This window comes from Trachemys scripta, chromosome 6, assembly GCF_013100865.1.
Source record: "Trachemys scripta elegans isolate TJP31775 chromosome 6, CAS_Tse_1.0, whole genome shotgun sequence".
Lineage (NCBI taxonomy): Eukaryota > Metazoa > Chordata > Testudines > Emydidae > Trachemys > Trachemys scripta.
In genome coordinates, this window is record NC_048303.1 from 85775693 (window position 1) to 85892742 (window position 117050).

A 117050-nucleotide genomic window follows, 5' to 3' on the forward strand; every position below is an offset into this window, starting at 1 on the left:
GATGTGGTAACAGTGTGCAGCAAATTCTCATGGAACATGAACCCAAACAAGTTAATGAATTTCCCTTCCCTAAGGAAGGAAATAAAAAAAAAATTCTCTGCTCAGCATTACAAGAAGAAACTCATTAATGGGGAAGAAATTCATTGAAACTGGTTACAATATTCAGTGTCGAAGGACTCTGTGTTTTGCTTTTGCTGCAAGTTGTTTAGAAATCAAGCAATGGGTACATCACTTACTGAAAATGGTTCAAAGGACTGGAAAAACATCTTCAATTCTCTCTTCACATGAAAAGTACAGAACATTTGGAATGTTTTTAAAATTGGAAAGAACTTGAATTATGATTGAAAAAAGGAAAAACTATCAGAAAATTTATGTGTGATTAAGGAAAAAGAAGAATATTGGCAACAAATATTAGAGCATCTGATAGCTTTAGTGAGAGTTCTCAGTGGGCAAAATTTAGCATTCCGTGGTCACAGTAGAAATGAAAAATTATACACTCCAGGTAATGTTGAATACCTAATTTTGTTTGATCCAGTCATGAAGAAGCATCTACGTAAAATAACTGATCATGAAACACAGGTTCATTACTTAGGAAAAAATATGCAAAATGAACTGATTCAAATCTTAGCAAATGCTATTAAAAAGAAAATTGTAGAAGCTGCCCATTCTGAAAAATACTTTTCAATAATACTGGACTGTACACCAGATGTGAGTCATGCTGAACAAATGACGATGATCATTTGTTTTGTGGATATAGAAAAGTCTGCAGATGAAGATAATGTTGAAGTGCTCATAAAGGAACCTTTTTGGGGTTTCATACCACTGAAGGAGACGACTGGAGCATTTATGACTGAAACTATTCCTCAAGAGCTTGAAACAATGTCATTATCTGTTGAAAACTTACGTGGCCATTGATAATGGGAGTAATATGAAGGGTAAAGACAATGGTGTGCAAAGGAGAATGATGGAAATCAATCCTAGGGCCTTTTTCATTCCTTGCAGTGCGCACACTATGAATTTGGTTGTCAATGATGCTGCTAAATGCTGTTTGGAGGCAAGCAGTTTCTTTGACCTGGTGCAATGTGTTCGTGTTTTTCTCAGGTTCAACATGCCAAGATTCTGACTCACCGTGTGAATTCTCTAACTGTGAAACCACTTAGTCAGACAAGACGGGAGGGTCGCATTGATGCTTTGAAGCCTCTTTGCTATGAATTTGGAAACATTTATGATGCCCTAATTGAAATTTCTGATGATACTAGCTTTACTGGATCATCTGGCAATACAGCACCTTCAGATGCAAAAGCCCTTGCAAATGGCCTTTCCAAGTTCAAATTTGTGACTTCACTCATTTTGTGGTATACTGTAATATCCTTTCCAAGATTAATCTCACTAGTAAGCAGCTTCAGGAAAAGAACTTGAACATACATTCTGCTATTCAAAAACTGCAGCAAACAAAACTATTCCAGAAGAATTCAGAAGTGATGAAGGGTTCGAAAGAACACCGGTAGATTCTCTCAAGCTTGCTGAAGAAATAGACTTTCCGACAGAATTTGAACCAAAGCCAGTTCACATTTGGCAAAAGAAACATTAGTTTTCGTATGAAGGACTAGACACACGCATTCAGAACCCAAAACAAAGGCTCAAAGTGAATTTCTACTTCGCAGTCCTTGATCCTGCTATTCACTAGGTTGATGAAAGATTTCAACAGATGCAGCAGCTAGTCAATATTTGGCTTTCTATATGATATCTACAGCTTGCAAAAGAAAACAGCAAAACAGATAAGAGATTTTTGTATAAAACTGGAGTCAGCATTGACTCATGAAAATTCAAAAGACATTGATGCTACAGATTTGTGTAGTGAGCTTCAGGCTTTTTCAAGACGACTTAAGAAGCATTCGACTCCTAAAGAAGTATTGGAGTTTGTTTGTGAAAATAAACTCATAGTTTTCCAAACATTTTTATAGCTCTACTCATTCTTTTAACTTTGCCAGTTTCTGTAGCTAGTGGGGAATGTAGCTTCTCAAAGTTAAAATTGATAAAAACATATCTGCATTCAACAATGGTGCAAGAGAGACTTGTTGGACTTGCCACAATGTCAATAGAGCATGAAATAGCTGGAAAACTGGATCTAAAAGAACTAGTGACTGAATTTTCAAAACTTAAAGCAAGAAAAGTCATGTTTTAGGAGCACAGAGTGTTTTTTATTTGGAGTGTTTTGTAAATACAGGTTAAAGTTCATTGAAGAGTTTTCTTATTTCTTTCTATATTGGATGTGGTGGTAATGGCAGTTAAAGCAGGATAGTGTCATGGATGATTTTGGATTTGTAATAATAAAAATTATAATTAACATTTTTAATGCATTTTTATTTGAAATTGGACTGAAATATCATCTAGCTGTGTACAAATCTATTCTGAAAATTTCATGTCTCTATTTTATCTTATGTGAGAAACATTGGTTGGACAGACGGACGGACAAACCAAATAATTAAGCCTCTTTTTTTTTTTTTTTTTTTTAAACTTAAACATTAAAAGGAAAAAAGGGGAAAAATGTTTCCCAGTTTACCAAAAACCTCAGCCTAGATCTGCCTGTAGAGGTTGGGGGCACCTATTGCATGGTTCGCCTAGGGTGCCAGTTGCTGGCAGCTACTCTAGGGCCACCCCTGGGTGGAGGGTTTTACCTTGCCCTATGAGCCTCCATCAGAGCTTGCCCACTTACGGTCTTTCACTCTCCGGGAACTCGCGGTACCGGAAGGTCCGAGTGCTGTCGGTACTGACGTAGTCTTGGTGGTTGGGGAACGCTTTTTTCTTAGCCGATTCCTGCTGTGATGAAGTCTGAGCCTACTTTTTTGTAGCCTTCTTGGACAAAGGCTCTTTCGTAGGGGCTGTTGAGGCAAGACCTCTGTCAGAGGCTGCCAATGGCGACCATTGGCCGGGCAGGGTCCGAGGCAGGTTGCAGAGATTTCTCCATCATAAGGATCTTAGATTGAAGACCTCTCACTTTTCTTGTTCTGGCCTTTAGAGTACTGCAATGTGGACGCTTTTGAGGGATATGTATTTCGCCCAGATAGTAAACATACTGTGCATGTCAGTCAGAAATAGGGATTGACAGTTTGCAAGTCAGGCAGCATTTAAAGCCCAGCAATCTGGGCATGCCAGATTGAGAAGGGGAGCAGTAACATTATAGAAGCCTAAACTTATTTTCCTAATAAGGGAGATAAATAAATAAGTATAAAGGGTAAGAGTGATTGACTGTCTTGCTTGACTATTAACTATAAAGCTATGTTATCTAAAAGTAGGTAAGCGGCGCTGCTAATTGCTCCGCCTCAAGCCAAAGGCAGTAGAGAAGGAACTGAGGTATGATTGGTCATGCAGCACTATGTAACTGCCTCAGGCACCACGAGACAGCGACAGCGCATGCGTGATCTCACTGGGCACTGCTACAATCTCCAATTACAAGTGCAGAGTGCATGGATACCTGAAGTGGAGCACCTACAGGGACCCCCCCCTCGAAGGAGAAGCCATCGTTCCCCCTTCCACTCCAGGGGGGTTGTTGGATTTTTTTCTTGTTCCTTTGGAGTGCTAGTTGGAGAGGGAGGGCATTTCTCTAGACAGCTATGCATGCAGGACTCCTCCCGTAGCCTGAAAACCAAAATCCCAAACCTGAGGCTCATGTCACAGCTACTATGCCAATAGGATGGAGTGTATTGAAACTAGTTAATAAGTACACTTATTTGATTGGCTATAGTGAAGCTGTGTGGTGATGACTTACACATGTGTGTGACTGATGTAGCTTCATCTGTGTTAAGAGCTAAAACAAAAAAACTAAGGTGTACATCAGGGGTAGGCAATCTATGGCACGCGTGCCGAAGGCGGCACGCAAGCTGATTTTCAGTGGCACTCACACTGCCTGGGTCCTGGCCACCGGTCTGGGGGACTCTGCTTTTTAATTTAATTTTAAATGAAGCTTCTTAAACTTCTTAAAAACCTCATTTACTTTACATACAACAGTAGTTTAGTTATATAATATAGACTTATAGAAAGAGACCTTCTAAAAACATTAAAATGTATTACTGGCACACAAAACCTTAAATCAGAGTGAATAAATGAAGACTTGCTTGGCACACCACTTCTGAAAGGCTGCCGACCCCTCGTATACATCTTCGAGTTTTACGTAAGTCCCACTACTGAAAGCAGAAGAAATGTGAATTATCACCTCCAGTGTCTTTGATAGTGTTACAGAAAAGATCCCTTTTGTCCCATCCCATATTCAGTCTCATCAGTGTGATACAGAAGGAGCTATGAGTTAGCAGACAGTGTTAATTTGTGTTGGATAGTTTGCTGCACCTGCCTTGGTACACCACAGCTTCTCATGCTCTCTTGATGTCTCTGTTCCCCATTGTCCTACACTCCAGTTTAATATATTCTGTGCAGTGAGGAGCTGCCGGTGTTGAAAAATGGAGGAGCAAAGACAGTATACATATTACACAGGTGGGGGCACTGCTGACATGTATTTTTTCCTCTTTGCTTCTGTTCCCATGGTAGTCTTGCACTGGGATTTGTAGGAGGTGTTGTGTGCATGGCTTTGGAGTTACCTGTCCTGCACCATGTGCAGCTACTGAGTCTCATGCCCTCTCTCCTTGGTTTTGTTCCTACTGTATTTATCTGAGATGTTATGGAGGGATTGTTGAGGATCATCCAGTCCTCTGACTACTACCCCATGCTACTTATCCATGTAGGTACTAATGATACTGTGGGGTATGACCTTCAGCAAATGAAAAGTGACTACAGGGCTCTGGGAGTAAGGGTGAAGGAGTTGGGAGTGCAGATGGCATTCTCTTCGATCCTTCCGGGCAAGGGTAGGGGCCTAGGCAGAGACAGATGTGTCCTGGAGATGAATGCCTGGCTGCGAAGATGGTGTTGCCAGGAGGGCTTCAGCTTCCTTGACCATGGGCTGCTGTTCCAGGAAGAAGGACTGCTAAGCAGAGATGGGGTCTAGCTATCATAAGAACGGCCATACTGGGTCAGACCAAAGGTCCATCTAGCCCAGTATCCTGTCTACCGACAGTGGCCAATGCCAGGTGCCCCAGAGGGAGTGAAACTAACAGGTAATGATCAAGTGATCTCTTTCCTGCCATCCAGGAAGGGGAAGAGTATATGTCAAGGCTGATTCCCCAATCTGGCACGTTGAGTGCAGAAGGTGGGGGCCTGCAAGGATTTTAAAAATTAATACGTGCCACTCCAGGCTTGTATATACACTCCCAAGTTTACAACTTTTCTCTGACCTTGGCTTGGTAAACGCTGCCACCACCCAAATGCAAAAAACCCCCTTGAACCTCTTAAGCCCTTTCACGTACCTCCAGGAAAGAGCTGAGAAAGAAAAAGGAAATTAGCTGTTGCCATCAGCTAATTAAACAACATGCACAAACCTCTTAGGCCACCAAAAATCCAATTCTGTTCTTAAAGGTAGATTTTATTAAAAACAAAGATGAAGAAAATACATCTAGAACTGAGGCTTTTGATAGATTTTAAAGGAGCAATTCCAAAAATTAAGCACCTAAAATAGCTTTTTTGGAGGTTCAGCTTAAAGGTTACAAGCAAACAAAAGCATCTGGGGTTAGCACAAAGGAGAGCCACAAGCCAAAATAAAGAAATAAACCTGATCGTGTCTACCTAAACATTCCCTGTCCCAGTGATTCCTTCTAGGTATGGAAGATAATTTTTCATACCTGGTTCAAACCTTACACAGCATTCCTGCTCCATGTCCCTGCAGCCCAGAGAGAACAGACAACAAAGGGAAGGTTTTTCCCAATTTTAAGAAGTTTTAGCCCTCCCATTGGCTCTTCTGGTCAGGTGCCCATTTTTTTTTTTATTTTTTTTTTTTGGTGGTGTATCTATGCAGGGAGGCTTTTTAACCCTTTGCAGGTAAAGCAAGCAGAGAACAGCTACCAAAAGGGGTTTTACAGCTAACTGGCTGGCTGAGTGTCCCTAAAAGGGAGCTGCCCCGCCACCCCCTTCATTTATCACAATGTATTTGGATACAGACTGGCAAACCTAGTGAGGAGGGCTTTAAACTAGGTTCAAAGGGGGCAGGTGACCGAAGCCCACAGGTAAGTCAAAAACATGGAGACCTCTGAGAAGGGTTGGAATTTGGAGGGAGTGTGGGGTGTTATAGCAGAGATAAATGAGAGTCAAGACAGAACGGGGGGAGGGGAAGAAATCATATCAATATCTTAGATGTCTGTATGCTAGTGTGAGAAGTAAGGGGAATAAGCAGGAAGAACTCGAAATGCTAGTAAATAAACAACTATGACATAGTTGGCATCACAGAGACTTGGGATAATACGCATGACTGGAATATTGGTATAGAAGGGTACAGCTTGCTCTGGAAGGACAGGCATGGAAAAAAGGGAGAAGGTGTTGCCTTATATATTAAAAATATATACACTTGGACTGAGAGTGAGGTGGAAATAGGAGACAGACTTGTGAGTTTCTGGGTAAGGATAAAAGGGGTAAAAACAAGGGTGATATCATAGTAGGGGTCTACTACAGACCACCAAACCAGGAAGAAGAGATAGATGAGGCTTTTTTTAAACTATCAAAATCATCCAAAGCACAGGTGGTGGTGGGGGACTTCAACTACTCAGACATCCATAGGGAAAATAAAACAGCAGGGCACAGATTATCCAACAAGTTCTTGGAATGTATTGGAGACAATTTTTTATTTCGGAAGGTGGAGAAAGCTACTAGAGGAGAGGCTGTTCTCGATTTGATTTTGACAAATAGGGAGGAACTGGTTGAGTATTTGAAAGTGATCATGAAAAGATAGAGTTCCTAATTCTAAGGAATGGTAGGAGGGAGAACAGCAAAATGAAGACAATGGATTTCAAGAAGACAGACTTTAACAAACTCAGAGTTGGTAGGTAAGATCCCATGGGAAGCATATCTAAGGGGAAAAACAATTGTAGACAGTTGGGAGTTTTTCAAAGAGACATTATTAAGGACACAAAAGCAAACTATCCCACTGCGTAGGAAAGATAGGAAGTATGTCAAATATTCAGCAAAGGCATGGGGATGGTGCAGTGAAAGATGATTGAAGACAGACATGAAACATTCCAAGGAGATGTAAGAAGGAAAAGCTGTTTTCTCTATAGCTAAAGAAAACTATATCAGGTGAGTTTAAACAACTGCCATCTTGATTTATATTTAGGAATATTTAGTATCAAAGAGTAATGGCTAACTGTGCATACAAAAGTACATCTGTGTGTGCGTGGACCATAATTGTGTGTACAAATTGGCTAACAGAGCAAGCATACAGCCTCTCTTCAGTGTCAGCAACACATTAGGAATATTACAATTAAAAGTGCAATATGCTCATCTAAATATGTTCAATTGGAGGTCTCCATATAGAAAATCAAGGGTTTTACTAATGGAACAGACATCACATAAATAAGCAAATCCCCATGGACTTCAATGAGAGTTGGCTCAGGCCCTCAGTCTTACAGCAGAGTTTTTATAGATCATTTCAGGGACTTGTAATTCTAATCCTATTTACAAAAAAGTAATCTGCTAAAATCCAACTGGAGAAGTGGATCATCACTGAAGGTATCCTCCACTATAATTTACATATAAGTTTTCCTGTGAACAAAAAAAAAAAAAGACAATAAAAAATTGAAGCATATAAACACTAAGCACTCACCCAAATATTTTGAAACCTTCCAATCATAAATTTACTAACAAAACCCTAAATATTAGAAAGTCTGGGAATGCACAGGCAATACTTCCAGCCAACCCCCACCTGTGGTATTTAATGGTCAGTTCTATTACCCCAAATAATTGTAGGCATCTAAATAGCCATTTTAACCTAAATTCTAAAGCCAAATTTTAAATAAAATTAGACACTTACTCAAGCAGAGTCCATGCCTCAAAAATTTCAGCCTCAGATAATTATTCAGAAAAGTATTAGCATGTGAAAATAGGAAGTTGTAACAAACTATTTTGAAACCTTCATTATAATGGGTGTTATATTAAGTGCCTGTTAAAATTAACTCTAGAGATGCTAGGACAGAGATGCTAATTTTCCCTGTTACTTTCTTTGAATTTTTAGTTTTCCTTTAAACTTGACACATCACTCTACTCATTTGCTTTCTAGATAACACATGCTGACTGCTGTGGATATATAGAGTATATACCACAGTGTAAAGGTGATGTAACCTCAAAATGTAATGCTGTATGTTTTGAGGGAGAAAGTGTAGTGTTTGTTTAATGTTTTGCATGGCAATATTTTCTTTTTACTGTGGTTTCTCCTCCCTGCCCCCAGGAAAATTCAGCTTTTCTGACTCTGCCATCCACTAGAGATTTGGTTATATAATAATCCCAGTTTTGTAAAAGTGAAGCTCTTATCAGAAAAAAGCACTACTAGCATGCAATTCCTCAGTAAAATAACTACTCTGCAGAACAAAAATCTCACCAGCTATGAAGTGCCTTTAGGGTCACATCAGTTCTACTGCAGATTGATTCAAATTCAGTATTTTGCGCCTAAGGCTGTGTTTTAAAATTTTGGGACAAGATTCTAAAAGGAGGAGGAAATCCACACAGTAATTGGGTTTGGCAGCTGACTTGTGCATAACAAATAAAGTACTTGTACATGCAAATAGGCAGATCCCCTATTGTCTCTTCTTTCTAATGTATTCTTCAACACAACATACCTTATTATTTCTCTCTTACCAGGTGCTGCCATTAGTGTGACTCAGATCCTTTGGCTACACACTGGCGGCCAAATTAATAATTTGGAGTTTGATTCTTTGACCCACCTTTAGATAGCTAACAAAGTGTTAAGAAAGTCACCAGTCACTTAAATAAATACTAGGATTTATGTATTGGTCTACATTCTCCAACGTAGCTGACAAGCAAACTATTCTTCACAGCGTAACCCTATGAAATAATTATCCCCTCTGTGATGCTGAGACTAGAACTCATTTTATCAACCTCAGCCTGTCCTCTAATGATTAGACATGCTGCCTTTATATGTATCTGAAAGGAGAATGTGGAATAGATTATTTTTTAAAAAGTCATCCCAAACTTGTTGCAATTGATATGTAGTGTATGTTTTTGTCTGTATTACTCTGAATTTTTCTGCACCTTTCTCCATGAGAAAGCTAATTTAGAGCCTAACCCTGCATTTCCTTTGCACACACAAATTCCTTTGGAGTTTATGGGGACTTTAGGATGAGCAAGGAATGTAAAATCATTCACCTGAATTGGCTATCCTGTCTGATATTATATTAGGATGGAGTAGTTTAATCACTTTGTTTTATATTGACTGAATATTCTGATTGCAGTTGATTTGTGTATTTTTATTTAATATATCTTCTCTTGAGTTAAATTGTTGCCTGTATCTTAACTACAGTCTCTTGATTACTTCAGTGGGAACTTGACTGAGCCCTGTGAGGAACTCCCAAGTTCAGCATATGGAAGGCTTGCAGGATCAGCAAAAAAAAAAAATCCTGTCATATCCCATACACGAGTTGTAAAGTGAACTTTATCTCCAAAGTACTGGTGGCTTTAGTAGCTTTGACATGAGCTTCAGGTTTGGGATTGTGGTTCCCAGGCTCCGGGAGGAGTCCTGCATTCACAGCTGCCTAGAGAAACACCTCCCTCTCCAGCTAGCTCCCCAAAGGAGCAAGAGAAAAACCCAACAATAACCTGGGCTAGAGTAGAAGGGGGAAAGATGAGGGCATCCACAGAACCAGCCTTCAGCTGAAGTCAAGTTGAGCAAGGAAAATTGTATACTTGAATGTTTCATGGCAAAAGGTACCAAGGGGGAAGGGAGCGGCTATGGGATAGGGAGCAAATAATGATTTTTATGAATATCATCTATGGAAGGGGTATGGGGTCTCTGAATGCACTTAGCTCCATAAAAGCTTTTATCTTTCACTCTCATCCACAATCAAAGAAAACTTTGAATAGAGGGTTAATTGAGCCATTGTATACACAGAACACAGCAACTTTTATATTTTGCTGCCAGGCAAATAAACAGTACAACAAAAACCGTAAGTAGCCCACAGAGGAAAGACTGAATTTTAGTTTTATGATAAAGTAGCATTAGCTATGAAGTTGGAATGTTTGTCTAGCACTTCATCACCTGAACGTGGTCATTTTCTGTTAGTCTTTGGCTAAAATTTCTCTTAATGTGTAAGAGAACAGATTTATGAAGTGATGAATTTTAGGCTATATGTACACACACACTCAATGAAAGTTGGGGACCTAACTCCCTTGGCCCCTTTGAAAATCCCAGCTTACAACTTCAATAAAGATGTAGACATTTGGTGAAAGGAACTATTAGTCTTAAAACATAACACCTTTAAATAAGTAGTTAGAGTAAAAATATATTATCCTATGTTCCTATTGAATTTTACACTTGGAACTGTAAGTACAAGATAAAGAGAAATGTAGAAATTTCAAGTTTAACTTTTGTTTTTTTATTTCAAAGTCATAAATAACAGTGGTTTCATTTTTTACCCTGTATTGATTCCCCCCTCCCAAACAGGGTATGAAGGTACAGTACCAGTTCCAAAAGGACTTCAAGTAAATCGTAAGATGACAAAACTAATTAAATCCTTGGCTGGCAGTTGGATCCTCTTCATGTTTTAGGAAAAGCATTTAAACACCCCTCCCCAATTGCTGATTATCACTTTTTTCTGCCTTTTAGCAATTTTGTCTGTTGTATTTTATAGGCTATGGGAAAGATTCTTAGCAGCATCAAACAGGACTAACCTGCTTCTCAGTCTTTTACTGTACACAAGCACAGCAGCATATTAACTCAAAATCACAAATGGAAAAAAAACAACTCAGTGGCAGTGTGTCCACAGGTGTTTCACAAAAAAGTTTACTAATGTTTGTGTGTTCAATTCTCTGCAGATAAAATGTTTGCAAATACATCAGTAGTAGTCCACAAACATTTTAAACACTTTACACAAGGATTCAGTAAACAATCAACATTAATAAATAGCATTTCCTCCTTCAAAAAGTCAATTTTTGAAGAAAAATAAAACATTATATTTGGCTTGCACACAATTTTGGTGCACTTTGAAAGGGTCAGGTTGAACATTAAAATCTTGAAAATGAGCACCTGCTCTTATCTACATGTTTTACCTAGTAAACAAATACAGACATCATGGCTTTCTATTAAAATGTTCAAATAATCTATTAAGAGCAGGAGTCCAAGGTAGGAGCACTGCATTAAAATCCATTGCCTCTGACTTTTAGCAATCTAATTAAAATAAAATACCATGTTTTCTTTAAACTTAAATTGAAGATTGTTTTGTGCTGCTGTCTTGTGAGCCCAGAAGCTTTAGCCAAAATGAACCTAATTTTTGAAGTGAATGGATGGCCTGTATTGCAATTTCAGAGTTCTTCAATCCCCTCATGATTCCTGTTGGGTGTTCTTCTGTGAGGCTTTTCCCTGAGCCATGTATTTACTGGAAAGGCTGCCTAAACAGAAACCAAAAAAGAAAATGTCACTTTATTGAATTTGTAACCAAGTAGAAAAGCAATGATCTGAACACAAAAACAAGCCATGCTTCCAAAATCTTAAGTGTGCTCCACATTTTATGTTCCACTGTAGGGTGAAAGAACAAACTGGACACACTTGGTCTGAGCCAGATTAGATTCAACCATGGTAAACTAAAGATTGACACCTCAACCTCTGACTTTCAGAGGGTCAGGGAACACCTAATTTCCCTGTTGAAAGAGCATCAAGCACCCATCTGACAAAAATCAGACTGCTATGAGGTGTCAAGCTTTGGGCAGGCAAAAAACAAATAACCACTAGTCATTTTTTAAAAGTTGGCCATAATACCTGATTAAAATTTATTTTTTTAAGCAAGTGAAACAGATGTGTAAGGGGGTTACTGTCCTATTCTGCTTTTAACACAGAATTCACAGCATGGGGATCTGGTGCAAGTATAGCTCCCTTACTAGGGGATCTTTTTACCTTTCAGTCAGGCAGTGGTTTGCGTTGTTTTTAAAGCTCTCTCTTGAGCTTAACTATCCTTTGTCATGATTGGCTGCTGTCTCCTACTCTGATTGGTAGTTGGTTTGTACAAAAACTGCTTTAATGCCCTGGCCCCTAAGAAATTTAGAAATCCAGAGGATCAATTGAGGGTTATTTAGGCTTTCTTTGAGGGAGGTCTCATATATGATCCTTGAAAGGAACACTCCAAGATATATAAAAAGACCCAAGTAGGCAGAAACAGGAGGACAGAAGGGAAAGGAACTGATACAAACAAAAATAGTGTACTCTGCTGTCACCCCCACACCCCAGTTCCCCCATAAAAAGCAAACCAAATAACTATTGATTGTAAATAAAGAAATAAAACTAACCAAAGTAGGGGAGAGCTGAACTGCCTCCTGGTTCTGCTGCCAGAGGGAAAAGCTTCTGGTGGACAAAGAGGCTGGGCTTAGCCCAAAGGGTGCTAGCAACAAGTCTAAACTGCCTTCAGTATCAACACAGAAGACAGAGCTCTGTAGGTACTGTAATGTACATTAAGAAATTCAAGTTACAGTAGATTCTGCTTATTAGCAACCCCTTGGTCAACAGCAAAATGTTGCCATTATCCAGCAGCTGCCAATAAGTGGAAGGTGGGTTTGCAAGGCTACAGCTAAGGAAGGAAGTGCTTTAAAGTACATTCCCTGGCTGCAGTCCTGCACCTTGCCTGCAGGTAGGTCAGCAGCAGGGAGAGGGGGCTGCACTGTACTTCTCGCTGTGCTCTCTGGGGATCACGACTCAGCACATCCCACTGCTTCCTTCCCTGGCTGCACCCCCTAGCAAGCTGCAGCCTGAAGAGCACAGGGAGAGCTACCATGCAGCTCTGGCATCCAGCTGCCCTCCAGCTACTGCCCTCAGGGCCGGCCGCTCTGGCCGCCGGTGAGAGCGGAGCCGCGGCGGGCTCTCCGCCCTCCACCCGGCGCTCTGGCCACGGGGGAGAGCGGAGCCGCGGCGGGCTCTCCGCCCTCCACTCCGCCCTCCACCCGGCGCTCTGGCCACAGGGGAGATCGGAGCCGCAGCGGGCTCTCCGCCCTCCACTCCGCCCTCCCCCCGGTGCTCTGGCCGCCGGGGAGAGCGGAGCCCCGGCCAGCTCGCTGCCCTCCCCCCGGCGCTCTGGCCGCCGGGGAGAGCTCTCCCCCCAGCGCTCTGGCTGCCACTCCGCCCTCCTCCCGGCGCTCTGGCCGCCAGGGAGAGAGGAGCCGCGGCGGGCTCTCCGCCCTCCTCCCGGCGCTCCGGCCACCAGCGGAGCCGCGGCAGGCTCGCCGCCCTCCCCCCAGCACTCTGGCCAGTTGGGGAGAGCGGCCTGCGGCCGGGCTCAGTACCCTCCCCTGCCGCGCTGGGGGGGCGGGGCGGGGCGGCGGGAGGCTTTTTTGCCTGGGGCGGCAAAAAAGCGAGAGCTGGCCCTGACTGCCCTGCCCCCCCTCAGCTCGCAGCCCCTAACCTGCCTGCACACAAGGACTGCACAGGAGATTTGCAGGCAGAGAATGCATATCTTCCCACTTTTTCCTCTGTGGCTGCGGTCTTGCAAACCTGCATGTGTTGGGTGCGCTCAGCATGTCCCAGTGCCGCCTCCTCTGGCTGCAACAGTGAAAACCTGCCTGCAGCTTTCTTCTTAAAAAAATGTTCTTGATAAGCAGCATGCTGCTGCCAATATCTGAATCCCACTAACATTAAAAAGTTAATGGGACAGGATTGGTCCCCAGCAAAATGTTATTAATCAGAAGTTAATATCTGCATTGCTGTTCAGTGGAATCTAATATACAAACCTGTTTGGGGACTCAAGAACACTTTTCCTTTTTGTTTCTTTTTTTCCTCATGTAAAAGTATTCCCTAAAAGAGAGGCATACAGAGATAAGCGAACATATAAAATTCAACTATTAGGCAGGGAACAGTTGATTGGATTACAGATAAACAGCGTTGTACCTACAAAAAAAAAAATGTGTACCGTAGTTGAAAACTTGAGCCAAATTGTAGCTTGCTACTGTAAATGGTAGTAAGTATATTTAAGAAGAACGTGATTCAGAAAATTATGCAGTGTTTACCTGATTTAGTCTGCCAGCATGTTTAACAGCACTGGGTGAAGAAGGGGATCCACACAGACTTTCTGACTTTGATCCGCCTGAGAAATTAAAATAAAGTGAAAATTTACTGAAAAGGTAAAAATAGAATCTCCAACAACTGATCATTATCTCTAAAAAGACACTTGTATGCATGCCTCCCTCTCCCCCATCACCATAGTATCCCAGCATCTCTCAATCTTTAGTGTATTTAACCTCAACACCCTTAAGAAGTAGGGAAGAACTATCCCATTTGACAGAACTTAGGCACAGATAGAGAAGTGACTTGCCCAAGGTCATACAGGAAATCCAAGGGAGGCCAGGGAATTGAATCCTAGATCATAGAGAACACTTCTGGGGCCACACAGAAAATTTCCAGAGTACAAAAGATTTTTCAGCACGACCACCCTCCCCGCCACACACGTAATGATAGGCAACAGCCACCTCTCTGTGATTAATGTAGTTTACATATACATTCGACAACCTCATCACCACACTTATATGCTAGAAGTGACAAAGGTCAATATACAGCAGGTCACCTGGACTGAAAAACAGCTGAAGCTGCTCCCACAGCAATGAATACTTGAATGCAGTAAAATATATTTTAGTGTCTTCACTCTCCCTACATCACACTTCAGAGATGGGACAGTAGAAGTGAATTTTTAAGAGGAATGTGAATGAGGTACGAGGAAATCAGACCAATTAGGTTTTGGAAGTGAATTCCAAGGATAGGGCACAGGATTTAAGAGAGACCTGGAGAAACGTGAGAGATAAGGTGGCACTGGCAGAATGTAACTAGCATTGGCAGAATGAGTGGGCAAGGGGAAATGTGAAAAAAGACACTGTCAAGGCTTTGCATCTCTGAACTAAGTAGAAGACGTTTACATCTGATGCACAGTGATGTGGAAAACTAGACAAGTGACTCAGAGTCAGAAACTGGGTGCAGCATGGATATGAAACTTCATTTCAGATCTACTTGGCTAGAATCCTTGAACACCTTTTTTTCTTCTTCACCCAAGCTTGATTAAGAAAAATACATAGAAAAAATTAGCTTTAAGCTGTTAACATGTATATTTGTGCCATTTGTCTTCTGCCAAAAGGATTACATTGTTGGTAGCATACTCTCTTGAGGTAGAAAGAGTGATGTCATCCAACCTTATTCTTGTAAAAAAACGCAAGACAGCTTTCTTACTAGGGGCAAGTGTACACAAGAAAATTAACTCAACCGAAGTTAGGTCGACATACAGCCACCGCAGTAATTACTGCTGTGGTTCATGTCCACACTATGCCCTCTGACAATGGTGTGCATCCCCGCCAGGAGTGTTACCACCAACTTAACTGTGAGACATTGTGGGGCACTGACAGCTGGAGCCACTCCGGGGTATCAGAGCAACTCCAGTTCTGAGTCACTTGCAGGGCTGGCAGCTTTAGTTGACAGCCAACAGGTGATGTAAGTAATGCAGTATCTACACAGACACTACACTGCCCTAATTACATGGACCTAAGAACTATGCCTCTCTCACAGGTGGAGTTGTTAGGTCGGTGTAGTGGGCGACTTACATCAGCGGGAGAAATACTGTAGTGTAGAACAGGCCTGATTTGAGAGACTCCTCATGGAGACGATTGGTATGACAAATGCCACTTTAAATGGCCAGGAAGAAGAGGAACTTTTTTCAGTGGCTTTAAATACCCTGGGAGCTTATGTAAAGGTTCCAAGGAGGGCATCTTACCACTCGGGAGATACTGCAATTCTGTATTCCTTCAGAGGCTAGTGATTAATGAGGGGGCACCCCCTCACCTTTTCTACTTTATACAAGTCCTACAAAAAGTGGAAACTAGGTCAAATTACAAAGGATGAATATAAACAAATAACACAAGTGTATACAAACAAAATTAGAAAGGCCAAGCCACAAATTGAGATTACCTAGAGACGTAAACAGTAGACGAAAATGTTCTACAAATACATTAGAAGCAAGAGGAAGACCAAGGACGGGGTAGCCCTGTTACTCAATGAGGGGGGAATAACAGAAAATGTGGAAATGGCATAAGTGCTATATGACTTCGTTTCAGGTTTTCACAAAGAAGGTTGGTGGTGATTAGATGTCTAACATAATGAATGCCAGTGAAAATTAGGTAGGATCAGAGGCTAAAATAGGGAAAGAACAAGTTAAAAATTACTTAGACAAGTTACAACGAAAACTCCGGTGGCACCTTAAAGACTAAAAAATTTTTTTGGGCATTAGCTTTTGTGGGTAAAAACCCAACACTTCAGATACATCGAAAGCTTATTCCCAAATAAATCTGTTAGTCTTTAAGGTGCCACCAGAGTCCTCGTTGTTTTTTGTAGATACAGACCAACACAGCTACCCCTCTGATATTAGACAAGTTAGAGGTCTTCAAGTCACCAGGGCCTGAGGAAATACATCTTAAAATACTCAAGAAGCTGACTGAGGAGATATGCGAGCCATTAACAATTATCTTTGAAAAGTCATGGAAGACGGGAGAGAGTCCAGAGGACTGAAAAAGGGCAAATATAGTGCCCATCTATAAAAAGGGAAATATGAACCAACCAGAGAATTACAGACCAGTCAGCTTAACTTTGGTACCTGGAAAGATAATGGAGCAAATAATTAAGAAATCAATTTACAAATACCTAGAAGATAATAAGATGATAAGTAACAGGCAACATGGATTTTTCAAGAACAAATCGTGTCAAACCAACCTAATAACTTTCTTTGAGAGAGTAACAAGCCTTGTGGATTGGGGGGAAGCGACAGATGTGGTATATCTTGACTTTAGTAAAGCTTTTGATACTGCTTTGCATGACCGTCTCATAAAACTACAGAAACACACCCTAGATGGAGCTACTATAAAGTAGGGGCCTAACTGGCTGGAAAAACGCTCCCAGAGAGCAGTTATCAGTGGTTCACAGTAAGCTGGAAGGGCATATCGAGTGCAGTCCCTCAGGGATGAGTTCTGTTCAATATCTTCATCAACGATTTAGATAATGGCATAGAGTGTACACTTATAATGTTTATGGACAATACCAAGCTGGAAGGGGTTGCAAGTTCTTTGGAGGATGGGATTGAAATTCAAAATGATCTGGACAAACAGGAGAAATAGTTTGAAGTAAACAGGATGAAATTCAAAAAGGACAAATGCAAAATACTCCACTTTGAAAGGAACAATGAGTTGCACACATACAAAATGGAAAATGACTGCCTAGGAAGGAGTACTGCAGAAAGGGACCTGGGGGGTCATAGTGGATTACAAACTAAATATGAATCAACAGTGTAACACTGTTGCAAAATAATAATAATAATAATAATCTGGGATGTACTAGCAGGAGTGTTCTAAGCAAGACACAAAAAGTAATTCTTCTACTCTACTCTGCACTGACTAGGCCTCAACTGGAATAGTGTGTCCAGCTCTGGGCACCACATTTCAGGAAAGATGTGGACAAACTAGAGAAAGTCCAGAGAAGAGCAACAAAAATGATCAAAGGTCTAGAAAACATGCCCAAGAGGGAAGATTAAAACAATTGGGTTTGTTTAGTCTATAGAAGAGAAGACTAAGAGGGGGGGACATAACAGTTTTCAAATACATAAAAGGCTGTTACAAGGAGGAGGGAGAAAAAGTATTCTCCTTAACCTTTGAGGATAGGGCAAGAAGCAATGGGCTTCAATTACAACAAGGGCAGTTTAGGTTGGACATTAGGGAAAAACTTCCTAAAATTCAGGGTAGTTAAGCACTGGAATAAATTGCCTAGGGAGGTTGTAGAATCTCTATCATTGGAGATTTTTAAGAGCAGGTTAGACATACACCTGTCAAGGATGGTCTAGCTAATACTTAGTCCCGCCATGAGTGCAGGGGACTGGACTAGATGACCTCTAGAGATCCCTTATGATTCTATGATACTACATCTCAGCAGGATGAGGAGGAAAGATCTGTCTGTTCAGGAAATTGGAGAAGGGATCAATCCAGCATACTAAGACTCTTTGGCAATTGTCTTCTCTTTCAAGGAGGAACTGGCCTCATCCTAGGTGTTCCATGTCAGTCTGAAAGTCCTCCCTGAATCAGTGGTCTTTGAGAAAAAGTAGCATTGCCTCCACAAGATAATGACAATGGCTGCTGCAGGAAATGGATCCCCTCTGCCTGGCTGCTGATTTGAAAAGCTTCATTTCCATATCCTGTTGAGTAGTAACCACTTTGTGCTTACTGGGAATTGTTTAAAACAATTTATGGGGGAAGCATTTATGTCAAATGCTTAAACTTATTCAGAATGCAGTAGTTTAAGATGATGAGCATAGCTCTGTGGCCAGCCTTCATGGACGTACGATGCACTGAAATGGAATCTAAAGTTTGAAAATGGAGCTAACAGGAATTCTGAGGGAAGTGGAAACAGCCTCTGGAAATAGGAAAACTAATTCTTCCCCACACACAGGCCCAGATCCTCAAAGGTATTTAGGCACCTATGTTCCATTGATTTCAATCTAATTTAGGAGCCTAAATACTTTTGAGGACTGGGCTATGCAGCCTGTTTTCTGGCTCTAGTGGAAATCATGTCTAGCCTTTCTAGGCAACAGGGAGTGTCCTTAAGGCAGGCAGACGACTAAGAAGGGAAATTGGACAATTGCATCCTGTCCCCTTAAAAAAAGTAGCATTCAGTACTATGTACGCTCAGTACATTTGATGAGACATTAATCCAGACCCATTTAGTCAATCTCGTTAAATACTCCAAAATTATAGGGTCTGTCTAAGATGTCTTAGAGTGTATTTGGGTTTCATACCTGCAGCTCCTTTATACTGTGGGCACTCCTTTTTAATGTGGCCTTCTCTCCCACAGATAAAACAACGTTTTTCTCTTAAGTCCCTGTCCTCCTGCCGCTTCCACTTCTCTGCTGACTGCCTGGAAGCCTTGTCTCTTCCTGTGTCCATTGTTGCCATCCCTAGTTTGTTTTTCTGAGGTGTACATAGGATCGTTCCTTCCTTCATTGAGGTATCTTTTTCTGTGGTTTTATTTTGGGTTTCTTTGTCCTCTTTGCTTCTTTTCTCGTTGTTCTCTATATACCTTTGGTTTTTAATATCTTCATGATCATGTCGTCGTCTCAACCTGCAGAAGCAAAACAGTGACAGAAAAGCAAATAGGCTCTGTCAGTAGATGGAGACAAGAAATCTTTAAGAAGATTTCTGCAACATGCAACAAAAATGAATAAAAGTATCTCTCTTTTTCCTAGAAGTCTACATGGTGGGAAAACCAACATAAAATATTAAGTAAATTTAGTAATCTTAATTTATGTACTTAAGGAAAACTTTCTGCTGAACTCTAATGGAAAATATGAGCAATATGTAGTAAAGCACCACCATACAATCAACCATGGTTAAAAAGCAAGACATCTTTACAACCAAAGTGTCTAACTCTAGGAGTAATTTTCATGGATTTTTCTAATCTAGCTGTACAAACTTCTTCCTTTTTACAAAACCCTGAATATAAAGTGCTCAGTCCACAATTTAATTGGATTAAATTTGTTCAAATTTGGACTGACAGCATTATTATACAAATAAGAAAAATTATATTAAAAATTAAGGAAGAATGACATTTAGTTTAGAGCTCAGTTGAGTGCTCACACACTATATTCAAAGTTTACTTTAACGCTAACTTGGAATCTAACAAAGACAATTAACTATGCACAAACAAGTTTAATCACAATATAATAAACATCTAAAATATTACTTAAGGTGGCAATGGCTGCTGCAGTCCATCCACTTAAGAGAAAGGCTCTAAGCAAAATGCTAAAAAGAAATTTAATGGCATTAAAATTCGAACAAATTGTGGTAGTTTAAAAAATTATTGTGTTCCAGAACCACTTAGAGGCTTTTGAAAATATACCCAATATTCTTTATTTGCGACTTCTGCTATGTTACATTTGCTTAGGCACAGGATGCTTGGTTCTTAACCTAGATGTCTCAGCAATATCCATTTCACAATTCACTAATCAAATATAAAACAATATACAGAAAAGGATACTTCAGACAGTCTCTGCTTGTGTTCCTGATTTGCTAGCTGCCAAGGAAGTGTTTTGTTGCTGCTTTTTTAAAGCTTGTTGAAGATCTTCAGGCCAATTGGTTCCACAGAAAACAGGTTTGTTTCATGTCTTTAACATGGATAGGAATACCACTGAGTCACATTTTCCCTTCAAGGAAAGCATTCTGAAGGAGGCAATCCCTTACTGCAATAGCCCATGTCCTTGGAGTCAGATGGTGAAGAACATTATCTGATCAACACTGGACTATTTTAGCGGTTCTGCTCAAATTTTCTAACTAGAGGGATGAATCTGATTTCTGTTACTTTTACATTTCTATCAGTAATCCAAGCCCCTTAAACACTGGGCCCTCCACTGTGTCAATTTTCACTCTCTCTCGAATTCAACATCTCAAAAATTTATACGAACCCCTTTGTATTCCTCCACCGGACTCATAATACACATGCCTGGGTTTGACTTTTTTGGGCTAACATATTTTCCATTCACCTTCAACTAAAGCTTTTATGATTTCCTCCTCTTAAATTTATTTGATGCTTTTCACCATTTTATGATTTTCCATCTTTACCTGCTTCAGTGGTGATTTCTACATTACCCATTTTAACTGCAAGCTCAGGGAGTTTACCATCTAAAGCCCAGGGTTCCTTAAAATATCAGTTTAGCATTTGTCTCCTGTAGTAATGACTGAATCTTGAACATGTTTACCAAGTCCAGGAAGCCTTGCTCTTGTGTGTAAACTAGGCTCTGTTTTAGGGAGCAGATATCTAAACTCATGTTGTGGTGCCTTTTGCTTGCTTTTAGGCATCAGTAATCACCACAACACGTACTTTGCTGGGAAGCTCTTGGATTCCATAAATAGAAGCTATTAAACAAAACATATAGGAAGTTTTCATGAGCTCTCTCTCCAGCACAAAGCTAGTCAGCTTCGCATTCAGATTCTCTCCAACTAATGCTATTGCTTTTTAAACCAGCGTGAATATTATCCCTAAGATAGCAGAACAGCCCATTGGGTGAAACATGTATTTCAGAATTTATGAAATAATATTGCTATACAAAAACACTAAAAGACATTGAGACAAGTAATAGGAGTGACAACCCAACAGAAGTTAAAACAATTCAAAGTTAAGTGAAACACTTATTCTCTGTTTAATAAGGGAAAATGCTCTGCAATGTCAAATTACTATTTCTACTCTAGAATTACTTAAGGAATCCACCTTCCAAATAAAGGTAAAGAGCCCTGAACTACCAAAAACACAGAACCCTTAAAAATATACATACTTTCTCCGCATGGGACAGTCTTTCATGAAGTGCCCAATTTTACCACAAATTCTGCAGCATCTATCATTTGGGGCCAGTTCTCCTTCTGTCAGGACTTCTGGGTCAAAGAAGTATTCCTAAAAGGAAAGAATGTAGTGTTGTGCACCTACTTTTTTTTTTTTTTCCTTCTTCAAGACTTGGAAACCTAAGCCAGCTATGATTACACATAGCCTTTTTGTTGATCAAGGGGGTTGGGGGGGAAAAAAAAAAAACAACCGACAAAGCTATTGCTGCTCATTCGGGGTGGATTTATTTTGCTGGCAGAAGAGCTGTCTCCTGCCGGCAAAGAGTGCCTACATGGGAGACCTTTCAGTAGGTGTGCTTTGTATCACTCTGTTATGGTGCCTACTGTAGAATCAGGAAGGCCATTACCTGACCGCAGCTCTACAAAGAACTCAGTTTAGCCTTCTTGACCTCGTTTTGGCTATGAACGTTCTAGTCTGAATGAGAACAAAGTTACAACCATGTCCCACGCTCTGAAATAGGACTGCAAGTCAGAGCTGTATAACATGGTTACAGGTGAGGGCTTGTCCTAACTGGCTCTCTGACGCACTGGCTGCTGCTTTGCTCTAGGACAGCCTGTTTAACACAACACATTTTAGACTAAGCTGTTTGGGACAGACTACGATTTACTCTATGCTTGTACAATGGAGCCCCAACCTGGTTGATGTTACCAGGTGCTGCCACAATGGAAGTGTTAAAAAAATAAAACAATCCATCAATAACTTATAGCAAAAGCCAAAAGAACCACCACTATGGAAGTTACCACTGAAATTTGAAAGGAAACTCTCTGCTTGCCATGCATAAATTACAATAAGTTCTTAACAGAGTGCAATTGTTTTCATCTGAGCCATGTGTGAAGCTTCACAGTAGCTAAGGGACTTCGATACCAATGTAGAGGGTGAATGAGTTTGTATCGCTATATTCTAAAGACACTTACCATTTTTGAGGGATATTCCTTAGGAAATCCTTTTATTGGGGTACCAAATACCCTTCTGCCATTGATAAAAGCCTTCATTATAAAATTTGTCACTAAGAAATAAAAGAAAAAACTTAATTGTCTAAATGAACAAGACCCTCAGCAGATTTGTGCAATGCTTGTAGACCGGGTAACTTACTTTTTCTTGATAAGCCAGCTCCAAGATTGTGGTTCAAATCAAAGGGATCTGTGTGAAGAAATTTGTAGGTATTACTAAAGTTCATATGAAAGTGAAAGATTAATTTAATTTATGGAGATACCCTATCTCCTAGAACTAGAAGGGACCTTGAAAGGTCATCAAGTCCAGACCCCTGCCTTCACTAGCCGGACCGTGAAGCAAGTACTGATTTTGCCCCAGATCCCTAAGTGGCCCCCTCAAGGATTGAACTCACAACCCTGGGTTTAGCAGGCCAATGCTCAAACCACTGAGCTATCCCTCCTCCAAACTGATTAATATGAACACAAAAACAATCTAATGTTGCTATTTCTGATGCGGAATCATTACCCTGGAATTGATTTCTCCATATACTGAAAGAGAATATATTCAAAAGACAGAATCTCAGCAGTCCAGCTATGAACCAAATTGACCAAAATGTTGAAAAAGAGCAGTTTTTGAAGGTGAGAGGAACCCCCCCACCACCACCTTTCTATCAAAGTTAGATCAGCTAGAAAAATAATGTCTGCACTGACAAGATTTCCCACATATTGACCCTGACACAACAAAATTTCCTGCATATGGACCCTGTTGAAATACAGCACTTAAATATTTGGTGAACTTAAACTAAATTTTACCTCAGAGTGATTATTCATATGCATAAAAGCTAAGCAGGTATTTACATATTTTGCTGGATTAGGGTTTCGGTCTTCTAACAAAAAGGAACTGATTTAAAACATAATTCATTGCATCATTACAACATTCTGCATAATGCTATACAAAAGCTAACTGAAGAAATGTTTCAGCCAGGCAAACTGATTTTAATTGACAGTTAATATTTTCCAAACAAGGGATACGATTATAAGAACTAAGTGGAGTTGGAGTAGAAGCAAGCTAAAAATCAAACAGATTCTGAAGAACCAGGAAAAAGATTACAGAGTGAGACAGACAGACTATGGACTGAATTCCAGTTTTCTTAACCATTCTGATAGTCAGCCCCCAAACAAAAATGATCCTCTCTAAACAATGATCTCCAAACAAAATAAAATGTAAAATTCGCTTTTCAACTTTATTTCAGTTGAAAAATAAGGGCTAAATTCCAACCCTACTGAAGTCAATGGGGGTTTTTGTGCCTAATTTCTGAAAAGTCAGGATTTCACTCAAATCTATTTAGGAGGAGGAGATCCTAATCCAGCAGGATGAAAGTGAAAAACAATATGCAAGAAGAGCAGGTTCATTCAAATGGATTTTTAAGCAATTCCATACATCAATGAGCTATGTATTAACTCCTACAATACCTTCAATAACAATATATTTGGAGGTCCACTGCTTCTTGAAAGTTGTAAGCAGATTTTTTCTTCTGATGCAGATAACATGTTCTTTGAAATCAAATTCTTCTGTGTAGAAGCGGAGAAGTCCCAGCCATAGCTCCCCAACAGATTCAGTGTTTGAACCATAGTCTGGCCAACAGGCTGGCTGGAAGTTAGAACAAGAAATATTTTCCTCTGAGATTCAGTGATTCAGACAGATTAAGCAAATGCACATTCATAATTTGGGAGTGTTAAATTACACACAATTGTGGTTATACACAAGTTTGGTTTAGAGAGTTATTCTAAATCACTTTCCATCCTTTTATAGCTTGAAGGTTAATATTCATAACCAAATTTTGCTGTTTAAATGGTTGGTAGGTATTCTTAGTGTGAAGATTAGCAATGTGTTTTTTAAAAAATTTACTGTTTATTTTTGATAGCATGCAACATTGATATATATATTGTTAATTTACATTTAGGCTGGGTGCCCCTTCAACATGAAGTTATTCCATTGAAGAGTTGTGTCGCCTATCATCAGGTGGGGAAGAAGGCAGCAGTCTGGCACATCAGCAATTATTCTTTAACAAACCTGATATGATTACTGTTGAATGCAAAGCATTCAGGTTTCGCAAAAATATTTATTCACAGGTGTACTGGTCTCTTGTACTGTAAACGACTAACTATGTTATGGTAGCTTGACAGCACAAAACTGAGATTTTCACACATTTCCATTATATGTCAAATAATTTTAAGTGAATGGCTTTATCCCCTATACTACCTTGGAAATCTCAGCTTCAAGTGTTTTAATAAAATCAGAGATTTTGTATTTTATTAGGCTAAGCCAATAAATACGAATATGTACAGTTCTACACAAAAGTTTTCTGGCATGCCCTTTTACAAAGAAGATACTCTGCTTTCAAGTTTCATGCTTGGCTCTCTGTCTTGAATAATGTTATCCTTTTCTCCTCTAAACAAAATATCATGTCCTAAGGCACCTGGTTTTAGAACAATATCTGGCTTCATTTAACAGCTGAAAAATATTTAGCAGATTCTTTTAAGAATATTATCAATATAGTTCTAAACATGTTTGGATTACTAAAGCGAGATGCTGAAGTATCGCTTCACATTTCCAAGTGTAAAGGCTGACACAGCTATGTCCAATAATAGCTGACATTTTATATAACTAAATGATAAGTTCTCTTTTTCAGCCCATATGCAAAATATATTAGCAAATGTCATTGTTAGTAACTAGCTTTTACATTCATCTACTGCATTTTTTGAATACATGCCTTACCAGGAGTTAGTTCACTTTACAGAGTTATTACACAATAATGCTATGTCAGAAAAGTGAATATAAAAGACTCACCAACTCATCTATTTTGTCAAAGAAATAAACATTCCAACCATCAACTAAAATTTCAGGCTTCTTTGGCTCCTTGTAGATCTAAGAACGGAAAGTTAACTAGTCAGCGAATGGCTGTTCAGACTTGATGTTTTTGATCCCTATTTTGGGTCAATAATGCACACAAAAAATTTATCTGGAACCAATTTATTTCTTGACATACGGTACCTCTTGGAGAACAGGAATGACTGGTGGATTTCGCTGCTGAAGAAAATAAAGCACCATAAGAGTATATGCATAGGAGGAAAGGCTACCTCTAGATGCATCTCCAATGTCACACATCTGGAAAGAGAAAAGCTAATTATAAAACTTTTTACTGTGGGTGTTATCACTTCCAGAATGCCTGAAGTAAGTGTTACTCACCTTTGTAAAGACCTTCATTGTGTAACACAGATATTTTACTCTGGAATCAATCGCTGCATAAGAGGACAAGAGTCTTGTGTTATGCAGGGCCTGTAAATAAATATGGAAGTCAAGTGTGGGAAACAGGGAGTGAGGCCGAAAAAGTGGTAGTTAGCTAAAGCCTCTGATCAGGGAGGCTTTGAAAACGACTTATTTACTTGAGAGGAGCACAGACCTACAATGATTCACAACCACTTGGCTCGAAAATCTTGCATATGTATGAGGGCAACTCACGCGGTTAACTAAAAAAATTTTTATTGCACTGTTAAACAATAGAATACCAATTGAAATATATTAAATATTTTCCAATATTTTGTTTTCTATTACAACACAGAATACAAAGTGTACCGTGCTCATTTTAGATAATTTTAAATTGAATTTGCACTGTAAATATGAGAAACAAAACAGTATTTTTCAATTCACCTCCTACAAATATCATCGTGAAATCTCTATCATGAAAGAAAATATAAATGTACTTTTTTTGTTACATAACTGCACTCAAAAACAAAATAATGTAAAACTTTAGAGCCTATAAGTCCACTCAGTCCTACTTCTTGTGCAGCCAATCGCTAAGACAAACAAGTTTGTTTACATTTACGGGAGATACTCTCCTTCTTATTTACAATGTCACTTGAAAGTGAGAACAGGTGTTCACATGGCACTTTTATAGCTGGCGTTGCAAAGTATTTATGTGCCAGATATGTTAAACATTCATATGCCCCTTCATGCTTCGGCCAACATTGCAGAGGGCATGCTTCCATGCTGATGACGCTTGTTAAAAAAATGTGTTAATTAAATTTGTGAGTGAACAACTTGGGGGGAGAATTGTACGTCTCCTGTTCTGTTTTACCTGCATTCTGCCATATAGTTCATGTTATAGCAGTCTCGGATGATGACCAAGCACATGTTCGTTTTAAGAACACTTTTACAGCAGATTTGACAAAACTCAAAGAAGGTACCGATGTGAGATTTCTAAAAATAGCTACAGCACTCAACCCAAGGTTTAAGAATCTGAAGCGCTGTCCAAAATCTTGAGAGAGACAAGGTGTGGAGCATGCTTTCAGAAGTCTTAAAAGAGCAACACTCCAATTCGGAAACTACAGAACGCGAACCACCAAAAAAGAAAATCAACCTTCTGCTGGTGGCATCTGACTCAGATGATAAAAATGAACATGCGTCGGTCCGCTCTGCTTTGGATCATTATCGAGCAGAACCCATCATCAGCATGGACGCATGTCCTCTGGAATGGTGGTTGAAGCACAAGCATGAATCTTTAGCACATTTGGCATGTAAATATCTTGTGACGCCGGCTACAACAGTACCATATGAACATCTGTTCTCACTTTCAGGTGACATTGTAAACAAGAAGCGGGCAGCATTATCTCCTGCAAATTGTAACCAAACTTGTTTGTCTGAGCGATTGGCTGAAACAGGACTGAGTGGACTTATAGGCTCTAAAAGTTTTACATTGTTTTATTTTTGAATGCAGTTATTTTCTTGTACATAATTCTACATTTGTACGTTCAACTTTCATGATAAAGAGATGGCACTACAGTACTTGTATTAGGTGAATTGAAAAATACTATTTTTGTTTTCTACAGTGCAAATACTTGTAATCAAAAATATACAGTGAGCACTGTACACTTTGTATTCTGTGTTGTAATTGAAATAAATTTGAAAATGTAGAAAACATCCAAAAATATTTAAATAAATGTTATTCTATTATTAACAGCACAATTAATCGAGTGTGTGTGTGTGTGTGTTTGTGTTTGTGTTAAGTGCGCTGAATTAAAAGGGAAATGCTGCAGTTATTAGGAGTGCAGCAAAACCACTTATCTAGTTCTGCACATTAAAACCGATTTTATTCAGAAAGGAAGTGTTCATTAGGAGAGTGGGGTTACCACCTGCTCTGGTGGGAGGAGCTTATCAAGATTTTTAACTTTCATCTGTTCACAAACAATATGCAGAAGCATCCAAAAGGATAATACCTCAGAATAGTGAAGCATGAAGCTACTACTGTAGGCATGCTGTAGAGCATAAATTCTGGGGCAGTTCCTAAACCCACAATCCAGATAATCTAGAATTAAACCCCTCAGAGTTAAAAAGCCTTGTGTGGCTAGATTTGAATCAGGTAAAAGGAAGATTTTTTCCAGCTAATATTTTCTACCTTTCACCAGCCTAATTCTCCAGAGCATAGCGTGCAATGGAAAACTACTTATTTTATAAGAGATGAGACAGCCCTGATACCTTGACAATCCCCACACTTAACACATGCAGCTATGGTCTTCTCTCTGCTCAGGATGTTACTTCTTTCCCTGCAAGTCCGACAAAAGGATCAATATACTCCAAAACACTGGTGTTTGCTATTTTTAAGCTAACTAAATTTACTATCATCTTAGCAGAAAACGGCTGCTCTGCCTCCTTTGACTTCACCTAGAAAGAGTCAAATGGAGGATTAGAACCTAAAAATCCAACTGGAATAGGTGATTTATAATCGTTATCTTACCAGTGTATTATATAAACTGATGTCTACTTCAAGACCGCTTCTCACATGGAAGAACTTGACAATTGGCACTTTAGCAGTTGTTATTGGCAAGACATTTCTTAGACCTAGGAAGGAATTTGGGCTTTCACTTTAATACAACAATAACGGTATCAAAACTACCACCAAGAGCTTACAAAAATTTCAGCAGATTTCTTTAAAAGCCTGTGGGCAGATATCAAAGCTATCTTTTAACTCTGCATATTATATATATATATATATTAAAATAAAATAATTTATTTTATATATATCGTAAATTAATTTATATTTTAATATTGATTTTAAACACTTTTCATTATTCATAGCATTTCTGGCATTAGTTTTCACTTAACGTTAGCTGAAAACTAAACTGTTTAAATAGCAAAATAGCAAATACTTATCTGGTATAGAGTGAGTTAATTTTAAAATGTATGAAATCCTCATGAAACGGCATTTAAATGTGATTTACAGGAATATATTGTTACATTAAACTAATGTATAGTGTGTGCCATCTTCAGCATTATTAATATTATTATTATTACTTGTCAACAAACAAATAATGGATATGTAAATACAAACCTATAACCACTGTCTGAAGGTCAAACTTGTAACTTACAACTTGTTTTCATGTATGTTAACACAGTATCAGAGTTTAATTTAGGCCTGTTCCTACAAACCTTAGAACACTTCAATGGCCTAGTCATGCAATGAAGAGCTACAAATGTTCACAATCTAAGTTCCCAATCCTGCTAACTAATGCACTAAAGAGTTCAGTGTTATCTTAATATCTGTGTACTTATACCCTGAACCTTCTGACTCCATAAATAGTTTACAAATTCATGTACACAAAACTACCCACTCTTATTCTCTAGAAAGTTACCTGAATGTTTCTTAAGTACTCTTGCTAATTCTTCAATTATTCTTATGCAATCAAGTCCCTGAAAAGGAGAGAAAAAAAAACATTTCAGTGCACTGATAATATCTTGTGCCAACCTCAAAATTCTAGAAAAGCTACATGTAATCATTACTATTAGAACGTGTCCTAGCCAAGCCATTTCAGTTGATGTGCCATTCATTGCCTGTCATTAGGCTTAAAGCCATATCATTAAAAAGACACCTAAATTGTACACTGAGCGGCATTCATACCAGACAGTTTCAAAATGCAAAGTATGTTCAAGTCAACACTAAAGGATACCCTAATGTTCTTAAAAGAGTTTATAAACATGCATTTAAAGCATTTGCTAATTTATATCAACGGAAAAGAAAGACTTGCTTCTTTCTCACCCCATCTTCTTTTTCTAGCTTACCATGCATCAACACTGTGATGCTGAACCAGATGTGCCTCATTCATTTCCATGTCAAACAATATTATCACTTCACTGAAGAATCCATGAATAAGCTCAGTGGTAAAGGAAGAAAATCTTAAATCAGATTAGCTGACTTAGCAGCAAGACACTAGCCAATTTACTTTTTTTGGTAGAAGTTCTATTTACATTTTCAGCTATTGTGCAAGTCCTTTTTGCAAAAGGATGTCAAGAGACAGTGTTCACAGCAACAATAACTGTGTCTATAGAATACCAGTACAAGTTATACAAAAGAGCTCTAAGTCTACCTCAGAAGTTTCCAGTCCATCAACTGTCATACAGATATCAAGGTCACTTTGTTTGAAGCCAAAGCCATTTTTTGATGAGCCAAACAAGTTCAACCTGGTTCCTGTAAAGGACATGATACTATAACTACATCTGACATACCATCAGTCCAGTTTTAATAGCTAGGGTCTGATTTGGCCAATGTTGAACACCACTTTCCTGTAATAATGGACTTTACAAGGAATATTTATTAAATATAGGGCATATTTCTTGATTTTCTATAGATAACATTATACAGTTACTGGTCTAATTCACTAAATTTTAAGAGTAATAAATAAAAGGCATTTTTGTCAAAACAATGACTAAACAATACAGCAAAATTTTCAACATTTTTGGCATTAAGAAAAAAAGGTTTGTGAACAGTAAAAAAGCAATCTTGTTTTAAAAGGGTCACTGTCAATTTGTATTTTTGGAAGTTGACTAAGCTGAGCATAAGGTAAACCACTATTTAAACAGTATATCCTGAAAATTTCCTTTTGTCAGTTTTCTATAGAATGAGGGCTTCTCTGCTTTCTTACTGATGTTTAAAGGGCTCTTTTCAGGAACGAAGATACTGGAGGGGGAGGAGAGAGAGAGAAAGCGCTATAGCGATACATTAGGTGCTGAAAAATGAACAAGTGTAAATTGAAAAAATCCCTCCCCCAATATATTCTTTCAGTTAATCTTAGGTGTTCTTTATAGTCAGAGTATGCACAAAATGTTCATATTTCAATTTGATTTACAAGATGACAGTATCCCTGCAACGTCTCTTTTCTGGCTTTTGTTAATTTTTGAACAACTTTAGTATCCTGCAGAGGCCTAGGGAGCAGGTGCAGTAGTGATAGATGATTTTCAGGCCCCTGTAGCGGTCTGAATAGTAATGGGGATTTGGATTGGAAAAGAGCCTGGAAGTAACTAAATCAGTGATTAGCATAGCCCCCACATCCCTACCCTCCTCTGGTGACAAGCCACCAGTCTTAGCTATAACATGAAAATTAAGATTAAATATAAAATTTAGGATGAATATCAAAGTTAATATATTTAACTGACTTTTCACAGATTTCAAGGACAGAAGAAAACACTGTGATAATTTAATGTGACCTCCTGTATAACCATGATACTTACAGTGTTTGAGTAGTTCAGAAATAATGAATTTAACTTCATGTCACCCCTCTGAGGTAGGGAAGAATCCCCATTTTACAATTCGGAATGAAGATACAGAGATTAAGAAATTTACCCAGGATCAAATGGGAGTCTGAAACACCCAGGAAAAAATTAAATGGCATACTAACTAGATTATTAGCACGAGAATTTGAGCTAAATCCTTGAGGATCTGGATAAGTGATACAAGAACTCTCTTCGGGTTAAGACAAGTCTTTACAGGTGCAACAATCTTCAGCCAAAGATTCCACATCTAGCCTGCATACAAATTTGGCAAGACTATGAACTGAAGCCCAGGTGGTTACCCTATATATTTCCAGAAATGGAAACCATAGCTCCAGTCTACTGAGCTTTGCTGATAGCCAAATGTTATGCCTCTGCTTTAGAATAATCCGAGAGCAAATTGCTCTCCTGAGCCCACACAAGATAATATGACTGCCTGTAATATATAGACAGTACATTTTTCTTTCTATACTGAGAATAAGGGCAGAAAAATAAAGCTATTTCTTAGATTAACTGAAAAGAAAGGGGATACTTTTGGCCTGATCAAAATTCCAAGATGGTGTGACAGGCGTTTCAGAAAGTCTGTAGCGGTCTTACAAGAATGAATACAATGACTGAAACAGCGAAGCTTGACTGACAAATTTGCAACGAAAATGCTAGTTATGAAAGTTTTTTTTATAAAATTGTGATTACTGGTTTCTTAAATGGCTGTTGTTCATTCCTGTTGATGTCATGATCTTTTCACTATTTCTCACCAACAGGATGTAAAAAAAATAAACTGACATATTTTTGGAGCTTTTTGTTTGTTTTAAGAAAGAGCACAAGCTCCAGGAGGGAGGGCATAACGTATGAGGTGGAGAAATCAAGCTGTAACAGTGAGCTGAGATTATTGCAACAGAAAATATTCCAATTTAATTTAAAGTCATATAGTATAATCTTAAGCAACAGAACAGAATATTTTAAGAAGTTTAAATTAGCTAACTTTGTTATTTATACTGGTACAATGAAATTGTTGAAAATATTAAAAAAGTGGAACTTGGGGAAAAAAAAACAACTAAATACGAGTATGAAAGAATCTACACAATTACCTGGAAACTCCTGTCTGATGAAGCTTTCCAGATTTTGCCGTATATGTTCACGAGCCTGATCCTCTATAATATTTGGAGCAAAATCTTCTTTAAAAAAAAAGCCAGAAACACACCAATTCAGGCAAAGTATGTAAAAACATTGCCACAGTTAAGTGACAGGAAGGGGAAAAAAAAGGAAATTGATGTGGGAGGGGAAGAGAGGGAGGAGTAGGTGGAAGAAGAAAAATACTAAGTCAAAGAAAAAAAACACATTAGGAAAACAGTACATTTTGTCCGGTCAGAAGTGAAGGGTGCCATATTGAAAGACCAAATAAATGGGGGGGAAATGGTTCCAAAAATCTGAAATCAGCATATTGTTCTTTGTAGAAATATGTTGCCTTGTGCTTTCAAACAGCAGTTTCTGGTAATGAGATACAAAATACCACACAAACAACCGCACTAAAGAGTGTCGGACAACATTTTTTGAAAAAGGCTGACTCATATAGGCTCTGAAGTCTATGTGTAGATGCCTAAATTTCAAGAATATCAAATATCCAGCAGCTTTCATTGACTCCATGTTTAATTCAAGGAGTCATGAGATCAGCCTACACACTTTGGATTTTTACTCTTTGGAGGTACAATTTAGACTTATGAATGTAACAATATCAGGTGCAATTTAGCAATTAAACTAATGTCATTACCCTATAGAATCTTACCTTTTGTACTAGTTTTGCTACTTTCAAAACCCAGCTCCACTGATACTATTGACCTAAGAGAATTCCCTACAGTACTATTAAAATCTAGCTAACTAATTCATATTTTCCACAAACATACTGAAAGAGTGCTGTATTGATGACTTACTGTAACACTGGATGCAAACTTGATCTAAAATATTTGAAAACTTGGGTGTCAACGCTGGCAAAGGGTCTAGCTCAATTTTTTTGAAGTCTTCTGGACAATCCCTCTTTAGGTGACCTTCTCGTTTGCACAAGCTACATACCACCATAGGAGACTGCGTGAATAGAAAGCAAGACATTTTTTTAAATCTATGGCCCTTTAATGTATCAGAACTATACTTAGATATAATATGTCCTAAACTGTTAGTAATATTTCCTGGTGGTTAGATGTTAAGAGCTTACCTTGCCCTTTGTGAAAGCAGGTTTATTAAATTCATAAAAGAGCTCAGATTCCAGAAATTGTCCTATTAGTATGCCCTCTTCACAAAGGCTTCCTTTCTTTACAAAATCCCCTTCATTCAAATCTACCCTTAGAGATTTATCTACATTTTTTCCCAGCTCTGTCTCTTCATATTTAACAGAGACGGACAATTCTTCTTCTTCTTCTTCAGACAGTGCATCTTCATCCCCAGATGCAGTGTAAGTATTTTCCAGCTCATCTTCAGCAGTCACAATACCACCACATTCTGTTTGGTTTAGGATAAGAGACTGTTCTCCCTCCTCTTCCTCCCCATCCTCATCTGAGTTATTGATTTCAGATATCTGGTCTTGTAATGAAGGTGCAAATTTGTTCAGGGAATCATCCAGTTCATCAGTCTCCTCTGTGCTCTCCTCATCCATCTCAGCCTTATCACTGAGTATTATTACATTGCACTCTAAACCAAACTCATCCCTCTCTGTGACTACAGTGCTCTGAACATCTTCAGTCTCTGAAATACTGTATGTTTCAATATCATGCTCATTTGCTGGAATAGGGAGATCTCCATTTTCACTGTATTCATCCAAGCCTTGATCAATAACTATCACATTTTTCTGCCATTTCTTATCTTGGTCATGTTCTTCCTCCTCCTCATCATTTCCACTCTCTGTCTCTACACAGGTTGGTTTAGAGTCCTCATTATCACCAGAAATCATCTCTTCAGTTACAAAGTCTGAATCTTCCTGGGCAATTCCCAAATGTCCTATATCATCTGCCAATTCTTCTTTAATCAGGCCTTCAGAGACAAATACCTTTGAAGGATCAATTGTACATGCCTCAGGCATGTCTATACTTCCATCAGTAATATTAATACAATCCGCTGCTATCACTTCCCCCATTTTGTCAGCTACATTTTGCGTATCAGTGGCATCATGCTTTATGGCATCCTTTTCAGGTTCTAATCTTTGTGATGTCTTCTCATTGACATTCAAAGGCTTTTTTGGGCTGGATTTTGTAGGTTTTTTGTGGGGCAAAGCAAAATATTTGTAAGTTGCCCTTAAGCAGTGAAGAATATATTCATATACTAGCTGACTGTTCAGAGTTCTTGCCACATTCCTCTTTACTGAGTAAGGGTCTGAAAGAAAAAGAAAGCCAGGAGCTAACTGAATACAGAAATCTATAACTTCATTGATGGATATACAGAAGAAGCAAAGACAGGTTAGATTAGACCGGTTTTCTCTTACAACATTTAGATATATTGTCAATTAAGTTAATACACTGTTTTAGGAACACATTAGCAATAAATACAGAGCTCTAGACTAAGTGGCGTAAACTGTATATGAATCATATGCCACTTAATACATTTAATAGTATCATACTGAAACATATGGCTGAAATTGTTTTTCTAACATATCTGACAGTGTACTTGCTAAGTCAGAGGGCCGATAACTCTTAATTGACAGACTTCAGGTACCTTCCACAGCAATGCGCTTTTTAGGCCAGTCCTTTGATTCACGAGACACTGCTTCTTTGAGTCGTATACTGATGACCAGATCAGCCAAATTAAACTCCAACGCATAGAAGCGAAGCAGTTCTACCCAAAGCTGCCCAACTGGTGCTGAACACTGGTGTCCTGAATCAAACACTAAGGGAACCTGTTAATTAGAAAGCAAAAGCTTAAACCCTCTTCAGTTTTAAGGTATATGAAAAACCCTCTTTTGGGGGGCAGAAAAATCATTCTGCCAGTCTAAAACTTGCTTTTCACTCACACACAGTCACTGATACCTATATGCACGCACACGGAGTCAAGTAAAAATGCAGAGTAACAGTATAAGTTTTTAAATAAACTTGTAACTTAAGTGTTGAAGTGGTGTGGAGGAAAAGTCACAATGATAATATTGTAATGAAGCCATAACAGATAATACAATGGCTAGAAATTACCTCTGCAATGAGTGTTCAGGTCTCAACAATAAAAATTAATGCTCTACTCAAACAAGGGAAACTACAACATTATGAGAGTTAAATACACATTTTACAGCTACAGAAAAGGACAATTTAAAGAGGTAGTGTAAATTAAGATAACTAATACCTCAAACACTTATAAACCAAATTTAATAATGGTTGGACAGTGACATTTATGATTATGGCTAATATTAATCATGATTGTGTATTTAAATAAAAATGTTCTTGTGCTATAATTAATACATTTCAAAGTAAGCATTTCAGATCATAAAAACATCAGTTAGGATGAACTATATAACCTCATCAGATACAAATCATTTTTCAGAAAGAATCACCTTCTATGGTCATTTAAATGTACAGGCACAAAATGTGCACCTCAAGCAAGAAGGGTAAGCGACAGAGCAAATTACATAGTTTAGAATGTTTTTGGATATTTATTCTGCCAACTCTGAAAGTTTGTCCTCTTTGGTTAGAGTTGTTTTTTAGGGCTAACAATCAATAATTTGGCATGAAGCAAAAGACACTGCGGATACTGGGATTCAGTACTAGTCCATTTTGGTATTATGACAAATTATTGACAGTCTTTTAGTGTACATTATGCTTTTCCTTAGATTAGTCCTGTTCAGGTGGTCCTAGCTTTCATGGCTATACATTATCTTAATATACTTGGTAAGAATTTAGTTTATGTGATTTTATAATGGCTCTGATTAATAAACACAGCACAAATTATTTTTAAAGATTTCATATTTTATCTATATAAAGATTGCTTAGTATTTTACCAAATAAGATCTCTTTAGAAAAGATCATGGAGTATTTTACACTTAAAATTATAAATGTTAGCCATTATTGGATTAAATTTATGTAACTTCTTTATTATAAAACACTCCCATGTGCGATTAGAACTGAATTTATACAGGTATGCTATTTCTAAAAAGAGCAATGTTATTAGATAAGAAAAATAAAGAGGAGCAATTATCGTGCAACAGTAATTCGAAATTAAGTTACTCATTAGACATAGTCAAGTTTGAAATAGGATTTTTTGAATTCTGTCAACTACGGTTGTCCCCTAGTTTAACAGATATTATTAACCCAATACTATGACTCTGGGACCTCTTGGTACCAACTGGCTGAGGTTTACAGGGATCTCCTAGATCTGTTATCTGCATACTGGTTCACCAAAGAGTGTCATGTAAGGTCTCTAATGAAAACCTGTGTCACACTGATCGTCATAATCATCGTGAGATGTGTACACCGACAATATGTAAGGAGTTAGGTACACATAGACCTTAAGCACATAATTTTCAGTGAGAGTTAAGGCAGCTCAACAGAAGGGGATAAACATTCTCTTGTCAGGCAAGAGAGAAGAGATGCTTATCTCTGGGTGGCTAGTCAAGTGTATTATGTATTGTCTACTTCACAAATGGAAGCCTATCTACAATCTGAGCACAAGGCTAATCAAGAGATTGTAAAAACCAACCAGAAAGGAGCACAGAGGAAAAAACTACTAATGGGAGGAGAGGAGGGGAATCCTGTTCACGAGTTAAGACAATGGATTTGTGTACTGTAACTGTAAAGACACAAACTACATCCTTCACCTAGGAGACAAGCTGACAGCATGCATCTCTTATGAACAGAGGGTCACAGCCAACCTTGCTGCTAAAAGCTGGGACAAGATTTTTTGGGTGAGGCAACCTTTATGAGACAGGAAAAATATGTTGTTAGTTAAGTGTAGGCCCTGGCTCTTTTTTTGTGAGGTAAAATTATACTTGTTTTCACAATAAACAAATCTAAGTGCTGTGTGTTAAGCTGAGCTGTGGTCTAAGGAGTAACTGGGAAGCTGCTACTTTGGGAACAGCGGGTCTGGTAACTGTGTGAGTGTCCAGTGGTTTAGGGACTGGACACTGCAGGCATGCTTGGAGGACTCGGGTGTTGGAGTGTGCCTATCACTAACCTGGAAAGAATGAGTGGGGTCTGTGGAGGCCTGAAGGGGAAAGTTTGTGTTGCCAGTAGCTGATGGAGTCAGAGAGTGATCCACAGTGGGCAAGTGGTAGTGAGGTGCCTTACAACCCTGGGTATCTCTGGCAAGCATCACAAATACCTTAAGACTGAGAATTACGTCCTGATCCCCTAGTAGTTGTCACATTTGTCTTTAAATGCTAGGATGTCGCATACACACAGAAAACCAGTCACTGAATTAGAGACAAGGTGGGTGAGGTAATAAATTTTTATTACCACCCACTTTGTGTCTCTAATATCCTGGGACTGACAAGGCCACAACACTGCATAGAGCCACTAAATTATGAAGTTTAGCTTCGCAATACATAAACAATTTTACTTCACTTAAAATAAAAATTGGTGGTCATTGTTGAGAGTGATTTCTAGATTAATACTGAAGTAACTGAAATGGTTCAGACCTTGCCCCTTTTAGGAGAAGCTTCTTTTGGGGAATCAGCATCATTAACAGCAGGATTATACTCCCAGATCACGATATCATTCTCAACATCTTTAAGGTTGAAGTTCACCAATTTGTTTAATGAGAATCCTCCAATCTGGAGAGAGGAGAGGAAAAGAGGAAAAAACACTGGACATCTTTTTTATCTGAAGGATTTCAAACCAGCCTCTTCCATAGTATTAATCATCCAGAAAAAAAAGTCAGTATTTTAAAGACGTACAAAAATCATCATATACTATACCCATAATAAAAACAGGCTTACTGAATTGTCATTCAATAGAGTACTTCCTCCCCAGTAATCTGTTTTCTGATTAAATGTTACCAATTCACACAACTCATTAGTAGATTTTCAAAATGAGAAATTACCCCAATATCCATATAGTTATGATTTATAGTTGTATCTTTACTTTGTTAGAGGTTCCATCACATGGCTTTAAATACACTTTTATACATAGATTGATTTTGATTCTTTTACCAAGATCAAGAGCTGTATGTAAATGACAAGTGTGTAAAGAACTCTGAAATATGCTAATAGTAAAATAGATAATTGTTTGAAGAAGTCTGTTCTAGGCCTAGGATAAACTTTAAGTGCCTAAGTCCCACTCAAAGTTACTGAGTAGTTTTTGAAAATTTTGCACATAGGATACCACCTTAATGAATCCCTTTGTGCACAGGTATTATGATAGTCTTTAACTGCATAACTGCACATTATTTTTTTTCCATAGGACCCCCGCCCCATCAGTGCACAGTATGGACCTGCATTAGAAGTGAATCAGGACTGTGCAGCGAAGGAGATGAGGCCACACACTGAACAAAGAGAAAACAAAAGAGCGAACAACTGTTCATTAAGTGAGCACTATCCATTCCGTGCACTGAATGAGGCTAGTATCCTGTGGAAAATAGCATATGATCACATAATTAAAGATGGCATCATAATGCCTGCGCACAAGGGGGAGGAATTAAAATTGCTCAACCAAAAGAACATGCCACAATAAAGGTTAACATATATTATGCACACAAAAACTATATTGATATTTTGCTGTTGGTGACTAAGTGTCACTCTCTTGCACAAGGGACAGGCAAGAAACAAGCAGGGAATAAGTAAGTTAAAATTATAACAGATTTAGAAAATATCACCCTCAGATTGGTAATACTTAAGTAGCACATACCCACAATCCCAAATAAACAGGCAGAAATGGTTCCTTCCTCTGTTGTAGAAAGAAAATGACCATTAAAGCAAACACGTAAGCTGGCAAACCTCCTTCTTCAGGACGATCAGCACAACACAGCTATAAAAAAATTGAAAAACACATTAACATTTTTTCGCACCAGGCTTTTTATTACAAATAGTTTTTTTGGTATCTATCATCATTCTCCTATTTGCAAAACCGGCAGTCAACTTAAATACTGTTAAGAGAGCGAAGATTTATATAACTCGTTTGTCCCCATGTTGTGGGATGTGTTTGGTTCCAAAGGACTTCATGTAGTCATTAAAATCACAGCCAGTGTTCTAGTATAAGAATATTGAAATCATTTTTCTTGTATGCATTCCATTCTGATAAACTTCCAGCCATACAAGCTATTGGTTGTATGCAATGGTTGGGATTTTCAATGGGGGTGAAGGGACATTGAGTCAATGAGATCTCGACATAATTCCCTTCAGCTTCTTTAATAAACTGCTTATTTTCAGTTGAAAGAGTTATTGTATAATAAATTCAGAATTGTGACTCTTATCTTTGTACTGTAATCTTCTCAAGCTATTCCAGAAATCAAGACTTAAGGTGGCATATCTGGTATGTATACCCAGAGTACTGTCTAACATTCACAAAGATGATTGGGTTATTTATGACTTCAAACTTCACCATTTAAGATTTCACTCATTTTTTCCCCACACCAACTCTTCCTAATTTGTTTCCATTAACTTCAAATGTGAAAATTACATCATTTGACAAACTTTTAAGAATTCTTGATAAATAATCTTCCCCTTCTATGCACTTGAAGCACTTTTGCAGCTGGTCCTCAGGGGCAGAGAAGTTGGGATTTCATAGGCAATTTTTTAAAAACTAACAGATGAAGATATGCATACCAACATCTTTATAAATTGAAAGTGTTGCTATTAATGTAGTTAGACTCTCAGCAAGCATGTAACGAAAGAGCTTGTTAAGCAACATTATGGTTGATTTTTTTGTACAAAGTCAAGAAATTCCAGCTAGAGTTTCACATCAACCTCTATTATCATATACAAAATGCTGCCTATGTAAAGAGATCTTTAACTAGAAAGGCGATGTGGCACATTGTGGTTGCTGTGTACACTATAATTTAGTGCAATTATCTACTCATATGTGCATCAATTAAATAATCTCAGTCAGTGCATGCACATAATTGGCAAGGAAAATAATATACTGCACATAATATTGTATTCCTCATAGGAGGATAACCTGTGTGTCATGTTTAAAGTTCATGAATTATAAGAACCTAATAAAACAACTGAAAGTGTCTTAAAAGCATGAAATACTATTATATTTAGATCATTCAAGCAACTGATTAAATTCTTCTTGTAAAGTTAGAAAAAAAAAAAGTCACTCAATCTAAACAGCAATTTTCAGTTTTCAATACTGGAAGCACCTTTCCCATAGCAAGGTGCACCACCTAGCTAACCTAATATAGCAATAGAAAGACAGGGCAACTGCAATCTGTTTGTGACTGCCCGCATCCCTCAAGGTGGAGAACCCTGCTCTAGATCATGCAAAATTTCAGACCAAAGAGTAACTTTTTCCCCAAGAAGAGACTTAGAGCAATCACATTCCTAAACTACAACTGCAGATTTACTAGCATGACATTAGACTAAAAATATGAACGCCATGAAAACCACGATGTATCTTGGTTAAACTTTTATACACTGCCTACTTTCTTTTATCCAGGTGCCTGTTTTGAGAAACTCATCACACAAGAGTTGGACAAAAAGAACTGTTTGAGACAAACACCCATTTGTGTTTTTTTATTTAAAAAAAAGACTCACCTTTGCCCAGTACCTGAAGGCAATCACTAGAGGTACAAGAGTTGGTTCTAGTTTTCCAAGAGTAGCCAAATGGTTTGTCGTCAGACAAGCATTTTCATTCCCTGCACTTACTTTACAAACAAGGCCACTACAATGACAAAGAAACAACCTGAAAATCCTGCAGGTGTTTTAAGGAAAGCCATATGTCAGATGAAATCTTACAACCTATCACAAAATAGAGGCTATCATGAGAGATTCAACAGCCTCAGAGATTCCTTTATAATTAAAGGAAGCAAACAAAACCTGTGTATTTAGTTTTACAATTTAAACATTTTAAGCTTTTACAAGAGCAAAATCATTTTAAAATTCACAACAATTCATCACTCACTTTCTGGAGATTTTTTTTAAGCAACTAAATCATTTAGTCAATGAACTAAAACATCATACACTGTCATTTACTTCCGTGAATCAAAATAATTTCATTGTACCAAACCCCATTACTAAAGAAGTTCATAAACTATTTTCAAGTGCAGGGAAAAAAAAAATCACTAATGAAAGACCAAGTAGCTGCAAACAACTGGTGATAGATTCTACATCAGTAGCTAGTTACACAATATTTCATGAATCTTAAGTGGTATGTGGTAAGTGGGCAAAATAAAATGCCTCACTCCTTTTCTCATAGCACTAAAGCTATTTAAACTCCCCTTGCATTGTTTTTTAGGGTTTTTCATTTGATATTAAATCTGCATTGTCTAGAAGGGAAGAAAGGAAATGTTCTACTTTAGCAATCATCCCCAGTGCAGTGAAAAAATAAAAAGGTTTTGTTTTGTTTGTTTTTTAAAAGAGGACTGGGGAAGACGGGGTTGAGGAAGAAATAACCCTTACCCTCTTATTCTAGGCTAGGAATGACTTGCCCATAAGTGTTTGTGTCAAGATCCATGGAACTGTAATAATTTAGTACAGAAATGTTATTTTTTCAGGTGTGGGTATGTGTAATTTACATTGCTATATGCTATTAGAACACACAAATTGACAACGGAGACCTTTGCTTTTCTCTGCACACCACCACTGGTACTCTAGCATGGAAATCTGCATCAACATCAATAAAAGATTCTGGGGGGGGAAAAAAAAAAGAAAAAGCCACATTAAGCACATTATTAATAAAAAGCTTTGTGTTTAAGGAGAAACTCATGTAGTGCAAGGAGTAGAAATAAATTCAGGGTCTATCAGTCTGGCTCATAAAAGTATCACCTCTAATTAGAGATCTGACCAACTCAAGCATGAAAGGTTAAGTCTGGTGGGTCAGTATTGACAGACATGTTAATTTAGATTTTGAAAATATGAAAGGAAAAATGTGGTCCAAATATATAAACTTGCAATGTTTCTAAACAAGATCACATTGTTGGTAGAAGAGGCAGCGGCTTAGCAGTTTTGTTTAATTTTTCCTTGTAGCATTTTTTTTTAACACCTTTCAATAGTGTATACTTTAGCTATCAATAAGCATACCTGCTTAATATTGTTTTCAATGTATTCATCTAGGTTGTTGGTTTTACTGTAGTCAGGTTAAGGATCCAGAATAATTTCAGTGCTTTTTCAGGCAACAGATAACATTACAAAAGTGATAGATGAAAGGGTGCAGGGTAATCTCAGGGCTTGTCTATACTTACCGCGCTGGTTCGGCGGCAGGCAATCGAACTTCTGGGTTCGATTTATCGCGTCTAGTCTGGACGCGATAAATCGAACTCAGAAGTGCTCCCCGTCGACTCCGGTAATCCTGCTCGCCGCGAGGAGTACGCGGAGTCGACGGGGGAGCCTGCCTGCCGGGTCTGGACGGGGGTAAGTTCGAACTAAGGTATGTCGACTTCAGCTACGTTATTCACGTAGCTGAAGTTGCGTACCTTAGTTCGATTTGGGGGTTTAGTGTAGACCAAGCCTTAGTTAAACAGAATGAAACCATTTAAGCTAATTTTCCTCAATATCCTATTCAGACCTCTTATCTAGATATTACACCAGCCCTATTGACATTATATAAATCTGCCTTTAATAGGTCTATTTTATTGGGATCATTCCACCTTTCTGTTTTTTTCTGTCCTTTCCTCTATCAACTTTATACAATCCAATTCTCACACCCAGTTCTTCTTATTGTTGGTCTCTTCACATTCTCGTTTTTCCTTTCAAATAGGCTTCAGTCTGATATCACCTCAGTTTACTTAGTTTTTTTGTTTTATATTTATGGGGTCAGCCACTGCTCAAATAGCCAACAAACTACAGCACATCATGCCATTCAGGGTTTTAAAATTGCTGACCAGTTCAAAACAGCTTTGAAATCAGCCAGTCAAAATGATCTAGATCTATTGCTTTATATGCTGCCTTGTTCAGCATGTTTTCCACAGCTATAGGAAAGACAGATTAGGAGAGCTACAGTAAATGAAAACACCTACTTTCCCAGGATGAACCCCTACAGACTTTCTTTAAAGTGGCAACCAAATACCACACACACACACACACACACACGACCTATTAGTGTAGAAGCATTCTTTGATGACACTACAGAACAGCAAGAAATTAACTGGGAAGTGCTCCTGAGGCCTTGCACGATGAAGGAAATGCTTTATTCTTTATCAATTTTAGTACAAGCAACTTGTCACATAAATGCTTTCTTCCATGTTCTAATTTCCAATTAGAGTTCACTGTTCCAAAGCACAGGTTACTATTTTATACCCAAATGTTTGTTTATTGTTGAACCACAGTGGAAGGACAAAGTTAATCTCATTCTCCCCCAGGTTATGCAAATAACTAGCGAGGAAGGTATAAATACATTAAGATATGCAAAAAAAGGCATAAAGTCTAATTACTATTTAAATGTTAAACATACTTTCCTGTATAGCAATACATTTGTCCCTCTCTAAATTACAGTTATTTTATATCAGGAAATAGCTTACAACTTTTTGTTTTTTAAAGAACAATTCAGCTACTGTAGATAAGCTGGCCAGAGTAAACAGAGCACTATACTATTAACAAAACTGTATTTAAAGACAGTTTTAGAGTAACATGCTTTACACAAACATGTTTGCCAAATCTGTTTTTAAACTTCTTAGCATGTGGGAGGGCCTATCGGTATAATCTTTAAAAAAAAAAAAAAAAATCCTTGACCTCCCAACTTGGGGGGTGGGGGGAAAGGTGAGGGTGGTTGGAAAGAGTGGAAAGAAGGGTAAAACCTCACACACAAGATAAAATAGAAAAAGAGCCACCCTCCCTATCTTTTTCCTTTGTGTATGTTCTATTTAGATTGTAAAGACCTCGTTTTCAGCTGGGTTCAACCCAGTCTTCACTGATGTGCATAAATTAGGACTGAGTGGAATTTTTTTAGTACCTCAACATGCAGGTGATGAGTTTGCATATAAACATTCTATCTTGTGTACGAAACATCAGCACCCCAAAACTATATGTGCAGATGTGTGCACAAAGTTGTATACACATGAAAGGAGGCTAGGATCTGAAAATAAGGCCTTAAGTACTTTGGGATGAAGACTAGTCAGTCTTATTTCAAGTAAGCAGCACCATGCACACCTATGCTGCTAGGTAAACCATCCTCACAAGCTAGCCTATGGAAAGGGGGGGCAGCACAATTAACTTTGAGTTTGATGACATCCCCATTCCTGATGTGAATGAGAGCACACAGTTAGAATTTTTACTATCAAAGGACATACTGGAGCTAGTATTTGAATGAAATACTAAAGCAGCTAAATTCTTTAGACATTATACAAGTGATGCATTTAGTATCTACCATTATCGATTAAGGGTAAGTCATTCGTCAGAATACACATGACAAGCTAAACAGCTTGTCTGACAGCATTAGTTATGTAGTGTTGTAGCCGCGTCAGTCCTAGGATATTAAAGAGACAAGGTAGGTGAAGTAATATCTTTTATTGGACCATCTTCTGTTGATGAGAGACTATAAAGGTATGTAAAGGAGCACACCTTACCCTAGGGAGATTTGCACTACATTATGAACTAGCAGAGGAATATTACAATCAACCTTTGTTTCTGTGTTACCATCAGCAGTGCTCACAGAAAGAGCTTGTGGATCATTACAGAATGTTATACCGTAGAGTGTTGTGGTACACCGAATTTTAGGCTACCACCATATAATTCTATCCAAGGCACCACTCCTGCAAAGACTTAGGCACCTGCTTAACTTCATGCACTGTGTAGTCTCATTTACTTCACATGCTTAAGACTCTGCAAGATCACTGACCAAGTAAATATAGCAACATAAAAACGCCAACTGTTTTCTTTAGCTGTGAAGACATTTTGAAATTCAATGTAGAAAATGCTCCCTCCTCCAATTATGTAAGCTTAATACCTTTACTCTTGTACCTGTTAATTTACTAGTATATAAGAAGAATGAAACTATATACGGAGACAGACTTTCATTATTCTGTAAAAATGAAGCAAGCATTTGATTTGATGCATCTACTTAAATGTTTTGCATTCAGAGAAAGAGTATTGTGATGATCGCAAGGGGTGATTTTGAAATGAAACTGAAAGCAGTGAACAAGTATTTCTTACCACTATTCTTTAGACTTTCTTGTACAAGTAAGAGAACATCTGGTTGAGCCATCTGTGAAATGGAGTCATATAATAGAATAGAAGTTTATTAAAAATCCATCATAAAAAAATATTTTTCAAATATTTCAGTAGTTTAAACTAATACTTTCATATTGAAAAGACAGAGAAGGATCTTGTGTCTGGTGCAGGCTCACTGTGTGACCTAAGGCAAGTCACAACATCTATAGCCCAGTTTCCCCATCTGTAAAATGGGTATAAATATCCTGATCTGCTTCACAGTTGCTGGGAGGTGAGTTTTAACTCAGTGTTTGTAAAGTGCTTTGAGTTCATTGGATTGAAGATGCTATTAGCACAGAGTAATACCACTACTACTACTACTTTCACAACAGATTAAGATGATTTTAGTTAAGATTTTAGTTAACGATAGCTCCCCTTGGATCAATACATTTTGGTAAATACCACTTGGCATCTTTGTTATTACTTGCTTAAACGTCACTATAAAAGTCAATTAAAGCCAATTTTACATCTATAATAAAAACGTGCTTACGTACATTGGCTGGAAACTGGACATCAATGTTTACATCAGAAGTTTTGAAACCAAATCTGCTACAGGAGGAGCCGTACAGCCTTAGCGAGCAATCTGCAAAGAAAGGAATTTTTTGAATTTACTCAACATCTTAATCCAAATCTTGGGTTCGAGTGCAGCCATTTTGCAATGTCTTGCCAGCAGATTCTAGTCCTAGAACTGATGTAGACAGCCATCAGAGGATCACCCCAATTCTGAAGTATCTTTCAGTAGCACAACAGTTCCTACACCTTATCCCTACAGCTGATGAAGGGACTGAGGCCTCACCCAACAGGGCATGGCTTGGGCCTCCTCTAAGCCCTGCTGATTCCCAGCCACTAAGTCAGTGACAGTTGATGTAATTTAGAGCAACCTTCAGGCCAAAATGTTGGCACTACATCACCAAGCAGAACATACTGACAAAATCAAATTATATTAGTGGTACAACTTGTCAAAATTTTAGAGATTAAGATTACTCTTCTGGAGAAAGATGCTTTTTCTTTTTAGTATATTTGACAATCAAACCAAATGGCAGAGTTATACCTGGCAATTTTTGGTGCAATAAATCTCCCATCGCTGTTTTAATTTTGAGTCTTTGTTCCAAATCCTCATTATTTAAGCCAAACTCTTGCACTACGTTTTCAATGGCAACGCCAATAGCTTGTATCTGGGAAGGTGTTGGTGGAGGCAGGGTAGTCAGCAGTTCTTCTTCTTGCTTTTCCTTCAAGGACAACCATATTTTAACATATTTAAATGACTCTCTTCAATTGCTTTAATGAGGTAGGGGTGGGTACAAACAACCTACCGTCATAAACATTTCTGTCTGCCCATCTATACTATGGAGCTAGTAACCAGTTTCAAACAGTTGATGTGTTAGGACACAATTAAGGTCTAGAGAAACCAGGGTAGGTAGAAAGAATTATTGGATATCTTCTATCTAGATAAAGAGTTAGAGACTTCACGAGGCTTCAATAATTTACAAAAATCCATACACCTATATAAAAGGATAGAAAAATATCGCTTTCTCCTTACAAGAAATGGTATGGGATAATGAAGTTGAAGACAAAAGGGAAACCCAGTACATGCCTTTCAATTCCTTTTGTCTTCTGGGGCAAAGGCGGGGAAGAAGGGCAGGCGCAGCAGGAGTTTCTTTCAGTAATAATAAAATGCCAAGTGCAGTTATGCTAGCAATAGTTTTAAATAAATATAAAGCTAAAGCTGTTATTTTAATTATTGATATATATTCTCTCATACTGGAGTATTCAAGAACCTTTTCATTTTATCTAGGCTATTTAGAAAATGGCAATTAAAATTTTTAAATTCATTCTTACCAACTCATTTTAAAATCAAATATATTATAGCTGTCAGAACGCCAGTAAATGACATATTAAGAAGAGAGCAGATACATTATACTATAACACAACTGATGAACACAAATATGGTTAAGTTGTTACAGCTTTTTATTACAAAACTTTAAAAGTTATGACCTACACAATAATACTGAATCATCATTAAAGGGAGCTTTCATTTAATGTATAGTTATTAGGAGATATCCGTAATATCCTAGAGGCAGTCTTGAGTTCACTCTATGCTGGAAAAAAGTCTCAAATTACTTTTGGTAAAAGCAAATAATTCGTTTTTCTTAATGTCAATGGACATTGGTAGACATTATATAGAGAAGCACTCTCTATAACACTAGCAGAATATTAAGCATGGTAAGAACAAGGCAAGACTTCAGGGCTAATATAATTGCATCATCATTAGCAGGATAACAATACTTAAACGAATATAAAGCATGGATTCGTAAAAGTGTCATTAACTCACCTTTATGTTTTTCTTGTGCTTCTTCTCTTTAATGTGCTTATGAGCAAATGTCACTGACTCAATCAAAGCATCACATAATTTGCAGATATATTTGGCTGTTGGGTAGTTTCGAGGACGCTAAAATTGAGATAATTTATTCACTAAGATACAGAAAGATGTTACCTTCATTTCACACATCTGTCAAGGTTAGTTAAATTGTCCTAGGAAGTCCAAAAGTACACCCTCCCACTTTCCTAGCCCTAGGATTGCCACCTTTCTAATTGCTCGTAACTGGACCCCCCGAGGCCAAGCACCTGCTCCGCCTCTTCCCCCAGGCCCACCCCCTTCTCTGCCTCTGCTCCCCCAGGCCTTATCAGCATTGCTCGCTCCTCTCCTCCTCCTCCCAGTCAGTTGCTGGATCCTCTCAAGGAGCCCGCCTGCAGGTAGGAAGTGGCCCCAGCTGAGCAGAGGCTAGCATGACCTGGTGTCTCCCCCCACCCTGTGGTAACCAAACTTTTGGTTTAGATGCCATTTAGGATAGCCAGGTCCCCTTTTCGACCAGACTTCCTGGTCGAAAATTGGGCACCTGGCAACCCTAAATTGCACCCGGACACAGACGCCAAAAACCAGACTGTCTGGGTAAAACTGGACGAGTGGCAACCCTACCAAACCCCATTCTTAGGGCCAAGCTATTTGAATATTACATAGAGAGATACTTGGAAATTCTAATAATACTAAATATAGTCAAAAGCAAGGGTACACTAATCCTCTTTTTATTCATTTCCAGCCACTGAACACCCATTTTGTTAAAATGTTATGGATTGGATCGCTAACAGACCCGTTAGCTTTAATAAAGTGCAATTCTTCAGTAAAAGTGCAAGCCTTTGATCTTCAATTCACAGATTAAAACCTATGTGATAAAATATGGAAATACTCTATATACAAAGAGTGTGTTGTCACCTTCTTTAGTCTGTAAATGCAGTCTCTCTTTAATCGCTCTTCAGCCTGCTGCAACCCTAGTAGTTCCTTCACTGATAGCATCGACTCATCTATAACCGGGCCTTCCATATAGTCATCTTGATCATACTCCTCTTTTCCGGTCCTTCTTGATCTCCTTGGTTTCCTATGTTTCTTCATTTCTTAAAGAGTCATCAGAACAAATATACTGTAACATCATTTCAGAGCACACAACAGAATGAGTGTGAAACTAATGCCCTAAATAAGGCAGACAAGATTTTTCTGTCCTGTGCAAGGCATCTTCTCTGACAACTGCAATACCTCCCACTTCCCGGTGGTGCATATTCATACTATATCCTAAGGTATGTTTGTTTTGACTTTTACCGACTACTGGAGAATGACCTCTGAAGTATCAACCAACAGTCTGACCCACAAAAAATCAGTAACGCTATTTAGAAATTCTTGTTTGATCAACACTGGTTAATGCCAATGGCAACAGGTTCTATGGTCAGTTTAAGACTCACAAGTTCTAAGGGATTAAGATGAGATGACATACTATCCCTACAGAATTACTGACACTGGATGAGTCCCCACTTCTGAACCTGAATATTTTAATATAGGAATTTTGATACTTCAGAATACTGAACTACCTAAGAAAATGACATGAAGGTTAGCACCCCTATACCTAAATTATACCCAGGTAGTAAAAAGTGCATGTGTCATGTATATAAGACACAGTGCAGATTTCCCCCCAGAAGTCCCTTTCCTTACTCCCACGTAAAGTATAGCCCTCATGTAAAGATACTATGGCAACATTATTTGTTTTATACCCAAAAATGCAAGTTTATTCCTCTTGTGGTATCACCCACTGTTCAACTGTACCAGTATATTGGCTATGATTGTCTAGAGACAAATAAAATAGCAAATTAAAAACAAGATAGTGATCCCTTTTAGCAACTCAGAAAAGGGAAGCAAAGCCCCTTTTTCACCTCAATAAAGTAATCCACTTGTGTAAAAATGGATGTACAACTTAATACAGCTAAGTCTTGCAAAATAGACAGTATGATAAATTTGTTGTGTTTACAGTTAAGCTTGTGGCAGAAGTCTAGGTGTAAATATACTATCTATGCTTTGTGAGCAGCTTTACTGTTGCAAAAATGCTGATAGTCACTGGTCCAAAGTGTACAAATAAAAAAAACAAGTGATCTTTGGCTCCAGCAGGAATGAGTAACTACAGGCCAGATTTTCAAATGAGAACCAGGATTGCAGCTCACCTCTAGTTTAGGCACCTAAATAAAGTTGCCGGAACAATGGGCTCTTCCAAATGCTTTTGAAAATCTTTCTTACTCTGAAATACTTCCACACGCCTAAGATTTTTCCTGTATTGATTTTTAGAAGCCAACTCCAACAAGCAGAAAGAGAATTCATGCTCTGATATTTAGGAAGGTTGCCCTTGAACCCATATCTTTCAATCTGTTGCAATAGCTGGGAAAGACAAGTCTCTGGTATTTTACTCATCTCACTTTTTTTTTTTTTTTTTTTTTTTTTTAAAGATAATCCTCCTAAGTGAATAAATCCAGTGCCCGCATCTGCTGTTCATAGCTTTCCTCCAAAAGCAGTATAAAAAACACTTATTTCACTGCTGCTCATTGACAAATTAACCCAATGGCTAAGGATATGTCTACACGGCATTTTGGATCAAGCAAAAGCAAACCTCCCAGCCCACATTGACAATCTTGGCCTAGCAGAAAGAACAGGAGTACTTGTGGCACCTTAGAGACTAACAAATTTATTAGAAGTGGGCTGTAGTCCACGAAAGCTTATGCTCTAATAAATTTGTTAGTCTCCAAGGTGCCACAAGTACTCCTGTTCTTTTTGCGGATACAGACTAACACGGCTGCTACTCTGAAACTTGGGCTAGCAGGACTCACACTAGTGTTCTAAAATCTACCTGTGTAGACAGCACTTTGAAGTTGTGGCTCAGGCTGGAGCTTGGGCTCTGAAACCCACTCCACTCCTTAGGCTTCAGAGCCTGTGAAGTCAACAGCAGCTTAGTGGCCACCTTTCTTCTCTTCCCTCTCAAGAAAACAAGCCAGTAGCTCTCTAGCTTGACTCAGTCCACTCACCTGGTCAAAATATCTATTTATTCGGTTCAAGGGAGTTTTCAAACTCTGGATCTCAAGGTTCTGACAGGCAGCCATGAAACTGATCACAGCCTTGTTAGTGTCACTCTTCTATAGCTTGGCAAAGCTACCAGCAACAGAGCCCTCTCCCTGCAAACTGAGGAAGATAATACTGCATCTGTTTACATCATGGGCTAAAAACTTTTTTTTTTTTTTTAACTTAAAATCCTGCAGAAAGTGATGGGAGAGGGGCCAGAAGACTTTTACACACTGCTAAAGAGCATGTGAATCACAGTTTCAAAATTAACAATAGTTCCAGCTACTCTAAGAATTCACCAATGCGAGATTTGTTTAGAAGCCTCTCAATAGCCAATAAATAAGTAAAAACTTGGAAAAATCTAACCACCCTCGTGCCAATAGCAAGTAGGAAATATTCCTAGGAAGCAAGCGGTCTAAACAATCAGTTTCTGCTCAACTTTAAAACAATAAAATCTTAAGTTTCTAATCCTTTTGGGAGTCCTACTTTACCACCATGTATGTAGCTTTAATGCTACTGTTCAGAACCCTGTGGGCAGCAGCGTAACTGACAAGAATAATGTAAATTTCACTCAGCTGCCATTTAGAGAAAGCTATGACCAGAGGCTGCAAGTATAACTCAACACCCAAAAGCAGACCCACACAACCCACCATTCTTGCAGCAGACAAGAGGTTGGAGTAAGGCTAGAGGAGCAGAGACCCCCATCTCCACATAGCTGCAACAAGGCTGGGTAGAGTGTGCGTTTTCTCCCTACCAGCAGCAGGCTAGTGAGGTGTCCTTCAAATTTATCTGGTACCTACCAGCCAGAAGCAGATAGTAAAAGGGAATGAGCAAGCAGGGTCTAGGCCCAGATAGTACTCTGCTAGAAAGCAAAAAGGTAGAGAAGGAACTCTAACTGACTTTTCCCCACTTTGACTTACTCGGTGTCACCCCCTCCCTGCCATTCTTTCATACTGACTCTTTAGCTAATGTCAGTAAAACATTTGAGCTCTGCAATAGTCCTGTTGTTATGCTCTTACAGAACTCTCCCTCTCCATGATCAATATAAATGCTCTGATTAATAAAATTTGGATATCAAACAAGTGACAATGCATGGAATTCTGCTGCTCATCATAAGTTAATACTAATTTTTATGAGCACTGAAATAGCTATTTATAAAACAATATGCAAAGTGAGTAAAAACTCCTATCATTAGTTGATAGCTATAATATTGGTTGAGACCAACTAAATGGTAAACTAAGTATTTAAACAGAGTATAAGAAGCAACTCATCCCATGTCCTCACTGTATCAGCTTTCCTTTAGTTCTTAAAAATGAAACAAAAAAGCTTACACCACCAAATCTCTCACAATCTGAATATTCTATCCTCTTAACACTTGGTCTGAAATTACTGCTTAATGAATAGAAAATCTAATACAGTGACTTGATCTGCATAGTCCCACTTAACTGGTATATTTAAATTTGTATGCTCATTCAGTATCGGTCAAGTACAGGAGGATATAAGCTTACAAATATTAGCTATGAATTTCCATAAGAAGCCACCAAAAGGCTCAGGGTACACCTACACTGCAAAAAAACAGCCAGTCTCAAAGCCCAGGGCAACTGACACAAGCTCACACTATGGGGCTAAAAAGAGCAATGTAGATGTTCTTGCTTGGCCTGGAACCCAGGTTCTGTAATCCACCGCCTTGCTGGGTTTCAGAGCCCAGGCTCCAGCCTCAGTGGGAACATCTACACTGCTATTTTTAGCCCCGTAGCAACAGATCAATTGACCTGGGCTCTGAGACTTGCTGCTGCAGGATTTCTTTGGCAGTACAGACATACCCTTAGTGCCCTAGATTAAGCTTCAATCTTGAAACCTGGTTCACTTATTCATTACGGGTTGCCCTCAGTTCAGTTCTGCTTAACCAGCCGCAATGAGGCAAACAACAGCGCCTCTAGTAAAAGACAGAGACGGTGCTTAAGCAGCTACCAGACGGAACATGGGAGCCAGAGGTTCTATGGCAGTTGACTGAGTGAAGGAGTTGAAGGGATGGGGAGATGTAATAAAAACTTAAGGACAACTAAGGGCTGATCTACGCTGGAAACTTAGATCGGCATAGCTACGTCTCTCAGGAGTGTGAAAAATCCACACCCCTGGGAGATGTGGCTATGCTGACCTAACCCCTGGAGTAGACAGCGGTAGGTCAATGGAAGAATTCTTCTCTTGACCTAGCTACTGCCTCTCAGAGAGGTGGATTAACAACAGAGATGTGAGAACCCCTCCCATCGCTGCAGCAAGTGTCTACACTGAAGTGCTGTAGCTGTGCCACTGCCACATTTTAAGTGTAGACACAGCTAAAGTGTGCCACAGGGACTGAGAGTCAAAGCCAAGTCTACCTCAGGGTGGACAGTTGTCAACTAGTGTTTAAAGTTATCTAACCGTAGAGTACCATATTTAAAGCTTTCATACAGGAAACAATTTATTACAGATTATTTATGCCAGTGGTTTTCAAACTTTTTGTACTGGTTACCCCTTTTACACAGCAAGCCTCTAACTGTGACCCCTCCCTATAAATTAAAAATGGGGGGAGGTAATTTAATGGGGGTTTGGGGATGTCAGCCCCACTGAGCTGACAGCTCGTGACCCCCTTGTAACCACCTTGTGACCCCCAGTGGGGTCACAACCCCCAGTTTGAGAACCCCTGATTTATGCATTTGTTTTATGGTATAAGTATGATTTTTCTTGAAATATTTGGAAGACAGTTTCAGTTGAAGGACAGAAGACAAATATCCAATTTAAATGAAGAAACAAAAATGACACCCCTTCTCCCTCCCACACACAACCTCAACAACTCAAAGAATTCTCTTTTGACCTTTTCTGTATTAATGTTCCTAATCATCCTGCTAAATGTCAAATGGCCTTTATTTCTTCCTCACTTCTCATTTTCCTCCATATTTTCTCTCTTTAGTTCTTCCATTACTGTTCCATTTCTCTCTTACCAATACCTCATTAAACCCTCTCAATACCTGTATTCATCATCTTTAATCTTGCCTATACTGAAGTACTAAGTGAGGATATAAATATATAAAGCCATGAATGGCGTGAAGAAAGTGAATTAGGAAGTCTTATTTACCCCTTCACATACCACAAGAACTAGAGGTCACACGATGAAAATAAGGCAGCAGGTTTAAAACAACATAAGGAAGTATTTCTTCTCACAACGCACAGTCAGCCTGTGGAATTTGTCAGAGGATGTTGCAAAGGCCAAGAGTATAACTGGGTTCCAAAAAGAATTAGGAGAATAGGTCCATCAATGGCCATTAGCAAAAATGGTCAGGGACAACTCCAGGGGTCCATAAACTTCTCACTGCCAGAAGCTGGGACTGAAGGACAGAGGATGGATCACTCAATAATAGCCCTGTTCTGTTCATTCCCTCTGTAGCACCTGGTTACCGGCCACTTATTGGAAGACAGGATCCTGGGCTAGATAAACCATTGGTTTGACCCAGTATGGCCATTCTCATGTTCTAATATTGCCAGTCACCTCATTTATATCTCCAGACACAAAATGCTATCATATATCAATTTAACAAAATTCCCCTTTTATCAAGCTATTCTAGTTCTCACTCGCTAGCACTGTGCAATGGCACTGCAAATCTTTACATAGACTCATAGACTTTAAGGTCAGAAAGGACCATTATGATCATCTAGTCTGACCTCCCTCATGATGCAGGCCACAAAAGCTGACCCACCCACTCCTGGAATAATTCTCTCCCTTGACTCAGCTGTTGAAGTCCCCAAATCATGATTTAAAGACTTCAAGTCGCAGAGAATCCTCCAGCAAGCGACCCCTGCCCAGCAAGCGACCCCTGCCCCATGCTGCGGAGGAAGGTGAAAAACCTCCAGGTCCTCTGCCAATCTACCCTGGAGGAAAATTCCTTCCCAACCCCAAATATGGCGATCAGCTGAACCCCGAGCATGCGGGCAAGATTCTCCAGCCAGACCCTCTGGAAAAAGTTCTCTGTAGTAACTTTTAATATCCCATCATTGACCATTGTTACTAATTACCAGCGATGGCATGTTATTGACCTATTGACTAAAATCACGTTATCCCATCAAACCATCCCCTCCATAAACTTATCAAGCTTAATCTTAAAGCCAGAGAGGTCTTTTGCCCCCACTGTTTCCCTCGGAAAGCTGTTCCAGAACTTCACCCCTCTGATGGTTAGAAACCTTCGTCTAATTTCAAGCCTAAACTTCCCGTTGGCCAGTTTATATCCATTTGTTCTCAAGGAAGTTTAACAAAAGACAACATCTAGATAGCAGCCGTCAGCATAGTTAAACTTTACAAGGTTTAGCAAAAGGAAAAAAAAATACACTCCTCGCCCTTTTTGGGGTGAGGAGGGGCAGCAGGGGAAGAATAGAGACAAGTCAATCACTCATTGTTCTTTTTAAAAAACTAAAACATTTCTAAGCATGTGGTTTACAGTGTCTCACCATCAATTTAGTACTTCTCTACTTGAAAGTCAGTTTGCTATCAGGACGCTTTATGACAAGATTGGTGAATGTGTCTCTATAGTGTGGATCTTATTCTTCTCTCCTCACAGAGGAAAAGTTCCTATTCAAATCAGAATAAGCCCCCTCCCCCCCCATGACAACTTCCTATTTTACACAATAGTGTAAGACTTTTATAGTTTTATTTTAAAGTTACAGACTGAAACATGTATAGAAGTTACCTGCATGAGAAGATAACATTAAGTTAGCTATTTTCCATGTTGCCTTATTCCCATTTCCTTTTCACTTTTTTTAGCTAATTTATAGAACAAGTTGTGTGTAAGTTTACCATATGGTCTTGCAGCAAGTAATGTCAATCACTTGTGCAACTTCTTCAACACTGCCTAAAGATTGGAGAGATTTATATCGAGCTGTAGCTTGGAAAAATGCAGAATATTAAAGTTGCAGACTGGGACATCACACTTGCTGTTATTATATACTTGTCTAAAGTTTATAAAGTGATTAACTTATCAAACCAACAAGATGGTTTCACAGTACTACCAGTTTATAAAAACAATCTTTGTATCAAATATTGTAACAATATTGCTTAAAAAGCTGCCATTGAGTACAGTCGGTACTTTGCAAGATAGAAGTGTTAAGGAACAGAAATGGTTTTATTTAGTTTTTTGCATTAACAGTGAACCTTAAAGTTGTACTTTCCGGACACGCACACAGTAATCGATTTTACTTTAAAAACTATGTAAAAAAATGTGTTCATTACCAGAGTTTCCTTTCTGTGTGTCTGACATTTCTTCATTTAAGTCTTTCTGAAGCTGTCTTCTGACATTTCTGCTTCCTGCACCTTCTACCTCATGAAAAGAGTCTTTTCTTGTCCTGTTAAGCACAGGAATCCCAACTGTAGATTTGTACTCTCTCCAGCTGTCTGAATTGCCACGATGGTCATCGGATATCCATTTCTTAATTTGGTCTTTTTGGGTATCATTTATCCTTACCCCTTGGTTGTGACCCATGTTTTTAAAAGAATTTGAGCTACTCAGAATACTATGTGGTCCTTTTCTGGGACTGTTTCCACAGTGACCTTGTGATCCCTTTTTCTTCGGAAAGCCCATATCTATTTTTTTGCCATGTCCATAATCCTCCATGGGGTGATAGTCCTGTTGTAAAGGGTTCCTCTTCAATTCCTCTTCATCTAGAACTCCCCTCTCCTTTTTTCTTTTGGCAAAGCAAGTTTTTGCAGCATCTCCCATTATAATTGACTTTCAATATAATAATTTGCACCTGGAAAAAAAGAAGGTGGTAGTTTTAAATAATCAACTGTTTAACAACAGATTAAAGAGGAATAAAAATGTAACAGGTTTAGCAAATGAGTAACTCATGGTTTTCCTCAGTACACCTTGCACATCGTATAAAGACTAGAGCTGGGCAATTTCTTTCCCCCAACAAGTGGTAAATTTACCAAAATATGAATATATCAGGGCACCAAAACTATTTGCAAATATGGTAAATAGTTTTAATCAAAAAATAAATTTGATGAAACATTTTATTTCAACATTCGTTTTGAAACAAAATGTTTTTTTCAAATTAGCAATCAACTTTGTTGTTTTGACCTATCCACCCTTCTCCAACCCCCCCCCCCTTTTGCTTTTGGTGATAAATCCACAAACAAGATCTATATCACTAAATGTCAAGTATTTGCATTTTCTTTTTACTGTATTTCTTTATTCTGTATCAAACCAATACTACTAATTTAATTTGAAACTGAGCTGTGCCTGTCATCAATCTCCCCCCACCCCCAGGCTTTAACTCAAATTTAAGACAACATTTTGAAGGGCTAAACCCAGGGATGAGTAAACAAAACATGTCACCCAACTGAAAATTATTAGATTTAGATACAGCAGCACACACATAGAGGAAGAAAAGGCTAAATGTACAAAGATATATATATAGACACCTAAAGATGAAGACAGGCACTTTTGAAAAATCCAATGAGGCACCCAACCTTATGTCTACACTGCAATAAAAAAAACCTGAGGCACTAACTCTCAGACCCTAGGTCAGCTAACTCAGGCTTGCAGAGTTTAGATCGCAGGGCTAAAAATTTCAGTATAGATGTCCAGGCTGGAACCTGAGCTCTGAGGCCCCCCTCCCGCTTGTGAACACTGCAATTTCATACCCTTGCAGGCTGAGCTGCAAAAGCAGCTGTGGCCATGCTATGGGTCTTTTATCACAGTGCAGATGTACCCTGAGTGAGTTAGCTTCCTAATTGGGACTTCAGTGACTAACCTGCTGAAATGCTTTCATAAATCCTACTAGGCCCTACACCTGCATCTTTAGGTACCTAAATACCTGTGTACATCTGACACAAAGTCTTGAATTCTCTCTCTCTCTCATATATTTTATGAACTTTTCTATAAATAAAATAGGTTATTTTCAAATGAAGTGGTCTAAACCACACAGATGTTGCACTTAAAATTAAAACATAATAAATTAGGTGAATACCTAGATGGATGTACTGATACTAAATCCATGATTACACAGTGTTGTGGCGCTCCACAATTGCTCCAGGCTACTGGCTAAAAAGAGAGTTTTACACCCTTCAAAATAACTTTCCACACACTCCTTAGATTAACAAAGAATCAGCCATACAACTATATATTAGTGATCTAGCAACATGTTTTATAGTTGTCCCAGAAAAACCCAAATACACATCCAACCAGGGGAGATTATGAAATGCACCACACACAGGAGGAAGCTGAGAGTCAAAGTACAGGAGGGGTTTGCCCTACACTTAGGCAGGAATCACGAGGCTGAGCTGTCAAGCCGCTGCTGCCTTCCTGGCAGGGCACGCCCGCGTTCTCCATCCTCCCCGCCCCCGCAGAACCTGACGGGCTCCAGCAAGGCCAGCGGATACGCCAGCCCCGCTCGCAGCGGGCGGCCCTGGCCCAGACACTCGCGCTGCGAACTGCCGACCCGTGAGGCCACCTCACCGGGCCGGCAGCGAGGGGAGCCCGCCGCCCCCGGGGAGCCGGTCCCCGCAGCGCACAACTACCGCCCGCTAGGGTCGAGAGGCCGGGCCAGCAACGGGGGACGAGGGGTTAGCAGGAACTCAGGGGCCCAGCCCCTGCTCCCGTGCCTGCCCCGGCACGGGGTTCCCCGGGGAGTGCCAGGAGCCGCGGGGCAGCGAGACAGGCCGGGCCGCAGGGGGGAGGGGGAGTAGGGACATAAGGCCAGGGGGCGGGGAAGCTGCTCCGCGGTCACCGCCGGGGGGGGGGGGGGGGGTCAGGCTCGCGCGCTCGGGAGCCCAACAGCCGCGGAGGGGTCGTGGGAAGGGCTCGAGCAGAGCTGCAGCCCCGGGAACGACGCTCACCCTCGGCTCTTCCGGTTATTGCTCCCTCTTCATTGTGCCGACTCGAGGCGGAAGCGCCTGAAGTCCTGCACAAACCCGTCCGGGCAGCCCTTCCGGAAACGCTCCCCCTCCGTCATCACGCACCTCAACCTGCCCGGCGCGCAGCGATGACATCACACTCCGGCCGCCATGACACTAGAGGCAAAGTAGAACGCACTGCCCTGCGCCCATGGACAGCAGGAGAGGACGGGGTTGAGGGGCGGAATGGCCTCCTCGGTGGTCAGAGCCACGGTCCGGGCCGTGAGCAAGAGGAAGATACAGGCCACCCGGGCCGCCCTTACTCTGGTGAGTATCGCGGGGGGTGCGCCGCGCTCGCGGCGGCTGTTAGCCCCAGGGCCAGGGCCAGGGCCAGGTCTGCGGGGCCGCGGGGTGGCGGTGAGCGGAGCCGGTGCCCGGCGGGGTGTGGGGCGCGTCTCCGGGCGAGGCTGTCCAGACCCTGCCGCGGCGAAGGGCGGTTCCAGGGCCTGTATTGAGCAGCAGTCCGGGGGGGCTCCTGACACGAGGGAGCGAATGACCGGACCCCGCTCCGGGCGGGCGGTTCGCCTGCGGGCCTGGCCAGCGCTCTCGGTTGGGTCGCAGGCGAGAGCTGTGGCGGGGGCGCTGGGATGAATCCTGGGTCGCCGACTGTCAAGGTTTCATTGCGACGTTGGCGATATTTGATGTTTTCCCGTAAAGCCCCTGCTCCTGGAATCACGAGATTAGACGAGACTCTTGGCTTTCACTTACCTTTAAAGGAGCTGTCACCTCTCGTGGTTATGCAGGAAAGCTTGAAAGGGGCAAGTAAACGCACGGTAAGGGCTCGGGAACCAGAAGATGCCCAAAAAGATCCCTGTAACGAAATACACACACATGTACAAGTGTATATTTTAAACCTCAAATTTCAAACCAGTCTTCTGATTTTTACGAGACTGACTCACTATTTTGAATGTTTGGAGTTGGCAAAATTGTTGCCTCCAGTAACAATTCAAGAATCTCTAGCAAATGATGCCACCTACTCAGCCATACAGGGATGTCACCGAAGCTGTGGTGGTGGTGGTAAGTCAATTGTACCAATGTTAGCACAGGTCAGCCCTGCATTTCTCTCTACCCATCTGCAGAAAGTACAGTCAAGACTTTTTTAATCCATGATTGCCCTATAGAAATGTACCTCTCAAGTGGCCCCTGGTTTACATGGGGCACTTTACGTTAAGGGTACTTTCCTTGTGCTGTATGCGACTAAGGCCCCTATTGAACTGCTTGTAATGTGTTTGCATGTGTACATATAAGTGTATAAATAGGTAAGATTTATGCTTATGACCGCCAGTTGCTTTTTTTCTTTTGATGTCCTGTCAGAATAGATCTCTATGGCATGTCCTCATCTAAAAATGCAGAAATAAGGCTCGGAGAAGGGCACTGAAATGAGCAGGCACACTTGTGAATGAGGGGGCTTCTGATACAAAGACTACTTTCTTTAGAAAAGACAATAGTAAGAAGACCAATGATAGAAATGAAAGAGAGGCCTACTTAGATGTTCTTATGTATCCTTCTCCCCCACCCTATAAAGGGTGGCACTTGATGGATTTAAAAAAAAAAAAAAAAAGCAAAGTTAGGACCTAATTCTGCCCTCCATTGCCCAGTCTCTCTCTCTCTCTCTCTCTCTCTCGTGCATGGCATCTTCAGAGCAACCTTCTATTAATACAATTGTAGGTCCATCAGCCATTTCATGGCCTTCTCGGAAGGTGAAAGATGACGACCTTCACACAGTCCTCGCTATTCAGTGAGAAACCATGACTAATGTCATCAAACCAGCCACTGAACTTTGACTGTCAACCTCCCAGTCAAAAGAGCAACAAAATAAACACACACACAAAAATGTTCATTCTAAAACAGGGGTTGTATGCAGATAATTTAGTGTAGAAGTTGGCCTTCAAAATCAGCAAAAGGAGTATGATTATTAAATGACATGCTTAACTTGTAGAACTCACATGCTACAGGCTATTATTGAGGGTAACTGATCAGTAAGACTTAAAATTGGACACTTGTGAATTAAAGAGGGAAAGTATATTAACATCTGAAGTGTTGCATCTCCAAAAATAAAGAAATACAAAATTAGTAGGGCTGGCAAGCAATTAAAAACATTAATCGTGATTAAATACATGATTAAAAAAATAATCTCGATTAATTGCGCGATTAATCGTACTGTTAATAATATAATACCATTTATTTAAATATTTTGGATGTTTTCTACATCTTTAAATATATTGCTTTCAATTACAACACAGAACACAAAGTGTACAGTGCTCACTTTATATTTATTTTTGATTACAGATATTTGCGCTATAAAAAACAAAATAAATATTATTTTTCAATTCACCTCATACAAGTGCTGTACTACAATATCTTTATCATTAAAGTTGAACTTACAAATGTAGAATTATGTACAAAAAATAACTGCATTCAAAAATAAAACAATGTAAAACTTTAGAGCCTACAAGTCGACTCAGTCCTACTTCAGACAAACAAGTTTGGTTACACTTTGCGGGAGATAATGCTGCCTGCTTCTTGTTTACAATGTCACCTGAAAGTGAGAACAGGTGTTCACATGGCACTGTTGTAGCCGGGGTCGCAATGTGCCAGATGTTGTAAAGATTCATATGTCCCTTCATGCTTCAACCATCATTCCAAAAGACATTCATCCCTGCTAATGAGAGGTTCTGCTCGATAACCATCCAAAGTAGTGTAGAATGACACATGTTCACTTTCATCATCTGAGTCAGATGCCAGGAGCACACAGTTGATTTTCTTTTTGGTGGTTCGCGTTCTATAGTTTCCACTTCAGAGCGTTGCTCTTTTAAGACTTCTGAAAGCATGCTCCACACCTCATCTCTCTCATATTTTGGAAGGCACTTCAGATTCTTAAACCTTGGGTCAAGTGCTGTAGCTATCTTTAAAAATCTCACATTGGTATCTTCTTTGCATTTTGTCAAGTCTGCAGTGAAAGGGTTCTTAAAATGAACATGTGCTGAGTCATCATCTGAGGCTACTATACCATGAAATATATAGCACAATGCAGGTAAAATAGAGCAGGAGACATACTATTCTCCCCGAAGTCATTCAGTCACAAATTTAATTAATGCATTATTTTTTTAATGAGTGTCATAAGCATGTCCTCTGGAATGGTGGCTGAAGCATGAAGGGGCATATGAATGTTTAATATATCTGGCATGTGAATACCTTGCAGTGATGGCTACAACAGTGAAATATGAATGCCTATTCTCACTTTCAGGTGACATTTTAAATAAGAATCGGGCAGCATTATCTCCTGTAAATGTAAACAAACTTGTTTGTCTGAATGATTGGCTGAATAAGAAGTAGGACAGAGTGGGACTTGTAGGTTCTAAAGTTTTACATTGTTTTGTTTGAGTGCAGTTATGTTACCAAAAAAAATCTATATTTGTAAGTTGCACTTTCACGATAAAGAGATTGCATTATGGTATTGTATGAGATGCGTTGAAAAATACTTTTTTTGTTGTTTTTTGTTTCTCATTTTACAGTGCAAATATTTGTAATAAAAATAATATTAAGTGAGCACTGTACACTTTTGTATTCTGTGTTGTAATTGAAATCAATATATTTGAAAACGTAGAAGAACGTCCAAAAATATTTAATATATTTCAATTGGTATTTTATTGTTTAACAGTGCGATTAAAACTGTGATTAATCATGATACATTTTTTGATCGCAATTAATTTTTATTAATGAATCACATGAATTAACTGTGATTAATCAACAGTCCTAAAAATTACAGTGTACAGAAAGAGTAGGTGAGATACAAGTGCTCTCGAAAAACATAACTTTGAATTGCCTGATATTTTTTCATGTTAAATTTCAACTATGAGAGTGAGAAGGTAGGTGTGGTAATATTTTTTTTATTGGATTAACTTCAGTTGGTGGAACGTAAAAGCTTTTGAGCTGCACAGAGCCCTTCAGATCTGGGGAAGGAAATCAGTGTGTCTGAGCTAAATACAAGTTGGGATAGATTGGTAAACTTATGGCAGAACACAAGAGGCCACTTAAAGTGGTCATTTGAGGGTTAGATTGGTATGCATAAGGGATTTGAAGTGGGCAGTTAAGGTTGAGCAGGCGGGAGATGGGTGTTACAAATTGGTTTTATGGCTCATTACAGCAATGTCCATGTTGAATCCATTGTTTTTGATGTCTAGCAGAGTTATGAATTTAAGTTCTCAGGCTCGCCTTTTGAAGATATTGTGCAGATTTCCTTTGTGGACAGATATTGAAAGTGAAAAGTGTTTACCCGTGGTGGTAGTGTTTTTGTCTTTTATCATTTTTCTATGCAAATGTCATTTGAGAGAGTAGTAATTGTCTGGTTTCTCCCAAGTTGTTGGGGCATTTGATGTGCTTGAGGATGTACACCACATACTGTGATAAGCATGTGTAGTTCCACGAATCTTGAAAGGTGTGATCGGGGGTGGAGTAATTGATCATCATTGCAGTGGTGATATGTCTGTAAGTTTTGCATCTGTTGTTGTGGTAAGTTCTTGTGCCACTTTGAGTTGCTGTATCCTGGTCTGTGAGGAGCTTGCTTCTGATGCCCAGCTTGGCGAGGCCTGGGGGGTGTTTGAAGGCCAAGAGTGTGGTTGGGAAAGATTTCTTTCAGGATGTGGTGGCCATTAAATATGGGTTATAATTATTTGATACCCCAGATGGATTCCAGTGGGGGGGGGGGAAGGGTAGCAGTGTGCCATCATTGGGCTTTTGTTGTTTGTTTTTTTTTTTTTTTTTCTGTATCGAAGCAGGTTTTTTCCAGGGCATTTGGGTGGCTTTTTCCATGGTGCAATCTACTTCTCTGGTAGAGTGTCCTTGTTTGAAGTGTATTAAGAAGTGTATCCGAGACTTTCTCTTAAAAGCATATTCTGTGGTATCTGAGTATCTAGCTGTAGAGAACAGATTTTTCTGGAACTGTGCAGGTAATGTGGTGATCCGTGGGTTTTTTTATATAATGTCGTTTGTAGGGTCAATTGTTGAAGCTAATAGTGGTGTATAGCAGAGGTGAAAGTAAGTAAGAGGCCAATACGACGTACTGGTAAGAAAGTGGCTGAAGCATTTAGTACCAATTGGTAAAATAGGCTAGGTTTAACTAAAGTAATAACAAAAAATCTGATTTATCACATGTTTGCAGCAAACATCCCTCTCTGCAAGCAAACCAACCACCCCTAAGCGTAGTTGGAGAGGGAATCATAGTTGACCTGGGAGATTAGGAGAGCCGAAAGACAGCAGGCTGGGGGGGTCTAAGGAGCACAATACAAGCAGGACCCAGGAGTGTGATTGTGCAGAAAGCCCCTTGCTCCCCACCTGATTTGCTCTTGGGCTGGTTCTCCTGCGGGCTGCCTGCTCTCCAACATGCAGATCCACATGCGAGGGCCCTTGGGGGACGAGGCAGCTTGGGGAGCGAGTGGTGTGTGCATGCTGCAGGATGGAGGGGTGTCTTTGCGCTCCGTGCTCAGGGCACTGCGCTCTGCTTCCAGCCCTTGTGTTCATTCATTATTCAGCCAGCTGCAGGAGGGAAAGCTCACCTGGCTACAATCTGGGAGAACCAGAGCCAGGGACGCTCCTTTCTTCTCCTGTGTCCGGGCTCTTTGGGGGAGTCTCTGCAGCAGTCCCTGTTGCAGGCAGCTGTGGCATGCCAGAGGCTGGGGGGCAAGGCGTGGGGCTTGGTAGCACACAAGCTGGGTTTTGCAGCATCTGGCGCCCCAGCTGAAACTTCTCTATCTCGCACCTCTTTCCCACTGGAGGGGCTTGCTGCTGTTTGCTGGTCTGTGACACCCCACAGGCCTCAACAAATGAACAAGCTGAAAGTTATCCACAAAAGGGTATAGCTACATAGCCGTCGTTAAAGCGCTGCCATGGCTTTAACGTCAACTGGGTAGACATACCCTTAAAGCTACTACCAAAACTCTAGAATATAACGAGTGGACAGCTACTGTATCAGAGTTATGCAAAGGGATCTATGAAGTAAAGTGTATAGGAGTGGAGGTGGGATGGGTTGTGATACGACCGTACCGTAAGAAATTTAAGTTACTTTCACCCCTGGTGTACAGGAAGTTGATGCTAGTGTGGGGAGTGATGTGGGAGTGTTCTACAGAGAGTTTGATGGATGGGCGGTAGTGGTTCAAGTTGTGGTGGAAATCTGAGGGAGTTTAGCTCTTCTGTCCAGACAATGAAAATATTATCAGTCTATCTCAGGTATATTGTTGGTTTCATGGTTAATTTTTCCAGAAATGCTTCCTCAAGGTGGCCCATGCAGAGGTTGACTTATTGGGGAGCCATCCTAGTACCCATTTCTGTTCCCATGGTTTGGACAAAGTGTGTGGTATTAAATGTGAAGTTGTGAGTGAGGATGAAATGGGTGAGTTTGACAATGTGTTTAGGGTGGATATCCAAGTGTTGTAAGTTCTCTTGTAAGTATTTGAGATAGGCAGCAATGCCATTATGATGAGGGATGTTGGCATGTATGGAGGTGACCTCCATGGTGACAAGGATGATGTTCGGAGGGAGGTTGTTAATGTTGCAGAGTTTCTGGAGGAAATTGATATTGTCTTGAAGGAAGCTTGCCTTTTGTGTGGTGAGTGATTTGAGGTTTCAACCATAACATTACTTTAATTATCTTGCACTCATAACCTTACGTATCTCTTTTAATTTAAAAAAACAAACCCACAAAATAAAAATTTTCTAGTGGTTATCTGTGACAGTTACTGGCAAGAATACAATATGAAGTCAAAGGATTATTGGGGCATAAACTGATTTCCAGCTCGGGTCAAGAAGTTTCCCTTCAGTACATAGATTAAGCTGGAAAAATTATCCAGAAGACTTATCTGAATAGCTGCCAACACTCCAAATGCATATAGGATTTGGGAGACAGGCTTGGAAGGAATTGATTAAAAAATCACAAATTATAGATGTAATAGTTTTACCCCTCAGAACTATGACACACAATGGTTTAAACTTCAGAACTCCTCAGTGCATCTGTTCGCTTGGGCTGTGTGCTAAGATCGGGACATGAGACTTAGTTGATGGTTTTATCAGATGCAGAAGGAAAACTGCATCAGAATACAGTTATTTCGACTTGAGAAGGTTATCTTCACAATTATAGAAGCAAGATTTTTATTTATTTATTAATGAAAACTGAACTTCTGTAGAAACTGCCCCCATTCACCATGGAAATTTCCTGATCACCATTGATAAGTGGGAGAATGCATTTGTCAATTTTGGGTTTCTTTTGGTAGATTTATACCATTATGAGGGCGTATATTTTCCTTTGCATTAGTTGCCAATCTTCACTATGGGAGACATGCTATTGAGCTAAGTGTGTTTGGTCTCTGGTACTGCAATTCTTGTGTTCCCCTGGTGATTGAACATCAGGCAACTTGCAGGTATATAAAGTAGATTTTTTTGATGGCTTTATTTGTTTCTGAAGCCAGTTCTGTGGCACCTAGACCTTGATAAAACTGATTTCTGCAGAGCCAAAGTCTGGCTAGCTTCTCATAGAAACACTATTCAATTAAAGATCATAATTTAATAACACAAGAAAACTTATTTTATCATCTTAAACTGAAAGAATTTCAAAATTCTCAGTCTCACGATCTATGTTTAGTTATTCTAACATTTCACTCAGGTTGGGCAATGAAGGCATACTAACATTTTCTGGGTTTTATGCACGAGTACAATATTGCAGTATATGGTTGCAAACTTAACAAAAAAATCTTGTGGTGAGCTTCTCAAGAAGTTTCTCAATTTTCAGTACTGTATTTTTCAAAAAGAGAATCTAAATTTTAGTCTCTAACTTCCTGTGATGTATTCATTTATTATCTACAAATGTGTAGTCTGTCTGGCGGAAAGCGGGGGGTTATTTGATCCCCTTTACATTATGTTTTCAGCTTGTGGTGAAGTTAATTTATAAACTCTGCTCTTTTCCGTAAATTCTCATGTGCATTAACCAGTTTAATTCTATGAGACCTTGTCTACACTAAAGGGAAAAGTTGATCTAAGCTACGCAATTTGAGTTATATGACTAGTGTAACTCAAATCAACGTAGCTTAGATCTACTTACCATGGGGTCCCGTTGACTCTCCTCAATCAGGTGGAGTACGTTAGTGGAGAGCGATCGGCAGTCAATTTAGCGGCTTTTCACTATACCCGCTAAATCAACCACTGATGCATCAATCGCCGCAGCGTGATCCTCCGGTGAGTGTAGACAAGCCCTGAGTCTACGTCTGACAGACAGCTTAAAATTAGGCAATTTAGCATGTTAATTGTAAAAACACAACAAGTTGAATGGCTAGTTTATACTCTCACTAGTGACTCCAATGTGAGAGGTGGATTTCTAATGTGCGGGAGGATACGCTAAAGTGAAAACTTGAGAGCTGTGAAGCTGGAATGAAACTGAGTTTTTATTTGTAATGGACAGTAGAAGCAATAAACGACTGAATATTATTCAGAACTTTTAACATTTTTCAAAGCAAGGAAAAGTTAATAAAATCTCTTTATTTTTCAGACTCCGTCAGCTGTACATAAGATAAAACAGCTTCTTAAAGATAAACCTGATCATGTAAGTACAAATGGATGGCATTCTTGTATGCTATTCTAATATTTTTTAGCTTACCTTATGAAGAGCACTCTTAATTATTATTATACTAACAGCTGTCCTGTGTAGTACTTGTGATCAGTGTAAAACAATACAGCTTGAAACAATCATTGTGGACACCATTTAGACATGAGATCTTCCGTTATTTTTTAATAAATGCATTTATCCAACAAGCTTTATTTTCATATACAAAAATCAAATGAGGTGGGGGAAAATGACTATAATGACAATAAGTCAACTGTCATAAGCTTTGAGACAGATTAAACTCCAGCATGCATTTCTTAAAGGTTTAACAAAATTTTAAAGTATGTCCATATTGCCACTTTAATGAAACTAGTCTAATCTGTTGATGCTAGTAAGGTAATGATTTCCTAGTATGGCAAGAGATCTCCAACTATTGATGTGAAGGTATTCTTCAAATAATTTATGAAAATTTAGAATTTCTCAAAGCGGGTTATTCTGTTGTGAAGTATGTTATGTCCACATAATATTGCCCCTTCTGGCCTGAGGGTTAGCCAGTATTTGGGGCCTTGCTTGTTTCCATTAGGAGAAGACATTGATGCCAATAGTCAGGTATTTCTTTGGTGTGATCCTGTTTATTTACAAGAATGTACACAAAGTCCTGTTTCTCTGAACACAGTAAAAACAAACAGCAGGTGTTTTCCTTACTCAGAGATCCAAGTCTGCTCCAGCAAGTACTATGCCCAAAAGAAAGTCTGTCTCTTATCTTCTTACCAGGGCCACTCTCACAACTGCTTCTCTCGCTTTCTGTTTATCACACACACAAGCGTGAAATCTGCAATGGTGACAAAGTGGAGAGGCCGTGGTTTATGTACTCAAAAACCCAGAATGCTGCATACTGTTTTTGTTGCAAACTCTTCCAGTCTAATGTTCCAGCCACATTGGGTTCTACAGGAACAAAGGACTGGAAAAATCTGGCATGCCATGAGAAGGCAGCAAATCACCAGAGAGCATTCTATAAGTGGAAAGAGCTTGAGATGAGACTAAGGTTAAAGGCCACCATAGATGATTGCATCAGAGTCTCTTTACTGGCAAAATGTTCTGAAAAGGCTCATTGCCATTGTGAGAATGTTTGCTACCCAAAACCTAGCACTGTGTGGCACTTCAGATCAGCTGTATGTGCCAAACAATGGAAACTTCCTTAAAATTGTGGAGCTGATGGCTGAGTTTGATGCTGTAGTCCAGGAGCATCTAGGAAGAGTCACCTAAGAAGAGTCACCACCCAAGAAATGTACACACACCACTACTTTGGAAAAACAATTCAAAATGAGATCATACAGTTCCTGGCAACAAAAGTCAAACAGAAGATTGTGGCAAATTTGAAGTCAGTAAGATATTACTCTGTTATTCTGGACTGCACACCTGACATCAGCCATACAGAATAAATGACTTTAATGGTTCATTTTGTAACAACAACAGAACCTAGTGAAAATGTCCCCGCAATGGTAACTGTCAGAGAGCATTTTCTAGAATTTGACATTGCTGATACTATAGGAGCTGGTATGACAAATGTGTTTCTTAAAAAGCTGGAAAATACAGGGATTGCGATAGCTGACCTGAGAGGTCAGGGCTACGATAATGGTGCCAACATGAGAGGAAAGAACAGAGGAGTGCAGACATGGATCTGAGAGTTAAACCCTCGAGCTTTTTTTGTCCCATGCTGTTCTCATTCATTGAACTTGATGGTCAGTGATGCAGCATCTGAATATTTTAATGTAATTCAAAGCATCAATGTATTTTTCTCTGCATCAGCTCATCGATGGCAAATTTTGAAGCAACATATGGGAACATCCTCTCTGACACTGAAACCACTGAGTGCCACACGATGGGAAAGTCGAGTGGAGGCGATAAAGCCTATCAAACACCAAATTGGGACGATAGATGATACCATAGTTGCCATTATGGAGGATAATGCTATGACAGGAACTGTTTGTGGGAGAACAGTGGCAGAGGGAAATGGAATCACCAGAAACATACATAACTTCAAATTTCTGTGTGGCTTAGTGTTGTGGGATGACATACTGTTTGAAATAAATGTTTGTAAGCAAGAGACTCCAAGTTGTTGACCTTGATATATCTGGAGCAATGGAACAACTGGACAAAGCAAAGTCATACCTACAGTCTTACCGGTCAGATGAGGGATTTCAAAACGTTCTGAAGAGTGCATAGAAGTTGGCACACTGAAGCTATTTTCCCACCCATTCAAGAATACGAGAGTCACCGAAGAAGAAGACATTTTGATTACAAGGCACGGGTTAATCCCATGAGAGACTCCAAACAACAATTCAAAGTTGAATTCTTTAACCAGGTGCTAGATTGTGCAATACAGTCAGTTGAAGAACGTTTCATGCAGCTCAAGGAACACAGCAGTATATTTGGGATGTTGTATGATATTCCAAAACTCCTCACTATACCTGAAAAAGCCCTACACCAGCAATGCAGGGCACTAGAGACCATGTTGACACACGATGACATGCGCGATATTGATGCGAGTGATTTAGGTGATGAACTGAAAGCCCTTTCAAGATGCATTTCAGCAGGATCAACTCCAAAGGCTGTTCTGGAATATATGTGCACAAATAAGATGACCACCCTCTTTCCAAATGCTTTTGTTGCTCTGCACAAACTTCTAACACTTCCTGTAACAGTTGCCAGTGGAGAACGCAGCTTCTCCAAGCTGAAGTTAATAAAAACACATCTACACTCTGTTAGGGGGCTTATTCCTTCACCCTCTCACTTCCCTGGTCCTTCTCGCATGAACAGAGAGCAACAATACCCGAAGTCCAAAGGTGCAAACAATTTTATGTTTATTGGGGTAAACTTCCAGCAAGCATGATTCTAGTTTCCTTCCTCAGTGTCCCCCTTCCCAGCTCTGACACCACAGAGCCATCCCTGTTCCCATTCCCTGTTCCCATTCCCCCCCCTTATTTCCTGATTGACTGCAGACTATATAGTAAAACTTGAGTTTTGCTTAGCTATACCTTAACCAATCATTTTACTGAAATTTAACTAACCAATCCTAACATACAGTAACATGGTTATTTAACCAATTATATTCCACTACCTTAATTAGTTTACACCCAGCAAAATTAATTATACCGCAGACAGAAACAATTACAGAACCAGACAGAGACCATGCAAATAAACATGCAAAACAATACAGAAGTGAGGATTTCACAACTACATCTATACAGAAATAAGGGTTTTACAACTACATTTATACAGACATAAGGGTTTTCCAGCTGTGTTTATTGATAAGTGAGTTCTTACCAGACAGAAAACTATCAAACTAAATTTTCTTTTACATGTTCTAGGCTTTTCCCTTTATCTGGAGGTGATAGATCGGATCATCTTCCTAACAGCCCCAGATTGCCTTATTTTAATGTGACTAGTTTGGGAATGTGAGGATGTGACCGTTCACTTCTCAGCTTATGGCTGCCTCTGCTGCTTAGCCAAAGGCCTTACTTAGCCTAAGAACAGAGCCTCAGACTGTCCCAGTACGAGAAGGCCCTTTCACAGACAGCCAGTGATTTTGATTCTTTCTTTTATACCTCTATAACTAGCTAAGTGATAAGAATACCCGTAAATTCTTAAAGTATAGGCCTTTACAGACAGGCCTGAATATCTATATCCTAACACGCTCCACAATGACACCAGAGAGGCTGATCGGCCTTGCAACCATCTCAATAGAGCATGAGCTGGCCCAGACTGTGGACCTTCAGGAAGCAGTTCAAATCTTTGCAGTCAAGAAGGCACAGAAAGCACCACTTTGAAAGATAAAAATGCCAGTGTTTACTATGCAGACAAGAAAAGTTACATTTGCTGTTCAGGCATTTGAAACTTAAATGTTACTTAAAATTTTTGAACAAGGCATTTTAAGTTGTTAGTTCTCCTTTATTGGGGTAGGTAGAAGAGCAGTACCATGAGAGGAGTAGAATAGGAAGAAGGCAGAATTGAGACCTTTCAAAGTTTTGGCCCAAGCGAGGAGGCATGGGGCGTCATTTGAGTTCCCCGCCTCAGGTGCCAAAATGTTCTGGGCCATCCCTGGACTGAATTATGAGTCAGTGTGGCTTCCTGGGTCAATGTTGAGCAGATTTTAAAAATAGGAAGGGCTGAGTGGTAATATGGATAATGAAAATTGCAACCCATCTAACTTTTTAGTATACTGTGAAATAGAGGTTCTCTCCACTAATCAGCATAGCAATGCTGTGAAAATGTAACTGTATTTGGCTCAGCCTCAAACTTGCCAGCATTACGTAAATTGCTTCAATTGCTCCTACAATGAGGAGAAGTAAGCACCAGCCTGCAACTCATTGCAACAGGCATGCAGAAGATCTGTACTGTGATTTTTACTGGGGCGGATGAGAGCCGGGTGAGAGAATTTGGAATGCATCCCATTAAGCCCTAGAACTGGCTTCCTTTCTATGATGAGTGAGTGTTCAAGTTTGTAAAGTGTTGCGGACTGACAGTACTATATAAGCATAAACTGTCTCATTTGAAGTCATAAAACCATTTGGCTTTGAAGCAAGATTTTCTCTTCCAAACTGCTTATAAGACCAAACACCTACAAGGTTGCCAACAGTTTTATTAGTGAATTACATTAGAATGCTATTTTTACATACTGTAGGTCTTTGTCCACAATAGGAAAACTTATATGTGTAGTTTTCCACCATTGCAACACTGCATGTGATAGCAAAAGTAGAATGGAACTTGTAGTAGAAGCAGGGTTCAGGCTAACCCTGACAATATGATGGTAGAAGTGCCTCTGCTTCATTGACATTTTCATCACTATTACTACCACTAGTGTAGAATTATAGGTATAAATTGTACTAGTGTAGTGCATAGGAGTTAGGCTTCAGTTTGAGTATATATTATGCATTTATAACTTAAAAGTTCCAACTCACTCTTCTAGTCAGTCTGTACCTCCTCCCCCTCCCCCCCAAAAAAAGAAACCCAAAACATTTTGGCTCTTCATTCCTAAAATGAATTCATCCTAATTTTAACCCTAGATGACAGGGGGAAAACACTGAGTGGTAGCTATCGAGTTGATTCATGCACTGAGTTTCCAACTCTCTGCTGGCACACTGTACATTTAAATTAAACTCTTATATTTCAGGTAGGTGTGAAAGTTGGAGTTCGTACAAGGGGGTGTAATGGACTTTCATACACGTTAGACTATACAAAAACAAAAGGCGACTCCGATGAAGAAGTAGTTCAAGATGGTGAGTGTTTATTTGTTTTTATCTATTTGAAGCAGTAAAAGGGTGGCGAGGGCAGGTGCAGAATAACTTGATTACTGAACTTCCAAACTATAATGGAGTAGAGACAGGCTAGAATTTACTAGCTGCATGAAATTACTGAGAGAATACCCTAGTAAGAATTGCTGTTGCTGTCACTTTAGATTCCATTGTAAAAGTACCCACTTGTTAAAACTTCGTGGATTAAATTAAATACTGCTAGCCCAGAGGGTACAAATTGCATCCTTTTCCCTCCCCACCATATGTCCAGGCTGTACCATGGGTTGGAGTTCTCCAGGGCCTGGGAGGCTATGTTTACATCTGGTGGTGGGGTGGCAGCTTTAAGTTAATGCTTGAGTATCATAGGATCCTCCTTGTGCAGGTTGCTTGGTGGAGCACATCCTCCAGCAGATTTTGTCACAAGCACTTCTTTGTCAGCACAGCCTACTTCTTTTGGCTAACCTTGGTGGCTCCAGGCCCCTGGGGTTGCTGCATCCCTGAGTTACATTGATATATACTGGCACTGAATATACTCAGATGAAACAAAGGACCTTCCAAAAACACTGCTTTTATATAAACTAATGGATTCCCTTGGGTTCATCGTTATTGTTATTTTTTCATCTACAAAGCCAAATTGGCTTATTAAAATGAGAAATCATAAATAGTCTATAAATCAAAACTGCAGTCTTAATGTTCAGCATCCTGCAGCCTGTAAAACTTCTGTATGTTATTGGAACAGGCAGGATTTCCAGCTATTAAGACTTGAGAAGCACTAATTCCTAGCCCTGATCGTTTTACTTTCTAGTATATAGGATGGACCTTGCACCTCCCACTAGTACAGAACTAAATATTGCTAGTAACTCAGCTTCAGCCATATAACTTTGGCAAGGGGAAGGATAATCCATTTGAGAAGGAAATAAAATATTTTTGAGGCAGGTTTTCTTTAAAAAGTCAGCTGCTTGAAAGCAGTGCAGAGCTTTGGAATGTTAGTAATCCCAGTAGAAATGGATTAATTAACATAATTCATAGACACCAAGGTCAGAAGGGTTCATTGTGATCATCTAGTCTGACCTCCTGTATAACACAGGCTATAGAACTTCCCCAAAATAATTCCTACATCATATGTCTTTAAAAAAAAAAAAATTCCAATTGTCAGTGATGGTGAATCCACCATGGCCCTTTAAGTTCTTCCAAGGGTTAATTACTCTCACTATTAAAAATTTACATCTTATTCCAGTCTGTGGGAGTGTCAAAGCTGCACTTTATCACACAGTTACACAATTACATTGGCTTGACCCCTCATGAAGTGTAAATAAATACACCATAATATCAATACTCAACCATTTACAGATAGCAAGTGATAGTAATCTCAACTGGAGTTCTTTAACAGAGGCAAGTAAATGATGAATATCCTGAAAGTAATAAGAAAATGCAGCACATTTCACTGACAGACCTCAGTTTTTAGCTTCGTTTTATATCAGTTATCTACCAGAGTGTACTGTAACACAAGATTACATAACAGTTGTTATGATTACATAACAGTTGTTTTGTTTTTGTCCCATTCAAGGAGTCAGAGTGTTTATTGAAAAGAAAGCACAGCTGACACTTCTAGGAACTGAAATGGACTATGTAGAAGACAAACTATCCAGTGAATTTGTTTTCAATAACCCAAACATCAAAGGAACATGTGGCTGTGGAGAAAGCTTTAACATCTGAAATCTCAGGATTATTATCTTGGCTTTTAACACCATGAAACACTTCTTCATCAGTGTGACTTTCTAAAGCTGTCACATTTTTCAGGTTTTTAGGCTTTGTAACACGTGGCTGCATTTCAAGGAAAATAAAGCGAATGCATTTTGGAAATGTAACCTGTGTGTTAAATTTCAGCACTGGTGTAATCTATGCAGTAATTTGGGGTGAATTGGGCTCTAGACAGTAAGAACAGCGAGGTGCAGTAGCACTTCTGTGTTTTCATATATGATGGGAAATAAATCTCAATATTTCTCCTTTTCTTGTCATTTCCCTCTCCTTCACCGCTACCAGTCACCCAAAAATTGTGTGATGTAAGAACAGACTCCATGTGCATTCTGCTTTAATTAGAAGAAAATGGTAGGACTGTATATGTATGAATAGGTTTCAGAATTAATTTATACTCATTTAAAAAGAACACACACACAAAAGAAGGTATGTATCTGACAGATGTTTCCAATGTCTTCACCCCTTGATGCTTTGATTATGGATTTAGTGGTGATCTGTTTGCAAAGAAAAATCAGTAAGTTCTAAGAGGGAGGAAATCCTACTTTCTAGTGCGAAAATTTTCATACGTTATGTCACCAACTGTGGCTACATAGTGGAATGAGCTAATTCAAGTCTCCAAAGTTATGCTCACCCTTTCATTTTGAGTTATCTTAGTGCCTATATAAATGTTTGTGCTTGCTACAAGGAAAGGAAATCTCTTTGTTGCAGCTAGGAAGACCAGTAGTGTGGTGTTCCAGAATAATGCAACATCTTCAACCAGTTGAATATTAAGGCAGAATGTGCACAGGCCTCCTTTTCCCACATCCCATGTATCTGTCTTTTCCCCCAGTTGACCAAGACAGCAAAATTCCTAAACTGCTTCCAACCCAGTACATGTATGTATTCCCTCTATGCTGTCTGGTCACCCAACAAGGAAATTGTTTTATGATGGTGGAAGGAATTTTGTCACTTTCCTGTCGTCATACTCACGACTTACTTTCTGTCACAGCTGAAACCTCATTGGTAACTTGAGTAGATGTTAGGTTTTCCCTGGTAAGGTTGCCTCTAAATTCTTTTCAACAGTTGTTTGAGGTGAAGATAACTTTGTAAAAGGAAAATTCCACTGTAGTTTATAAAAACAGCTCAGAATCTTTGACTTGTATAAAATCAATGAAATTAGCTTTTTTGTTAAACTGACGCAAAGCATTAATTTAAGGGAAGACAAAAACTTATTGCTTGGAAGAAGCCATTTGCTTTGATAGAAAGAAACTAGTTTTATCTCCCTCTCGCACATTAAGATCCTTCTGGCTTCACACCAATCTTCCCAACGTGTATCATTCTTCAGCACCTCCTCCCTAACTACTCAGGTATCAGTAAATATCTCTCCAGGCTTTCTGGAAAGCCAGAGTAATTTAAGTGGCCACTATGCACCAAGCCACTCACTTGTGCAGCTTGCAGGAGGAGTAGAGAGGGGAAGAAGATATTGTTACTAGAGTAGTTGAGCTGAAAGTTGGGAGGCAGGGGAGGAGACAGAGGTGGAAGGGAGCTCACAAGGAATACCTGAATGCTGGCTTTAAATAAGGAAGGAGCTGGAGTCGGGGAAGGAGATGGGACTGAATAAGGCATAAAACCTGGAGATTTACTATCCAGGGGTGGATTCATTCTGGAGAGCAGTTTATTGGTACTTGAGAGGGAGAACTGTGGACTGTTACCTGTTGAGGGACTGGAAATGCAGCTAGAACTGGTTGAGGGAGGAGGAGATAAATCTATGGCATCCTCCCTGCAGTAGTCAGCACAGCCCACAAGAATAGAAGGTTGAAGCTTCCACGTGTATTGCTTAATTAATATTCATACTTGAATTTTAATTATTTTGTAATGTATGCAATTTTGATGTAAAAACACTGGAGTTTTCCTTTATCAGCTGTCATACACAAATAGTTGCATTATTATATATAGTAGTTATAGTATAGCAACAAAGTATATGGGGAAAACATGACAACAGGCTCAGTAGATTTGAATTTCTAATGCCACAGTCCTCCATTCCTGCCAAAAAAATCAAGTCTGTGTGACGTTGTAGAGCTAATGTCTAAAGTAGTCCCAATGATAGACTAATTCTCTCATTTGTAAATCTATTCCTTACTGGAAATTTAAAAAAAAAAAAAAGAAGAAGAATGTAACAGGTGGTTGGTAAAAGTGCTATCTCTGTATTCACTCTAACTCTGTTTTTGAGTTCTTGAGGGCTTTTGCATATTCATGGGTTTGTGTATATGCTCTGTGAGTGAAAGTTTATACTTTCATATTCTGTGAAATAGTCTCTGAAGAGAGTTGTATTTACTAAAACACCTAACGCACAATCTATTAAAGTACATTTATGCAAATGCTAATAACTTATGTATGAATATAGTTTTGTTAATCAGTCCACCTATAATGTGTGCAGTACTGTATATAGAGTTCTCAACTGTAATAAATAACTGCCTGTTGATAACATTAAATACTCTTGTTTTGCACAGCTGTAAAAAATGAGCACTTCAGGCTCATACAAGTAGCTCAGTTATAGCATAACATTGTATGGCTTGTAAAATGATGTTCACTGAGGAATATTCACTTCATGTTTTCAAAGTGCTAATAACATTGGAAAAATACAGTAGGTATGTAATAAGAATGTCAGTTTTAAGTATAAAAATGAAAATATTTTGCTAGTCTGAGAATATACATACATTGAAGTCATCTTTATACCTTAATGGGAAAAGTAGGGTGATAAAGGGTAATTAAGTTTTTTGTTAAACTGTTCAACTTTCTCTCTTAAGGCTGAAATTCAAGCAGCCAGATGTTCATTTTTAAAATGTCTACCTGCCAAATATACATATCATAGATTCCTCTAAGGGTAGGAAAAGATTTTGTATAGAATAGATCTGGTGTTGGTATAAAGGTTTTATTGGCATGAGTTTGCAGTGGCTGTGCGACTCACAAGTGGGAGAAAACAAGAATTATCCAGGTCATCCCAAAGAAGTGCTAGTAAAATCTTTATCTACACCAAGGGTGGGAAAATTACTGCCTGTGTGCTGCATCGAGCCCTTTGGACATTATAATCCCGCCCTCGAGCTTCTGCTGGGGAACGGGGTCCAGGGCTTGCCCCGCTGTGTGCATGCCATGGCTCCGCGCAACTCCTGGAAACAGCGGCAGGTCCCCCCCCAACTCATACATGTAGGGGTAGCCAGGGGGCTCTGCACACTGCCCCTGACCCAAGCGCCACCCCCGCAGCTCCCATTGGCTGGGAACTGAGGTCAATGGGAACTGCAGGGACAGCACCTGCGGACGAGGCAGCACGCAGAGCCGCCTGGTCATACCTCCGCGTAGGAGCCGGAGAGGGAACATGCCACTGCTTGAGGTAAGCGCCGCCCAGAATCTGCACCCCTGACCCCCTCCTGTGCCCCAACCCCTTGCTCCAGCCCTGATTCTCCCTCACACCCTCCGAACCCATCGGTCCCAGCCCGGAGCACCCTCCTGCACCCCCCAACCCCTTATACCCAGCCCCATCCCAGAGCCTGCACCCCAATCCCCAATTTCGTGAGCATTCATGGCCCGCCATACAATTTCCATACTCAGATGTGGCCCTTGGGCCAAAAAGTTTTCACACCCCTAATCTACACACACCACATTGTATTTTTTTATGCTGAGTTTTAGAAGGCATTATGCTCTTTATTATCCTTCCACCTGTAGTGGCCACCTTAGTTACCGTATATGGACTTCTGCGTGATAGGAGAAATTAGGAGAAATACGTTTTTGTAAATCCATTTGTCATTATTTTAAAGTTCAATGTTTCATGATGCATGAAGGGTACATTCAAGTGTTTTATATAATTGGGGAGCCTGGAATTCCAGCAGGTGTCTTCTAGCTCTGCTGGCTGTAAGTACAGGATCTTAACACGGCTGTTTGCTCAGTATTGACTATAGCAGTTCACTTTACCAGATTCATCCTTTGCAGAATGTCAAGGCATGTTCTTTGGGGGGAAGAGAAATAGCTGTTCGAAAACAGTTAATAAATTTGGCATGTTAATAGTCCAAGATGGATTAATGGGGCAGAGTGTACATGAGCTCAAAGGTGTGAAATGAATGTGGTTAATCCCAGGGCTTTAGGAGGAAAGAAACACAGTACATGGATATAGTCACCCTCAGTGTGATGCTCTTTCCTTTTCTGGACTTAAGGCTCATCTGGCACAAGTCACTTCTGGTTACATTCTTTCACTTTTTTTTTTTTTTTTTTAATTGCCACTTCACCAATGAGGTAACTACAAATTTGTAAAAGTACTTCATCTGTATTGGTTATCTGACCACTGAGTAGTCTCATTCCTGGTGCTATATTATCTTTTAATGACATTGAATTTTATACAGTCATCTCTGAGGGGTTTGCTGTAGGAGAGCCCCCCACCTCGGGGGAATAAACTGGTAAAGTATGTACTTACAGATGATTTTTTTGTTCCTGAAAGGCATTAACAAGAATTCTTGAAAATATGTTGTAGTCACTACCTGTGTAGACCATTTTTTTTCCATCCTACACAAACATGTTTTCCTTGTTGGTGTATAAAGTCATCTGCTGCACAGTGAGTGAATGAATTATTTCAGAATTTACTTATTGGTGATTCCCTGATTTCACATCATTTTTTAAAGTGAAAAAATGTCAATGCTGTATTTCTTAACTTGTGCTCTTTGTAAATAGTAAAGACTTCAGACTCAGTATTTCATGCATTTTAGGATTGCTATTTTATCTTTGTCAGCCAAGAGGACAGAATACAAGTAGTGAAGTCACCTGGTGAGATCTTATATACATTTAAAACTTGATAAAAAAATTAAATTTGCTACGTGAATAGCAACATTGTTAAATGCCAGGTATTTCTGTATAAGGGCAAATAGTGATCAATTTGACAAAATGAAATATGAAGTACTTTCAACATATACAATCTCTATAGAATTTAAAAGGACATTTGGGTCTAATTGGATTTCAAATTAGTGTTTTTAATTAAAAAATCCTGACATTTTGTCATTCCATAAGGTTTTGAAAGTGAAATTGTCTAGAAACAAAAGATCAATGTTCTTTCATCACATAAGATCAGAGAAATACAAAAAGTAAACAGCATATATGGTAACGTGTATTAGATTTTTAATTCCTTTCAAATGTCAATCTAAGGATTTTCTCAGGTTAAAAACATTTTTTTTTTAAATAAGCGCCCTTTTAAACTTGCTGCCTCTAAACTATATTACACACTGAGTCTACCCAGTTTGATAGAGGTTTTTTAAATTAATGATCCTGAATTTCAATAGGAAGTTAGCTTTCCAAAAAAGAAAAATTTGACAAAGATACAGGATTGTCACCTTCATACTTTTGCAAAGTTCCTCCACATGGATCCACTCCTGGCGATTGCATCTGAGATCAGATTCTTTTGGCCAGCAATCCATTGGGGCCATGCCTCTATCTTCATGCCACCTGAGGGCATGAAGGGCAGAACAGTCCCAATGGCCGCCCTGATCCTTCTTACCAGATGTGGCATTGTGATGGAACCCATCCAGTGTCGTCCTGCTTCTCTGCACTGTGTTAGTATTAGTTCATACAGTTAGTTCTTTGATTATTGTGTATATAAAAATGTATTTTATTTTTTTTTAGTGGTTAGGCACCCACACTTGGGGCTTAAGCAATATGGCAGAAGCAAAATCCTTGGTATTCAAAACCTGCTTTTTCTAGAAAGCTTCATTGCTACTTAATGACAGGCATTTCTGGTACCTGTTTTGCCTCAGAGAGGACACATCCCCAAGTGATGTTCCATATGTCACTCCTCTGGATGAATTCTGTATCCTCCCCTAGTACTCATATTCCTTCCCACCCTGGTCCTATTGGACGCCTTGAGGAGTGCAGCCCATTTCACATAAGCCTGCATCATCAGCAGACGGACAGCTGCTGGTTAGGCACCGAGTGGAATCTGTATGGACAATCCCCAGAAGGCAGAAATTTATCGTACAGTAACTGTGTTTCTTCAAGATGATATGGATTCCCTACTCACCTTCATTTCCTGCTACCTCATGTCTGAATCCTCTGGGATTCTGCATTACTGAAGGAACTGAAAGATGGTTTGGCCCACTCTGCTCTTTATGACCTTTGACATGCAGGGCTCAGATGCAACCGCAGCGGACATTGCTAGCCAAAAGAATCCCAACTTATATGCATGGGGTACATGCACGCCAAGAATGAAATCCATCTTGAAGAATCAGTTACTGTAAGAGTTAGTAAGAGGTACAGGTTACTTACAGTAACTGATCTTTCTTTGAAAAACAAACGTAAGGCAGCAACTTTGGTTTGATTCTTTAGGGGAAAGCTATTTTAAGTACTGAGGTCAAAATACATGCTCTAAGTGATGCACCTAAATTAATATTTGGGCACCTCCAGAGAGGTAGCCTGATTTTTCAAAGGTGCTGAGCACCTGACCTTTTACTGACTTAACTTTGAGTTGTGGGTGCTCATCACCTCAGAATGGTCCTGTTTGAATGCCTTAGTTCTAGGCAAAAATGCCCGAATACTTTGGCCTGTATATTGAAGTATATTTTGGAGTGAAAGCTCAAATGCTAAAAACAGAGAAATAAATTTGTCATTAAAACAAGACATGACTCAAACAAACCAAATACACTGGACATGCATAATTTTAAAATAGCATAATTGATGTATCTATTTACATACAATCTTTGGCTACTATCCATATGCAATTTTAGAGGTGTTAAATTCTCCCATATTGTTTCCTGAATGCAGTAAAAATATATTTAAATAAGGGGAAAAGTGAGGGTAAGAAATGCAGTGTTCAGAATAAATGATTTTAGATGAAAGCCAGAGTACTAGAAACATTTTACCTACGCTTAGTTTTACCTATAACCTTGCCAATTTCTACTTCTAAGAGCTAAGGAGTAAAACTACACTGAGCAAGCACTAACATCCCAAAGTACTATCAATAACAAACAGGATAAATGTTTCTCTAGAGGCTCTCATCATTCTATGTCAGTGTGAAATTCTGATTAATTTTTCTGTCCACTGATGCTTATTGATTTTTGTGGAGTCCCTCTAGCTGCTGCTAAGGCTTGGCATAAGGTTTTTTCATTGGGGCCAATACAGCAATATCACAGACCAACTGTTACCCTTAATGACTAGCTCTTTAATGTTGGACTTGTTTTGTTTTGAGGGAACAGCTATTAATTTTGTATTTCTGTTGATTTGCTTTTGGGCTGGGGGGCAGTTTGAACTGCCTTAGACATAGCATTTCCTCCCTCTTCAATTGGATAGAGCTGCATGTCTGATTTCAACCTTGTGAATCATCTTTCAAGCTCTCCAAAGTCCTCCAAGAAATAAATGAGTCATGCTCTGATATTGCTGATATACATGTATTAAAAAAGTAAATTGGGAGAAAGACTCTGAGGCCATATTTATATAACAAAGAAACAGTAAATGTGATTTTGCTTTTACAGTTTGACTTTAACAGGAGTAATTAGATTGTTATTTTAAACTCAGTTGTTTTTAAACCAATGTACAAGGCATATTGGTTAGAGATGGGTAAAGACCAAGTGGTTTTTAATGGAGCTGCTGTACTTTGGTGATTGGGTAGTTAGCAATCATCATTCGTCATAGCCATCATGTTCTCAAAGGAAAAGTTTCATGGCATTATATTCCCTGTACTCCATGGAATATAGTATTTGGGAGCTTTTGCATTGTTTTGCTTGTCTAGTGTGTGCTAAAATGGTTTATACCATTGCATACATTCTGAGAAATCATATTGTAATAATCCGATAGTAATTGAGCCAAATTTGAGTCCTAATGTACAAAGTCAGACAAATGCAGTGATTTTTGTGATATACACAAGGAAGAGTGGAAGCTACACCGATTCAGACTTCAAATTCTCCTTCCTCTCCATGGCATTCTGTAGCTGTATTGCCCTGATTAATAAAAGTCTTTGTTAGAGTCAGTGTAGAAATGTCACTAGCCCAGTGTGAGCTCTGGGAAAAGAGATTCTGCGGTTCTTTGTAGGCTCCAATGTGTCCTCAACAGGATGGTCAGCTCTAGCCAGTGAAGGCACAGCAGGGGACTTGCCTCCTTTGGGAATGGCTGGAACTAGGAAGAAGCAGTCACTGAGCTCAGGAGGTTGCAACTGTGGATTGTCATTGTGCAAGGTTGCAAGGGAAGGGCAAGGGAGGAAAGACTCTTTGCACCACATAACACTGGAACTTTAATAGTCTTTAATGTTGAAAGCCATTAGATGAATAATTACAGACTCTTTACCTAAAAGAGGAGATGCAGCTGCTGCTACTTACATAGCTAATATCTGTCAGTATCTGAAGATAGCAGGCTAGCAACAGAAAATCTCTTGACCAATTTGGGGAGCCAAAAGCATCAGTCTATTTTCAGCAGGCAAATGAGAAGGGGAACTTGATAACCCCTTTGGAATGCAGATTTAAACACCTATTTGCATTAAGTGCCTAATTTCAAGGGGATTAGCACAGTGGAGTTGAAATTCCACTGATCTGAAGCAGTTCCAGATTTTCTCTCCACTTCACTCTGGCCTGGTCTGCATAGAATATTTTCAGAAATTTTCCCGTTGATGCTAACAATAGTGGAAATGCTACTGTGTCATCAATACCTGCTCTCAGCAGTGTGACACCTGTGAACTGAGCCTTGTAAGTGTTCAGGGGCAGGTTGGTTGTAGTGCTAGTGCAGAGGGTCAGGCAGGCCTTCCAGTGGCAATCTGGAACCTTTTCCTTTTGCAGAATCTCAACCTGCCCCACTTCAACTGCTGGAGACCCTCTCCAGCTTCCTGGGCTAGTAGCCCGGTCTATGTAAATTCTTCCTGGCATCCTAACTAGCACCCAACAGCTGATCCTGACTTTGGCCCCAGATGGAATGGTGGATAGCTGTGGGGTCAGTCAGAGGAGAGGTAAATTGCATGGGACTAGGCACGTTTGCAGTGGTGCTGGAACTAGATATGCTGGGGCCGCAGCAGCACCCTCTAGCTTGAAGAGGTTTCCATCAGATACAGGGTTTACAGTTTGGTTCAATGGCTTTCAGCACCCCTGCACTCTTGTTGGATCAGTCAGTTAGCAGCTGGAAAAGGAATGGAACACCCGGGATGAATGTGAGGGAGGTATATGCATCATTTATATGGGGAGAGGAAAGGATAAACAGTTAAGTAGAATTAGGATCTATGGATATAATATAACAAAGTTCACTTTCTCACTGGGTGCACTGAACAGCTACAGTAAACCCTTCCTCCATGCTTTGAGTTAACTTTGTATCTCCTAGTTTGTTAGTATCTGGCATGTATCAAAATTAGAGTTGGTCAGAGAATTCCTGTACTATGGAAAATTGCAAAAAAAATTGAATTTTTTTCATTCTGAATCAGACAAAAATTTTGAAATTTCCCATGGAATAATTTCATTATAGAAAAATTGATATATTGTTTCAATAAGGTTGAAATAATTTCATTTGGATTTAACTGACTCAATTTATGTTATATGACAGTCAAACTGTTTCAACAATTATACTGTCATAGTATAGTAGAAACATTTCTATTATATAGAACAGAGAAGCTGAAATAACAATGACAGCATGAAACATTTTTACTTTATTGGAATGAAATGTTTTGATAATTTTTTGTCAATATGTTCTAGCAGAATGTTTACATTTTGTTGAATTGGAAAAAAATCTGACTGACTCTAACCAGACTAAATACTTTCTTTTAGAAGTATTACAAGAGAGAGAGAGAGAGAGAGAGAGAATGTTAGAGATCTCTCATTTCAGAACATAATATTTTCAATTTACTTTTTGCAGTGTCTGAAATCACTTGCCAAACATAGTATGCTTAGAAATGACTTTTGTTTGATTTTGGTTTTCCTAACAAAATAAAAATTATAGACTTAGAGATACTGAGTTCCCCAAATGCTAGGAACTTTGAATGCCTAGCTAACAGCAATAGAGGAGATGGAATTAATATATTGAGTGAGCTGACATGAAGCCACCTTCCAAATGTGGCATGCTTATTTACATTAATATACTTGCTGATAATTGTATCCCGTTCTGGGGAGCCACATTTTTTATTGTTTACTGCATCATTTAATGTAGTTGTGGCAATACAATTTCATACCATATTTTTCCTTTCTTTCATGGACAGCATAAAACTTAGTCATTGTGAAGCCATGTGCATCTTCAAAATCTTCTCCAAACATCAATGAACTAATTTGCACTTACCCTTAATGTGTTTGGCAGTCACTAGACAATAGGATGACCAGACAGCAAATGTGAAAAATTGGGGGTGGGGGGTAATAGGAGCCTATATAAGAAAAAGACCCAAAAATCAGGACTGTCCCTATAAACTCGGGGCATCTGGTCACCTTACAGGAAGAGGAGATATGAATACTGATGATGCAATTATTGGAGAACAAAAATAATCTTGTAGGTTTACAACCATCATTTAATGGGGTGTAGAAATTAGAAGTTTGGTTTTTATGTACAGTGTAGCAGCAATGAAAGATAAATCTCAAATCCAAGTTTTGAGATAAACCAGTCTTTGTTAACCTACCCAGAAGCGCAAAGCTATCTTTCCCTTTCTGACTCATTCTACGTAGGCAGGGGAATAACCAGTTAGTAGGTAGTTAATTGAAAGTACAGTAAAGCTGCTTGTTGTCATGCACCTTAATCTAACAGCATACAATGTCTGGGCTTTCCTTGGCATGATGTGTAAGCTGGGCTTCAAAATTGCTGCAGGAGGTGCCAAGGAAGGTGCCATGATTACGCCAAGGTGGGAGATCCTCATCATAGATATGGAAAGATCCAGATGTGACCCTGCACATGATATTTTGCAGAGAGCCCCTATCAATCTTGGGCAGGCCATGCCTATCTCTGGTGCAAGAATCTGAATTGAGATGTTCCTGGCCTTTCCATGTTTACACTCTCAACTTTACCTTTGTATTAATGATTATTCATATTTATTTATATAGCACTATAAATGTATTCAGCCCCTTACAACGTGAAAAATATGCTAAGCAAACAATCAACTCTGCCCTGAAGAACTCACTGCCTTTCTCTGAAGGTACAAACTAGGGATGTAAAAGGTTAACTGGTAAGCGTTAGGCTTACCAGTTAACCCACCTTAACCGTTAACCCACAGCCACGCTGTGCTGGCTGGACCCCGGCCCCTGCCACACCGGCCAGCCCCTGGCCACCATACCATAGCCCTGGCATACCAGCCGCGTCGCACCAGCCGACCCCAGCCCCAGTTCCCCTCTCGCTGGCCAGAGCAACCGTAGCCCCACAGCCGGTCGATGACCCTAGCCCCCACCTCGCCGGCCAAAGCAACCCCAGTCCTTCTCCCTTTAATAGGTTAACAGTTTAAATGATATAATTTTAATTGTTTAAATGGTTAACTTTTTAAACAATATTTACATCTCTAGTACAAACTGGTGTAGTGCAACAAGCAGTCCCAGAGTGAGCATTATCACTGGGATCCTGCACAGAGCAGGTGAGTTTTCAGAGGTATGTTGAGGGAGGGCAACTTGGTGTAAATTAAATAATGTAAGGTTATTCTGGGCATAAAGGAGACAAAGGGAGCAGGTGGGGATGTGTGGGTGGAGTGAAGGGAGTGGTGTAAGAAGGAACTAGGTCAGAGATGTAGAAAGGAGAAGAGCTGTGCAGTGCTGAGATCATGAGGGAGGAGAAACTTCAACTGTATGGTGAAGAGGATGAAAATGTATGCACAAATGAAGTAAGCTGAGTTTTAACCAGTAAGCCCCCTTCCTCTCCAGCTATAAGTGATCATTTTCATAATATAGGGTACTTAGGTGAGAACCAGTATATATATTTCCAAATAAAATAAATAGTGTTCAACAATATCCTTTTAGTTCCTTACCATGAGGCCAGGATTCGAAGTACAGAAACAAGCCTATAAATGGAATGTTCTGTTGTAAAAGAAGAGGAGGAAAAATATTCACTTAGCCATAGTACCACCTGTCTCCCCAGTGGGGACAGCACTGTGAGCAGTAAGAGTACATTTTCATCCTCTCTCCCCTTGAAAGACAACAAAAAGGTCAAGCCAAGGCATGAAAAGAGACAGAGACAAGGCATGAAAAGAGACAGAGACAAGGCACTCTTATTTCTCTGCTGTGCACACATATCGTCAGCTCTACCAGACTGTTGATATCATTCAAATAGTCCAGAGAGTGGATCCCTGACTGCACCACTTGGTGTGCTGATAAAAACGCGTGTTTTTGGTTTTTGTCATCTTGGTTTCTTGTTTTCAAATATTAAGGCCAAGATTTTCACGCACTTGCATGTAGGCAATTGTGCATGAATGTGTGCCTAATTTGTATACATAAGTACAGTAAATTCATTTGCAAGTGAGTAGTAATTAGGTACCACAATGATTGGCACCAAATATGTTAGATTTCCAGGCATTAGATAGGAGCCATTAATTTTTCTGTCATTTACATTTTTAATTACTAGAAAGGGAAGCTGTCATATTTAACAGCTGTAATCAGTACCCTTAAAATCTGTAACGGTTAGGATAAACAGCAAATATTCGGTTGACACACATGTCTTTCTTCAAATGAAGGTACCCTCGCATACAAACCAAGCAGCAGGTTGCACCTGCTGCAAAGGTGAGAGTAGCTAACAGTGGGGTTGTTTTCTTAAACCAAGGCACAGGTAGGGCACTGCCTTGCTGGTACAAAGAACTTTAGTTTTAAGGGGAACTCGTGTGCTAAACACAACCCAATAAGCCCTCAGAGCTACACAGTGAAACACACACCGCGTCCGCAGTGTCATTCCCGTTTGCCCCCTGGACAAGCTTCTGTGTAAACTCAGCGGAAAGCTGAGAAGCAGCGGTGCCCGCCCGGAGCCGCCTGGGCACGTAGGCAGTAACTCCAGGGGTAGTGCTTTATACTGGCAGAGCGGGAGGGGCGATCTGGCTTCGTCCGCCTTGGATCGCACGGCAGCCGAGCCGTCTCCCCCTGTGCCAGAACGGCCAGCTGGCGGGGGCCGCTCAGGAGAGGGCCCGTGGGCTGAGCGGCTGCACGGCCCAGGCAATGGGGCTGATGCAGGCGCCACCTTCCCCACCGCCAGGGGGCTCCTCGCGCCGCGCTCTGTGACGTCCCCGGGAAGTCACTGTGGCCCCGCGGAGAGCACGGGCCTCGGGCCACTGGAGGCGCCCGCGCTGCAGCCGGGACCCGGACGCGTTCTCAGGTGCTCCGCTGAGAGCTAGTTCTGGCTCTCGACGAGTTGCTGATGAGGTTTGTTTGCCATGGTTTTAACGCTCTTTTCTCCCGCTGGAAATCCCCCTGCCTGCCCCGCTCTCTCCGCAGAACTGACTGTCCAGCCCGCTCTCCTTTCGCTACAGCAGCGGCTCTCAACCTTGCCAGGCTCCTGTACCCCCCTGCAGCCTACCCCCATGTTTCACCTCCCTTACCAAATCAGACATACAAATGCATAAGTGGCACAGTCCCGCTATTACTGAACAATTGCCGACTTTCTCGTTTTTATCATGTAATTATAAAATCAATCAATTGGACTATAAATATTGGACTGTACTTACATTTCAGTGTGTAGTATATAGAGCAATATAAACAAGTCATTGTATGGAATTTTAGTTTGCACTGACTTCGCTAGTGCTTTTTATGTAGCCCGTTCTAAAACTAGGCAAATACTGTATCTAGATGAGTTGATAGATTTCTGCATACCCCCAGGGGTATGTGTACCTCTGGTTGAGAACCACTACTTGGGAGACAGCTCGACCTCTGGCCTGAAGACTCCCTCTGTAGATACCCTGACTTCTCTTCTCCTCCTGCTCACAGACTCTTTCCCTATGAACAATGCTCTCCCTCTTCTGCTGTCTTAATGAGATGTCTTGAAACAGCAATTTGATTGCAAGAGAAGCTCCTAGAAACGTAATTTCCCTGAAATGTTAGAAATGTTGCCTCTCTTTGGCCTGTCCTTTTCCTTGATCCAGTCCTTTGCATTGCTGAGGCAGACATAGCTTGGGATTCGGTGTGGTAGGTTCTGATGTGCAGTTACCCAGGAAGGGGCAACGCAGGGACTCTGATGCCTCCGCAAAACTGATGGTCTCTTGCACATTTTGATGAGGCTGGGTGTGATGTTCATGATGCAAACACTGCAGCCCCTTAGAGCCCAAGCAGTGCTAGCTAACTGGTTGTGGACAGGAGGTGGTAGTGAACACATGGAATTGTTATGGTCAAATTTAGTTTTAGCGTAAATTGGGCAAAGCCTCCATCATTCTTACTGGAAATAATTCAGACTACATATAAGCCCATTCAAACTTCTCGTTATATTCCCAGCCTGGAGACCAGCACCTGTCTGGATGAGCTATAAACTGTAAATGCGCTATTCTGCTGCTGTACCTGAGCAATTGAACTGGCTCAGAAGGCACCGATTCAGTTTCTTGTGTGTGTTATGTCCTCTCATGAACACCATCCTTTTTCCCAACGAAAAATATATTTAAAACACCATAAAGGATGCCACACAAGCTAGAAACATCCTATGAAGCTGCAACCACGCACGGGGTCATCTCTAGTAAGGAGAAGGTAGTTTCATTCCCTGGGCCGATTTAAGAAGTTTTCTGCTAAAATTGTGGTGGTGATGTTTAGAGTGTGGATATCTGTACGCCAGGAACTAGGTTGAGACCATCAGCTTATTATCCATTGATCACATGGGATGTGTTCAGACTGTAAAATTAGAGGTGAATCATTTCACAGGATTAGTCCTTTACTCGTGGCCCTCCTCAACCTTTTTCTTTCTGAGCCCCCTCCTACCTCCAACATGCTATAAAAACTCCATGGCCCACCTGTGCCACAACTGTTTTTCTGCATATAAAAGCCAGGGCCGGCATTGGATAGCAAGCAGGGCAATTGCCCAGGGCCCCACATGAACCTGAGTTCAGGCATGGCAAGTCTTAGACTTTCTGCCCTGGACTCCAGACAATCTAACACTGGTCCTGCTTGGCGCACCCCCTAAAACCTGCTCACGGCTCCCCGGGGGCGCCGGACCCCTAGTTGAGAACCGCTTCCCTAGACCATTGTGTTCATTTCTGGATATTTTAGTACCAGACAGGCATAGACAAATTCACAGAAGAGTAGGAAAAATGATTAAAGAGCAGCAGGAACTGACACATGATGATTGTTTAAACTAGGGCAGTCAAATTATTTAAAAAATTAAATGTGAGAATAAAAAATTTAATCATAGTTTTAATCACACTGGTAAACAATAATAGAATACCAATTTAAATTTATTATAAATATTTTTGAATGTTTTTCTACATTTTCAAATATATTGATTTCAGTTACAACATAGAATACAAAGTGTATTGTACTCACTTTATATTCTTATTTTTTAGGTGATGTTGTAAATAAGAAGTGGGCAGCATTATCTTCTGTTAACGTAAATAAACTTGTTTGTATTTGCGATTGGCAGAACAAGAAGTAGGACTGAGTGGAATTGGAACTAAAGGTTTACATTGTTTTGTTTTTGAGAGCAGTTATGTAAAAAAAATTTCTACATTTGTAAGTTCCACTTTCACAATAAAGAGAATGCACTACAGTACTTGTATGAGGTGAACTGAAAAATACTATATAGAAAATGTAGAAAAATATCAAAAAATATTTATAATAAATTTAAATTGATATTCTATTATTGTTTAACAGAGTGATTAAAAATTATTAATTTTGATTATTTTTTTAATTGAGTTAATTTGTTTTGAGTTAATCGCTTGAGTTAACTGTGATTAATTGACAACCCTAGTTTAAACAGATACACCTTGGCAAAATGGCAACTATAGGAAAACAAAATGACTGTCTATAAGTATAGGAAGAGTGCAAATTTTAAGATGGGGAGAGGAACTGCTTAGGGTGGGAAAAGAAAAACCGGAAACATTGGATGAAATGAAGACAAGGAATATTTGGAATTTTAGGATAAACTTCTTGACACTGAGATCCACTGAACTGGAATAATCTCCCAAAGAAAGTGGTAGATACTCTGTCTTTTGAGAACATTTAAAACTATGTTGGACAAAGCACTAGAGATGTCCTTCACTGGCAGAGGAATGGAACACTTCTAACGTGTATACGGCTATTCCATCACCAAACCATCAAGCCATCTTCACATTTTTCTCATTTCATCCCACCCTTCTACCAGTCTTTAGCCCTGTAAGTGCTAAAACAAAAACTAAGTTGTTTTCATTTTTTTTCAGCACAAAGTAGATAGAATGAGTCAAACGAGGGGTAATATGTCACCAAATGGCAGTGAAGAGAAGAAACAGTTATTCTTTCACAGTTGCAAAGTGAGTACTTTAGGGAAAAATGATTTGTAGCTTTATTATTTGCCTTTTTTTTTAGTAGACACTTCTACAGTATCAAATTGCTGTGTGTTCAAAAATCCTCTAATGTATAACAGCATTTTCAGAATATGAAGATAGTTCATTCTTCGATGGAGTGCAATGTATGAGTGATTACACTCTTCTTATGATTCATCAGTGTACATTCACAGTTAAATTCTGGAGCAGAAAAGATTTGGGCTCAGAACACCATGGCTGCCATTAAAAGCTTAGTATTTGTTAGCCTAATATAGTATTTGAGCTGCTATTGTTTTCCCCTTTACTGAGAAAAGTAGTTAACTGGCTAAGTGTGTAGTATAAATTGTCAGAATGATTGTCATTTAAAAAGTAAACATCTATCAGTGCATTTGGCCTTTATTCATTACATTTTGTTTGCCTGTTATCACAGGTGCTGAAATGTTATTTTTCAATCTGTGCTACAGTAATTCAAATAATTATTTGTTCAGTAACATACCTGATGAATTGCAAAATGAGACATGCAAATAGATTATTTAATCACTCTAGATGAACATTTTCAAAAGCACATTTGGAAAGCTGGGGACTCAACTCCGTTTGAAAGTCAATGGGAATTAGGTGCCTAGCTCCCCACCATTGAAAAATCTCCCCCTTTATGACCATCAATCATTGAAACCTGAGTGGAAAGCAGCTCTCCCTATAGTGCCAAATTAAGTTGTACTGAACCAATAAGTCATTTGAATAAACCAAGAAGTCATGTTTTCATTAGCACCCTCAGGGACATTCTGCCTGCAGTATTTACAGAGAGATGGATTCTCATTAAGGATGTTGCGCAATCAAGTTACATCTAAAAGGTCTCAAAGTTTCTCTCTGTTTTGTCCAATGTAAAATGGTATATAATGCAAAAATATTTGAAGCCAGAAGAAAATCTGCACTGGAACTTACTTTATGTGAGTGTTGGGGAATAGTACATTCTTAAGATTTAATGCCTCTTCAAGGCAGTGTCCTACTAAGAGCCTAATTCCCAGGTGATCTTCTTCATATATGTAGTCCTATATATTGCTCCAGGCAAATTAGATTTGAAAATCAACTGGGGGCAGTTTCTTTAATGAGGTCATCAAGTGGAAAAATTAGAGATATTGCACTCAACAATTAGTGAGATCTGTTCTCCATTATGAACATTATAAAATGCAAGTATTACACCTTGTGCATTGTGAAAAGCTGTATATACATCTTTACAGAATAGCACAAAGACAACCCAATGGGAATATTATCCATGTCATGGGTACCACAAGTACGGCTTATTATACCATATATGATCATTTCACTGTTGTCTTCACCCGTTGCCTCCAGTTGCTTCTCATCATATGTTTAGATTGTAAGATATTTGGGGCAGGGGCTATCTTTTTGTACTAGATATGTGGACAGTGCCTAGCGCAATATTATCCTCATCCCTGACTGGTACTTATATAATTAAAAAGGAAAGTGTTTATGTCATTGACACAATTTTTATTGCAGTATTGGGCCATCAGAGTCCAGTATAGAAATATTCTATATTTTGTGGCAGGTATCAGAATTGTTGTCATCTCTTGCAAATGTTGAAAATGAACAACAGAAGCATCAATTGTTTTTGAAGGGAACACGTGTGTCTCTCTTCCATACACTGCGTTCAGTAATAAAATCCAATAACTGGAAGACTGCAGCATATAACAAGCAAAGCATGTTACCTCCTGAGCCCACTACTATGTTACACAATTGGTCAGAAGATGATGTAGCAAAGAAGGATGCTGATTCACAAAGGACAACACTGAGAATCCAAAACAGTTGTGTATCCATGCGTGTTAAGTGTCTGTCTAAATCGAAGACAACAAATTCTGCTGTAGAAGGAAACAAAAACACTGATTGTGGTGCTCCACTGCCAGTGCATATGCTTCCTTATGTGCTTTTAATCAAAAATTGTCTTCCTTTGTCAATTTCTTCAATCCATTCCAAATGTTGCAAAGCAGAGATATTATGCAGGATACTATACTTTACGCTGAGACTCTGGAAAAAGAAAACACCCAAGCCTTCACCTCAGGATCCTCCCAGTTCTGAAGGTTGGCAATCTGTACTTACGAATGATTGAGGATAATACCAGAGGGGTTAACTAGGAGCAATAGAATGAAATTAACAAAGGGGACATCTAGGTTGAATATCAGGAGACAATTCCTGAGAGTGAGGCTTCAGTATTACACTCTGAAATCACTCTGAATTCCAGACGGTGGGAGCCTTGCCCTTTGGGACACTGAAAATTAGACTGGTCAGAGCACTAGAAAATATACCATTCAAAGGGAACAAACCTGCAGTGAGTGAGCTAGGCTTATTTATCTCTAATATTTAGTATTCTATGAAGACATGTAATTAAAATATTTAGAGATAAATATAATCCTTTGAGGCACAGGGAGACATTTTAACATGGGTCCAGTATCCATATGTTTGGGTCTCATTCAGCACAGAGATGATTAATTCTTTTAAACCTGATGTTTCTCCCATTGAATTCAATGGAAGTGTTGGCATTGATTTCAGTGGGAGGAGGAAATGGCTTTTGGTCTCATTTAAATAAAATGGTGAAATCAGTAGTGCTTGAATTGAGATGGTATAATGATAGCTTGGGTTTTTTCCACCTCCTTCCTCTGAAGTGTAACAGGTCTTTTTCTGGCACGGCTACAGCTGGATGACCGGTATACACTGTGAGCTTCCAGAACTGGAGCATCCACTACAACCTTAACATCACTTCTCCCACTTGAATACGAGAAGGGAGAGTCCATGCCACATCTGCAATTGTTCTGATTGTATGGTTTCCAGTAAACTAACTGTATTAATGGAGATGTGTACTAGGACTAGGCTAGCTTCATATCACTTTTTCATATCTAAATTTTCTTTAGTGTTCAAGAAAAATGCCAGGTTGACAGTATTGAACAGGCCATTTGGCTTCACACATAGCTTAGGAAGCGGGTCACAAAAGCAGTCTGAGACCATCTTCATGGCTTCCTGATCCTCAACCTCCTCTGCCCTTAGAGCAAGCAGCCTCAGGGATGCTTTAAGCTGTACCAGCTGCAATGGCCTTGAACATACTGCCCTATGCCACCAATTCCTCTACACTAGAGGAATATCTAAGTAGCTGGTTAAATGGCTTTGAGACCTTGCCTCTGTAAACCATCCAAAAAAAACCCCTACAGGGCATTCACCAAAAAAAAAAATCCCAAACTAGTTGGCTAAGCTGCTTTAAAACTGGAATGGAAAAAAGCAAACAGGCTCTGACTCTTCATGGGCAGAACAGATGCAACATAGGCAGTGCTAACATTTCCTCACTGTATCAGAGGGGCAGCCATGTTAGTCTGAATCTGTAAAAAGCAACAGAGGGTCCTGTGGCACCTTTAAGACTAACGGAAGTATTGGAGCATAATTGGAAATTTCCATTACTTGCATCTGAAGAAGTGAGGTTTTTACCCATGAAAGCTAATGCTCCCAATACTTCTGTTAGACTTAAAGGTGCCACAGGACCCTCTGTTGCGTTTTCCTCACTGTTCTATCAACATGCCTTAACTATGGTGCGGAGGGACCACCAACAGGGGTTAGGAGGATACAATAGTAAAGTGTCCATGTCTATTCATTCTTTGGCCTGTATACTGAGATTAGCAACCAGCGTGCCAACCAGAGTGATTATCTGATTACTCCATTTGAGCAGGAGCTTTTCCTGCTGCCATTGAAATGAATAGTTTTCCATTGATTTCAAAAGGAGCAGGAGTAAGCCTTTTTTTTTTTTTTTTTTTTTTTTTTTTTTTTATTTACAATTATGGCCCAAATTTATCAATTAGGTGACTACAATTAGATACCTAAATGCATATGTATGCACCTAAATAAGTGGCTTAAATTTCAGAGGTCATGAGCACCCATAGCATTTGTTGAAGTAAATACACTGCAAAGTCAATACACAGATACTTCTTGCTCATTTTGATGAAAGATGCTATTATGTATAATGCTTACATTTTATGCAACTTCTGGCTGCTTTCAGAAACACAATATGTGAACTTCCTTAATCTGAAGGATCTGCAGTGGAAATTCTATAAAGGTATTGTGAAAAGAAAACAGAAAGTGAGAGTTTTATGGAGAGAAGCAAACTACAGACCTTTCAAGCCATTCCAGGAAAAAATCAGGAATGAAGAATACATGCTCCCTTTGATTCCTAAGAACTGGATAATTCATGATTCTCTTAAATGAGTTTGTGCAATGCATATCCTGTTTACATCAAACAAATGATGACTATAAATGAATGGAGAGTGACTGCAGTTCTTCAGAAAATTTAAATAAAAATGTCAAGACATTATACAAATAAGTTTATTATTATTACATTTTTACAGTAGCACCTAGGAGCCCATCATGGATAAGGACCCCATTGTCCTAGATGCTGTACAAACACAGAAGAAAAAAGATGGTTCCTGCCCCAAACCAAACCTCATCAAACACGTAGTCTACTAAGGACTGTTACACCAGCGAGAGTGACCATGGTTGATGGCATTGCACCAGGCACAGTGTAGTGAAGTTCCCAGATCTGGCTCAATCCTGTGAATCCACAAATCTCTGGGGTGGCCCGTGAGTGACACTAGGTAAGGTCAGGGTGTGCACCTCTTCACACGTTAATGGAGAGTTTGAGAGCGCAGTGTGCTGGAGTGGTTATATCCATTCTGGCAACATGGTCAGAAAGTACACGGTGCCACTTTTTGAATATAATGAGCAACTGAAGATAGGCCAGATCTCTGCGATATGGTGACATTTCGCACAGGATTTGGTACTGACAGCGCACATGGAAGGGTTCTATCTGCTCCAAGTCTGCTTGTCAGAGGGTCTTGGTTTCTGACCCATATAGTTTCATAGATCCTGTAGTATCCACACAAAGACTTTTTTGCATCCATAAGCAGGTCATAGACTTCATACAAGAGACAGCAAGACCTATTAGTCAAAGACAGCCCCAAAGAGTTTATCATAAGACAAGTGACAACAGGTGGATACAAACAGGGAAGCACAAGAAAACAATGCAACAATATTGATAAAAATGTCATTTATCTTTATATTAAAATAAATTCCTAATGCCTAGCTTCTGGACGCCTTTCCTCAGTTGTTAATATAATGGGCCTGATACTGCTTGCATTTACAACAGGTTTACAGCTATGTAACTTCAGTGGAATTACTCCTGATTTGAGATCAGAATCAGACACAAAATAGACAAAAATATCCATCCTGCAAATAGTAATAGACAGTATTAGTGATCAATTCCTCTCCACTCCATAACAGCGACTGACAGGAACAACTGTGATGCTGAGATGTGAATGGAAAAGATGTTTACATGTGTTTGACTGATAATTTGCATCAGTTGAATTGATGCTATGGAGTAATGCAGTCACGGCATTATCAGTGAGACCCGTTCCCCAAAGGATCCTTCTCATACATTAAGGCCCAAATCCTGAGCAGCAGCTCACAGCCCACGTACTAGGCTGTGGTTTGCTCTGCTCTCCTGGGGCCACAAAGCATCTGTGGAAATGCTTTATGACCACTACTGCAGCCCTGATTCTGTAGTAGCCTCCACAGCACAAATATTTGTATTAAAGCCTTTTCCACATGGAAAGGGAAAACACATACAAATGATTTTAGAGTCTAAATATTATTGCTGGCCTATTTCTGATGGTACAAACAGAGACAGGTGTAAGAGCTCCTACACCTGTTCTGCACCCCTGGAGGATCCCCCTTGCACTGGAGTGATCTGCCCTGTACTGGTTACCCTGGCTTTACAGATGATGATGGTATCATGGTGGTAAGCCCCAGAGCAGATGGACTGAACTGAAGTCTGGTGACACCAAGGTGACAGCTTGAAAAGGAAGGAGTTTTGCATTGGTTGAAGCTGAGGGTTTGGTTTTATCTGTGTGAGTTTATTCAGCTCAAGATATGAGCCAATCAGAGCACAGTGATTTATCTCCTCTATGGTGATGAGAAATGACTATACATTCAATACACAGATCAGACCTACAAAAGGGCTGGAATTTGTATAATTGAAAAATAAGTCCACAGTCACTGGTCAACAATTACATGGCATCCTTTCATTCTGACTGGCGGAGATAATGCCATTTTGAACAAGTTATATCAGGCATACACTTATACTCTTTTACTTAGATCGCAGTGTATGAAACCTGAAGCATGAATATTTACACTCCTCCTACCAGCCCTTTGCCTAAAACTGGTAATACAGAACTCTCTGGCCACTGCCAGTGGTGCTTTGCCTTTCACCACTGCATCTTTCGTCTAACTGGCCTTGATAAAATTATTGCATCCCATGAGGAGAAGAGGAAGCTTAATATCAAACTTAACATCCCTACGACATGTGCAGCAGTGCTTTTTATTTGTCATTGTAGAAGAGGCTGTGTAGGCAGGGAAATGAGAAACATGAAATAAAGAGAGAGGGCAAAGGGGGACCAGTTGCAATAAAAGTACTGTTCTCCGCCCCCACTGCCACTATCACCACCACCCAGGAATAAACAAAGCAATCTATACTGCATTTGGTTAGTTCTGAGGCACTGACAGGGACAGAGCCAGAGAAGATAATCTACCAGGACCAGCTGTTTCTAGTTCAGGGCATCAAGATAGTGAAAACAGATGCACAAGAGGCAAGTACACAAAAGTCACGATCAAGAAGCAGTTGTAGTGTTTGCCTCTTTCATGTACAGAAACAGACTTGCTCAGTTCTCATTACAAAATATCAATGTTATTAAAGCTGTGAGTCAGTTAAAGGAAAAATCAGTGACCATCTGTGTGAGCAGCTAGCAAATTCTTGGACACCTACAATATCCAGGGTCTCTTTTCCTATCAGGTTCTTAGCTACCAGCTAGCAAACTCTGAAAATAAAATAACAATCATCTGTATTGTAACGATGATATGACATAGGAGTGCTGGTCAGAGGGATTGGACTTGATTTCCTTGTCCTAATCACCTGACCTGGTTCAGGTTACCAAGATTAATATTAACACCCTTGCAGTGTTTCTTGTTGCTCCAGCTAAGGGAATAGAGGAGCAGGGAATCCACCAAGGGCTGCTGCACAAATTCCCTGATCCCTCCAAATGATTAATGCCTTCTACTTGCAAAGCAGCTGCAGGTCGTCTCCGCCATTACTCTGGGAGGTATTCTTTGGAAGCTGATTTCCCTAAGGATTTGTTGTCCCAGAGCAAAACCAGAATATGTGGCCATATGGGGCTGTTGCATCCTTTACAACCATATAAATCAGAATCAACATAATTATTATAACAAGCCATATTTTTTTATAATTTAATTTATTTGTACTGGGCCACTTCCTCAAAGCCTAGGCCCCATTGTGGTAGGTGCTGTACAGACACATAACAAAAATACATTTCCTGTCCACAAGAGCTTATACAGTCAAAGTCTGAGATGGGAGGTAACAGGTGGATATGGTGAACAAATGGTACAGACACAAGGTAGTGGGTAGAGGTCACCAAGGAAGTTTTTTCTGGGCTTAAATCCAAAGTTTACACAAACACAGAAACTCACAGAGGTATGGAGTTATGTCAGGTACAACAGGCTTATCCTGGCCACAGAACAACTCCCAAAATCTGATGATAAACATTGCTGACAGCCTGAACACCAGAGTATTGTGTTAACAAACTGTGTGGGAGAGAGGGAGATTTAACTACTACACTGCCATCACCTATCTGTCAGAGGGGTCAAAAGGGACATTTGATAATGGAACAGAATGGTCTAGGGAGCTTATTAATCTTTGATATAACAAGGGGTTTATTTAAGTACATAGTTAACATTGTGTAATAGCATCTGTACAGATCAGCTTGTCCATTTCATGTGTGCATATGTGTTTATCTGAATACATAAATATATAAATCATAGAAATGTGGGGCTGGAAGGGACCTCAAGAGATCATCAAGTAAGGTATGGCAGGACCAAGTAAGCCTAAACCATCTCTGACAGGTGTTTGTCCAACCTGTTCGCAGAAACCTCCAGTGATGAGGATTCTATAACCTTCCTAGAAATCCTATTCTAGAATTTAGCTCCCTTTTAGTCAACAAGTTATTCCTAATATCTAACCTAAATCTCCCTTGCTGCAGATTAAGCCCATTACTACTTGTCCTACCTTCAGTGCACATTGGGAACAATTGACCACAGCCTTCTTTACAACAGCCCTTAAGATATCTGAAGACTTGTTATCAGGTGTCCCCCCTTACCTCCCCAAGTCTTCTTCTCTCAGGACTACAACTACCCAGTTTTTTTAATCTTTTCTCATAAGTCAGCTTTTCTAAACCTTTTATCATTTTTGTTGCTCTCCTCTGGACTCTCTCCAATTTGTCCACATCTTGCATAAAGTGTGCTGCCCAGAACTGGACACAGTACTCCAGCAGAGGCCTCACCAGTTCCAAGTAGACTGAAACAATTACTTCCCATGTCTTACATATGACACTCCTGTAATAACACCCCACAGTATTAGCCTTTTTCACAACAGCACCACTATGTTGACTCATATTCAATTTGTGACCCACCATAACCCCCAGATGCTTTTTTGCAGTCCTACCACGTAGCCAGTTATTGCCCATTTTGTAGTTGAGCATTTGATTTTTCCCTCTTCCTAAATGTGGTAATTTACATTTGTCTTTATTGAATTTCATCTGGTTGTTTTCAGACCAGTTCTCTGATTTCCCTGTCTTCTAAAGCAGTGATTTTCAAACATTTTTTCTGGCATCCCAGATTAAGAAAATTGTTGATGTCCACAACCCAACAGAGCTGGGGGTGAGGGGTTTGGGGTGTGGGAGGGGGTCAGGGCTCTGGGTTGGGGTGCAGGCTTTGGTTTGGGGCCAGGGATGAGGGGTTTGGGGTGCAGAAAGGGGCTCCGGGTTTGGTGGGGAACTCAGGGCTGGGGCAGGGGATTGGGGCACGGGCTTACCTTGGGGCAGCTCCCAGTCAGTGATGCATCGGGGGTGCTAAGGCAGGCTTCCTGCCTGTCCTGGCACCACAGACTGCGCTGTGCCCTGGAAGCAGTCAGCAGCAGGTCTGCTCCCAGGTGGAGACGCACAAGCGGCTCCGCATGGCTCTCGCCCACAAGCATGGCCCCCTCCAGCTCCCATTGGCCAGGAACCGGCCAATGGGAGTGCAGAGCCAGTGCTCGGGGTGGGGGCAGCACGCAGAGCACTATGGCGCCCCTGCCTAGGAGCTAGACCTGCTGCTGGCTGCTTCTGGGGCACAACATGGTATCAGAACAGGTAGGGGCTAGCCTGCATTAGCCAGGCAGCACGGCGGTGCTGACCAGAGCTGCCGCGACCCAGTGCCTTACATTCCGTGACCCAATACTGGATTGTGACCCGCAGTTTGAAAACCACTGCTGTAAAGTGCTTGCAAACCCTCCCAGTTTGGTGTCATCCACGAATATTATACATGTACACTCTACTCAGTTATTCAAGTCATTAATGAAAATATTGAATAGTCCTGGACCCAGGACAGACCCCTGAAGAACCCCACTAGATATGCCCTCTGAGTTTGAGAATGAACCCTTGATAATTATTCTTTGAGTATGGACTTTCGACCAGTTATGCATCCAGCTTACAGTAATTTCGTCTAGACCACATTTCCTTCGATTGCTTATGAGAATATCATGTGAGACTGTTTCAAAATACTTACTAAAATCAAGATGTATCACATCAGCAGCTTTCGCCGTATCCACCAGTAAAGAAAGAAATTGGTTTGGTTTGGCATGTTGTGTTGTTGTTTGAGCATTTGATTTTTTCCCCTTCCTAAATGTGGTAATTTACATTTGTTGTTGACAAATACATGCTGGCTATTTCTAATAACACCAGAATTCTTTAGGTGCTTACAAATTGATCGTTTAATCATTTGTTCCAGTATCTTTCCAGGTATCGAACTTAGGCTGGCCGGTCTATCATTTCCCCGAGTCCTATTTGTTCCACTTATTAAAGATAGGTTCAGAGAAGAGCAAACATAGTACCTATCCTCCTTAAGTTCTCAAAGATAATTGCTAATGGTTCCAAGGCTGCTTCAGGTATATAATGTTTTACTGTCTTTTTAAATTCCCCAAATTCTAATGGTTATAACCAGATCAAGCACAAGAACTAAGACAGTTCAACCTTATGGTTCAAAGAAAGAACAGGAGTACTTGAGGCACCTTAGAGATTAACAAATCTATTAGACCATAAGCTTTCGTGGGCTACAGCCTACTTCTTCGGATGCATATAGAGTGGAACATATATTGAGGAGATATATCTACACATAAATTGGTTAGTCTCTAAGGTGCCACAAGTACTCCTGTTGTTTTTGCGGATACAGACTAACACGGCTGCTACTTATGGTTCAACAAATTCTCCTGGTATGTAGTTGCTGCCATCTGGTGGCTAGTTTTATACACTAGATTTTTTTTCAAATGATACCTGACAAATGCTTTGATTTCTTTAACTATTTCATAATAGCAATTGATTTTATGAATACACATCTGTCACCATGGTATCAAATCTTGAGGAGTTGTAGAGAACATGGGACATCACACTCTAAGTGAAGTAGTCACAAAGCCTGTGCATAATGTGATCTTATTGTGACATCCAGGTTCTTGCAATGCTAGGGTTACCATATTTCAACAAGCAAAAAAGAGGACGGGAGGAGCCCCGCCCTAGCCCCGCCCCTGCCCCTCCCACTTCCCGCCCCCCCAGAACCCCCAACCCTCCCCCCGTTCCTTGTCCCCTGACTGCCCCCTCCTGGGACCCCTGCCCCTAACTGCCCCCCGGGACTCCACTCCCTATCTAAGCCTCCCTGCCTCTTGTCCCCTGACTGCCCCAACCCTTATCCACACCCCCACCCCCAGACAGACCCCTGGGACTCCCACGCCCCATCCAACCACTCCCCACCCCCTGACAGCCCCCCCCAGAACTCCCAACCCATCTAAACCCCTCTGCTCCCTGTCCCCTGACTGCTCCGATCCCTCTCCCCATTCCTGCCCCCTGACAGCTCCCCCCCAGAACTCCCAGCCCCCTACCCCCTGCTCCTTGTCCCCTGACTGCCCCCTCCTGGGACCCCTGCTCCTAACTGCCCTCCAGAACCCCACCCCCTACCTAAGACTCCCTGTTCCTTGTCCCCTAACTGCCCCGTCCTAAGACCCCCCCCAACTGCCCCCCAGGACCCTACCCCCTACCTGTACCCTGACTGCCCAAAACTTCCTCCACTCCCCTCCAAAAGCCCCCCCCCGTTTCTTGACTGCCCCCTCCAGAACCTCCCTGTCCCTTCTCCTGCCCCCCCTTACCCTGCTGCTCAGAACAGGGTGTTGGGCTCTGTGCCAGCCGGACACATGGCTGAGCTCCCCTGCACAACACAAAACCCGGTCCCTGGCCCTGCACAGGGCTGCCGGAGCGGGCTGCAGGAGGAGGAGCTGCCGGCCGGCTCAGAATGCAGGGAGGGGGGGGTGGGAGGAGGAAGCTGCTCCGGAGTCCAGCCCGGGACTTTCCTGCAGCCCTCCCAGCCGCTCGCTCTGCTGGGGGAGGGGGAAATCCCGGACATTGTGAGTGCTTTACAAATTCCCCCCGGACGCTATTTTTAGCACACAAAAGGAGGACATGTCCGGGTAAATCCGGACGAATGGTAACCCTATGCAATGCAAATGATGGAAAGACAATGTTGACTGTTGCTCCTTCTTGCGTACAAATGGTACCTATCCCTGCTGCCATGTTGTCAGAATAAATTATTTCGTTTATTTCACACAGGTGCATCTTTAGGAATAATTCCTTAACGTTGCACATTTCTGGCTCAGTGATAGTTTCCATGGCAAATGGGACTATCACAGTTCAGGCAACTGCACCTGTATTTCTCCCTCATGGTCCAGCAAGGGCACCCACTCTAGGCCACACGTTCCTCAGCCATCACCTCTCTTGGGTGGAGACCTCCATCTCCTGACTGGGGTTTCCCCAGGCTGCAGTTCTCGGACTACAGTGTGGGTTCCCCAACAATTCAGACTGCCTCAGCAGGCCTGCTATGCTTTCTCCTTGGAAGCTATAAACAGCGTAGATATAAGTGATTGCCACCCTCACTTCTGTGCTGCTTCCAGAGCTGGGCTCTGAAGGGAGCAGCTGTGGACTTTCATGCAGCTGGAGAAGGCTGCTGGAGGTGGGTCTGATCTCCCCAGTGCTGCTGGGAGTGTCTCTAGCTGCTAGTCATGGCCAGTGGCAGATTAACACATGGATTAATTTGAAAAATGGGTGCCCTGAGCCCAGGCAGGATGTGTGGAGGGTGGAAGCCTGCGCAAGAGGCACCGAGTGGGGATGCAGCAGCCCCAAGCTCAGGTAGGAACCGTGGGGGTGGCAGCCTCCAGTCTGGGTCCCTCTATCCTGGGCAGGAGCCATGGGGGTGGGGTTGTCAGCCCTGAGCCTGGGCACAAGCAGTAGCCCTGAGCCCAGGCGCCCAAGCCCTGGCAGGAGCCGTGGGGTGGAAGCCTGGAGCCCAACTCTGCAGTGCAGACATGAGTGTGTACCACCCTCACATCTGCGCTGGCTATGGAGGTGGATCTGATTCCCCCCCACCCCCCAACAGCCGTGCAGGGGAAGGACAAGTCCTGTCCTTCCCTAGCCAGATGAACTAGCAGATTTTGGGGAGATCAGATTTTATGGCCATGAAATTGGTAGAGCTCTGTTCACAGCAGCTGCTAGCTCAGAATGAGCACACTTATGGATTGTTCATTCTTTCTTTTATATGGTTTGAAACTTTGATCTTGTCCTCCTGTAACAGGTGATCAGCAGACAAAGATCCTCTCCTCAGGGCACAGCTTCAAAATCCTGAGTTCTCAAGTAACTGTAGAGGGTAAATTGGTATACACCTCCCCCTTGAGATTTCCTGGGAAACTCTCCTAACTTTAAAAAGAACAGGAGTACTTGTGGCACCTTAGAGACTAACAAATTTATTAAAGCACAAGCTTTCGTGGGCTACAACCCACTTCTTCAGATGCATATAGAGTGAAACATATATTGGGGAGATATATATACACACATACATATATATCTCCCCAATATATGTTTCATTCTATATGCATCCGAAGAAGTGGGTTGTAGCCCACGAAAGCTTATGTTCTAATAAATTTGTTAGTCTCTAAGGTGCCACAAGTACTCCTGTTCTTTTTGAGGATACAGACTAACACGGCTGCTACTCTGAAACCTCTCCTAACTTTTTCTCCCTGTGACAAACTGATAAGGGCTAGCACTTGAGTCAGCACTGTAGTCACTATTAGTCTAATTACCTTCCCCTGGAGAAGGTCTAATTGGACAGACGCATACCCCTTACCAGGCCAGATTGGGTCTGATGAGTCAATGAGTTAACAAGGAAGCTGTATAAAAGGGGGGGCAGAAAAACAAGAGGTGGTGAGCTTGACAAAGGAGGTCCTCTGAGTAAAGACACTTTACCCTGCCCCCTCTTCTTTTGGAGAAGGGGTTAGAAAGTTGAGATACAGTAAGTAAAGGTGTAGAGACAGTGCTATGTATTGGTGGAGGGAATAATACTCCACTCAACACAGAGGTGTTTACAAGCAAGAAGGTGTCAGTGAGGTCTGTATTTGTAGAAAAGGTGGGAGGACAGCACGCTGTCCTGTCATAGTCCCATAAGTTCATTCCTGTCTGGCATATTGTTTCAAATAGCCCTTTGATGCTCAACACTTCCCAGGGTTTACACTGGTCATGTCTCCCCACTATAGAAGTTACATACAATTCCACAATAATACATAAACTTTGCATTTGTAATACAATGGACTCCAAAGCTATTTACATTTAATTCAATAAGATCTCCCAAAGATATTGCAGGACATTGTCAGATCCATCACAGGGACATCATTCTGTGCTATAGTATTAGCAAATGAGAAGGAAAGCACTATTCTTGATAGACCTAATAGGACTTAGCTCCTCACTCAGGACTTTTCGCTTATGTTTGACTCCTTGGAACACTCCAAGAGTCAACGCGGTCTCAAGCTAGCTCTCCTCAGGAATTTGTAACTGCTGCTGTAAATGAGATCAGAAATAAACCTCAAGGTTTAAATGTGGTAGGCATTTGTAGATCTACTGGAGCTTCTGCAATAGAATCAAAGTTGCAGAAGTGGCTTACTAAATATAATTCAGAAATGAGAATTATCTCATAGCGAACTACTTGCATGGGAACAGAGAGCTGCAGAGAATGATAGAAAAACGGAGTGTTGGGAATTTATTTTATGTAGAGATCCCTGTAAACAGTGTTTCCAGGCTACTAGTGACATGAATGATAAATAGAACCTGTCAGCGCAGGCACTTAGCCAGCATTGGCCTGACATTGATCTCAGCAGCAGTCTCAATACAACTGCAGGAGATTAGCTAGCAGCTGTGGCGGATATGCATTGCTTTACCTTTGAACTATTCAACTGCAGGACTGCCTCTCTTTTTATTACCCCCTATTGTTAAATGAGAAAGCAATTCAATATTCACACACAGGCATCAATCCCATAAAACACTGGGTTGCAGTCACAAAGATGAACATATGAATGCACAAAATACATACCATACAATACAGACAGGTAGTAAATTCCAACACAGGTTCTTTTCGTAGGCAGGCCGATGCTTTCACATTCATGGGCAGACTGCTTTAACAGTCATCCTATCAATTGGAAGGTCATCTTGCACTTCCAGAATTGCGGCACACAATATACCTAATAAGGAGGGTTCTAGGTGAGGTAGACTATACAAGGAGGTATGGCTCAATGTGCACATCCTAATGACAGTGCACTATGCTAAGATGCATCAAAATAGGCTACCAGTGCCAGCTGAATTACATAGACACTGAAAAGATCAACCCTTACCCAATGTGTTGTCTGCACTGAAGGCAGTGATAAACTGATACCTATATCTGTTATTAGTTTCCATTAAACAGCTGTCCAGAGTGCTGAGCAATTCATGCCAGAACAGAAGATGGTAAGTAACCTTCTTTGAAAGAGAACTAGGTGCAATCACCTAGAGCCTGCCCTTCTCTACTGGATTGTGGCCCCATGCCACTGACTGTCTTTCAATGTAAGGAAAGTAAGGGTCAAGAAGACTGTAGATGCATAGATACAAGGATTGGATTGGATACAAGGATTATAACCTTTACCCCACCTTGTGTACTCAGAAAGGGCCAAAAATGTACTTTGTCCCTAATAATAATTTAAGCCTTACAAATGTCCGTGTGAGGTAGGAAAGCATTATTATCCCCAAATGACAGAGGGTGATTTGCATTACTGTATACAGAAGACCATAGAAGAGCCAGGAATAGACCACGTATTTCCTTAATTGCTGCCCCACAGTAAAAAAATTGCTGTCAAAAGTGTGGTGTGAAGGACTGAAAAATATACCAAATAGATCAGTTTCAAAAAGTGGCAGTAGTAGTTCATATATTAGGAAAAATACAAACACACAGGGACACACATTTGTACACATGTCAAACAACTGTGCGTGCAAACAGGTACAATTACCTGCTTTGTGTGCGCAAAAGAAGGTGCCACAAGTAGGTACATCTTTTTTTAATTCAATTTATAATTAGGCCTCAACTTCATGAAAATGCGACCCTTAATATAACATTGTAATATGTATGCAAAATGGGTTCTGCGCTCCCCTTACTGGCTGATCCATTCAGAGGATAAAAACCTGCAACTTGTACCAGATAATGGAGATACTCCTTTTCTATCAAGAGGTAGAGATCTGTGCTTTGGTGCCAAGGCACTGAGGTTCTGTCCCAGCTGATAGTCCCTGCTGGGGATTATTTCATTACACTAGCAAATTTAGAGAACAGTTGGGTTAACAATCTTTTAAGTTTGTGACTTTTTTTTAAACTTGGTAAAATAATTACCTGAAAATAAATCTCCTGCCACTGCAAACCCACAGGCTTGTAAGAATCTGGATGAAACACTCAGACAATTTTTTTTTTTAAATTGTAGTAAAAAAGTGTGACCTAATTTTAATTCCTACTTAAACACACAACGACTCCAACTTCCAATTAGAAACTGAATTCTAGTTCTAACATTACCCCTAGATATAAGTCCATTTTAATGAGTAAGTGAATTAAAATGCCCAACACACTGTGGAATTAAGCAATGAATAATACTGCTAACTCTTATGGCATTAGTACCATAAAACTACAGTTAAATTAATAACCAAATCCCAATCCCTACATTATGTAAACTAATTAGTTCATATAAGGGACAGCTTCTATCAAGAGTCTAATCCTCTGCCCACTGGAGTCAATGATTTGTAGATTCACAGATTTCAAGGCCAGAGGGGACCATTATATGATTATTTAGAGTGACCTCCTGTATAACATAGACCAAAGAATTTCACCCAATGGCAAAATGACAAAATTCCCATTAACATCAGAGGTACAGAATCAGGCCCTAAATGTGCATATAGGTCAGTCGGTAGCACTGATGGGCCCACATTTCAAAAGAGGATTTAGGTTCATAGTCATGTTGGTGTGGTGAGGCGGGATGGGACATTTTCAAGTATGATCCTACAAGATGCTCAGTACTTCCTGGGAGGGGCTAAGTGCCCTTAGCTTTGGAGCCAGGTCCTTTGAGAGATGGCATTCCTTCAGATGAGCTTTTAGGGGTATGGAATGGCTGCCATGTGAGGAAAGATTAATAAGACTGGGACTTTTCAGCTTGAAAAGGAGTCGACTAAGGGGGGGGATATGATTGAGGTCTATAAAATCATGACTGGTATGAAGAAAGTAAATAAGGAAGTGTTATTTATTCCTTCTCATAACACAAGAACTAGGGGTCACCAAATTAAATTAGTAGGCAGCAGGTTTAAAACAAACAAAAGGAAGTATTTTTTCACACAACACAGTCAACCTGTGGAACGCCTTGCCAGAGAATGTTGTGAAGACCAAGACTATAACAGGGTTCAAAAAAGAACTAGATAAGTTAATGGAAGATAGGTCCATCAATGACTATTAGCCAGAATGGACAAGGATGATGTCCCTAGCCTCTGTTTGCCAGAAGCTGAGAGTGTGTGATGGGATGGCTCACTTGGTGATACCTGTTCTGTTCATTCCCTCTGGGGCACCTTGCATTGGCCACTGTCAGAAGACAGGATACTGGGCTAGATGGACCTTTGGTACGACCCAGTTTGTCCATTCTTATGTGTGACGGGTTGGATCACAGAAACCCCCTTGGGAGCTGCCAACTGATGTGCCAAGACCACTTCTGCCCCTGCTTTCCCTGCCAGCTCGGGACCCCAGCACCTTGTCTTGCTGAGCCAGACACGCCCGTCTGCTCCAACACAGACCCAGAGTCTGAATTACTTGCCCCAAAGCTGCAGACTTGACTGAAAGCAACTAACAAGTGTTCTTATCTCTAACACTCAGATGCCCAACTCCCAATGTGGTCTAAAACCCAAATAAATCCGTTTTACCCTGTATAAAGCTTATACAAGGTAAACTCAAAAATTGTTCGCCCACTATCACACTGATAGAGAGATATGCACAGCTGTTTGCCCCCCCCCCCAGGTATTAATACATACTCTGGGTTAATTAATAAGTAAAAAGTGATTTCATTAAATACAGAAAGTAGGATTTAAGTGGTTCCAAGTAGTAACAGACAGAACAAAGTTAACTACCAAGTAAAATAAAATAGAACATGCACGTTTATGTCTAATACAGTAAGAAACTGAATACAGATAAGATCCTCACCAGTTCCAGAATGCTTCCTTTTACAGACTAATCTCCTTTTAGTCTGGGTTCAGCAATCACTCACACCCCTTGCAGTACTGTCCTTTGTTCCAGTTTCTTTCAGGTATCTTTGGGGGTGGAGAGGCTCTCTCCTTAGCCAGCTGAAGACAAAATGGATGGGTCTCCCCTGGGCTTAAATAGACTTTCTTTTGTGGGTGGAGACCCCCTCCTCTCTCCTATGCAAAGTCCAGCTACAAAATGGAGTTTTGGAGTCACCTGGGCAAGTCATATGTCCATGCATAACAGAGTTTCTTACCAGCCAAGCCACATTCCTGGATTGGTATCTCCAGATGTGGATTGGTATCTCCAAGTTCATTGTTGGCTTAAGTGTTTCTTGATTGGGCACTTACTGAGAATAGTCTTTTCTCAGGAAGCTGACCAACTGCTTCACTACAGCCTACTTAGAAGTATGCAGCCAATATTCATAACTTCAAATACAAAAATGATACATGCATACAAATAGGATTAATAGATTCAGTAGATCATGACCTTTACAGAGATATGTTACTTGGCATATGTAGCAAAAACACATTATAGTTATGTTATATATATATATAATACATTCATAAGCATATTTCCATAAAGCCTTATGGGTGGCACCATCACATTATGTTCTTATGTTCAACTAAGATTACTCCTGCCCATTAATATTCTGTTGGTGGCTTTGCAGATATTTCAGATGCCAAGAATATAAAATTTAGGTTTTTAAGGTAAGTCAAATTTTGGCCTACAAACTTGATGACTGATGAACAAACATAATGTTGAAATCAAATGCTTCAGTACATTGTTTTAATATGGAATCTTTGCTTAATATGACTATATTTTCATTATGGGCAAAAATATCCTTTTGGCACACATTTCAGAATCATTATCTAATGAAACCATCTTACCAAACAACTTCATTGAGGTTCATGAGATCCAGGGGGTTGAGAAGGGATATTCAAGGGTATTGGGGGAGATGGTGAGGGTGTGCGTGTGTTGTGAGAGGAAGAGAGAGAGAGGAAGGTGATGGTTGAAGGATAGGTATAGCACATTATAGACTTTACCAGTACACACACCTATAAAGATAAGCATATCAACAGCACCTCACAGGCACTGGTGTTGAAGGCAGCTGTTAAATCTAAAAATCATCATGGACATTTGGCCTCCCTGTCACAAAGAGCAGATATTCAGCATTAAGATCAGGTCAGTTCCTGTGCCATTCCCAGGTTTAACAGCAAATTGACTGGGGTCAAGGAAATCTGCTGCATGTTCTCTATGATCTATAAAAGGAAGATTAGTGACTATGGATGCTAATTAATGAGATTCTTGATGTCAAGAATTGGTTTCTGGAGTAAAAGCCTCTTAAGACAGAGGTGGGCAAACTATGGCCCGCGGGCCACATCCTGCCCATGGGACCGTCCTGCCCAGCCCCCAAGCTCCTGGCCCGGGAAGCTAGCCCCTGGCCCCTCCCCTGCTTTTCCCCCTTCCCCGCAGCCTCAGCTCACTTGTTCTGCTGCCGACACAATGCTCTGGGCGGCGGGGCTGTGAGCTCCTGTGGCAGCGCAGCTGCAGAGCTGGCCCTGACCCAGTCTCTGTGCTGCGCGGTGGTGGTGGCAGAGTGGCCCGGCTCCAACCAGGCAGCACGGCTGTAGCACTGCCAGCCACCGGTGCTCCAGGCAGTGCAGTAAGGGGGCAGGGAGCAGGGGGCATGGAGCAGGGGGGTTTGGATAGATGGCAGGGGAGTTCGGGGTGGTGGTCAGGGGACGGGGGTGTGGATAGAGGTCGGGCGGTCGTTGGGGAACAGGGGGTTGAATAGGGGGAGTCAGGAAAGAGGGGGGGTTGGATGGGGTGGCAGGGGGCAGTCAGGGGCAGGGGTTCCGGGAGCCATTGGGGACAGGGAGAAGGGGTGGTTGTATGGGGCAGGAGTCTCAAGGGGGCCGTCAGAAATTAGAGGAGGGGTTGGATGAGGCGGCGGAGCTCTGGGGGCGGTCGGGGACAGGGAGTGGGATGTGTGGATGGGGCAGGAGTCCCAGGGGTGCCATCAGAGAACGGGGGGGTAGGATGGGACAGGAGTCCCTAAACGACCCTTCATACAATTTACAAAACCCGATGCGGCCCTCAGGCCAAAACGTTTGCCTGCCCTTGTCTTAAGAGATACTTAAATTCACTGGCTTAGCATCTCTATCTTGCCACAATGATGGCTAAACACATGCTTCAGTGAGGTCTCTTGCCGTCTGTTTCTGGGATTATGTTGAGCTATAGCCGTCTGTGCTGTCATTAGATCACCTCCATCTTGCTAGTTTTATGTGTAGGACCAGAGTTCTAAGAGGCTAATGGCTCAATACCTCTAGCATGATTATCTGATGTCCAAGCTCAGACATCTGGTAGGGTTACCGGCTTAGGACCTCAAGTTTGCTGAGTTGACATATATGTTAACCATAGTTCTGATCACAACTAATTTATTGTATTTGATGATTATATGTTTGTGTTTTAGGCATGTGAATGCAGGCTGCCTTAGCTATTTCTAACAATAATCACTTGAATTAGTGGACACTGTCTAATGTGACAAGTGTCAAGCTGTCCAGAGTAGCTCATGAGCATGAGTGCCAACCTCAGGGCAGACTGTCAAGAACCAGGGCACAAACCCCAAACTGGTTGTGAGTTCTATACTTAGATTTCACCAATGAAGTAACAAGTGTGAACTCCTTGTGGTTAGGCTGCTATAGTGCTTGGAGTCACAGACAGTCTCCTTGGGTAGTCCAGTTTATCTTGCCACCCAGGCAAACCTGCCTTTCTGATAGATGGTCCCTAACACCCAAAATCACAACAATATTCAGGTTACTCCCAGTCCCAAAGGATCAGTCACTTATTCCAGGTCAATTGCACCTTAGATCTCACACCAAAGATGCTTGTAGCCAATCCTATAATAAACTAACTAATGATTTATTAACTAAGAAAAAGAAATTAGAGTTACTTACAGTGTTAAAGCAGGTAAACATATACACACAAATGAATTAGCCTTAGGTTCCAAAAGAAATTAGAAATTGCTGCAATATGCAAGCTTTCTATGTCCTTTGGAGCTAACCCAAGCCAAGCAGCTTGAAGATCACTGCTTATGCTTACAAATACTGCCCTATCCATATTCCAAGCAGCATAGTGATCCTTCTGGTCGGGGATTTTTTTATTCCCTTTCTCCAGAGTTCACATTGTGATGGGATAAGTGTTTGCACCCATCTCCTCTTCATGGGTCTTGGGGGGGCAAGCAACAAAGTCTTTGTCCTTTGGTCTTTCACAATGGCTTGTTTGGTTTCAAAGGCCCTTCTGGTGTGCAGGACCAGCCCTTTACATTATTTCATTCTTCTTTCCTGCTTGGTGAGTTACACAGTTACAGAAGTTTACAATGCAAACACTTAATGTAACTTTATATCATGGGATACGGCTGTTATAAGTGAGATCAATACATGCCGCATCCTACGAGCATTTCATCAAGTCTAAGTACTAAACACATTCTTATAAAGGTAACATCTATTTTAACAATGCTCACACGTAGGTGAGCCAGGCTGGTTTTTGGCTATGCGTCTGTCAGTGTTCAGTGAGGCTTCGGGGCCTTGGCTTGAGCTGGCATCTGATCTGCCAGCGTCACAACTAGTATTGACCTTTTTAAATCCTGACTCACATTAGGTGTCTGGGGTCAGGGAATAAAGATTCATTTCTTGCGTGTCACATGTTAAACCTATGATTGCCTTGATTTTTAGTGTTTGTGGGATTTACGCTTGAGCAACCTGAACGATATGCAAAACAAAGATTTTGATTGGGAGACAGAGTGATACATTGTTATAAAAGTTAGAAATTGCTGACTGCAGGGAGGCATGAATCCTGCTTCCTGCCTTTTGTCTAACTTTTCTTTAGGTGATTTAATACCGTCACTTTTCAGCTGTCTCTAGTGTAAGTAGCAGAGCCATGCATGAGAATTCTGCCTGTGCAGTGTCAGTAAAAAATTGTCATATGAGTTGTATATCTGTATCAACACAACACATTTTACAGTAACTCCTCACTTAACGTTGTAGTTATGTTCCTGAAAAATGCTACTTTACGTGAAATGACGTTTGATTTAGTTGGTGTTGGTCCTGCTTTGAGCAGAGGGTTGAACTAGATGACCTCCTGAGGTCCCTTCCAACCCTCATATTCTATGATTCTATGTTAAGATAATCCAATTTCCCCATAAAAATTAATGTAAATAGGGGATGGGGGTTAAGTTCCAGGGAAACTGTTTTTCACCAGACAAAAGACATTTTATATATATATACACACACACACATACAGAGAGAGAGAGACACACACACAGAGTATAAGTTTTAAACAAACAATTTAATACTGTACACAGCAATGATGATTGTGAAGCTTGGTTGAGATGGTACAATGCCTTGTACTAAATGATGAACTAGCACTCGGCTGAGCCCTCAAGGGTTAACACGTTGTTAATGTAGCCTCACACTCTACAAGGCAGCATGAATGGAGGGAGGAGACACAATAGACACAGGGCAGTGGCTGCAAACATTCCCTGCGGAAACTGAACCCATGCTGATGAACCCACGCTATCGTACTGGAGTGCACCACTCCCTCCACTTTTCAAAGTGCTGGGGGGTGTGCATATGTGTGTAAGACAGAGACACACACCGTGTATGTGTGAGAGAGAGAGAAAGCGAGAGAGACAGATGCACCGTGTGTTTGTGTGTGTGTGTGTGAGTGAGAGAGAGAGAGAGAGAGACGCGCATTGCCACTTTAAGTATGCTGACCCCACTCTAAGTACACTGCTTTTTTAAGTAGATCAACAAGTAGAGACAGCAGCTTTTGCCAGCAAGCTCCCTCCATCCTGAGCCATGTCATGTCCCCCCCTGCTCTGTGGAGATGGGGTGCAGGAGCAAGGGGGGACACCCTGACATTAGCACCCCTCTCCCCCCAACCCCCGCACAGCAAGCAGGAGGCTCCCAGGAGCAGCTCCAAGGCAGAGGGCAGGAGCAGCACAGGGCAGGGGGGGTGAAGGATACCTGAATTGCCCAGGGAACTTAGGGGAGCTGATAGGGGGCTGCCAACCTACCTTGATTCCATGCCCCCACCAGCTAGCTCCAACAGGCTGCTCTTCCTGCAAGCAAAAAGAACAGGAGTACTTGTGGCACCTTAGAGACTAACAAATTTATTAGAGCATAAGCTTTCGAAGAAGTGGGCAGTAGCCCACGAAAGCTTATGCTCTAATAAATTTGTTAGTCTCTAAGGTGCCACAAGTACTCCTGTTCTTTTTGCGGATACAGACTAACACGGCTGCTACTCTGAATCCTGCAAGCAGTGGACAAAGCAGGCGGCTGCCAAACAATGTTATAAGGGAGCATTGCGCAACTTTAAACGAGCATTTTCTCTAATTGATCAGTGATGTACCAACGAAACAGTGTTAACCGGGATGACGTTAAGTGAGGAGTTACTTTATCATTAAAATAGAGCACACATGAGCTGGTTTAGTGTCTGATGCACTTCCCTAGGTAGCTGATAGAAGGACCTTAATCAACTTCAACAGGAGTTGTATTGGGCCCTTAAACAAACAGGACTTCAGCCATTTTCTCCAAGTTACTGAAGAAATTTCAACTAATCCTGGAAGGAACATCTGTTCAAGAGCTAGGAAATGTAGACTGAAAGTTAGTAAAGAATGTTTGAGATTGTAAACTAGAGAAACAAGAGACTGATCTTCAGGGTTCTCTCTCATTAATTACATGTAGAAGTGACTACCTGTGAAAAGTTTGGTGTAGGGATAGAATTCAATTTTCCAGGATGGCATTCAACTGTCCTAAACAGGAGACCATGTGTTCTCTTTCTGCAGTCCCCTGCCTCATTCACTACATATCTTCCAACTTCTAAAATAAATGAGGTAAGGGTCACTTGGGTGAATCATGATTCTTCCACTTGTCGGGGACTCAGAACCCAGATGGCAAGGTTCGTTGTCTGACCGCAGAGCGAGACAGGCAACACCAGCAAGTCCAGTGACAAGCTCTTTATTGAGGAGTGCACACAACAATAGAGAGCGGCCCGTCTCCAGAGAGAACCAGACACAGTTTTAACAACTAGTAGGGTTATATAGACAGTTCCATCGCGTCATAGTTAAAACAACCCACATCCCACCCCCTTTGTTAGCAAGAAACTTCTAGTATTCATGTATACCTATCCCCCTATAAAAGCAGCCTTAAGCAATTCATAATGTCTCAGCTACTTCCTTATCAGCACAGTTAACAAGCACCAGAACTAGGAGAAAGGGGGAGTTAAGAACATACAAAGAACAGAAACAGGGAATGGAGACAGTATATCTCCTAATCTATCTTCTGAGCACACTGTTCTTAGCACACCTGGTACAGCAATGCAACTCCCCTTTTATCTCACTTTTTCAGCTTAAACACCTATGTCTTCGATTCTGCCCGGGGACTACCCAGAAACCTCTGTTGGCCTAATTCTGGTTAGGTTGGCATAACTGCTCTACAATTTTCTTTTTGGGCCTAACACACTCTTAGACCAAATGCTAGACTATAGTATCCTGTGTACCATCTGTGCTTACCCCCAACTAGTTTCACTGGACTCAGTACCTCCTAGTCTTCCCTTCAGGTGCTGTGACTAGGAGTGAATACAGTGACCGTAAACAGTCTGCTTAAAGCAAAGTACTGTTTAATCTTAACTGTAGGAACAGCAAAGCAGAAGAGAATGGGATTTTAAAAAAAAACCAAAAGGCTTACATGCATATCTATCTTGAAATGGAGGCTTAGGAAAGCTAACCTTTCCTCGAGACATTTCTAACTTCTGGCAGTCTGTCATGGGAATCAGTTCCCTCCAACCGTCCAGCTCCCTTCTCTCAAAAGTGTCTGTCCATCAAACCTCCTGAGGTTTTGATTTCCCTTCCCCTCACAGAGACTGAGTTTCTCCTCAGAGAAACCTGTCTGACAGGTCCAGCAGGGCCAGCATATAAAAGGAAATGGTTCTGTGTTGTCCCTCAAGTGTTTGCAGAAAGGGGCCGATCAGGATTCACCTCCCTCTTCCTACGTGCATTTTCTGACTAACCAGCACTGAATTAACTCAATATATGCAGACAGTAAACAGCGATAACTCGGTCAAGATACAATATTCATAAATTATTACTGGCATCTCTAAATGCATCAGAGGCATTTATTATGCTCAATACCTAATGTTTGTTAAAGTTCCAATGTGCCCTAGAAGTATCACTGAGAATTCATGTAATAAAGGCTTGTGTTCAATGCCAATGTGTTCCCAGCAAATGATAAACGTTGGTAAAAGCTTTGCTTTTATGTAGTGAAATTGCTCTGCCTCTTCTGAATAGAAAATACTCTTTGATCCATCACCATTCTGCTATCTTTTGGCACTTCCATGTGAGTGCACCCTGTTTTCCCTGATATATCTCCTACATATTGCAATTATCGCACATCATGTTCTAACCAATGTGAAAGAAATGGGAAACAATCGATTGATTACTGATTTGGTTATTTTGTTCCCCACATCCCATAAGTTACTGATGCATATTTACAACCTTTCACTAGTTTAATTGTATGGTTTTGATTTGTACATGGAATATAATTGCAGGTGTCCTGCTCCTGAGAATTACAAGTGCTTAACCTGCTTACACAAACCTCTCTATGTAATCATCTTGGCAGCACAACCCCAGCCATGCTACCCGATTACATAGTGTTTCCATGTATAGCCTTGGCTCCTTTATCAACTCCAGTGCTCTCCAGGTTTGAGGGTGAGGCTCTATTGTGTGTGCCTCAGTTTAATGCTGTGCAGGTCACATATAAGCAATTACCTGTCCACTTTTTATTGCTAACAGTCATGATTTTCCAACCCAGCCTACTGATGTGTTTCATATTAGCATTAACAACATTAGGAGCTCTGTTCCTACTGGCCCCAAAGGATGCTTAGAATACAATTTAAAAAGAACACAGTGTTCCTTGTGCTTTCCCAAATACATGCTGTCAAAGAGTACAATGCAAGGTAAAACAAGTTAAAAAGGTTGCCAGCAAGTAATTTTAATCATCTTTGATTTTTTCCCCTTCTTTCTTTTATTATCTTGAAAATGTGGCATGAAATCCTGTCCACATTGAAAGCAATGGTAAAACTCACATTGACTTCAGTGGGCTGGGTTTTCACCTGTGATCTTTTGTCCTTCTTCATCTATCAGAGATAAAATCAACAGGTTTTTCCTATATCAATAAGGTAAAGTTATTGACAGAGTCTCAGCTGGTGTAGCTGACTTACACCAGCTGAAAATCTGGCCCATATACTATCGCAGGGGTCGGCAATGTTTGGCACGCGGCTCGCCAGGGTAAGCACCCTGGCGGGCTGGGCCAATTTATTTATCTGCTGACACGGCAGGTTCGGGCCGATCGCGGCCCCCATTGGCCGCGGTTCGCCGTCCCGGGCCAATGGGGGTGGCGGGAAGCCATGGCCAGCACATCCCGCGACCCGCGCCGCTTCCCGCCACCCCCATTGGCCCGGGACAGTGAACCGCGCGATCGGCCGAACCTGCCGCGTCAGCAGGTAAATAAACTGGCCCGGCCCGCTAGGGTGCTTACCCTGGTGATCCGCGTGCCGAAC

At 40.5% G+C, this 117050-nt stretch overlaps 3 protein-coding genes across 5 annotated transcripts; 2 read left to right on the forward strand and 1 right to left on the reverse strand.

The window, feature by feature from the left end:
* Positions 1-10455: 10455 nt before the first annotated feature.
* TUT7 (terminal uridylyl transferase 7) lies at positions 10456-58703 on the reverse strand. 3 transcript variants are annotated; one of them, XM_034773640.1, is made up of 30 exons: positions 58577-58655; positions 57709-57782; positions 55970-56487; positions 48556-48734; positions 47617-47733; positions 46336-46513; positions 45779-45867; positions 45228-45279; positions 41699-41768; positions 40677-40803; positions 38827-38946; positions 37620-37754; positions 34718-34898; positions 33228-34378; positions 32950-33100; positions 32110-32196; positions 29842-29942; positions 29110-29167; positions 28215-28318; positions 25670-25759; positions 25475-25588; positions 25271-25348; positions 23893-24070; positions 22580-22627; positions 22402-22493; positions 21423-21538; positions 18894-19216; positions 14089-14165; positions 13813-13876; positions 10456-11490 (listed from the first exon to the last, which is right to left on the reverse strand). In XM_034773640.1, exons 3-30 carry the CDS (start codon positions 56454-56456, stop codon positions 11423-11425), a joined length of 4635 nt encoding a protein of 1544 aa, XP_034629531.1. In that variant the 5' UTR covers positions 56457-56487; positions 57709-57782; positions 58577-58655; the 3' UTR covers positions 10456-11422. The 3 variants fall into 3 exon arrangements, with proteins under 3 accessions (XP_034629531.1, XP_034629532.1, XP_034629530.1); XM_034773641.1 differs by lacking the exon at positions 57709-57782 and having other exon boundaries at positions 32110-32193; positions 58577-58703; XM_034773639.1 differs by lacking the exon at positions 57709-57782 and having other exon boundaries at positions 58577-58703.
* Positions 58704-58766: 63 nt separating this feature from the next.
* Positions 58767-76414, forward strand: LOC117878912 (iron-sulfur cluster assembly 1 homolog, mitochondrial-like). Its single transcript, XM_034773642.1, has 4 exons — positions 58767-58900; positions 67167-67220; positions 72394-72499; positions 74082-76414. The coding sequence occupies exons 1-4, from the start codon at positions 58820-58822 to the stop codon at positions 74228-74230; spliced, it is 390 nt and encodes a 129-aa protein (XP_034629533.1). The 5' UTR covers positions 58767-58819; the 3' UTR covers positions 74231-76414.
* Positions 76415-87033: 10619 nt separating this feature from the next.
* On the forward strand, positions 87034-94976 carry LOC117879671. The gene is made up of 4 exons (XM_034774949.1): positions 87034-87555; positions 90525-90614; positions 92191-92719; positions 94678-94976. Exons 2-4 carry the CDS (start codon positions 90540-90542, stop codon positions 94881-94883), a joined length of 810 nt encoding a protein of 269 aa, XP_034630840.1. The 5' UTR covers positions 87034-87555; positions 90525-90539; the 3' UTR covers positions 94884-94976.
* The last annotated feature ends 22074 nt before the right edge of the window (positions 94977-117050 follow it).

Coding starts and splice junctions, on each gene's coding strand:
- TUT7 (XM_034773639.1), bottom strand. CDS start 56,456: ATGGGAGATGCTGCAAAAACTTGCTTTGCCAAAAGAAAAAAGGAGAGG. Junction 21,539..22,401: donor AGGAATATCCCTCAAAAATG/GTAAGTGTCTTT, acceptor CTTTCCTTTTAG/GAATACTTCTTTGACCCAGA. Junction 19,217..21,422: donor GACTGTCCCATGCGGAGAAA/GTATGTATATTT, acceptor TTGCTTCTGCAG/GTTGAGACGACGACATGATC.
- LOC117878912 (XM_034773642.1), top strand. CDS start 58,820: ATGGCCTCCTCGGTGGTCAGAGCCACGGTCCGGGCCGTGAGCAAGAGG. Junction 67,221..72,393: donor TTAAAGATAAACCTGATCAT/GTAAGTACAAAT, acceptor CTTATATTTCAG/GTAGGTGTGAAAGTTGGAGT. Junction 72,500..74,081: donor TGAAGAAGTAGTTCAAGATG/GTGAGTGTTTAT, acceptor GTCCCATTCAAG/GAGTCAGAGTGTTTATTGAA.
- LOC117879671 (XM_034774949.1), top strand. CDS start 90,540: ATGAGTCAAACGAGGGGTAATATGTCACCAAATGGCAGTGAAGAGAAG. Junction 90,615..92,190: donor TATTCTTTCACAGTTGCAAA/GTGAGTACTTTA, acceptor ATTTTGTGGCAG/GTATCAGAATTGTTGTCATC. Junction 92,720..94,677: donor GGATCCTCCCAGTTCTGAAG/GTTGGCAATCTG, acceptor GGCTGCTTTCAG/AAACACAATATGTGAACTTC.